Raw genomic sequence first — 144179 nt, 5'->3', positions numbered from 1 at the left:
CACCTGCCCACATCTTACTACCCAATCCTTTTTAATACCCCACCTTCCCAACGCTCCTCGCTTCCATTCCTGCATAAATACAATCAGCCCTGTCAAGAGAGGCACAACCACTCACTCTCTTCCTCCATTGTTTCTGATTGATTATGTAGAGGAACCATTGCTCCATCCTCCCATCCCTCCCCATGTCTTTGAATTACACTGGAGTTGGCTCGATGCCAGGATATCCTCCCCCATCCTTCCTACTCCCACCCTCTGACCTCATAGGATGCCCACCCACCTATACATCAACCTCGTCCACCTCTGGTGGGGCGGCAGTCACCCTCAGCGACTAAAAGAAAATGGGCACAAGGTGGGAAGAAGATAACCTTTTTCACAATTCCATTGAGAAACTCACAAACAACACAGTATCATTCATGCTGTAAATTGCACCATTGCTCAGCCAGCGCCCACACACTGAAAAGACAGAAACACAGCTGGCATAGGTGAAAACTTTAAAGGAAACAAGTTATTTCTCTGCAGAAGAAATTGAGGAAGCAATATTTTTATTTCACCAAGCCCACAAGGGAGCAGCCTATCTGCCACAGAGTAAAAGGATGGCCACATGAGAAACCATCTCCCACTTTATTACTCAGAAAGAGGAAGAGGTGGCTGTTTTCTTTCAGTAGCCTGGCAGTGGTGGGTAGAAATACAACTGCCGTGGTATGCCGAAGCACCTTGAAGGCTGATGGGGAGTCCATATTTCATTGTCAATTGCTTCTGTTATCATGCAATGCACATTCACTAGCGCTCTGCATCGGTGTGAGTCTTAACTGATGTGCCAGTCAGTCAGCCCCATTAAACCCCAAAGCAGTCCCTGGGCAGCCCTTTTGTCTTCACTATTTGTTCCCCTCAACAGCACTAAACAGCAGCTCCCACAACATTCACTCCAGCTAAACAACCTTCGCCTCCCAGGAGAGGTTTGCCTTCTCCTCACCCACCTCCACTGACTGTGACTTTAATGAAATATGCAGCTGTCTTTTAATCAAAACAAGGCCAATTTGCATACGGACAGGAAGGGGCGGTGGACCCTCCTCCTCCTCCCCACACCCTGACCGTGCCAGAGCTGGCTGCAATCCAAGCAGAGGAGCGCCCTGATGTCGGAGCGGCGGGAAGGAGATGGCAAGGGGGCGGAGGAGGAGGAACAGGAGATGCGGGAGGTTTGGATGGGGGCAAGGGGAGGGAATGGTGGAGTAGGAGGGGCGGGAACATGGCTAGAAACAAGCGAAATCCAAATTAAGCAAACGAACAGATGGATGTAGCACATTAGCATACATCAACAACAAACAGGGGCGCCATGCTTCGTGTCCATGAGAGTGAGTTGGCAGGACTCAAGGGTAAATCGGGCACAGGATTAGAGAATATTAGTGGTCTGTGTATGTCTGCGTGTACACATATTTGTATTCGTATAAGTAAGTTGGTGATTTGAAAGCTGCTGATTAGCCCAGAGCGAACAGATGAGACAAAATGCAATTGTCAGCATGCACAGTTATAATAAATGCAAAGCCATTAACGAACGGCGATTAATTACCAACAAATTACCTTGCGTCGATTATTTTGGAGCCACTGTGCAGCGAGGCAGGGGGTGTGTGAGCTGGGCAACGGGTAGCGATCTTTTGTTTTGGATTGTTTTCGCAGCTCAGGACTGAGGAACAGGCAGATATAACAGAGTTCTCTCCTGTTCTGTGTGTGTCTAAGTAGCTCTGAAGGAGACCGAGGCTGACGAAAGATATGTGTGTGTGTGTGTGTGTGTGTGTGTGTGTGTGTGTGTTAGGGAATGAGAAAAGCAAGACAACTAGCCACTGGTGCCACACCAACACAGACAGGCGTTGGCTCGCTTAACGATAGGCTTACCAGGCAGATGGTGAACCGGCTGACTAGAAGTCTCTCTGGTTGGCTTTCTGGCTGTCTGGCTGGCCTGGTGGCTCATTGGTTGTCTGGCTGGAAGAACTCTGCCTGGTAACGACAGAGCCAGTGAAGGAAGAAGGAAAAAGTGTGTTTTTCAACACTGTGGGGTTCTTTTTCTTCTCCGTTTCCTCTTTTAAAATCTCGCTTTGATCTTTCACTTGGCATTTTGGTGTAAATTTACACACAAATGGATAATACTGTGGCATTCATTTTTAGCTGACAAAAAGCCATTAAGGACTAACACACTTACATTACAATGGTGGAAAAGGCAGAGTGATATGCTGGCTTTCTTCTGACATGAATGCAACATGAATCACTGTTTTCCTGCCAGAAGACTGGATTGGTAAGGTGCCACCGTGGAGCAATATGGTGGTGTATAAAGTGCAGTGATATATTAGGTGATATGGTCCAGCTGAGACACATAATGTACCTGCTGTTAGATTTGGCATTCATTTCTATATTTGTAAAGCAGCACTGCGGTGGAGGGAAGAGGAGTGCCACAGCTAAGCCTGGTGCAGCCTGTTGAGCTTTCATTACGTTACTAATGTTACAAAACATTTGTCATTTCACAATTAACACTTTAATACTTTCCTTATTATTCTATCTAAAATTAGAGCAAGCTGTATATTTTGTAAATATTACACACACCTATTTTATTGTCTTCTAACTGCTTGTCATGTGACTGTCTTGGTCCAATCATGATTTGATGAGTGATTAACCCTAACGCCTGTGGTAGAAGATAGGCTAGTTTAAATAGGTCAAGATGGATAATAACCCTAAGATTACAGACCCCCCACTTCCATATGATGAACATCTCGAAAGAACGACTGAAGTCCTTTGCCTGACCAATAGGGAAGTGGGCATGTTTTAATCCAAACCCCAGGCACGTTCACATCTGCAATTTGGGAACACTTTGGTTATCTCCTCCATAAAACAAAACAAACAACAACAAAAAAAAACAGTCCTGAACTGAACCGTGGACTTCATTACACTGTTACTATAGGCTCAGTGAATTATAACAAGCTCCATTGGGAAAAAAACACATTCATACCTTACTAATCTCCAACTGCTCCACCGCTGCTGTCAATCCAGCCGACACATCAACACCGAGCCCAGCCAGCCACCTGCAGACACGCCGCTCACCATCTGAAAGAAAGTGAGGAACACATTTCACAATGCTGTCAAAATTAAAAGCTCATCACATCAACATTGTTTGAGCTGATGTTACTTAAAATTATGCCATGTAGCTAGTGAACAAACAGTAGCTCAGCATGTGCTGCATCTGCTAACTCAAGAGAGTACTCAAAAACATGATTAAAGTATCCCAGGGGAAGTTTCCTCTGTTCTTGTGACTTCTGTCTACACATTTCTTAGAAACAAAGGCTTTGATGAGTGCTTATGATGATGAATAAAAAATGGGTCTAAACTGCTGAACAGGCCAGTTCCAGCTCTCGCATTCAGCCATCCCATTAGCTGGTGGTTGTGCGAATGATTAGAATAGAAATTATTCTAAACAACCATCCAATGCATGCTGTGATAAGTCACAGACCCGCAAAGAGGTGGACTGAATGAATAAATGGCTGAGTGACTGAATGAATGAGCGGTGACAGCAGGTTTCAAGGAGAGTGCACAATCTATTATTAAGACCAGTGTCCTGCAGTTCAACAAACTGTGGTTCTCACTTCACAATACTTGATAATAGTTCTTCCTGAAAATCATGAACATAATAAATTCATTTCACTCACACAGAGGCCATTTTGGACTTTAAATGGGAAATTTGTAGCAGCATGTAGCAGCAAGAAGCAGCGCAGCCCAGCATGCATGTCCTTAGTAAGAGCCTCATTTAGCCAGAAATCAGGTACCCTTTAGTAGCTAGGAGCTAAATAAGGTAGCTACATAACCAAGCTACCCTCGAAGCAGCTAGCTAGTACAGTAGGTAAAATAAGGTGGCCATAACTTCAAACATTTATGAAACTTTGGAGCCAATTAGTATGCATTTTTGTACAGACTACTTCAGATTCTATCACCTTAAATTATTAAAATATCACGGTGTGAAAATATATGAAATATATAATAAACGCAACCACTGATTAAAATTAACTTCACGATATGAGTGCAGTGTATCACGCTAACAAATTTGCTCATGCACTGTAGATAATGAAAGATGGCACAAATACACAAATTAGATGTTTTAAGTTATTTTGCCATTAAGTTTTCAGGGGGAAAGTGTTAATTCAGTTGTCCACTTCTGTGCTCATCAGCCTTTAAATTCAGCATGATAAAGTCTGGCTTGTGTGATGAAAATATTGCAAATTAAAGCTAAAAATAACAAAAACCCAAAGCTCCGACTGTTGCTAATTCACACCCACGTTCATTTCATTAAAGCCTTATGTTCTCCTCTCTCTGAAAAGTTCCACAAAACCGCAATTTGAGTTAATTAGACAATGACTTTTAAAATACTTTTAAAATTAAAGGCCAAGGACTGTAACTTGGTTGAAACGAGTAGAAACTCTGTACTGCTGCAATATTTCACCACCCACATGCTCAATTGAAAAGAAAAGCAAATGTGAAAGAGAGACAATGCTTACTGGAGGAGTCACTTGCTTGAACCCATGTATTTCAGGACAGAGGGAGTTTCATCAGGGTTTCTTTCTTACAGAGCAGGTAAAAGTACGATGGCCTGAGCCTTTCCTAGTCATCCATTAACGACAAGACACATAGGAGGCCGGCCTCTGAAAGAAGCTGCACCGACAGCCCAGAAATTTCAAAATAAAAGTTCTCAGAAGTTTGCTTTTGGAGGAAGGTTAATATCTACTTAGTCTACTTAGTAAAGAGGGATTATTAGAATAGTTTTCGTACGTTCTTAATAATTACTCAGATTTCAAATGCTTTCTGTTTCTGTACTTTGTGTGGGGTTTTTTGGTTGTTTTTGGGGTGGATAGAGTATAGAGGTTGTGCTTTTACCACTTTTACCCCCTTCCTGCAAAGGCAATGAGCTGGGATGTATTTGCTGAATAAAGTGCAGGCTCTTCCAATAAATCAGATAGTGTTGCCAAGTTATCTTTCCCATTTATAAAACAAATGAGAGCAGAGGCAAGGTCATAGTATCTATAGCACCACCAGGAATATTGTTAGTGCCTGTCAAAATGTAGACCACATTTGCAATAAGTCAAACATAATCTCTGCATCTTTGATCAAAGGTTTTCTGTTCATTTTTTATGAGGAGGATACACATGTTGGAAATGTTTTTTTCCCCCCACAGTTATTTCAGATTTTCCACAGTCTGCCATTTCAAGAAGAAAGCTCCGTTTGGCTCAGACAGTCTCTCTTTGTGCCATAAGGTAATCCATCTGGTCTCTGAACAAATCTGTCCTGGTGTCATACGATGTAAAATGCAATGTAGACTTTGGTAGAAGATGGGGAATCCTTGGTTACAATCACAGTAACTACAGCTACTATTAGCCCGCCACCTTTTACTGTCCAATTTATGGCTCTATTACATGAATTTCCATTGACTGAATCATTGAATGAGACAAAAAAAATGCAATATCAGTGAGGAAGAACAGATGTCAGTATGTATGCACCACCAAATTGGTCTAGTACCTGTGCCAGCCAGTGGGCCTGGTGCTGTCATAGCAGTGTCAGAGATGTCATTTTCACTCACCTTCATGCTTCAGGATGGCTGTCTGGGAAACTGTTTAGATAGAGGTGTCAGCGGTAGGGGAGTGTTCAATAGATAGTGATTTTCCTGCAACTTTCATTGTCTCTCACCTTAACATTTCTCGTTTGTCACCATGGCCGTGTCGTCCTCAGCGCAGATGAGTTTCAAACCAATGAATCCAACACAGAGATGGCAGGAAAAGCCACAGCAGGCGCTACAATGTGTGAAAGGGTGACAATGACCTTCGACAAACAACACTGTCAACACATTATGATCAGCAGGGTAGTTGAGAAAGAGTGTGACAGGAGGTGTAAATGAGAAGCCCTATTAAACCAGTGCTGTGTGAGCATGGCGTGATGCTACTGCGAAAGCTGCAAATTCACATCTCCTCTCAGTTGGGTTTGAATTGTGAATGGTGTATTCTGTATGTTTTATTCTATCTGAATGCAAAGTATTATGAACTGAGCTTGTGGATGTGTCTTTTGTACAATAAAACACAGCTGAGCATGTTGCTGACACAGTTGACAAAAGTATCACGACTGACAATAGCCTGAAGGATATACTGTATTGTAATATTTTCATCCACCTACTTGTCAATCTATTAAAAAGTGATTGAATGGTTTCACAACATTTAGTTCTTTATTCAAATGTCGAATGTGAAAACTTGCTTTAAGTTTAATATGATACTAACAGGAAGAAACAGCCTTTATGTCACTTACAGATTGTTTCCCTACTGTTCAACAACTATACATACCTATTATCTTTCACACTATTATGTTGTTGTTAATGTTGTTTTATCTAAGTGAAAAGCACATAATCTAGGTTCTTAATTTTGGAATAGGTAAAAGACTTTGAAGGAGCCAGACCTCTCTGAGATGTTCTAAATTTACCTTGGTAAGTAAAGTGTAAGTGTTTAGTGGTCTATTCCTTAATCAAAGAGATAATACCTCAGTAAACATTCAAAGGATATGACTTTGTTTCAAATGATTAAATGTTGATGAAAAAGATTTGAGACCATCAACCACATATCAGGCAAAGTCTAAAAGATTATGACAGTGATATTTGAAAACATGTTTTTAAGAAAATGTTCTGAACTAATTAAATAATGTTGTCATTTTAACCTTAGTTGCTAACTGGTGAAATATTGAAATGTTTTCATGGATTTAACACAGAGTCCCTTTAATTAGTTTAAACTTGAGAATAAAGTTTTGACAATCAAGACAATCAACTTTAAACAATAAAAATATCAATCTTTATTCTTTGAGATAGCATATCAAAGATAAAACCTTGATCTATAATACCATAACAAATTACACAAGAACTATACAACAGTAAACAAAGTGTAACCCAATAACTTTCTCTGGATAAAAGACAATAGTTATCTCTTCTCATTGCATGTATGGGAAATATTTTTATTGTGACTTAAAGAGACAAAACATACACTGATGACTATGTTTGTTAGGAAATTATGAGAATGTTACAAATTTAGATGTGGCCTCTATAAAACATCCCTTGAGCTCGCATGAATGTACACATTTTTCACAAGTATTAAAAATACTGTGACATATGACATCACTGTGGAATTTCGTGGGTGTTATTCAAGGTTGCTTGGAACAAATTCCTCCTCACGGTGAATAGTAAAATATCCTCCTCTGAAAAAACACTTAAAACTTGCAACGTAAACGTCACCGTTCTTGCAATGATCTGTTGGCAGGATGTAATCAACTGTAATTAGTAATATTGAATGAACAAATACAGACCACTTTACTAGCAGGCTAACTCCTTGGGCACCAGTTAGAGTGGAGCCTAACCAACAGGGCACGACATGCTGTATGAGTGCGGGCAACAGAAAACAAAACACCGTCGAAACCTAAAAGATCATCACTGTTTATGACCTGCAGCAAACCTCTGGAGACCAACAGCTGGAATGAAAGTTGAATTATGCTGATTACACTAAACCTACACATAAATACTTATTCATAAATCAACTCTATATACTGTATGTGCTTCTCTTTAGAACAGAAAAATTGACTTTTATTTGGTTTGCAGTAGAAAAAAAAAAAAAAAAAAATGGACAAAACAGCTGCATGGGATAACAGTTGCACAAATTCCTCCACGACCCCGTCTTATACAATATTAGAAGGACATGAACAACAGCAATAAAAACACAATAGTAAATGAGCAATGTAAAATGCAAGGTATGACTGCATTACACAACATTGGCATTATATAGAAAGAGACAGGCTGGTTTGGCAAAAAAAGGGGTTTTAAAAACATCATAACACAATGGAAAAATGACAAGAGGACTCATTTTTCCACAAGCTGCTCTACACTGCTATTGCTTTCTTTTTTACTTTGCAGTGCAGAGGTGTCAACAATATCTTTACTTCCTCCATAATACTATAAACCTAACCTAAATATCCCTACTTAACCCTAGTATCTATACAAAACTATACACCACAACACAAAGCAGACCAGGCCAGTGGCACTAACAGTTATTTCTAGTTTAGAGCTAATCTAGTATCATCCGATATGCTGGTCTTCTGATGGTCTTCACAGCATGAGTATGGGCATGTTCATGTAAACAGAATACATGTGTGAGTGTATGTTTTGTGCCTGACTGTGTCCTGAAATCATAATTTGGCACCACACAGGACTCTCTCTACATCTCGTGGGACAGGGCTTCATGCTGGGCAGCCACTCCGTTGGCCTGCAGGGCGTTGGGCTGCTCCTCATGCTGACCGTTGGTTTTTGGCTCAGCAGGATGATCAGATGGGTGAGAGATGAAATGGCCATTGGATTCATTCAACCGGCGGACGCGATATGTCTCGTAGTGGATGCTGCCTGTGATGTCCTTGATGTTCTGCATGTGTGTCCTGAAAGAAAGAAAGAAGACAACACCAGTGAGTGCTGTTCCCAAAGTGGGCGCTTTGAGGACAGGCCACACACTCTGCACCAATGGTTCAAATATCTACAAGAACTAAATAAAAAAAAAAAAACAGAAGCAACATGTGTGCATGTATGTTGTCACTAAAAAAACTAACAAAATGTAAGCAATTTTTCATTTTAAACAAAACAAAAGAAATACATTTAACCATTCAGTATACTTATTTTTTTATTCATAGCCATTTTATTTCTGTAATATTGATGTTATCATATATTTTACATCATAGTTATTTGACGTACAACAATATATTCAGACAACCATGGTTATTTTAGCTGAAAGGGGTTGCATGTGTAACAGGTTGTACAAAATCACTATTGAGAAAAAGAAAGTTTGGGAAATGTTGTTATAGCCTCTAGTCAGACACAAACGGAGACTCCTGTACTAATAGGCAACTTAAATGCAAAGATTCATTGGAAAACCTGAGTAGAATTGCCTGTTGTACCACTGTGTAGAGAGGCACTCAATCCATCCAGAAGAATTTAATTTGTATTGATTTCAGTGGGGAAGTGAAGCTTCAAAGAGTCTCAGTGCTGTTTCCAATTCATTTCAACAACTTAACAAGATAAAGAGAGTGATATCTGATCTACTAGGAGGCTCGGTCCTTAACAGGGTTTTTATACAAGTCCCTATATATGGTAAAATCTATAAAATAAGCTCTAGAGAGCGAAAGAAGTTCACCTGATGAGGAGGTCTCGCAGGTAAGCAAACTCACAGTGTGCAATGTTCTCAACTGTAAAGAGAGGAAGAGGAGAGAAAAGAGGAAATATTAGTTGTAATATTAAAATAATCTGAAGTGATAAGATACTAAAACTAAAGTAAATATGATGCCTCAAAAACCCCCTTTCAATCCAGCTCACCTCGCCATTCCCTAACCTACCACAAGATGGCGGTGTTGCTCACAAGTCAAATGAAGGGCATCCTCTAACATGACATCTCCAGCAATTTTGTTAAGCCAAGATAACACACTCCTCCACTTTCGAGTAATTTAATACATCTCGGCTCCCCTCTATATGGCGGGACTTTAACTGAGACGTTTTAACAAACTCCCCGTGACAAGCTGCTGGTGCCTCCAGTAGGGCTAACACATGTTTGAATTATAGATTATGTCAAGAGTGTAAATGAAAAAAAGGAGGGTGCTATTTATGTAAAGCTTTGAAATCCAGGGGCAGGAAATTAAATTCTCTTTGAAAGGAGGAGAGTGGAATAACTGCCGGGTCTGTGAGCGCTGATTAGCGGCGTCGAGGGAGCACGCGACTAACTTGTAACGAGCTGCACTGCTGGTATCTCTCTTTTCTACTCCTGGTGAAGCATGAAGTCCCTATATACAGTGCAATATATACATTTTAATGCAAGCCTACTCCACTCTTTTTCCATCTCAAATTATCCTCTCAACCCGTGAAAATAAACAGTTTCTTCTCCACTTGTGATATCATAGAGCCTTAACTTCTGGCTTCTCCTCTGAGGCCTAATTTATGATGTCGGTGCCGACAAGTCCAGCAGCTCAGCAGTTTCCTCTCTCCTCCTTTTCCTTGTTCCCTCTCTCCTGCTGCTTGGTTTGCTAGAATGGAGCCATTGTTCTTTTAGCTGGACAAGACGGCATTTGTCCCTAAGTCTGTGTACTTCACCTCTCTCACCCTGCAGCTCACTGGAGTTAATTTCATAATGCTTGCTGAGAGAGTAGTAGCTACTTTACTGCCTCAGAAATATTATCTTTTTAGGAAGAAAAACAGCCTTATTTTAATTTGAACTACAAGCATTTCTAATGTTTTTCCACTGGGTTTAAGAAAGGTTTTATAAGCCTGTACAACACGTCAGTTCAAATTAAATAGTGAAAATAACCCAAAAGTGACATAACATCGCTTTAACATATTTACAATTATGATAATTGTATAAATTCTTTTGACATGCTCTTTTGACAGACTGGTGTCCAGTCCATCCAGGATGTCTCTTTAATGATTCATAAGATTCTTAAGAGTTAATCAACCAGCAAGTTACAAACACAACAGACAAGCAGGTGTATTGTCAGAAGTAATATTAAATCTTTTTTGTTTTTTACAATGTATATATAGCACAGCCAATGGACTGCAGTTCAGTTCAGGATGCTGAAGTGCATCCCGGGAAGGATGGCCTCCTTCAGTTATATCCTTGGCCTCCAATCATACTTTCATGCCCCGTCCAGACAGATGTTCTCTTGTTCTCTCACACACACACACACACACACACACACGGGTGAGGTAAGGACACTCATTTGCTGAGTACCTCCTCGCTGGCAGCACAAACATGGCATAAGCCAACAAATGTAAACTATATCAAAAGGCACTGCATGCAAGTGTGTGTGCGTGTGTGTGTGTGTGTGTGTGTGTGTGTATGAACTACGTGTGTATTTTATGTTTCTGCCTGTTATCCCCCTAGACACAGCAAGTCGCTGTAAATCTCTTCCTCCTGTCTTATACATCTCCCTGGTTACAGGCTCAGAGAGACATGTGTAAACAAATGCCTGGAAGTCAAACAACAGACGGTTAAACCAGCTGGCCAGATTTTAAAGCTGCAGTTTGTTACTTTCCACATGTTCAAAATAAACCAAAAATAAGAATCTGTCATCTTCTTTGTCACACTGCTTCACCTCATTGTTACTGGTACGATGCCATCAACTGACCAGGCACCATTATATCATCTATTAGAGTTATAAAGTTGGACGGCCTTTCCACTGTCACTGGAACAGGTGAGACCCAGCCGTGAGGCCATTAAATGAGCCAGTTTTTGGAGTTTGACCAAACTCCACCATACAGATGGACGTGATAATATATTAGGTCAATATGTAATATATGTATATAATAATTAAGAATAAACTTAATGACTTTCAGCTTAAAGTCATAAATGTATATTAGTTAATTAGTTAATAGTTAATTAACCAGCCATTTGTGTGTGTGTGTGTGTGTGTGTGTGTGTGTGCGCGTGTGTGTGCATGTGTGTGTGTACGTACACATGTGTCTTAAAATGTGTATTACCTTCTATGGTGCCCCATTTTGTTTTCCTCCCCAGAATCCTCTTCCCGTTCACCTGGTACTCCTGGTCACTGCCCACCACAGCAAAAGGGATCATCTCCTGTTGAGTGCACATAGTCATTGAAGTGTTACCAGTGATGTGTTTTCAGGTCATGCTTGACTGTTTACCTTTTGCTAGAACAAGATGCTGCGATTGACTTTTTTATGGCAATCATATCTTTAAAGATTTCTCAAAGAAAACAATAAATGGGAAACAAAAAAGAAGAATTAAGATTAAACCTGACAATGGCTTAAATTTGAACATGCAAAATTCACATTTGTGATTGCTTTGTGAAGTGCGGAAGCCACAGAAGGATGCCTTCTACTGTGGCTGTTGTACAATGTCTGAACTGACTGAACCAGATAGTGGGAACTTACCCTGATTTTGTCATTGATCATCCTGTCTTCTGCATCCTCGTCAAACTCTTTCTGAGGGTAAACGTCGATCCCATTGGCTCGCAGCTCTTCTCTAATCTGCAACAAGCCAGACACAGTGACACAGAAACATTAAGTCAAATATAAAACATACAGTATATTATGAAAGCACAAAGTTATCCTATATATAATGTGCTATTTCACTTCTGTAAAGCAGTCTGTAAAATCTTTATAAATCGTCATTACACAGAGACAAAGATTTCCATGAGAGCTGAGGCAGAGACTCAAGACAGACTGACAAATACCATGAGGTCTAAATCATCATCCATCATCTCCCCATCCAAACCTGAGCCTGCAGCCAACACCCAAGTCAATCATTCACCATAACATCCTATTCACATACAGGTATTTAAGTTTGTGCCAGAGAGTTGAATAGAAGCTGCTCTGAACTACCACTAGAGGACTTAGATAAACACTTGGTTATGTTATACTGCCTGCTGTTGACAAAAATTGGTCCCTAATATCCTTGACACGGAGGAGTTAACATGGAGGTTAACCACTCTTAGGAAAAAAAAAAAAAAAAAATCCAAACAGAGGTACGGCTGATAAAACAGCCATCCCAATTCTCTGTATGTCTTTATAATGACTTAAACTCAGGCACAGATGCAGAAAAATAGACAGACAAGCTTCTGGAAGAAATGTCATTTTAATGAATGACTCTTTCACTCCCACAATTACTACTCTGACAATTTCCACTTGGTCCTTCATCAAACATTTCATTGTTTATCCTTGGAAGCTTTCTCAGGGTTACATTATAGGACGTAAACCAAGTAAAATTCTACAAAAAAGCCACATCAACTGTTGGTTAGAGGAATGTGACCAGACACTCACAGCTGGACACACTGAGGCCGAGCATTTAATAATAAAAAAACCCCTCTTATTCTGTTTGCATGTCAAGTTGCTGCAGGGAAATGGGGGGAAAAAAAAACATTTGGCAGAAGAGGCTTTTAGTCAATAATCTTCAGGGTCATATAGAGCATGTGCGGCCAACCAAAACAATTCAGCTACAAGCCCTGCGGCTTCCTTTCACTGCCAGGGCCTGGCCCAATCCCTGCTTTGTTCTTATTGGACGGTGTTACAGGCATCAGGGAGAAAATGGGAGCCAAGACACCCATTGTGCTTCTACCTTTCTAAAATGAGTAAAGCTGTTAGGGAAGCCCGTATTCTTGGAAGTAGGGATGAAGATATAAAGGAAATGATGGAAGAGGGCAGGTGGCCGTCCGCCTCCTGTGGACTGAGAATTATCCAACAGAAACACACAGAGGAGGGGATGCCGCAGAGACAGTTTAAGTCTCCAGCCGGAGGTGGAGCAAGAATCTGTGGTAGCGGGGAAAGCCATGATAACGAGTTGACAGCTGTGAGGGTACAGTGGAGGATTATCAGCCTGAGGAGTCTCAAAGTAGTTTGCCTTGAACTTTGCTACTGTAATAGACCAAGTAAGAGCCAAAGAAAGCACAGTAGTGCTTTGAGCTAAATGCTAGTATCAGCATGCTAATGTACTCACAATGACAAAGTAAAGGAGCGAATACATAGGTAACACATTTGCTAATTCGCACTCATCAAAAACTACAGCTGAGGCTGAAGGAAATGTCATTAGTTTTGCAAGTATTTGGTCATAAACCAAAATATTGGAACAAGTCAAATTTGGACTTGTAGGTGACACCAGAGGGGATCAATAAAGTTATCACAATTCATCCTGGATATCTGTACCAAATGGCAGGACGATCTATCCAATAGTTATTAGGCAGCTCACTAAAAAAACCAAGAATGTCAACCTGATGGTGGCACATCGTCTGGGAGTCATGAATGTCTCAACAAAATTTTGTGCCAATTCATTCAATATTTGTGGAGATATTTCAGTCCAGACTGATGCTTCGCACCAACCGAATGATCGTCAGATTAATATTCACTGTTTACTACAATGCTTTTATAACTCTTTTAAATCTGGTCATGTTTCAGAGAAGTTGTGTTTTTTCAAGTACCCCACAGCCTAGAGCTCTCTGAACTTGGCTGACTTGTACAGTCACCCAGCAATTCACTGGTAATGAAGGGCCTGCCTGCTCGGTTGGCAACTGAGCAGAGGTTCCCCTTCTACTAACGTGCCAGACTTAGGAGTTGTGGAACGCCTCTCGGTAAATAAATGCTTCAAATAAAGAGTTCTTAAATGCTTCCGTCTGGACTGAGCATGACTTTCAAAATGTTACAGTTGTCAGATGATATAGTACTTCCCAGGATGGGTACAGTGTGGGCTTGCCCAGATGGCTTTTGTTTGTGGTGCCTGGCACCTCTCACCGTCTGTTTAAAGTAGTCCCTCTCCTCCAGGGTGAGTGTGTCGGCCTTGGCGATGACGGGGACGATGTTGACCACCTTACTGAGACGCCTCATGAACTCCACATCCAGGGGCCTAAGACTGTAGGAGGAAAGAGACAACTTCAAGTTTTTGTATGAATGTGACCTCGTACCTTCGTGTTACGCTGCAGAAGGAGCCAGCCAGTAACAAAGAGTGGAAAACATTTCAGCTCAACACTGCAGATTCATGGGTTTTATGCTCAAAGAGCTACACAGGTGTAAACTTTTTCCCTTTTCATTACTGAGTTTTTCCTAGATCCAGCCTGGATTAAAAGATGTTTCGTTTATCTCTGGCACCAAAGAAATATTTTCAACTGCAGGACTACGAGACTTTAAAGCATGTGTATGACTAAGATATGAATGTAATGGAACTGAGCAACCACTAGAGGGCAATCATGGTCTACTCCGATACATTCAGTCCTCCCTGGTGTCTGATAGTGACCCTTGACATACTGCTTTAACGTGTGTAGCTGTATTTTTCCTACACTCTCCTAGGTGTGATTTCAGTAAACTGTAGAGGAGCATGCACATTCATTATGAGGGTTGAAGCATAAAACAGTCTGAAGCAGCTTTTTTGTTACTGCCTCACATATGTCCTTTATATTTTGCTTTTGCTTACCTTTTTTGATATATTTTATATTTTTGTTACCACAGTTTTCAAGTAAGGTTTTCACTTTTGCTCCCCCAATGATATGCACTGGCCATGTATAAGCCTACATTGTTGTGTTCCTGTTTACTATTTTTCTCCCTCGCCCTCCAGGTTTTTTTTTGGTTTTTTTTCCTGTTTCAACATGGCCTCTAGTTGCTCCTCTAGACAGACTCCCCTCATGCTGTCTGCTCTGCCCTCCAATTAGCCCCAGCCAAGCCGGGCCAACCTGGTTCAAAGACCCAGGGGCAGCTGGAAGAGAGGCCTGGCTGGCTCTCCTCAGTGACTGACAGGCATGTCACCATGAACACAGGACGAAACACAAGGGAGCATGTGTTGCGTGGAGCGAGAGAGAGGAAAGGCGAAACAGAGATGCACAAAGGTAGAGAGAGATGACACAGTAAGTGATGCATTCAACCAAAAATATAGAGCATTATATTTTATGCATTTTTCATGCTGAGAGGACAACTGGCATGTGTCATATGCATGCAGAGAAGGTGGAGAGCGAGAAATCAAAGAAAAGAAAAGAGCAGAGGTTGACGGTTGATCATCTCACTCTGTGAATGTTCAAATATAAATGATGTAAGCGCATACCTAAACTGTGTATGTGCAGATGCAAGAACGTACAAGGCATGTTGGCATGTGTGCTGTGTCATATGCATGACTGAGCATACATGCCCAATTTAACGCGTACATGTGTGTCCTTGCACACAAACATATGTTGTATGGACAATAAATATGCATGTATACACGCAAGCACAGATGTACATTTACAAGCTTGCATGCATGCAGAAACTGTGCTATTTTTGTGGGTGAAAAAACCACAAGTCAAATTTCTATAACTTGAGAACAATAACCTCTGTGGTCAAATAATAAGTGGAGTAAACAACCTACCACAGTGCAGAAAGTTCTGCCCTCTCTCCGTTTTAGTAATAAATCAGAAACCAGCTCAGAGTTGGTGAGAGTCAAAGTGCAGCCTTCTTTTTCTCAGGAAGACATGTTAAATGAGGTAGCAATAAGACTACCCAGAGGGAAAATAGTGTGGCTGACTCTGCCATTATCGGAAATGGCTGCTGATGCCAAGACTGTGTTCCGCTTCACTGAGCACTGTTCATCTATCTGAAACCACTGTAGCAACTTAAAAGCAAATTGCTGACATGCAAATGACATTAGAGCCTCGATAAGTACAAGCTGCTGTTTGCGATGCTTCAAAAAAAAAAAAAAACAATCAAAGAAAAAAAAAACAAAACAACATATCTCCAATGATAGAGGCCTTTGAGAGCTATCAGGGAAGTTCTGTCAGAATTTTCCTGCCTGTCATTCTTGGACTATGGTCACATGGCAGAGGCATCCTGAGGCTTTTGGCATCATGTCTGTGTAATTGGTAACAGGCCTTAATTTAAAATTTGAACTCTAATTAGTGTGTGAAATGAAAAAGGAAAAATAAGCAAAAAGAGAATAATAGAGTAAGATCTTAGAGTTTTTAGATTTGTTCCAGCATTTTTTTTTTCCTCATGAAACAGTATAAAATCTGTGGTAGGATAACAAAGATTATCCACCACAAGCTGAAGTGTTATTATGTTTTTTTCTTTAAGGCTAAAACTCGTTTGCTGTGCACAAAACATTTGATTGGAAGCATGTACCCGATGTCTGTATGTTGGCCATTGTCTCCCTGTCTAAACATATGCAAACATGCAAATCTGTCTATTTCACTATATTCCTCTCTACGCTTGGTTGAAACGGTAGCCCCAACAGATGTCTCCTTTGTTCTCATGCCTGCAACTCTCTGGTTGGTTGTAAGGAAGACACCACTTCCTGACAGATGTTTGCATCTTTGTTTTCGAACTTAGTCTGGATTTTCGTATATTCATGTTTCACTGGAGTGCGCATATCTGGTGTCTGTGTGTGTGTGGATAGTGATACTTCGGGGACAACGTTTGAGGATATAGCAGCTGAGAGAGGAAAACAGTGCAGATTCACAATGAAAGAAAAGAGGAGAATGGCTTGGGTGTTGTTGAACTGGCTGAACCGTGCAGCTGTAAGCAAGATGATACACAAACGACAAACACACTCAGGGCATCCACATAAGTGTAGTTATACAAGTGTCAGCATGCCCACTGCCCACTGGAGTCCACTACCTGCACTGTTTTACATGACCAGACTCACACACATACACATTCTCTGCAGCAGCAGCTGTGGCGACATGAGCAGATGATGAGGGGGTCTGTCAAACAGCGGGACACACAGTAACACACACATGTCATCCCCCACTCATAGACAGAAGGTTTAAGTGGACAACTGTTGAGTTACCAGTGCAGAGAAATATGAAGCAGAAGTGGATGGAGCCGTCACTGAGATATGCAGTCAGATGGTTAGAGAGTGCGTGTTCACAGTTGGTATTTGCACATGAGTATTTTGTGTGCTTTTATCCACTTGTGTACACTATAAAGACGCCTTGATCAACCACAAATACTTAGAGCTTTGCTGTTTGTCTGCATGTGAGGCAGTATGTCCTCCTTGACCCTCAGTACACATGAGGACACACTACTCATTGGCTTTGGCTTGTGAGGACACTTTGGACATGACGGTCTCCATTTAATTTGATCGGACACGCAAAATGACATCATCATTATGGGTATCATTACACTGACTTTGGTCTGTTAGCATCATTTACACCAGGGACAATCTTTTTGTAGGATCCAAATCTAGTCTTGTGCTGGTAGCAGAGGCTCATTAAAATGTGCTAGTGTCTGACCACCGTCATGATGGATTCTACCAGAAATGGTCCCTCTGTTTCACAATGGTGAATAATAAATAATAAAAAAAGAGGTACTGTTCGCAAGATAAGGCAATAATTAAAAGCAGACCTCTGATGCAGCAGTTTTTCCAAATTCAAATTCAGCAGAAAAATAGTTTTAGGCATAGTAATACAATAAACCAGGGTAAAATGGGACAAGGTATCTTGAGCTCATTTCATGCCATAGATTTTAATGGTGAATACACTGATCAATAAACCTCATCATAATCAACTCTACCACTACCATTTCTCCTATTCAAGATAAGCCACTCTCTACATCCTGATAGTTGTTTCACTCTCTCTACTTTCTCTCAACTGTGAGAACTGCAGAGTCCAATTTCCTTCTGAAATCTGACTCTTCAAGTGATACTTTAGTGTCTCTGAGGAGAGAATGAGTTCCACATGTGGTCACTGGAGAAAGAGATGAAAAAGCTGGAGAAGGACACAGTTAAGGATCTGTGGAAAGACAATAGGTCGGGGGGAAAGAGTCCCAGAAGGCCTGATTCATCTCTGAGGCTGTGGGAGAAACTGGTGGGATGAAGAAACAAAAAGTGGGGCAATGAGTCACAAGAATGTGTGTCTCTGTGATACGTTATCTTACCAGTGGCCCGTGGGAGGTATGAAGTATATGCAGCAGTGCACCCTGGAGTCTGGGATCCTCTTCTTCCTGTCGATATTGATTTCCTCCTGCAGGTAGGCTTCATACTGGTCATTGATGAACTTCATAATGGGCTGCCAGCTGACGAAAGGAAACACAGTTTAGGAATGAGAAGGTAACTTTTTATACACCAACAAATCTATTGCCTACAATTATTCAAACTATGGCAGTAGTAGTAGATATTATATCTTTTTGCCTCTGTATGATATATCATCAGTCATGTACACACAGCTTCCATCTATGTTACATAAAACATATCATTAAACACAAAATGAAATTTGAGACTATTATTTGTTAATTTACTGAATAAATTATTGATATTCATACATTAAATCTTTACATAAATCTTCACTATCATTAAATCAGGTAAAATGGTGCGATACCTAAAAAAAATCTGTAATATGAATTTCAGTGACCAAAAACTTTCAAATTTAAAGGCTGACAGAAAGACACAAAGTCTGTCTGATGACTAAATGAAAATAATAAAATGAAAATAAAACGCAATGTTTTTTTGGTAAGACGCTGAAGTTTGGCTTTGATAACCATATGGACTGAACAGGAACCATACAAAAGCAATGAGGGAAGGGGCTTTGGTAACAGCGATCAAGGCCATGAGATTAAGTAACCTTAGCTCACCAGTTTTCATTGTTGATCTGGTCTCCAAAGCCGGGAGTGTCGATTACTGTCAGCTTCATTCTCACTCCTTTCTCCTCAATATCTGGACAGAGAAAAAGTTATTTTGTTAGTATTTCCTTTGGACACCAAAGTGCAGGAGTATGCCAGAGCAGGAGGAAACACACATGTTGCATGTTAATAATATTGTAGGTATATAGACTGCAGGCTACTGAATGTGACCATTGGCTAACCGTGACTGATGGACTTGATCTCGATGGTCTTGGGGATCCTCTCCTCTGTGTTGGGCTGGACTGATTTACGGCTCACCTTGGATTTGAACAGGGTGTTCATCAAAGTGGACTTCCCCAGGCCGCTTTGTCCTGAAAACAGGAAAACACAGAGCTGAGAGTAAGAGAAACAGGGAACACAGCCACTGGTTGTTTTAACCCTAGACAGTCACAAGGGCAAAGTTGTTAAAGTCAGAAGCCTCATTCAATTCAAACACAAAAGTTTCTTTTAGGGTTTTAATGTGCACATGACATCATTCCTTATGTGTGGGTTGAGTGGTGAGTGTGTGTGTGTGCACATGTGTATGTTAATGATGGACTATGAGCATAACAGGACAGCTGCAGGGTCAGACGAGCAAGCTGTGGAGGTCGAGAGGACAGATGTATTGTATAGACCACACACACACACACACACACACATACACACACACACACACACACGCCACAGTGGACAAATATTCAGAAGCTATTTTTACCAATTTTAAGATACATCACTGCACTCAAACCACCAGGGGAAGAATTCCCTTAAGTCGGACCTACAGTTTACACCAAGTTGAAGCACCTCAGGATGATCCGTTATTTGTACCTGTTGACCTCCTTCTTTCTTTTGTTCCTAACAAAACACACAGTTAAGAAGACCAAATAAACTATTTTTGACTAAAAAGTAGTAAGGGTCACATTCTTTTAATATGATTATGGTTTCATTTTTCCTTACTGAAAATATAACTGTCCACTGTAGTGGACATTATGCATCAAAGTGCATATTATCATAATGGCACTAATGTTTTCATTCAGCCCTACATGTACATTACAATAAAATAATAATGTAATACTCATTTTTAATTTGCATAATTCATAACTGCCATAATTGTGGTTACATTACATTTGGTATTTATTTATATTTATTTGTTAACACAGTCTTACACTGTGCATGTTAGTTATTGTATCTCTGTTACGCATAACCTCTGTACATCAAAGATGACCCATTTTTACCGTGAGTGTGAAATCACCTAAATAGTAAACTTATCATATAAAACACATTTAAACTATTTTCCACTGATCAAGCAAGTAAGAGAACGTCTCCAAGAGCAGAGGAAATTTCAGAAATAAAAAAACTTTGATTTCACAATACAACCTTAAACAGTTGCAGCATTTTTTTGTTTGTTTTGATCTTGGAAAGACATTCAGTGTTTAATTGTACTAAATTCCATTAGAGGGATAGATAGATCCTCAGGGTCCTCTACAGTAGATACATGTGAACATGAGAATGTGGGTTTGCTTTTGTGCTGTTTTAACATATTAACACACTTTTAAGATATTTGTGAATGGATATTTCTCACATAAAAGCAACAGACACATATACAGTTTGTGGCACAGCATATTTCACTTCTCCCCTCCATATTTCTCTCCCGCCCTCCCTTCACAGCCCCTATGGGTATCTACTGTGGCGTGTGGAGCGTTGCCAAGCTGCCAGGCCCTCTGCGACACCCAGGGCGGGTTTCCACCACTGGCTCTCTCTCGGTGTCACACAATCACACACACTCTACATATGCAGTCTTCTCATGCACCCACACTTAAACATTTTTCTCTGTCTCTCTCTCTCTCTCGCTCTCTAAGACACCCTGGCTGTCCTCTCTGCATGGTGTGAATCAAAAGGTCAGCTGGCTGAGGGCAGGGATTAAGCAAATGCATCTCATAGAGGAGGCCACAAGGGACAGGGCCAAGACCACAGCTGCTCTAACCTTTCACGTCCTCACTAGCCATCCAAGTGACAACTCTGTTAGCCAACGGAAACTTTATTAGAATCACAAAAGGTGCCCCATTTTAGAAAAAAAAGTAAGTATCTGACTGTATAGCATTGCCACAAACACCTCGGCAATATTGTGCACACCTGATGCTGAATAAAAAAAAACCTCAAACTTATAATTAGCCAAATAGATTTTTCTCAGGATGTCACGGACCAAGTGCAAAAGGCAGGTCAACATTGGCTTCACAGTCAGAAATATGACTCCAGTGTGGTGTTTGCAAACACATGAGCCAGAACGACTTGAGATGATGCTAAAGTACTGTCTATCAAACTTGCCTGTAGCAAATAAAAATAACTTCATATTGGTTTAAACTCATCATGGCTCTTCTCCATTGTAAACTTGCATTGTATTCTACTCCTGTCTACACAGTGTGAGAGTGTTATTTCACAACACAGTGTTATATATCATCTAATGACACAAGTTTCATTTGTCCTTGAGGTGTCGGAGCTCTACAAGTGGATACATGTCAGCGTTATGCGGGAATGTGCTCTTCGCCTGCAACAGTGATGGAAACTGAGATGCAGACCAAGATTAAAGAGACTGTCGTTTCATTCGGGCGTTTTTATTCTCACGAATAAGTCATGCTGAACTGTCTTCACTTTCTCACTAAATCTGTGGCTTACATTACAGTCCATAAGCACCGAATCAATGTTTATCACGTCAGGGGACGTCTCCGTGGAGATGTGCCAACATGCCATCTCTCTGTGTGCACAAAACTTTACCCTGCAGGGACTGCAATCTACAGTAACTACCAGCAAGCCAATATGAACAAAAACAAAACAAACACCAAGGCTTAAAAAAATATAATTAGTATAATTTTTGCTGAGGACCTAAATCTCAGTGTTTGATGGAAACACATGTTGACATTCCTTTCTCTGAGGATAATATGTACAACGGTTTGTTTCTATTTCACATGTGCTCACCTGCATGCAAGTACAGAGATGCCTTCATGGATATGTGTGTGTGTGTCTGTGTGTACATGTAAGTGCATGACGGTGGCACCTAATTGGCAGTGTGTTTGTGAGTGCTCCCTCAGGAGTGTGTTCTCTGGCTCGTCAAAGTAATCGCCATCATTACGCCACTTTCTCAGCATGACAGCCTCCTTTTATCCATTCAAGTGCGTGTGTTTGTTTGTTACATCATGGACACAAAGAAAAGAGCTTGTTGAGGAACCATGCTGGCTGAGCCTTAATAGAACAGCTGAAGTAAAATCAAACATTTATTTGTCTGCTTTCTCTGGCTGCACAGGAGAAGTGGAGATGCAGTGGCCAAGAAAAGGAAAGAAAAGGTATTTTGCAGTTCAGAGAATCTGCACAGTAAGCATTTTGTGTATGTGTATGACATCCTGACAGTGAGAAGAGATGTTAACTGTGTGTGTGTGTGTGTGTGTGTGTGTGTGTGTGTGTGTGTGTGTGTGTGTGTGTACACATTTAACGCTGACTTCCATACTGTGTTACTTATTCTGGATTGCAGAGCACCTTCAGAATGAATTTAACTTGCTGCTTGCTTTGTTCTACATTTTGTGTTGTTGCAGCTTCAACTGAAAATGTTTCCAATGGTTACCATCTCATTTTTTTTTTTCTGAATTCAATACTGACTCAATAGCTGTTGTAAACATAAGACATTTGGAAGCAATTACAGCTTCAAGTCCTCCTGAATACATCTGCGTCAGTTTAGATTTTAGGATAGAGTTTTATCCAAATCTAACATGAATGTGTAATCAAGCTCAACGTCAAGCTCAAGGTCAGGCAGGATGAGAAGCTAGCAGTTCAAACTAATCTTTACATCATACCACAGATTTTCTATTGCATTCATACAGTAAGGTGACCGACCACCTGTTCTCTGAAGAATGATATGTTTATACATGGTATGACTTTGTATGCCATGTCCTCTGGGCTGGTGTTTTTTTTCCCACAAAATCTTCTCACGGCAATCTTATTACATTGAATGTGTTGATGTGCATGTCACACTCACCTACAACCATGATGTTAAACTCGAAACCCTGCTTCATGGCCTTCCTCCTCATCTGCTCCAGGATGGCATCGATGCCCACGTAGCTGAAGTCGCTGCCATGGGTCTTCTCCCCCTTACCTTGTGGACTGGGGTGGTTGGGCTTGACGGACTCAGACATGTTGCTGTGGCTCAGATTGACCTCTGACCCTGAGGGATACAAAGAAAAGAGACAAGGGGAAGAAATAAAAAGATGTTAATGTAGGTTATACATTTTCTATGTTATGATTTTAGGTTCAATATGCATGCATCAAGAATGATATTTGTTAAGTCAATCAAGTTGGTAATAAAAATGGCAGCAGTAGCTTCAAAAAGCAACTGCATGATTCAGTACACAAATGCAAATGAAATCATATTAACTGCAGAGAACACCATATTCAGTGTGAAGCTTACAGAAGATATCGATCTTAGAAATTCATTTCCTGTGTGAAACAGGATATACCAGACTTAAAACGCACATTTGAGAACGCTTGCCTTTACACAGGATGACACTGAAAGGTGATAATCTGTCATTTAGACTGTCTGCCAAAAACCCAACTTTTGCCAGCAGGGAGACAGATGTGCACACATGTGCATAAAATAACAAAATATACTTTCTCCTAACCGTTCGATAAACAATACTTATTTTCCCAGAAACCCTCACTCCAAAACATACACTCAACTATAAAACTAACCAATAAATCAAATGAGAACAGGCACACATCTGCTTCCTAATGTTGCATAAATTTTAACCAGCAGCCCACAAAAGAAATTTAAACTTTTCAGAAACAAATGATGTGGAAGTTGAAGCCAAGGTGGAAGAGTGCAGCTGTAGACTAGAGATGAATGTCATAATCACAAAAGAATTAGGAAAACAAAAAAAGGACAGACCTTGTTGGGCGAAGGAGCTGCCAACTACAAATCACTTCAACTTAAGGAGGATCAGTTGGTAGAAGACGAAGGCTGTGTGCCAACGCACCGCTGCAACAGGCAAACTAAAAAAAAACAGCTCAACTTTGCCAAATGTGCTAGTGTGTGCTTGCAGCAGCAGCAGACGACTCACACGCTTAATGTAGGAGGAGACAACATTTCCTGTGCTGTGACAGAAACGTGTGGTAGTGTCTGTGTGAAGTTTGCAGTCACAGACACTACAAACCACAGATGCATGCACCTGAAGGTGAATGGACACAGTTATCCTGACTGTATCCTCATCTTTCTCTGGATGAGAAACCTGCACACAGACGGGTACAGAGGCTCTGTTCTGGGTGCATTATTTTTAACAGAAATGTGAGAGTTGAAAACACCAGCATCACCACGAGCTTTTGGTAAAGAACATAGAAGCCTTTGTGCTTTTGATTTGTCTGCCTGGCATGATACAGCAGCGGCCGGTCTGTAACGTGTTTCTGCAACAGTGTGCTTGTTGGTGATATGAGTACAAATGAAACACACATGGCAGTGGAACATTTTCTCACATTAAGTCATCCTGCTCAGAGTTTTGCCTTCCTGGGACCATAGATGAGATGGAAAGTGTGAAATATAGCCAGGTAGAAGAGACAGTGTAAAAGGTTGTAAAACAGATGATCTGGCTACGAGTACCAATTTTCCAGTTTTTATTACAACTATGATGTACAGACTGTTCACAAGGAGAAAAAAAAAAAAACAACCTTCCCCTCTGGGTCTCTGTGACTATCCTGGGAAAAGTGTCACAAGACTCCATTAAGGAGCTGTACACACAGACACACATGCCAAAGAGAAACAGATTGACACACTGGCAGAGGATGAGAGCTGATGGTATAATTCAGAAGAATCAGTGTAACCACCTCTTAATTAAACAACGTAAAGCAATAAGCGTGCATATATTGCACTACATACAAACATCACAATCTCACCCTCTTACACTCTTGCACATCACAAAAAATCCCAAACTCATGGGAGTACTAATGAGTCAGTTTAGACATCTCTGAACTCAATACCGTTTTTCTCTGTTCCACAAAAGACACAAGAGCTACAAATCTGGACCGCATGTATGAGGAAAGGCTGTACCACACCTTTAGCAGTCTTGACAGTATCCGTCAGTCTCTCCCGACCTTCAGTTCCCACACAGTATGATGAACTGTGCTGTGGGAGCACATGTGGCTTGGCTAAAACTCAATAAATACATCGCTAAACTCTTGAGGAAAAAAAAAAAGAGGGAAAAATCCATCCCATCATCAGTCAGTAAATGCTCAGTATAATAGGTTTTGTCTTTGCACGATAATTTCCACATCCAAAAGGAGCAATTTCCCTTTATGCTAAGACATCAATTTTATCAGTATAACAGCAATCCTAACATTCGGGACAGTTCAATCCATGCTGTAATCTGAACCCTCTGTGAAAACCGCGTCACGGTGGGTTAGAGCTGCTTTAGTGCTGCAGCTATGTCCTCAAGAAAGCTGACACAAAAATGCTGCGTCTTATAAGTGAAACAATAATCCTGAGGTATTTGGATCGACTCATCTTTAGCCTGTGGGAATTGTTTGCAGTGTCACAAAGCAGCAGCTTGCTAACTGTGCACTGACTCCTACTGATTGCATCAGTAGTCTCTTGAATAATACAATGTAAATGAGCTCTAATGACCTACTCCAGGTCTGCAGCCAAACTGCCTCCTGGGCACCCTGACCACGCCAGCCACAGGCCATCTGCCGGCTTACAAGGCCCCTCTCTGAGAATAGACCAACAGTCTCACTGTGGCAGGCAAGCACATAACCGTAGTAACAAAAACAAGCAAATGTTAGACACATGCGCACATGCAATGGAAAAGGGAAGAACAAAAAGCAGTGCCAGGAGGGTCAAAATCTTGCCCAACCTGACAACCACCTTGCTGTGTTGATATTCACTTCTCCTTCTCGTGAAATCCATTTTTATCAGCACTACTTCCTTATCATACCCCTTAAAGATAAGCTGGTCACTAGCAAATGTCATTCATGGCGGTTTAAAACATTTTTTATTACACACAATTGTCCCTTATGTACCCGAGTGACAGCTCTACCATTTACATTAGCTACCTCTATAACTAAAGTGTCTCTTCATGACTCAGATCTGCGTTCATTACATTCCACAAAGAAAGGGTTAACAACCTTTACCACTGCAAACAACTACATTTCTGTATGAGTAATCTCATTACAAATGAACAGAGATGCACAGTATGACTCAGATCCCGACTCAGTGGCCTCAGCCGTTAAATCCAAACTGCTCTCAAAGACACAGACGGACCCAGCGGATGCATCAAAATAGAACATTGTATCAGACATGTGAGACTTCACTGGAATAAAATTCCTTCTTACAGCGGTGTTTAATTTAACTGAAGCCAAAAAAAGCCACAGCGAGCCAGTGAGGAGCACGGCTCATTCAAATGAAAAATATGGGAACCTGACCTGTGCACAGCACCAAACAGGTGCATCTGTGAACCTTCCTGACCCTTAAATGAGAAAACACATCAAAATATTTGGCCTGCCTCTTATCTCCCATCATCAATACACACTCTGCAAAAGAAAACAGCTTTATGAAACTGCAAACAGCTGTTATAAGTGAAGATAAATTCCAGTAAATACACCAGGCAGAGGATTTTTTTTTTTTTTTTTTTTTTTTTTTTTTTTTTTTTACCTCGTGACATGCAATAGCGGCACTTCAGGATTAGCTGATTTGAGGGCTTTGTTTAATGAATGGAGATGAGTTCAGGCTTTTTCTTTGCATGATTGGATAGATCCCATCAAAGAGATGACTCCGGTACTTTATCTTCAAATGAGGGCACTTATTGTTGAATGGGGGCTGTTGCAAGTTCTATCACTGGCATTTACATGTGAATCCTTACATTTCTGAAGATGAAATTGCTGCTTGTCCTTGGTCTGCAGGATAATATTCTCTGAAAGACAAGACAGCTGGTGAAAAATGCTGTTACTTCACAATGCTTGTATTTCACTCATGCCATGCTCAAAAATGAGTTTCTGTCGTGTGTTTTGTCAGTGTTATTGTAGGTGTTTGGTTTCCTGTTTGTCACCAAGGGCTTCACTGCAGATAAAAACCACAGCATTTACTTCCACACTAGAAATGCTTGTAGCTTAAAGGGGCACCCCACCAGTTTTACACATGAATGTGAGTTTACTCGTCACAAGGGTTACCACTCAGCTTGTGAAAACAGTTAGAAAAACATCAGAATGTTTTCTGTGGCTCTGAAGGCAGCTTTACTAAGTCTGAGAAAATAACCCTGATGATGTCACAGTGATGTCATCAGGTTATGTCAGCATGAGCTTGAAGTATATATCCTTTCTTTTCTACAAACCTGGAGTGAGGAGTTTGAAAGAATCATGAGAGAATTGTTGTGTTGCATTATGGGAATTGTAGGATCCAGTGTTTTTGGGATATGTCAACCTCTGCTGCTTCAATTTTTACCTTTTTTTTCATCTGTTGCAAATCCCCCAACTTTAAGGATGTGCCAGTGTTGCAGTTGAGTCACTAAACCTTGAGACTGGGTCAAGTCTTAAGTCCCCTTGCTTGTGTCCAAGTCCAAGTCATCAGTACTCAAGTCCGAGTGGAGTCATGAGTCCTGAAAATCAGGTCCCGAGTTGGACTCGAGTCCTGGAGTGCAGTATTAAATGACTGGAGTATACCTTAGATTAGCTATTATTCTTTTGCTTATTTTCCCACAGGCAGGCCATTTTTCATCCTTATGATCATGTATTGTACAGTACTGCTGCACAGTAAGGTCAAATAAGTGAATATGGATTAATACTGTTCATTCATCATTAGGTGTATTGTAAAATGGACAAGCTTCTGAAAAACTGCACAAATCCAGTGATGATAAATCTTTCACTTGAAACCATTACATTATCTTAGGCAGGAAAAAAGTGATTGACTGTACACCCTTTAAGTGAGAGAGTAACTTATCACATTTCTTGGAAATCATTATAGCAGAATACAACAGAATTTATTGTTGCGTAATCCCTGAACGCCAGCAAAGCTCAGTGGAGACCAAAAAATACAACACGGCTTTCAAGCAGCATTCTTGTCTGGCCTCAACCTTCACAAAAAAAAGTAATACATCATATTAATATTTCAAAAAGTATGCAACATGTAAACATTTAGCTGACAGATATCAATAACCATTATCCTAAAGCATCAAGGCCACTCTGTTTCTTCCTAAACTGACCAGTAATCTAACCCCCCTGGAAAACTAACACAAAGCGTCTCTCTTCGATCAGATACAACCTTCAGGGAATCGCCTACCCACTCTAGATTCACACATAACTCAACACCCCCCTCTCAAGGCCTTCATTAAAATCCCATCAGGAACATCACATCCAATCCTACATTTAATATTCACTGAGTGAAACTTGAGCGTGCCAATGCCAGAAACAAAGCCTTCATTGTATTCTTGAGAAACCTCCTAAAAACCAAAGAAAATTCAGTTTCCATCAATCCACACATGCCACATCACCACTTCCCTGTTTTGAATTATGTGAGAAAGTAGGTTTTTGTACGTTATTGTTTGAATCCAGCCCAGGCCCTGACAATATCAGTTTGGTAAATATCCTGCAGAAAGGAGAGAGAAGCGGGGAGTAAAAGAGACAAAGACAGAAAGAAATTGTAAAATGATTGGCATGTACAACGTGTAATTACTCCTGATGAGCCAAACTGTTTAAATGGTGTAGTTGATGACAGATTCTGTGCTGAAGGAACTGGTCTATGTAGGAGGATTTCATAATTGACCATACTGTAATTTGTTTTCAGTTCTGTATTCAAACAGTTCAGTTCACAAATGTTGCCATGTTGTTTTTACAGTGTTTTTGCTCCACCTCCGTGATGACCTGTTTGGAAAACCCTGCTGCTGTCATGCAGGATATAGTTGCATTGAGACCTAAAGGAAAATAAGATATTTTCTCGCAGTCTCTGTGGAAGGCACATAAAATTGAACTTTGTTGCACTAAGACATATCAGCATACCAAAATCGGGAATCAGATAAAGAGACCAAGCCTTGCAAACTTATTAAGCATGGAAGCAGGAATGTCCCAACTTCACAACATGTCCAAGTCTTAATCACAAACTCAGCCTGTACTGAGGATAAGAAATGTCTTTTATCCACCTTTGACTCCCCTGAAATGTGGGTCATGAGTGAGGTTGTTTACTATGAATAAAACCCCTTTAACATCTGGCGAACAATACTACCTTTGATGACAGTTTAACCCAAATTACAGGTAAATCACTGATAAGTTTTTTTTTAATCAAGTTAAGTTTTTAAATAACATGTCCTGGACAAATGGGATTTCTCTTAAATTACGTTTTGTAAGTCAAATAAGGTGCTTGGTATTCTCCCTTCTTACCATCCCTGCTTTCTGTCTGTCGAAGCATATGTTCAGAAGTTATCCAGTCACTCCTTGGGGGGTTGAGATTTGGGGGAAAAAAAAAGGTATCATGTCTGTTCTTCCACTCACTCACTTTAACTCGTACAGTTACTACAGCTCTTAAACACTGTCTGCTATTTGAAACAACATTTTTAATGTGATTCCCATGAGGTGAAACTCCTGAATCTCTGACCTGGTGAGGGTCAGTTGCATTTTTTTCTTGTGCATGTGTGTATTTAAGTGTGCTTCTCTTTTACTGTCCTGTATTTTCATTATCTCTCTCTCTCTCACTCTCTCTCTCTCTCTCTCTCTCTCAACCGGAGATGACATTTCCACTGGCCCTTTGGTGGCTCCTTCTAAAGAGGAAGACATCATAAAGTTTTATGCTGCTGTCTGGCAGAGATGGATGGAGGGACCAGAAAGCAGAAGGCAGCAGTTGACTGACAGTCCTAAGTGTGTCAGATGAAAACAGGATTAACATATGAACAATTTAATATCATATGAAATTTTTATGAGTAGTTTTATGAGTACAGTGAGCTACAATGAGCTTTTTTTGTTTATTCTCAAATGAAAAATACACTGTCTCTCATCTTGGGATACAGGAAAATTACAACATAATGAGTAATGGCACAAATACCTATAGTGGAACACAAAAGAGACGATAGTGGCTTGCCTTCAACTGTGAAAATAAGTTGCACAATCTGTCACACAGAGCATATAGATGGCTGTACTCTACAGTGACAAAACTTCAGTTATGCCCACATCACAGGTGCACTGGCCAGGAAACACAGCAGTCACAAGTTTAAACTGACAAGATAGATATGATAGGCCAAATGGTATAACAGTTAATATTGTGGCAGTAGCTAAAATGTGATTTACTACCAGCTTTAAATTCCTTTCCACGGGGTGTTAACATTATTTTGTCTATATCCTGTAATGGGCTGATAATAGGCTGACTACAATCCCAAAGTGTGCTCTCTCTCTGAAATCTCTATAAAAGCATTTGCCTTTTCTGCCTGGTGCTCAATGTCAAGTGTAAGCATGTTTTTAAAAGATCACAGGCCACTAGCTCAATGCTACACTGCGTTCTGTTAGAGGGAGATAACATAAAGGTGTGTTTACAGTAGCTAGTGACAGAGTGAGGTCGACAGAGGGGAGCTGCGAGGATATAGGAAGTTCTCACTCGGTTGTCATGTACATCCAAGAGGAAATCCCTCTCACTCAATCCCCCCATCCATGCTTTGAAACCAAAGGAACGCATAGATTAAAAATCCTGACGTGTTTCTCCATCATAATAACTCCCTGCCGTGTAAGACGATGAGGTTCGGCGAGGCCGATGACAGCTACAGCGGACACAAACAGACGTCGGCACTTCAGAAAAGGTCTGAAGAATGCTACTGGCCCACTTCATCTTTCATTCTAGTCCCTTGTGTCGACCCACTGAGAATGTGACCCCTGGCCTAACCTGGAGCAAAGCAGATGGTGCTGCTCGGTGTTGAAATACAGCTCTACACATGGAAACTTCTGGTCGTGTAGATAATGACCTGTCCTAAAACACATCGAAAAAGATTGAAAGAGTGTGAAGAGTTAGAGAGAAGGAGCTGTGCGTGGAGGGTCAGTGAGGGCATGACCAGAGACAGATGAGACGTGAGATAAATGCTACAATAACAGCGACAAGCTGAAAAACACAACAAGAGAGAGCAGAGTTTGGTATGATAGCTGTAAGCAGAGACTGAAAAGAAATGAGAAAGTAAAGCCCAACACAGCGGGGAGGTCGCTGTGGTGCTGAGTATCATTGTGAGAGCCCACTGTTCTGGGCTGTTCTCAGTACTGTAGGCTAACTGACCACAGACGTAACTCAAAGCCCAAACATTTCTGAGAAACATGGAAGGGGAACTAGGAGGCTCCAGCCACAAACCCATCCACAGCTGCAGTAAGGGGGGGGGGGCTGGCACAGGGTAGAGAACAAATGGAGCCCATGGTGCTATAAATCACACGACCAGCAAGCATTAACTAGGAGAGGGGCTGGCTGGATTGAGTATTTCAACGATGGATGCTGTGCACCACTTAATGAGAGGACATGAGAGCTGACTTCTGCTCTTGAAGTTGGCTCTTTTTGAGTTGCACCAGTAAGTTGCATATAAATTGCATTGTTAATTAGGTCTCTTTATTAGTTCACCATTGTACTTTTAACACTTTCTGGTGTTTGAGATGCAAGATAGTATTCTGAGAAGGACAAAACAAATGACTCTGTTTAGAGGTCTCAGCAAGAGAGTATAACAGCTTGTAGATGTGTTTATGTAGATGCAATTAAAATACTGCTCATCTGTCTTACGCTCTTCAAATAGTAAGAATAAAATAAGTTTCTTGACTAATTACCAAAATGCTTCCATACTGTTAATTTCAAGTGCAAACACCAGCACAAGAAACTCAAGAGAAACTAGAGTAAGTGATCCAATCCTTTGTATCAAGTTGTCCATATTTCAATACTCCTATGAAGAAAGTTATTATACTATTAAATATATGTGTGACAGTTTGCAGGCTGGGGATCGACTGCAATGCAAACAAACATGAGGTGGTTGTGAAATAGATTCTGTAGTTTCCAATTATCACCCCAAAATCCAAAACAAAGTGACAGATGAGCCATAATGCCTCAAGGCATAACACTGCCACAGCGCTGTAGAAGAGACCGCCACAAACTGGCATATTCCACCCTCTCCTCTCCTCCAACCCCCCCAGCAGTGGCAGGCCCACAACCTATCACCCCTGACAAGACGTGACATGTCTCACTTCCTCCCATCCGTGACATACATGTAGAACAGAAAACATCCTCCCACTGTGGGCATCTAGACTGTTACTCAGTCCAAGACATGGTTACAGGCAGAGGTTTGTTATGTTTGACTTCCTATTGCATTTTACAGAAAGACTAAAACCACAAACAAAAATATAACCACACTATTCACTTGCTGATGGAACATGAAAATAAGACGAGTCCATTATAGATTCTACTGTGAACACATGGATACAATTAGCTAGATATTGTAACATGGGAAAGAATATTTTCAGACAAACAGTCTGCTTGTTTACTGTAAAACAAGTGTATGCCTCTTCTCCTCTCAGCTCTGCTCCCTTCAGGGCAAATTCTTTGGTGAAAAATAGGGGCCAGAAGTACTGAAGAGTCCAACATGATGGGAACAACAAGTTACCTGTATACAAGAGAGGCTTTACCTTTGAAGAATCAGGTTTGAAATCTTTGCGTGCACCTGCAACACAATGTTATATCTCTGACAGGACTAGTTATATAATATCAAACTTTTAATTACAACAAGAAAAAAAAAACCTCTGTGTGAATGTTTTCATGCTGCTGGCCCCAAACAATCCTAATGAAGTGTTTATCTTTGATGACTGAATTACTTATTATCAGCGAGCTAATCTTATTAGCAACATGCAAGCAATGGCTGAGTGGCTTTAACTGGCACCTATTGTGGAGCATATTGTAATAATGCTTTATGTGAATCAGATATGAGGCAGCAATAAGAATTTGAAGATTCAGAAGCATTGTCAGCTAAGCTTCATGACACCGACACAGCGGGCTGAAAACTGTGGGAAAATCAATCCAAATTAATTGCTTGGTTCAAATTACACTCTGTTGTTATTATGACACAGTGACTTGAGGGTGGCACCCAAGTGCGATTTATTCATGCAGTAGCCTCAATGTGCAAGGTCAAATGCAACACTTTCCTTGTCAAGTATAACGCAACTGGTGCAAAGCAAGGATTTATCTAGAACATCTCTGATAATACCTCCATATGACTAGACAGAAAAAGGAGCAGAAAAACATTCATTGCTTCAGTATCTGTTTTCTTGTGTTTCTTTAGTGAGTTCACAGAGTTTTTGGGTGAAGTATCCAACAAAGCAACTATTCAACCAATGTTACTGCAAACTGGGTGAAACTAGACCATGTGACGCACTGAAAACATTGAAGATAACTGATATTGCTGGTTTTGCTGGCCTCTGGGACACAAAATAAAAGCTGAGTGACTAAACCACAACCTAATTTTCCTCCCACCACCAGAGGAGCTAGGAGAAAAGTTCATAATATTCCCCGTGGAAGAGCAAAACTCAAACTGAAAGTATGACCTGTTCATCTCTTCAACTCTTCTTGAACTTGGCAACAAACTCTCTGGAGAGAAGGCACAAGGGATTGTCAAAATTAAATCATGTCCAAACAGCTTGGCTCCATCAGTGCCTGGCTAATCCACTGCACTGGATCAAAGTCAGCCTGGAAACTCTAGCTGATGTGACAGGAGCTGAGGCTAAAGGAGGAAACATGACTAGTGAGAGCCCTGGAGAACCGAGAACTTAAAGAGTAATACGGGTGATCCTGATTGGTTAGCTCTCTGTTCCATTATGGCAGATTGATTATCCATGCATGCTCCAGAGCTGAAGACACAATGGGAGGGAAAGGGAGAAAGAAAAGAGGTGGGGTGTGTGGAGAGAGGAAGGAGGGGGTAGAGTGGTAGAATTGACCCCCCAAACTCTCACTGATGGCTGAACAATGAGAAAGGGAAAGGATAGAGAGGAAAAAAAATAAGAGAAATAAGAAAGCACAAGACCTGCACACTAAATTAAGAGTTCTCTACAGAACTCCTGCCAACAACACACTCACTGTCCACCTCTCAGCCTCAACACTTCATTTTCTAGACAGCACACGAGACACCTGGTAAACTAACTTTGACACCAGCAGCCTCAAAGCACCAATCCATATCTGTTTCTGCCCCCCCACCCACCACCCCCGAAAACACTTATTCTGCCCCTTTCTCTTCCCTCTAAAATCATTCACAGCTCTCACAGCAAGACAGAAAAGCACACGGCGCAATCACAAAAATCGACAACTCACCCAACCCTTTCCTCTCCTTCTCTTCTCCCTCTTCCTCTCCCACTCTCTCTTCCTCTCTCAATCACAGCTCCAGCTGGTGAGGCTGGGCTGCTGCTGCTCCCCTGGCCACGCCCACAGCAAGGTCATGTGACCACCATCCCAAGTGGCTAGGAAGGCATTTGTCAGCCACACCCCTCATTCAGAGAAAGTGAATGGAGAACATTGTGGATATAGAAGGCTATCTCAAACCACGTGCTATTAAGTAAACCCACAAGAGGAAAAGCTGTGTGTGCGTGTGCAGTTTAATCAAAATGAAAGACAGTGGGAGAGTGTGTTTGTGGCAAAATACAGGAACATTTGTTTTTCGTTATTTCCTGTGTGTCTGTGTGTGTGAGAGAGAGAGATAGAGAGAGAGAGAGAGAGCTTTAGTGTTTGCACAAGACAAGAGGCAATATCCTCCTCACTTCCATGTCCTTGTGTGTGTCCATCTGCTCACTCACTCCCACTGCTTTGTTTTACAGAGGAGGGCATTAGATCATGTGTGCATGTACGTGTGTGTAAAACATTTAGTCATCTCTCTCCTTGAATCCACTGGGGCTCACTCTCTCTTTCTCTCTGGCAAACACACACAAGTCTCCATCCCTCAAAACTGTGGTTGACTCGTAACTAAATCCATGACTAACACAGAACATATCTAACATTACAGTTAAAAAAGAAACATGGAATAATTTGACATTTTGGGAAATATGCTCATCCATTTTCTTGCAGAGTTAGATCATAAGATTAAAACCACTTGCTGGACACTAAATAGGAAGCTAGAGCTGGCAGGCTTAGCTTAGCTTAGCTCAGCCTAAAGTCTGTAAGCAGGGGGAAACAGCTAGCCTAGTGTAAGCAAAGTGGGTGCGATGAGAGGGAATAAAACAGTCCAACATGTTCTGGGTTTTCCTCACAGCTGACAACAGAATCACCCAAACACTGCAATCACCAAACATATGCAGTCAAGATGACGGGCAACGTTTGATCCAAACACAGTAAACCCGTGTTTAACTTACGTTAAAAAAAACAATTTCACTCTTATAGCAGCTCTCTTTAAAGTAAAAAAAAAAAAATCTCTAGAGCTCACTAATTAAGACACTACAAACAACTTGTAGTTTTATGGGGGCTGTGTCCTGTGACTATTTGTTGGCTGGGGGCAGCGACTGTCAGGCGACCTCAGGATGCGACTGCTACAGTAAATAGTTTGGTAAAAAAAAATGTCATTTTGATGCTTTTTTTTGTTACTGATTAAACAAACACAATATGACGTGTTAATCAATGAGCTTTACAGGTGCTGGCAGGCAGATTTAGTTAGCTTTACACAGAGCAAGGCTATGTGTTACCCTTTTTCCAGAGGTTGTGCTAAGCTAACCAGCTGCTGGCTGTACAGCCATATATTTACCAGACAAATATGAGAGCCTTCTCATCTAAATCTCACCAAGTAAAGAAAACAAATTTTTACCAAAATTTCAAGCTACTGCTTCCAGAGATCCTCCTTCAGAGAGAAGAGTCCCTGACTAAAACACAAACATAGGCAAATGTCATCAGTGGTTTTTTGTGCTCTGTGCTGCAGTTGCTGTGCTTCCTCTATTTTCATCAGCCTGTTTTGACCCGCCACCACTCTGCTTACAGCAAAATGAAATAGTCATGTAACGACTTGAGTGAATCAAGCTGCACTGAAGTTAGTACTGGCTGCAAAACAGATGATGGTGGTTCCAAAACCCAAATGTTCTCTGGAAATCTGCATCGCTCTGCTGTGCTTCCTGTGTCCCAGTTCACCCACAACAGAGAGATTCACATTTATCACAGCCAGCTAGCTTACTGCAAAATGCTAATGTAGTCGACATGTGAAAAGATGTTTTCTTAGAATAGATTTTAAGATTGGATAAAGATGGTAGTTATAAAATGGATTTGACCTTTACTGACTGGAACAAGGGGGTGATTAATTTGTTCCTCTGTTGATATGGCTCAACTTTTCTTTTTCCATTAGCATACAGCCTGGAAGAGGTTTTCATAACATTCAGCACAAATGTTTCCTTCCTGTCAAAGCTGGAACTGAAACTCATGTTTTGCTGTGATTTTGTTGTGAGAGTGAATGCACAGAGGCATGAATGCATCTATTAGTGCGTATATCAGGTCATCTGTGGTGTACACTGTTGAAACATATTCATTGTGCTTATGACTTTCCATTTAGGAATCTGTCGTGCTATTGAAAAATCATGCAGTAGTATCAGCTATCACTGCTCTCGTTTGTCAATATACAGCTGCTATTGTTATCCATAGAGTCATTGTAGAAATTCAATCAAGTCAAGCAGTGGACCTTGTCTCAAAGGAGATCAATATCTTACATCTGACACAGGTCAATGTCCTGTGTGGAAAAAGGACAGAAAGTTAATGTCTTTACTGTCCTGCAAAATTGATTAACAGCTTTTCTGGGGTTCTTGGCAAAGATACATTTCCTCTGTATATCTCTTTAGATCAAAAGAAACATTTTACATATAGCTGTCACTAAACAAACAACCCTGTCAGTATGAAACCCATGACCCACCAGTGTCAGAAGTTGCCATTTCCTCCTGTGGGAACTAAAGATCAAAGTGGATGTCGTATTAGCATTATTTTATTACTCCTGCAAAGAGCCTAAAAAGCAGCTTTGAGCAAAAAATTTATGGCAAATGAATTCAATTAGAATCCAAGCTTCGCGATTAACTGTGTAAGGCAGGAGGCACGCAATGAGAGTGTGTGTTTGTGTGCATCTCATGGACGATTTTCAGCTACACTCATTTAAAAACAAGCATATACTGGCACATATCAGTTTTACCAGGAGTCTGGTTTTTTAAATTGAAGTCATGTGCTTACTGCTGTTCTGCAAAGCTCAAATTAAGGGATTTTAGTTGTGTTATTTTTTCTTTTGAAACACAGTAGCCATTTTGGTTCAAAACAGATTTCAACATTTAGTTATTTCAAATCATGCGGTCTGAAGAGGTAACTGAAGACTAATACGCAGTGATGACTGGCATGCCGAGTGACCCATTGAGGAAACTCTGTGATTGGCCCAGAGGTCAGGGTTGATTGCTGAAGGCCACCCAATCAGGGTAGAGCACATATGGAGCTTATTAAAAGAGCCACCTCCATGACTCAGCGGACCGAGTGACTCAGTGACACGTCCTCCCTGAGGGAGGCTGGGAGCTGAAAGAAAGGCTGAAAGCGAGGAGAAGGAAGGGAGAGAAGAGGCAAAGGGGGAAAAAAGATAAAGTTTAGGAGGATGAGGAGGAGGCGGGGGGTGGGAATAGGGTTGGGGATGGTTGGAAGAGTAGGGAGCAGGAGGGAGAAGGGGAAAGAGGAAGAACATCTGGCTTGGCCTGTATATCTACAGGGAAGATATCTGGTCTGTTGGAGACTTCCTGTTGTGTTTCTTTTGCTGCGGTTGCTCTGCTCCCCTGTGGTACAAATGGAGACAGCATGTGTGTGATGAGGGGATGAATTATCTCAACACCCTTAAGTGGCCTCCAAGACTCAACCTCCCCTTCTGGTTGAAATCACTGAACATACATTAACAATACAGATGGATTCATCTCCAGGTGCTTCACATGTTGACAGTAAAATACTTCAGTCCTCTTGGTTTATTCCTCAGACTTGCACATTTCTACACAGGGTTACAATAACTCAGGCAAGCGTTTGCTTTTTCATCAACTTTTACTGCACTAGCAGAGTCAAATGTCCTTGCTGTTTATATAATACTGACCGCAAAGAAGATAAACTGGTCAGATTTTGTGGTCTTAGCATTTGTTTATGGGGAAGTGTTTGCCTACGGTGTCTTTTTGTCTATTTTAAGCCACCAAAGCTTTCTCAGCTGGACTGCTTAATGCTGAGAGCTGGCACTAAGGACATAGAAAGAAAGAGCAGGAGTAGCCTTTGCCACTTTCAAGTACCATATGCTCGAACAAAGCCGTGTTTTCTATAAAAGCATTGTCTTCTTTCAAAATAAACCAGGCAAGAAGCTGTTCCTTCAACTCGAGAGAATGAAACAAGCATTTTCGGAGGACGTGCAGAATACCGTCTCCTGCGCAGATGTGTTTCAACTAAACAATGAGGTTTGCAATAAAATAACAATCAAGAAAAATATTCAACCAGCATCTTGGGATGTTTTCAGTGCCTCCATTTCCCACATCCCTATCTGGAGAAGATACACCATGCCTCAACTTGATTGGCCTTAATGGAAACCAGTCGTCCCTCCTGCCTTTGCAGTGTGATAGACTAAAACAATCCAAGCTCTCCCACAGACACAATAGACAGCCAAGCAGATACTCACAAAGATTTTCCATCTCGTGGTTGTTGTATGTCTCACTGCAAGTAGAAGCCATTTCTTCTCTCAGCTTTCCTCTTTCTCTTGTAGAGTTTAAAAAGAAAAAAAAAATCTCTGATGAGGACAGAAAGCGTCTTGTAAAATATTTCCCAGCCTCTAGGTGTTGTCTAAATGGCAGCCGCTGTTCAACTTCAATGTTAAATAAATGTTTGGGTGTGAAGATGAACAAGAGCTAATGTGACTGACTACGCTTCCTGATGCAGACACACCAACATGTACCGTCTATTTCTGCCGTTCTGGAGTCGAAGCCTTCCCTGATGAACAATAAACACAGCGACTCCATGGGATCGGCCTTCTGGGGAATCCCTGGCCCCTCCGTGGATGTGTGGGGGCGAGGGACAAGGATGACTCCACTCCAAAAATGAAGAGACGGCGGAAGGAGCTCTGTGATTAAACCCATTGTGCGGTTGCTGCATGTCTTCCAAAAACATATAACCAAGTTATGGTGCTAATTATCTATAATAGAAACCTTCCATGTGCAGAGACAGGGAAGCAGATAGAGACAGAGAGAGGATTTTCATGCTTGTAACGATCATGAACCATCATCTTTGTGAACTGGTCATGTGGTGTTACATTTAAAATTTGTTTACAAGGCCACAACATTTTGATTTTTTTCTTTTACATTAGGTAACACAGAGTAACTCATCTGTAGCAACTTACCCTTTCTCCTAAATCTTCAGTTGTGTGTGTGTTTCCTCCATCTGATTTTAATGTCTACAGTTCTGCTGTGCATCACAAAGCACTTTGCACCATCGAAGCTGAGGGTGAAAGTTCACCTGAAGCTACTCCAAGCTGCATTGCTACGGTTTTTCAGATGATGGTGTTCCTCGAGGAAGCTACACTCATTGCCTATAAACCCCCAAAGCTGCATTCATGTTCTCTAAATCCCCAAATCATTACTGCAGATCTCAGTTATAGCATAAGATCCAGTCACAGATCGGCACTGTTTTTAAAGTCAGTGCCAATTATTGCAAAGTTAAGACTTAACGATTCAGTAAAGGCTGTGAGTTACCTAAGCAGCACATGTGTACAAAGTTCGCTTGGCAAACATTATTCTGTGGGGAGAGAAAGGTGAGGGTATTTAAGCATAAACGAAATGAAGGAATAACACCAGAAAAGGTATGCATTACTTGCCTGCATTGAACTGTTACTGAATTCTAAGTTGAAAAGTAAAATACCAAGATTTTTTTTTTTTTTTTTTTTTTTTTTTTAAACAAAGAGCTGCTTAAACGCTGCAGTTCTTCACCACTGAAATAGAGATGAGATTTCTTCAGTTGAATTTCACATGTGTAGAGCTGACAGCCTAGAAAGACTGTAAATGGCACTCAAACTACACTGAACTACACAGCTCAGTGGCCCGTTAACTTGGTAACACTATGGTCCTGCTGGAGTGAAATTTTTGTTTTGAATGCACATTGTCTTAAGTTCCATTTGATAAAACAAATCTACTAAACACAGTTAGGCCAGGCTTTTTTGGCTGCTGTAAGAAGTTCTGTTGTGATTAGCTTTTTTTGCTGAAGAATCTGCATAAGCTAGTTAGACTGGCTTTATCCTCATTTGATTAACAACCCTGCAACATATTTCTGATCTGTTCCACAAAGAGGGAAGAGATGGTGAATAAAGTGATAGTCAAGATACTGTGTACTTCAGCTTCAGCCTGATGTCACAGGGCTAAAAGCTACTGTATCATCGTAGAGTAGGACAAACACGCTACTGCAGTTCAGTTGTAGATGGTGTAACATAAGGGACAAGGCTACACCCGCTCATTTTTCATATTCCACACATGCCAACTTCAGACAGACACACACCCTCACACATGAATCCCACTGCCCCCTCATCTACTCTCATCTACTCATTTCAGCAGATGGCAGGATTGTAGCACACATGGCCATCTGTCTGTACACACACAAACAAACACACACACACAGACAGAAAACAATTATTGTTTTTCCAGTATGTCCTGTATCAGCCAACAAGTGGGCCAAACATCATTAGCAGAGAATGTGGAGAACAACTGACCTCACATGAACCATTCTTCTACATTAGAACCGCTCTGGGTGTAAATATAAACCCGTCACTTTGCAGATGGTCAAATAGAGCCGAAGACAGTTTTACCAAGTCATCTAACTCACTCACTCACCAAATTCAAAATTGTGAATATGTCAAAATTCCATGGTCATCAAGGAGAAACAGTTGCCTTGCAAGTCTGTTTGATATGGTAATACATTTACATTAGCCCTATACTATCTAGTTATTTGTCCATGCTAATATACCTCATATGCCAAATATGCACCCGTACTGTCTATATGTAACACAGGTTTTTATTGCACAGATTATCTTCTCATACAGCTAATTTATTTTTTTATCAAAATGTACAGTTATTTGCACAGTAATGTCATTCTCCCATGTCATTCTCATTATCATAAAATTACAGGTTATTGTTTTTGCACTCAGGTTTTTCATGTCATTGTTTTAATGTGTGCAGTTTGTTTTACACTGCTTGTGTTTTTATGCCTTTTTTGTGTGTTTTTTATGTTTACTCAAGCGCCTTTTAAATTGCCCCCTGGAGACAAGTAAAGTTTCTTCAATTGAACTGAATTGAATTGAACTGAATTGAACTGAACTGGCTACTGGCTATGTTTAATTAATGATACAGAAAGAAAAAAAAAAAAATTGCTCACACATGGTGGCATGGTGTTTTTTCCATCTCGTGGCCCAACATGACTGAGGCTTCTTCATCATTCCTCTTTCATTTTCATGGCCAAGATAAGAGACATGATTTTCCCATCAGTGTCTTAGAAAAAGGAGCCGCAGCAGAGTCTCATATCTGGATAAACAAGAGACAGGATTCACCCGGACACGGCCCAGATAAATGAAGATAGTGTCAGCTGAGAGTAAAACGTTATCTCAGTTTACTTCATCAAACTGTGATAGCCCGTATCCTACTATTTGCTATTTATCAAATGGAGATGGAGAAAAGTTCAACGTGTGTGTGTGTGTGTGTGTGTGTGTGTGTGTGTGTGTGTGTGTGTGTGTGTGTGTGTATGTAAAGAGTTAAAGTCCCTCTGGGAGACAAAGTGTTATCATTCTGCCAAAAGTTATGTTCCCAGTCCGAGAGGAAGTGGGGGGCTTGAATGTATGTGCTTTTACGTGTACATAAAGTTAGAATGTGTCAGAATGTGTCAGCATCACAGCATGAAGGAGAAAGTGATAGAAGAGCAGGCGTTTACTGCAGATGTGGGATTTGGCAAGATGACAAAAAAGGACAAAGGTCTTTCTGCAGTGGTGGGAAACTTCTTTAACCCTTGACTTCCCCCAGATGCTCAATGTAAACTCCAACTTCCGAAAGCTTATCTGGGGAGAGGGGAACTCAGTGTGTGTGTAGTATGTGTGTGTGTCTGTGTGTCTATTTATCTGGGGCAGAGGGGCTGCCCCTCCATCCTCCTCCCCTTCCCTTTTATGTCCAGCTTTGTTAGTATTCGCACACACACTTCAAAAGGCTGCATGACATTGTTTCGAATGTGCGCCTATCCTAATGATATATTGGTGTATTAAAACTTTTATCAGATGAACAGGAAAAAGCCTGACATCTGCATGTTGATTCATTTCTGTAGCAATTAAACCACTGTGCTTCACTTCAGGCCCTGGAGTTGTTTGAGGCGGTTTTATTAAGCTCAATCTACAGCATTCATTTTTAGTTGCATTTGTAAATGAATGTGGCCTTGGAAAAGAGGATATACAGGTTTATTTCACCTGCCATCCAGGTTGAGTGTCTTACAAGCTTTAACCTGTCACACACTGCCTCCTAGTGGCTTCTTTAGGGAGCACACCCATGGTGTGTGGTCATAGTCAAGTTAATGAGAAGTGACGCTTGTCACTGTTATCACTGTAGGACATTTTTGAACTGAAAAACAAACAAACAGACGTAGCAGTTTAGAGGCTTGCTGATTTCAAGTGAGCAAAACTGCACATTATATGGCATGTCTTAAGAGAAAGATAAATTAGATTTGAGAAAAAAGCTACATGATTGAATCTTGCATAATTATACTTTGATACTATGATGAACCATGAGTTTATGACAAAGATGCATATCTAGCTGCAAAATATTACAAGGATATCGATGTTGCCCCTTGTCTGCGGAGACTGTCTTCATCAAGCAAGAGCAGACATAAATCAGGTGATGTACAAGGTAATGGGCCTTGATGTAGAAAAGTGGGTGTGACTCTGATTCTGAATCAGTAATACTTGGGCTTTTAGTATTTGAGAGTGATTGCAGTGGAGTCCTTTCCACAGCCAGAATGTCACAAGTTCATTCATTGTACATAACAGTAACAGTGGTTCTGTGAAATGGTCTTTGAGCAAGGTACAGTATGTTCCACATTACTGCATGTGACACAGAACAGGCCCAGGTGTTATGGTGGAAGTAATTATTGCAATATTAATAATGATCCAAAAATCACATAAGATTATCAGACTGAACTTCAAAACAATAAACACTGTTTCACTGTTATGTATCACATGAGTCCAAGCTCTTCATTTGAGTAAAACATAAAACTTCAATATCCAATTTTCTTTTATTTAATTACAGCTTGCTTGGGAACATTAATTTAGACAAGAGAAATGCGTAGCCCAATAGCATGATGAGATTGTGTTATCACAACATGATTGTGCTGAAAGTCAATAAATGATAATATTGAATTATTGCCCAACCATAACAAGAGTGCTCTAAATGTGTCATTCCATAAAACACTGCTGAAATGATCATGTTGTCTGATTAGAGATTAAAGCCCTGGGATTGTTTTGAGTACATTTTAACATGTATGACTACTGCTCAGCCTCATATTGCAGCCACGTATGAAACTTCACAATGATGTTATTCTTAGTCAGCAGACCCCCCCCCCTCCTCCAAAGCATGTCGGCAAAATCTCGCTTTCCTTTTCTTTGCCTCTCTCTTTTTTCCCTGGGTAATTAGCCAGCAGGTCATACTGAGTAATGGTCTGGGATCAGTCCAGAGTAATTACACTGGGAGAGGACTGACCTCGGATATGCCTCTGCCTGAGGGTGCCTGTGTGTGTGTGTGTGTGTGTGTGCGCGCGCTTGTGTAGGTGTGTCGAAGAGACACAACAAAAGCAGGACAAAAATTTGAGATGAAGAAAGTGTGTAGTATGTAGTGTGTATGTGTGTGTGTGTGTGTGTGTGTGTGTGTGTATGTGTATGTGTATGTGCCCCTTTCCGACCTATGGACAGGCAGAGACAAATCACCCGCTGCCCTCAACTGGCCCCTCCCTGCCACTTTCAGAAGGTCAACCCAAATAAGAGACAAATGGCTTCTCTTGCTCCTTCTTCCATAATGACTACACCTCAATTAGGGAAAACAAATGTACTACAAGATAATCTGTTCATTTAGGCAGCATAAGGATAAATTACAGTTGAGCGTATAGCATCTGCTCAGCTGACATGAGGATAATCTCTTTTGTTCTTTACCATCACAACAGGAACACAGGACACAATGGCACCACATGAAGTGACTTCTCAGTAGCACCCTTTAAATACACAAAGCTGAAAGCAGCACCATGTATACCCTTGATTTCCTTTCTTCTTTTTTTTTTAGTGCTGTAACATCCAGCTGAGATGGAAAGACAAACCATTTACTGTTATTTAAACGTCTTTTTTTTTCTCCCTTATCACAATAAAACAATAAGGGAGTTACTCAATGAGGTTACTGCATGTGACCCCGGTGATAACCTACCAGTTGGCATTATCCCAGTGATAACTACACTATTTATGGTCAGCCTCTCTATCTAATGACCCCTCTAGAGTCTAGTTACTGTATAAGTGAGGTCTCTCTTCTGTGTTAAAATGAGAGCAACTCTTTGTTTCCATGCTCCAATATAACAATGTAAAAAAGGACACAAGTCCAGTTATTTTGTCATTTATTTTGCATATTAATCCTTGTCATTCTGCTTCTAGGTAAAGGGGAGGGAAAGGGGCTGGAAATCCATGTGAGACAAAGTTTCTTAAATTTGAAAGCTGGCCTGACAAGTGATAAGAAAATTTGCTATTTCTGACCACAGGTGGTCTTCGCTTTTCTGTCTAGAGATGTTAGATAGAGCTGGTTCTGCAGTGTTTGATGGATTGATGAGCAGCAGGCCTGCCTGTCAAGATAAGGTTCCCCGTCTGGCTGAACACACAGGAGCACAGCAGATAAAAATCAGAGCAAGTCTAGTGTCTACAGCCTGAAGTGAACCTAATGGTCGGGTTTTTCTTTGTCATTTTCCTTGAATATGCTTCAGCAATTTAACATCACTTATCACATCCATTTAAAGTCATAACATATACTGTGGATTCTTGTAGGTCTGCCAGCACTTGAAGCTATGTCACAGTTAAATTGAGCCAAATATTAAAATCTATTTTATGGCTTCACATTATACAAAATGGAAAATTCAGGATGCCTTGTGCATCATTTTATACACATTTCTCTGTAATTCAGCTTGACGTATTCACTATCTTTGGAAACCTTCAGTCTGTGACTAGAACTCAAATGGAATACATTTAGGAAGTGCTCGTAAAATGAGTTTATAAAGATGACTTTCACACAAGATCCAATATATATTCAAAGCGCTGTATATATTGAGGACACTGAGGGCATCTCATGCTGCAGACAATGTAGTTTTGGTACACATAAATGTAATAAATTGGCAACATGTGTTAATCTCATGTCCAAAAGTAAATGTGTCACTCAGTGATCTACCACCAACTGCAGTTCACTTTACATTCTGTGTATGTGTGTCCTGATCTCATTTCACACTGCCCTCCCACATCAACACCCCAGTGTATCTTACTCTCTGTGACGCCTAGATCAAAGTACAGAAGGATATTGGCTAGGAAGCTGACCGGCGCAGATCACATGACCCCAGAGAGAGGAAGTGCACTGCAGTGAGGTCACACAGCAGGGAAAACAATCACGCTGACAGAACACGGAAGGAACACAAGGATGCACAGGATACTCTACGTGTGTGTGTGTGTGTGTGTGTGTGTGTGTGTGTGTGTGTGTGTGTGTGTGTGTGTGTGTGTGTGTGTGTGTGTGTGTGTGTGTAAAAATGATGTGTGATGTCATTTCCTCCTGGAAAAACTGAATGGGCAGGAAGGCAGCTTATCAAATAGACTCGTGACATGTTGACAGCCATATGGAAACATATGAAAGAGCATTAAATAATTGCTGCTTGTAATATTGCCAACATTTTAGATTTTTCATAACTGTATATCACATAATTATATACACCTTTTTCACACATGCCACTAGAACAAAGTGTATTCATGCCTTGGTTATGACTCAATAATATTTCAAACCTGTGGCCATTAAACATGGTCCTCTAAGTAGGTGACCCTTCACTTAGACCCCCATTATGGCCTTTCCCTGTGGACAAATAATTAACTACAACCCCCATAATCTAGAAGAGAGCCATTTAAAACCTTCAGCATAGACACGGATGAGAAATTAGTAGACAAATACAGTAGAAACATGAAGGCAACATGACACACAGTGTTTGAGACGGTGTGTGAATATACTGTGGGAAATTTGCCTATGAAATCGGCCAAATGACAAAGTGCAGTATTTCAGAGACTCGTTGGTATTTGAGCTTAGAGCCAGTATAAAGTACAAACCATGATTATATAACACCCAATGGCCTAAATCATCAGGAAAACAGACCCTTCATTATGTTTCATCAAGAGTTAATTCTAAAAATACTTGGCAATGTGGTTATTAGTGATATGGGGACACTGATTTATGCAATCCAATACAACATAGTTTTCCCTTTTTATGGTCGTTTTGTGATCTAGTTTCATGACTAAAAGGCACACATAAATAAATAGCACACAGAGCAGCAATAGTTAAAGCGGCTATAATTAATATTCTTTTTATAATAACATTTAAGTATAATGTAAGAGTAATGCACATTAGGGGTTGTAGTGAGGAGCTCATCACTGGATACACACTTGAGAGCAGGAGAAAAGTGTCACACACTCTGGCTCCACATGCAGTTTTTCTTGAAGAGGGCTTAAGTGGAAAAACGTCATCTGTCTTTTTAAAAGAAAAATGCATATGGAGCCAGAGTGTGCGACACTTTTTCCTGCTCTCTTATAATAACAATGTGTCCAATGACAATGTCAAAACAATGTGAAAGGGGTCGCTCATGGTGATGAACCTAGAGAGAATTTTAAGTCAGATCTGCAGTGTGTGTGTGTGTGTGTGTGTGTGTTTTTGTGTGTGTGTGTGAGGACAGGTTTGTGTGACATTTAACTACATCACTTCAGTTTACAATGGCAAAACTGAAAATCAACTGAATGCAAACATACTGTATCTATATTATGTTGTTTCGCATCATATCACACAAGCTTCATCATAGAAACTCATGTGACCCTGTGGACTAAAATCTGTCTCTGTCTGTTGCATATACTTTTGCTGCAAATGTAACACTGATCACTATTTAACTGCCATACTACTGTTCTGGTGCTGCCAAGGTCATGCTTTCATCACATAACAAAAACCACCCCGGCTCCAATTCTGCATTAAGAACAGACATGGATTACCACAAGTACAGACAGACAGTCTGCTGTTTCTACTGACAGACAGGCCTCCAAGGACATGGTTACTTGTATTACTGACAGACATCCAGACATCAGATTAATCAAACAAGCCATTCCTGTAACTGGCTTTTTTTTTTCTTAGTGAGAGATCTGATACTTGGGTCAATGTGAGTGGCGAAGGAGCAGGAAGATATGAAGTAAGAGGAAGTTCAAATGAGTCCAAATGAAATGAAATCTGGAAAATGTGACGTTTTTTAACCAGTGGGGGTTGAACGTAAACTAAGTTACAGCCAAGAGTGAAAAGTTGCCCTTTCCTCATCACATAAGACAACGTTTTTGCTTTTATCTGAGCATAATATAACCTATTACACTCACTTTAATCTGTTTTCCAATGATGACACTGCCACATTAAACCGGTAAATCTGTGCTAAAGCAATCCCACAAGCTACTGAGCTAAATCACAGCACCAAAGCACAGCTCTGCTTCATTAGTAATTTACTGTAATTGCTGTAGTTGCTTTTATACATCAAGCCAAAAACTTCATGAGATTCTATATGAGATCCAAAGGAAATGATGTATGAACAGCCAGAAAATGATCAAAGCATTTTAACAAAGTACATCATCTAATCTACTCTCAGTGACGACTTAAAGTACATTTGTACTATCTAGAAAGTTTATTTTGTTCCGCATTTGTTCTTAAAGTGTGTTTTGTTTTCAGTTTTACATTACGAACACAGGTTTGGAGGAATTCTTGGGGCCTTGGGCCTAACTTCTTCTATCTTTAGTGTCAGTCAAGATGGCTATTGTTATGGAGCAGCTTGGAGACAAGCCACGGTGCCTGGCGCTGAATTGGGCACTCGATTGACAGAATCTTCATACACAAACCCATTTTGTTTCATGTACTCATTTGTCATGCCTAATCATGATGTTTTAAATGAGTTTAAAAAATACACATTATTCAACATTTTTACCATGAGATGACAGATTTGTGTTCCAATGATTATACACTAAAAAGTTTCTGTTTTTTTTGTCTTCTCTGTCTTTCCAGCAGCAGTGACAGCAAACTGATGAATAGAAATAATAACTAGGGTGGATATCATAAAGCCACCATGACTGAACAGGAAAAGAGTGATCACAGGGAAGTGAACATATCACCAAATAATATAATATATAGGATAATAATCTTCTCATAAAGATGCAGTGTTTAGTTTAGAAGAGAGTTTAGAAGAGGTGTTTGGCAGGATATAAGGTTAAAGCAGACTTACTGTCATGGTTGGGGGATTTGCGTCCAGCATGGTTAGGAGAGGAGCAGCGGAAGGTGGTCACAATGGTGTTGTGGTGTGGGTTGGGGTGGTGTGGGTGGTGCACCGCTGGGTGGTGGCCGTTGTTCTCCGGGGGAGCTCTGGTGATGCTGATATCAGGTTTACGTACATCCCCGGGACTGGGGGGCTCAAACTTGCGAGCATGATTCTGCTCGGGGATCCGGCTGGTCCCATTGTTGTTATTGTTGCCCTCATTGCGCCGTATCACTGGGGAGTCAGCCGGCGTCTTGGCAAAAGTGACCTCCCTCTTGTGGCTCATCTCAGGGGTCTTAGAATGGCCCAGGACTTCGGGGCGTTTCAGGGCGCTGTTGGTCACAAAGCGTGTGGAGGCGGGGCTGGTGACATTATCCACCTGCTTGTTGGATGAAGACGAGATGTCGATGGAAAGTTCAGAGCGGCGTGACACAGGCTCGGGGGTCTTGGAGCCTCCTCCTCCCATAATGGAGCGAGGTTGGGTGTAGTTGAGGTTGTTGTTGTTGTTGGCGGCAGTTCCCAGGTCACGGTAGTAGATGCTGGTGGGAGACATGGCATTACGGTGGGGGGAGTTGGTTGTCCGGCGGGAGCCGGGGGAAGAGTGAGATGAAGTGTCGACATCTTCCACCTCAAAGGATCTCTTCAGAGCTGCATGTAAGAGACATAAACAACATTAACAGATTAATCAATGTATGGATTAACATAGAATGAATTGGGAACTATACTGGTAATCATTTGAGTTCTGTGTAGGACAGTATTTTCTGATATTCTGTAGTCACACCATTTAACAGCAGATGAATTGATACTTCACTTCATAATGAAAATAATTGTTAATCACTGTGACTAAACATTGTTGTTGTGACTGAACAACAGTTTTCTCTATTTTGGTCAATTTAGTTTGTAATGAGCCTGGTGACCACTGGTTTAATCCATAACAATATCTTTTCTAAACTTATCCATTTATGTGTAAACTAAATGAAGTGAAGTAAAAAAAATTAAATTCCACATTATGGAAAAACACATGTACAAGCACCTTTAAATTATACTTCTGTAAAATGTAAAGCACATTTACTTTCCATCAGAGTATAAAACAGAATATAACACATTGTAAGCCCATTGACTCACTCTTGGCTTACAATTTCTTAACCAAAACAGGCTCATCTTTCCCTTATAAACCATTTATGGCTCAAGATTGCTGTTTATAGGAAGTAGGAACAATATCATAAAATATTCATTAAAAAGGTCATGGCAATTAACTGAGCAGTAAACGAAGTGAATCGTTTTTCTTAAACACTTTATGAACAGTGTCCAAGTAGTAAAGAGCCCGAGGTCCGAGGGTGTGGTAGCTGTAGAAGCAATTTTGGTGGCAACACAGAGGAAGCAGCATGCACCACCAATTAAGCCATACCTATCTAATTGCATTACATTCCCCATCACAAACGCTTTTTCACTACAGTGCATGACATGAAGTTGATTCAAGTGTTGTTTGTCATGACTTGGATGCCACGTGTGTGGCACACTACAATATAAAATTCTAGGGTTTTACACAGAGGCATTTGAAGTGTTTCACGACATGCTATAATGCACGCAAACTGCTGAGCATTTAGGCAAAAAAAAAAAAAAAAGGCCCGGCCTCCCTGTGTATGAGCAACACGAGCACAGAGACAGAGGCACATCCTTCGGTTGTGATGTGATAAAGTGGCTGCAGTGTCCAAGATACGAAGAGTGAAGACACTGAGGGATGGAATCACCCCCTGGGAAGAGTGCACTGACTCAAACTCAATTCGAATTTGACTCCCATCGTGGAGTTGCTGTGCCAAGCCAGTGGCCAGGAGCTGCTATCATAATGACACACTAGTTAGACCAGTCTGCTCACGCACACCCTGAAGAACATCTCCTGTTAACAACAATCCAAAATCACAGTGCTGATTATTTGATCTGTTTTGTGGCTTGTGGTATGTATGCGTGTGCGTGTGTCTTTATGTAACTATACAGTACGTACTTCTGTTCAAAGTGCTTTTAAAAAGGAGCGAGTATGTGTTACGAGAATGTATACGTGTTTATTTTTAAGCGGCTACACCCACAGCGAGAGGACCATGCCCCAACCCCACTGCTCTCTGCGTAAAGCTGAAACTCTGTTGGGGGATGCGGAGCTCAACACAATCACATCAAAGCTGTCTCCCCACACACATCAGCCAGCACCACTAATCTAATTTACTGCTGTAAGCTGCTTCATTCCTACATGCTGGACATTTGATACAATTTCCCCCCTAACAAAAATTCAGGCCACAGCCGACGTCTTGTTCTCTTTTCGTCTTAGTGGGACACACCAAGGACGTTCTCGTTCACCACAGGAATAAACGGATCTGCGCTCACGTCTTGGCGTTTATGGTGATTTGTGTTACAAATCTCCTTAACCCCCCCACCCCTCCCTGTACACCATTTATCTAGACCTTGAAGCACGGTTACCTTTCATCTGTGGCATTCTTAGACTGTAAGAGACTGGTTTTATATGTGTTGCTAAAGCTTTAAGGCTAGCTATAGTCACCCCAGATAGTTTTACAGTACTTACATTATGTGTGACAAGCGTGAAATGTCCCTTAATACGCACACAAAAGGTCTTAGTGTCAAAAACACAGTGAAAAGCGACTCATACCCACTTCAACAGTCATTTTCTCACACTCCCATTGCTTATTTTCTGTGCTGAAATTCTGATGCGATCAGAGTTCATTATCCAATAAGGCGCCATAAACAGCTTTACAATCCATCCTTTGATAGATATACATATGAAAAAACTGTGGCGTCCAAATCCACAATGTCACTGGACTGTGTCCTTCTTACCCCTGCTTTCCTCTGTCTTGTTTTTTTATGGTTGCTGAGAGGGAGTCCAAGGCTGTGGCTACTTTCGACTCTGGCCAGAGAATAAGCTGGTCTGCCAGAATCGGTCTGCAGATTTCATAAGGAGCTGAAAGGATGAGATGCACGCTAGACTGTATTGTGTTGCGATTCATTTTAACCTCCTCTGAGAGTCCCAACACTTTAGGAAACTGCGTAGACTCTAACATCTCGTGACCCTCGCTGTAGACTTTTGTTACATTTTGGAAAAGCTGTAAATGTGAGAACTAAAGCTGAACATGGCGGGATATCAGGACCCATATTCACAAATCTTTTCATAATAAAAGAGCAGTACCAAGACGTTGTTTTGCCAGTGACCTGTTAAGTGATCTTAGATTAGTAGTTGTGCTCCTGGCTGCTTTGTGATTATATGCCCTCGGGCACAGGACTAGAGCAGAGGACTGTTTGTTTGTATTTAGAGACTGTGCATTCAAGTGTACATGATTTGTACAAGAAGAAGTGGATCTAAATCTTTCTGTACTTTGAGGCATTTCTCACTTAGATGATCGCTCAACTTCTATATTTTTGAAGGGTCACGCTTCTTACCACAGACTCTTGGGTTTTTCGTGCGATCAGTGGTAGTTCAGTCTCCCTCTCTTGTTTAGCTAAAGCAAAAGGGGAGAGGAGGGATATTCTTTGCTTGAATATTATAAGTATAGCATCACAGAGCAAAAGGAACAGTATTTGTGCACGAGTGCGGGACTGACAGATGGATGAAGGAGTATTGTTCCCAGTGAAGCAGCATTCCCAGACTATGAGAGCTGGAAACGAGAGGTCCAGTCTACCTCAGCGGAACCTCATTAACAGCAGCCAGGAGTCTCGTCTCCCCGCGTCTCTCCACTACCTATCACCGCCCAGTGTCCAGTATCTCACAGTGTCTCATGTGGGAAGATAATGCAGCGCAGACAATAAAGCTCAGGATTACTGGCGCAACAAAAACAAAAGATGGAGGCAGCTGTATCCTTACTTTGGTTCACGGTCATTTGTTCTAATACAGCCCAGGTGTTAGGCTACGCTGCCTCTCTATCATCAGTGTCATCCTTACTGAAGGACATCCCAACCAGTGAACACAAACATTCAGTATCATCTCAGCCCAGATGCACTTATAACAGATAGTGGGGAGTTAGAGGGAGGAAAGCAAACAGAGGGACAGGAGGGAAGGAAGGAGGAAAAAGAGACTGGAGATAGAGACAGGTTGCAGGGCGAGAAATGGGGAGGTTAATACAGGTCAAGACAAAGTCGACATTTATTGAGATTATTAATTATTCCTGTTAAAAGTTATGTGACACTAACTGATGATCATCTAGAATGACAGCAATGTTAAATCTAAAATACAGGCCAGGAAACAATGTAGACAACATAGCAAATGCTCAAATCTTTGCTGCTCTGAGTTACTATCAGCAGCACTGCGCAAAGGTTTTAGGCCCTAAAAGTGAAATGAGGATACTTTCAAAAATAATACTATGAATGTTTTTTTTTTCATTTATCAATTAACTTCATACAAAGTGCAATAAACAGAAAAAAACCCTAAAGTAAATCAATAGTGTAAGCTCCCATTCCTTTTAAAGCAGCACTAATTCTGTTTAGTACAACACTTTTTCAAGGTAGATATATTGTTTTAAGCATCTTGGAGAAATTGCCACAGTTGACTGAGTGGATCTAGGCTGTTTTATTGTCTCTTCATATAATCGCAGACCGACTCAAGGAGCAATTCATCCATTTTGGTGATTAATATTGAGCTGCTGTTAATGACTCTTAAAACTTCCTACAGATGTATCACAATAAAATCCTTCCAGGAAAGCGAAGGGACCATGCCTCCTCATCTGCCAAACTTGACTTGTGTGAATATGAAACAAATGGGAAAAGTGCTGAGTTTGCATGAACAGCAAACAGCAACAGAAAATGATCAGGTCAAACGAAAGCAGATCAGAAAACAAAGTCTCTGACTAGCACATGATAAAAAAAAGGGGAAGTTAAAAATAAACGCCTGATTCTCTCTTCCATTGGTATTAACAAAGGTTGAGATCATATTTTGTGAATTTCCCCGGCTTCACTTAGCATGTAAACACAAATACCTTCATGATTAGGCAAGCTCCTAAACTCTTACCTGTTTAAAGGAGAACCTTGCACATAAAAATGCAGTCATGCAGTATAGTAATGAGAAAAAATTCACTGCACCAGTATTTTAATTAATGAAGGATGGACTTTACCATACGTAGCCTTGAAATCATAATCAGTCTTGTAATTCTAGCCACAGACAATAAGTCAAGTGTTCGAAACTCTCTGTCAAACACTGGTTATATAAAACCATTTCATGCACAGTGGACTTTATCTGATGTCAGTAGCCACAGAATACAAGTCGATGCGGTCAGACCAGGAAAAACATGACCAAACCTCCCATCTGACAAGGCCAAACAACGGACGATAGAATTTCACACTATGGTATTTTGCTTGGTCAGATGAAACTTTAATGCTACACTGTCGAACACATACTTCCTCTTACTGCCCACTGATGGTGTTGTATTTACTAATGCCGACTGGCAGCAGTACAGATCACTGTGTCAGATTTAATGCATGGTTCCCTACTGGTCTGGCCAACACCCTGTGTCCAGTACAAAGGAATTCTGGGAGTGTTATAGGTGTGTGGAAAAGAGAAAAGATGTGTTAGAAGAAGTTGGTGCAGAGTTTGGGTCAAATTCTTCAATTTCTTGCAGTAATGTTGAAGCACAAGAAGGAATCTGAACCCTAATTAACAAATAGGCAATTTCAAAACTAATTGAAGATTTCAGATTGTGCGCATGCACACACACACACACACACACACACACACACACACACACACACACACACAGAGAGAAAGTTATTCAGGCAGGCTGTTGGTCTGGTGCTTAGCTTCAGGCTCTTTAGGCCTCAACCTTTGACAGGTAGAACCTTGTTTTGTTCCTTTGATCAAGCGTTGGCTAACTATCTCACTCATGAACACATTGATTTACATCAGCGAACAGAGAAGGTATAAAGAGAGTGGCTGCATTCCACTTAACACCTGTTGACACACACTGTTTGGACTTTCAATTAAGAAAGAGAGAGCAGGGGAGAGAGAAGTGGGAGGCAACATGGACTGATACAGAGAAAATTCCACGTAATGACCTCAAAAGCAGAAATCCAAATATTTAGACCAAGCACTTTTTACTTAGAAATCACACACTGACAGAAAAACAACAAAAAAAAAATTCTCAAGAAGGCAGGACATTGCCAGTAAATTATTGGGTAGAGAACATGATGATGCAGAATAAGCAGCTCTATTTAGAGTCTGAGGGAGCTTAGTGTGTATGTTTGTATATCTATGTGAGTGTGTGTGTGTGTGTGTGTGTGTGTGTGTGTGTGTGTGTGTGTGTGTGTGTGTGTGTGTGTGTGTGTGTGGTTCCGAAAATAACACACAGCATTATATAAAAATCAAATTTTTATTTGACTGGACTTACACAGGCATACTTGCAATGTCTTACATGCTATTTTTTTCTGCCACCTGTGGTTTCATATGACTGTCTCAGAACGAACAGGACCACAGAGAACTGTTAAGAGAGTGTTGTATTTACGCACATAATCAACTTAAACCAACCTTAATAACACACTGGCCTCGGAGCCGGGTGTAGAAAATGTACCACACGCATGCAACTCTCTCCATTTCTATGTTAATTTCCTCTCTGTGTCCACATGCCACACTGGAGCAACAACATGGCACCTTTAAACAGCTAATCAGCCCAAATACTTTGGACTGGACACAAAGCTCAGTTTAGGTTGGCAAACGTAGCAGGAGCCCGTGTCCGACTCGACAAAGCCCCTCTGAATATACAAATAAGGGCTCATTCTGGGCTTATTCTCTGGTGACTCATAAGTTTATATTCAACAGAGGCACTTTCCACCTTTTTAGAAAGTCTTATTATTGTTTCACTGTGTAGTTTCTATGGTAGTTTCTATCATCCATTTTCCGTAATAGTCACACACGGGTCCATCCAAAGAGGCATTATTACATCTTTAGTGTGCTCACCAATTAAATTGCCTCACCCTGTCTGTGCCCATTTCCTCTTCAGTGTGCGATACAGCGCAGTGCAATGTACTGGAAAACATAATGATCTGGGATAAAATGGGGATTTACTCAGTCAAGTGTTTGCCATGCACCTCTCTCTACAGTTGTTTATATACTGCATGAAAAGATTAGATTGGTTTGTACTAACCTACTGGTGGCATACATGACATTATGATGGTCACTATAGTATATTTGCTACAGCGAGTGCTTTCTGTGCATCGGTGGTAGGTACACACTGAATCTTCTCAAACAATACGTTATAAGAGTACACGCAGGGGGTGACTTCATTTTGGCCTTCCAATAACTTCATTTAGGAGTTATCTATTTGCATATGGCTTTATTGCCTTTTTATGTCACTCTGAATAAACTAGCTAACATGAGCTTCCTATCCGCCTGTAATATCGCATTTGCACCAAAATGGTCTGTCAGCAAATACATATGAGAATATCTGGACACCACTGACTGAGAACTAGGTTACTTTCAGCCATAAAAGCTGGGGAATATGCGAAACAAACTAGTTTGTGTGACGTCTGACCAAGCATCAACAAGTTTGCTGTGGTTTTTCAATTCACTGTTGTAGTATTTAAAACCCCAGACAGATTTTTTCCAGTTGTTTCAAACTTTGCATGTCAGTAAGACACAGTAACTCAACTGATTTATTAAATAAATGACGTGGTGCAATGTAGTTGAGCGCTCACAAGATTATTTAATAACTACACTTAATAATGTAAACCACGTTATCGGAAAAATCTTAATTGTTCAAAACCTGCATGTACTTCCACTGAGCGAGATATTTGCTAAAGATGTGTACTTTTTTCTGGCTTCTGCTCTCAGCATCAGTCCATGACATCTGACAGTGACTCTCAGGCCAAAGAGCAGCTGAAGGGAGCAGACTGAACAGAGGAGGAACAGGAAAGAAGTGGGAAAGGAAGAAAGACAGAATGGCAGAGGAAAAGGAGGACAAAGAGAATTAATGCCATTTCCACACTGGCTTAGAAAACAAAGGAGAGACACAGTTGTGAATGTTGTATTTGGGGTTAGACAGATGTTAACTCTTAGAGCTGAGGTTTCCACTCTCTACCTCTAACTCTTAGACCTTTCAGCTGAGGGCTTTCCAGTGCTGGAACAGTGCTGGTGTCAGTGCTGTGTTTGTTTCTATTATTGACATAACTTGGGTATAATCAATAACAGATGATAGTCTACATGGACTTGGCTAGAATATGCCCACCACCCTGTTTTTAACAGTAAAAATCAGACACAACCACACACACATGCTGAGAAACACATGATACAAAATACTTTACAGACATGCACACACAGCACATTTGCACACCCAGTGAAAAGATATTGGTTGATATTAAGACTACACGCAAACAGAGTATGTCTGACAGATGCTGTTTCTTCCCGTAAATGGTCAGAATGAACATTTTAAATGACAGAAAAGTAGAAAACAAATAACAAACCTTCAAAGTCAGAAATAATTCCCTCCAAGTGTGGATTGACTCCAGAATCAGACATCTTTTCAGTCATGAAATATCACAGAACTTTCAAGAAGCTCCCTGTTAGTTCTGAACAAATTCCAAAACAGAGTCAATGAGAAACAAGTCCAAGCCCACAGCTCTCTTAAAGGAGCAACTTATTTTCTCTGACTTCCCACCAACTTTTCTATATCACTACATTCAGGCTTCAGAGAGAGAGAAGGCAGGTCCCCTCCCTTCTCCTCCCCTCCCTGTAGCAAGAAACACACTCCCCCTTCTCCCTCGTGTCCTGTGTGAATGTGTGTGTGAATGCGTGTGTGTGTGTGTGTGTGTGTGTGTGTGTTTCCCCTGCCCCCCACACACTCATGCATGCAAGCGCAAGCACTGACAACAGACCCTGTCATACCCTAGGACCCTTTACGACCAAAGTTGCTCTCAGGTCTGATTTCCTCATTCAGCCTCTGAGCAGCTGTGACTGTGAAAGTGGACAAGATGTCACACAGTCACTTTGACCAATTTAACCTGCAATCAGACACGCTCCCCTGATACAACTGTGGCTCCTCAAATGGCCCTCAGAAGGCTGCTTTCAATCAGCTACAGAAGGATCAGAATTGAAGTGAGTCTGAGGCTTCAGTCTTGAGTAAACATCCTCTCAAAAAAACCAGCCTGGTATCACCAAACGCTGTATGAATAACACACCAATTTCATAAGTCATTTAGTTTGTTTGTTATCATATTTTGGCAGTTCTTGTGCCATTTCAAGCCACGTCCTTATTCTACTAACCTCTGACCCAAACCCTAACCCTACCTAAAACAACATGCGAAAAGCTTAATGTGTGTAGACACAACACATGACATTTCCTTATAAGTGGTGTGCTGTTTCTACACGATCCCATGATATCATAAACACTGGCTGACATGTTCATTAAAGTGCAGTCAGTTCTGTAGTAGCTGCTGTCCTGTCACAGAAAAACCTGAGAGACTTCCTGGAGAAAGTTAACATTAGGGATATGCGTTGGCGCCTCTGGGCAATCAGAGGGGTGATTCGTGCACCAACCCGCCCTCTGTGACACCGCTATCAGGGAGACCATGGGAATTTGACCATGGTAGACAGAGTTAATCTAGCACCGAGGACTTCTTTTGTGAGGGACACCGACGACAAGCTGGCTTTTTAATGTAGTGGGTATGGTTACACTACTGGTCCTTGAAGCCGCTGTGGATTATTTGGTGAATGGTCTTTGGAGGGACAGAGAAACACTGTTGAGAAGGCGTTGATAAAATAATCTGAAGTGATGAAGAATCAAAGCTGGCCCTGTGTTTACGTAACCACTTCCATTGTCTCCCTGTGGGATGTGCTCCAGTATTTATTATCCGTGAATCTACCACAGAAACAAAGCAACAGTGATGATATCGCTGCAATTACTGATTGGTCATGAGTGTGTGGCTTTTTGCCGCTTCCTGTTTGGGGCCAGATGAAACTGCACATGAGATTTGTGATAAATTGTCCCTGATGATAGGTCATTTGACCATTTCCACAGTAATGGTTAAAGTCATGTCAGTGAGTGTAGCCCCCGGCCCCCAACCAGTCCTCAAAAGAAACCTAAAACTAAAGCAAAGGCCATGGGAATCTGGTATTTTGTACTTCCAGATATTCAGAGATACTATCAAACATCAGATACCACAAATCACACACAATTTTTCAGCCTTCAGCCTAAGCAAAAAGGCACAAAACACTGCTTGGCACTTTTACAGGCTCTAAATAGTTGGGAAATCCCATTTGAATGAAAAGCTCCATTCAAAGGGGCACTAGTAGGATGCCAAGCCCACCCAGTGGCCCCTAACCCTAACACCTGAGAGGTCGATGGTAAAGCAGAATAACACTGTGCGTTTATGGTGCAGTCTAGTTGTTTTATAAAACTGCTGCAAAGGTGTCTCAGGATAGAGAACAGAGTGTGGTGGGGGTGTGTGTGCACAGTATTTGCATGTATCCATCAGGCAGGAACTTTACTAGGTAGATTACAAGTCCCCCGAGAAGCTTGTTGTCATGTGTTGTGCAATTAAGCTTCAAGCCAATCTTGTAAGACAGCACATAATATGCATCATACATCCTGGCAGCTGTGTAAGGCCATTTATTGTTAATGTGCTGGCTTGTGCTTCCATGCATGTTTATGGATACAGTGCACCATGACATGCACATAAAAACACGTCAGTATGTGCATGTGAATTAGTCTTTCACTACATCTTTCATTACATGTACTTTATACAGTGTAGACACACACACATTATATATATATATAACGTAATGTACTATACATAACAAAGCATTTGGCCCCTCAGTGCCCATGTAGGACCAAGTGCACTGTAAACCATATGCCACAAGTATTCAATTAAACCAGATGACATGGTATGTGAGGTACACACCTCCACCAGCCAGTGTGTATTTATCTAAACATGGATACACACTCTGGGCTGGCTGTGAGGCAAAGCTGAGCAACAGAATGAGGGAAAGCTCCAAAACAACATCTGGAGGAGCATGTGTATGTGTGTATGTGTTTGTACTGAAAGTAACATTATGTGCATATGCGTCTACGCATACACGTGCTCATGTGGTTACTTGACCGTGACTGTGGACACGGGTGTGTTTGTGTGTGTCTGGGTGTCCTGGTGCCTCTGAAATAGCTCTGTAAACACAGAGCTATTTGCACATAGTAGGATAAATCTACTTAACCAAAATCATTCAGCCCCATATCTCTGTGCTGTGAAACACCAGACTTTGAAATTGCACAAACCCAAACTCTCTATTTGAGTGTTGCTTCTATTTGCCCACATGAGCATGTAGCGCTTATCTAAATGACGACTTTTAAAGTAGATCAGTTTGACCTACATGTGCAGGATGTATAACAAAATTACACTTTTGAACGTTAGTGGAGTAAACTCACTTACTGCAGCAGAGACTAAATAACAGCTGTCACTGCAGAAATATTGTGCAATTTAACAGGGTAATGAAAGCGCTGTACAACTCCAGAGAAAGAATAAAGGGAAAATCGAAACGACTGATGATTTCACAACAGAACAGTGAGACTGAGGGTTTTGGAGAAGTAGAAAGAGTTCATTGAGAGTAGGCATCCGTAGCACATAAAGCCTTGTTTTAACCCAGATCACTCTATGATACTACTCAGGCAGTATATGTATGTTTTTATTAATGTGACAGTTCTTTGGAAAAACTATTATCCTTGATTCTTTCATAGTAAGCTTTTAAATTGGCCTAAAAGCTGTGTGGACAATTTATGCTGGCAGCAACAAGACTACAGTGGTTTTAAGACTTGGATATTATACTCACTGCACAGAGAACTGTTCTACTGAGCACAAATGGCATTTAAAACATGGATCTTTGGAGTCTGGGATACCTTGGTGCAAGCAAATAAACCAAGCATTACATTACAGTTCTGCTACTGACAGCTTGCAAACCTCCTGACACTTGTCACTGTGAAGATTAGGGTTTACACATTTGGTTTTGTCTTTTGGAAGGTGAGAGGTGATAAAGGTTTAGATGAAGCTCTTCACACGCCTCTACACTAAACTATAAACTGATTTGATATGCATATAATTGAGGTATTCATAGTTTTGCATGCGGTAATTTGTGTGCAAAACATATTTGTGCCATGAAATCTATCTTTCATGGAGCAAAATGCAAATGAAAACAAAATACAAATATGCTAATTCTTTGTATGAAATGCAGGGTGAAGAGCTGCTCATCATGGCAAAGTGACAAATATTTATTAAGAGTACATGCCTGTTAAAAAGGGTGAGCTTGACAGTTTGCGGATGAAAGCATTTTTGTAAAATTTAGATAATGATTGGCATGAGTATCTCACGATTTAAATGCCTGCTGGTTATCTTTATTGCTATGTCAGAAATGTGGTTCACAACTGCTTTTATCAAAATTTTATAAGTTAATAATACTATGATTTATGATTCACTAACTCCACAATTATTGTGGCCAAAATCATTCGCAATAACGATATTATTGCAATATCTATAGCAAATTTGAAATAATAATAATGATAATACTAATACTTATAATGATGCTATCAGTCAAATTCATGTTTAACTTTGTTTTTGTGTGTTACGTCTCTTTGATTGGCGAATGAATCAGATTCGAATATGAGTAGGGAGGCGGAGAGAAAGCCTGTTACCATAACTGTTTGAAAAGAACAAATAAATTTAATGGACAGTGGAAATGCAACCAGATGCAAAAGATCCACAAGAGCTAACATCTGCCATCATATTATTATCACGTGTATTATTAACACAATATCAATATTTCACATTTTAAATATCAGGGTTATCGTCAATACCGGTATATCGTGATGCCCCAACTATGATTTTTTTGGCATGAAAACAGTATTTTGTGCCTGCATCAAGTTCCCCACACTCAATTTGACTCTTTTAACAAAACCGATTCCCTCTTTTGCCCCTTGCTAATCATAAATTGAGCTGCTTGTAAACAATCACCCTTGGCTTGACCTGTTTCCATCATGTTGAAAAATGTCACCTGTCAGAAATCCTCCCTCAGGATGACTGAAGGTGCGGCTTCCCAGTTCAGTTTCCGCTACTCTCTGTGCTGGCTGTTTTCATGGCTCCGTCACTTTATCATTACTAAATAATAATCTGAGAAACAATATGAGGTGAGATACTGGGAGGGCAGTGGGCGGAGAACTGCGGGGCGTTCACTCATAGAGGATATCCTGTACACTTCTTTTATGGAACATGGCGAGCTGAGTGATTTCCTTGATTTCCTCTAACTCCAGGTTCATGTGTGTTTGTAGGGGTGGGTGGGGTTTTGTGCACGTGTGTTTTAGGGTGAGAGTATTACAGGGCTTTGGGGTGGATACACCAGCACTTCTAAAAGTGTACAGTGTACCGTTAAAGCTCACATAACATTAAAAGTACCCTTTAAATTAAAGACCAATTCAAAAGTCACACTGAACATTATGTGCTGCCCTTTATGAATGCAGCTTGAATGCAAAATGTTTACTGGACAGAAAGAGGAACAAAAATAAGTCAAATGTTGGCCTTTCGTAGAAGAAGTGATGCATAATGAAACACACTATATATATATATATATATATATATATATAACAATAGTTATATTAGAACATCGGTAAAAACTCAGTATGGATCCTGGTCTTGAACCCTTCATGTTAACAAATGCAAGCAGGTTTTAATCCCTGGGTCCTTTCAAAAGCTATCAAAGCGGATTATAACTGTCCTGCTTGTAACCCCCCAACTCAAACTTCTGAATGCTTTTACTGTTGTCAGTTCAATGCTAAGCAGGCCACATAAATACTGCAATTAGTGTTATCTCAACAGACAAGACACCAATTTTCTTCCTGTTTAATTGGCAGAACTTAAAGCAACATGACACAACTATTTCTTTCATTTCCAGACTGAATGCTTTGTTTTTCTTTCCCTTTGTTGTGTTTTAAAGACAGCCCGTCACCAATTAGCAATCACAATAACTCAATGTGGTGACCATACGGGACAGTCGTGGCAGATGACATGTCATATTGAACATATTATTTTTAATCTTGAGCAGGCGAAGAAGAGGAACGCAGGAGGCACTCAGAGTCGGGACAGAGGTGTTGCAGATGGACACACAATCAGGAGGTTGAAAATGCCACCACAGCCCCAGCTCCTATCACTATCAAAACATAGTCTGAAGGGATCAGGGGTGGGTGGGGTAGAGGTGGTCTCTGTAGTCATGACAACAGGTCTAAACAGAGCCACAAAGCACAGGTTGGAAACTAGGAAGTAGCTCAGCCCATGCAGGACTTCCTCAATTGTGAGCAGTGACTGGTTGGGGGTTGGGGGTGATGTCTGTCAGCTGTATTTTCATGGTGGTAAAAAAAACAAAACAACAACGCTCAGCTTCCTTGCCTCTTTACTACACTGTCTTAACCCCCACTGGAGTCAGTCTTTGCTAAATTCCCACTTCCCCCATAAAAAAAAAAAAACTCCATCTGCAAAAATATGAATCATCCACATGGAACATTTCACAGAACTTAAGGAAATGGTGGCTGCACTACAAAGGAAAAAAATGACACTGCAACACTGCCACCAAGTGGTAATAAAAATAGGTGTGCGGTGTGTCTGTATGCATCACACGGCTCACTGAGCTCAAGCACCGTATTAACGCTCAAATTAAAGGCTAATTTGCAGAGTGTCGCACAGCTTGATGTCCAGCGTTAATCACTGTAAGATGCTAGATTAGTCCTTATCCGCTCGGTGCAGACTGAACACATATGGGCCTAAACAGAAGTTCTATTGAGTCTCCATTAACACTAAACAAAGCACTCATTAAAACACAAAAAAGAGTAACTGATTAAAGGAGTAAAGAAGAATTGCTGATGAAAAAATAGCTTCTGAGTGGGACACAGTTACAACGCCACAGATGTAGGATGGTACACAGACTGTGACGCAAGCTAAACATTCCTCAAAAGAGTCTGCTGTCTGTCAAAAAGCAAATCATATTAGCTGACATATGAGCTCAGCTCTCACTCCCCTGTAACTTAAAATAAACCATCTGTGTCAGTCAGAATTAATCTGACAACTAGACTCCTCAGCTTAAAGTCCAATCATGTGATGGTGGCATGAAGATTTAACTCTGTCCATCTCCTGATGGATCGTAGCTGTGTACAGTAAGTGGGTCAGCTGTAAGTCAGTATCCCACCCAAGGCTGCCAATTACAGTACAGCAGCTGCTTTGCACTGGAAGATGATGCATTCTCATTCTTGGAAGTCATCTTTGACAGCCCATCACATGAGGTTTACTCACTGTTGCTGTGCATATGGTAGCTATTCAGAGATAGTGTGTGCACTTCACAGTGAGCTTAGCTGTGGCTGTTCATTCAATCACAATGAGAGGAGAAAAGTCTGCCAGTGTGTAGCCCAGACAACTTCTATGAGAAGTAAATCAGAGGTAAAGCTGACATGCGGGCATACATACAGACAGAGGTCTCTAAAACAGCTGCTCTCGCAACTGACCAAGCAAAGCAAACACAACCAGGGTGGCTTCGAGCCGACTGCTGCCACTGCAGCTAAGAAGCCGCTTCCTCTCAAGTCTAACAAAGAAAAGAAAAAAGAAACTCCCTCCCGGGGATGAAATTTCTAACTGTTGAAATATCAAATATGTTGGAAAAAGCCACAACTTACCGGCTATTCTGTCTCGCTCCATAACTCAACAGCTACCTCAAATAACCACATGTAACCTCTCCTTTTTCTCTCCTCTCCTCTCCTTCCTTCCCTCCCTTTTTTCTTCATGGAGACTTCCCCTTTCTCCTGACTTAGTCACCCTGTCCCCCTCTTTCAACCCTCCCTCTCTCCTCCCTCCTTTTCCTCCCTGTCTCCCTTGCTCTTACTTCCTCCAAGTTTTAATGTCTTCAGTCTGTCAGGATAACAAGTGAACGGAGCAGACGTCTGCAGCCATGTGCTAGTCATATGGAGTCCCTCTCTCTTGCTTTCTTTGCTCTCTCCCACATACATGTGATGCAAGCTTTTATCCCAGAGACATACAAACTGACAAATTTTCATTTCCCTCTTCTCTCTTTTCCCTTTCTCCAGTATTTTCTATTATTCTCTTGATACTGATACTTGATGCTTTTGATCAAAAGGTCAAATGATAGAATAAATTCAGCCCACTTATTACAAAAGTAAATCTCCACCAGGACATCATGCACCAAACCAACAACACACACGCCTACCATGTCATCACAGACACATTACTTGCACTTTCAGGATGTAGAAACCCACATAAAGCTGTGATCCAAACAAATGATGACTGGCTCTAAGTGGACTAAAAGAGTGTCCTTAACAATCATCGTCTAAAGAAACTTGAGTCCAGGGTCCTCATGCATGAAGTGCTTCTCAACAAGGCTTGTTTACAGCAACTAATAATCTTTTTTACAGGATCTCAGCCAACATGCTTGTTGACCTCCTGCACATCAGGTGAGTGTCTCTCAGCTCAGCTCTATGAGAAATTAACTGATATTTCTCAGGGTCTGAAAGCATTGTTATTTTGAGACACAAAACCAGATTTAAAAGCAAGAATCAGAAAATCAGAGTGACACAGCACACACACACGCAGACACACGCAGACACACGCAGATACACGCAGACACACGCATACACAAGCAGACACACATGCAGACACACACACACGCCGACACACACACACGCCATGCTTAGACTCTGGCCTTTGACCCTCAACTTGCAGCTCAACAAGGTCAAGGGCCACTTAGTGAGCTGTCATCTCAGTGAGAAAATACAAAGACATTACAACACACGCACACACATTTTTGGTTTTGTGTCAGGGAGAGAAGAAAAAGGCACATCTCAACAGCTCACTTCCACTTCCTCTTTCTTACAGGGAACATACCTCCTCAACCCATGTCTTCCAGATTTACACATAGCAACAACACTTACTTTATCAAAAAGCATAAATAAGGCCCAAAACAAACTGTTATACACCCACATGAATGTACTTCTTCTACCCACTCAATCATGTATGCTTTACACAGAGGACAGAAACACACACAGGAGTCAACAGGAACATCTTTCATGGGTGAGGCTGTGCTTGGATAAAGCAGTGATATGACCTGCTGTTTCTCCAAACATGCAGTGATGACAAATGCCTCTCTCTATCAGACCTGCCCTGATACAGGGGAACATCTGAGCAGCCAAGTTTTTTTCTGATTCTGTGTGTGTGTGTGTGTGTGTGTGTGTGTGTGTGTGTGTGTGTGTGTGTGTGTGTGTGTGTGTGTGTGTTTAAGAATTCAGAAATTGTAACAGGAAGAATATTCACATTATTCCACAACATACCTATAATATGAACACAAATGGTTGTTGGGGCATAGGGTTAGTAACTCACACACACACACACACACACACACACACCCCTGCAGTCCCGGCGCCTTTTCTGACATCTGCAATAAAGAAGTGAGGAGAAGCAGAGCAGAGGAAGCAGATTAGGGATTTTCAAGTGTAACTACTGTGAGAATAATTTGAGTAGATTTAGCCCCATAAGGCACTCTGACTATGATCAGTGTAAAAAATGTGAGTAACATCAGCCTATTCAATGTGATTTATCTATTACTTTCATTTTTTAGCTGGAGCCTTTGGCCAGAATTGTTTTTTTAATGTGCAAGTCAAGATGTAACTGTATTGATATTGTGCCATATAAATGTGGAACGGTGCTAAGTTAAATTAAATGCCATGTGGGTGGCTGCTTATATTTGTATACAGTGTATTCATATACATTTATAAACTCACAGGTTTGAGTACTTGAGAACTTCAGACTAGTTATAATTTGTTAGTAAGGGCTAAGACAAATGAGATAGTGTTGTATATACACTGTTTCTGAAACTTTATATTTGAGCGATAACACAGCTGAAGTGCAGACGTATACAGACAGTGACCCACATCAAAATTCCGCTCAAGGTAACAAACTAAACTACACATCAGGATAAAAGCAGAGAAATCGTGAAGGAGCTTTTTGGCGTTTAATCCATATGGAAAGCTGTGCTGTGACAAAAGTGTGGTTTTAAAAATAGAGACATGTCTCTTTTGGCCGCTGGCTCTTTCTGTCTCGTGATCATTTTCCAGACTTGAAAAGCTACAGTTAATCACAGGGTCAGGGTAAAAAAAAAACAAAAAAAAAAACAAAAACACATGAAACACACAACTTATGCATTTGTTGACTCACTCTCACATGGATAACACACAAACACATGTTGCGAGATATACATATGCATACATGAGGACGTGCCAACATGTTTGTGCGCATGTGGAGCACTGATGCATAATTTATTTATGCATAATACACACACACACGCACACACACACACAACATATGCATACTTGTATCTGTCCACAGAGTCATCCCAGATTTGTACACATACACAATAAATTTGGATGGTGTTGATGACTCGGATGGAATAAATTGCTCCAGTAAATTACTCAATGAACAACAAAATGAATATAACAAGCAAGAGGATTATTTTTACCTGCAATATGAAAATGAAAGCAGGGCATCATTAACTTTGAAGAATGAATGTGTTTCTGACATTTTATTATTTCATTCATTTAATTATTATTCATTTTCCTAATAATCTCACATAACCTTTGAGGAGGTAAAAATCCTCCATGTGCCCCTGGTATATTATTTGCTCCGGTGCTTCGGAGCGTTATCTAAAGTGCCCTGACCTCAATACAACTCATACAGGTATGTTTATTTTGGGAACTATTTTGGTTTTACACAACATATAGTATTAATCCAATGAGTAAACCTCACACCACTTAGGAATGCGAACAATTTAGCTTCAGAGCTGCTGCACATCCTCTTTTTTTTTTTAAATTTAAATAAGGCAATTGCCAACAATTTCTAAGGCCTGTTGTTTTCATTTTTTAAATATTTTAATAATATATACTAATATAAATATACAATTCAAATGTTGTTCAAATTTGCACATGGGTTGAAACTGCTTTTCACAAAGTTTATATTTTATGTGTCCAAAATTTCTAGTGTTTCCTGCTGCAAGAAGACACTTCACAGCACTTTACAGTAAATTAGGCTGTTTGAGCTTGTAAAGGACATAATACAGACGACCTGATGCAGAGAGAACAGACTGAGAGGGCCTCACTCACTCATACCTTTCACCACCTCCCCTCTCCATCATCCAAACCTGCTGGCGAGATATAGCCAGACCCTCCCACCACACATACACACACACGCTCAAACTCTACAAATGAATAGGAACACTCAAACGTCCTCTTTAAACCAGAGACACACATATGCACACAAACTCAATGGGTTATCTGGGCAGATTCCTCTTGCATGACTGTACACCGTGTAAACGTATAAAACACACACACACTCAGCTTTTCTCTTTCTTTGACTTACATACATAGAACTAACATGTAGCCTGTATTTGCACTTGGCGAGGCAGATGGTCATGAGCCGGAGACGGACACGTGCGCTTGTTCACTCATGCAAGACAAACTCAAACACGCACGCGTGCATGCACACACAAACACACACAAACACACACACACACACACACACACACACACACACACACACACACACACACACACACACACACACACACACACAAAACAGTGTATCACACGTTGACTAAGAGTGGATGGTGAGCCTTGGGGTGCACATTGATGTAAGCCGTCACTTTCAGAGCATGACCTATGGCCTAACGCGTGACTCAAACATGCTAAATTTAGTTACAAAACTCACCAGCATGCCAGCCAACACTAAAGGGATGCCTGCAGGGTAGCGATGCACAGTGAAGGAGAAAGAACAGTGGGAAGAAGATAAAAGATAAAAGGAGAAGAGGAGGAGCGAGCAGAGGAAGTAGTGAAAGAGGTAAATGGAGGGGAAGAAGAGAGGGGGTAAGGTGCTTGTGTCTTCAGGGTTGAAAAACACATGGGAGACAGATCTAACCCCACATACATATATATACACACACACACACACACACACACACAGAAGATGGAATTATACATGTGTGCCACGGTGTGCAGCAATAATGCCATAATTGCCTTGAGCGTACTGATTTATAGTTCCGTGTCAAATTTCACCTGTTGATACCACCACAGTAAAACTAGACAAATGTGTTGTAGATTGTCAAGTAGGGCTAAATGATATGCAAAAAAAAAAAAAAAAAAAAAAAAAATCATATTGTGATTATTTTGGCAGATATTGTGATTGTGATATGAGTAACGATGTCAGTTGGAGTTGCATTTCATTTCCACTGAAAAAATTATAAAAACAATGATGAGAATGTGATTTTTTCGGGGTGGGGTTTATACCAAATATGCATGTTTCCTCACGTCTGGAGAATATGGTTTGTAGGCTGGGGCATCTCTGTAAGAACACAATGCTTCATTTGTGGTATGTTATGACACATTTTGCCTTTATCAATAAAAACTGGATATTGCCGCTATGGTTTTCCCCATCTTTCTATTTAACAGGAGGAACGTGCTGTGTGATCATTAGCAAGCAGAATAGTTGAGTTTCAATTCTTTAACTCACTGTGACAGAGTGTGACAGTGGCAGCTATGTTTGTGTTACTGAAAAAGAGAATATAACTGAGTATTTCTCCAGCTTGCTTGATGTTTCCTTCCCTTTTAACAATCTCCATGGGCACTGGAAAACTTGAACATGAAAACAAAAGCAGCCCAAGCTGACCAGTCACAGTTCTAGTTGTCTTCACGTGTTGCTGCCGTAAGCACAAGTCTAGTTACATTTTTGCAGAGTTGCACATTAGCTACTGTGTAGTCTAGTGTATAGCTGTGAAGTCAAGACACAAAAACTCTGTTGCTATGCTATAACTCTTTCACACACAAATATGAAGGTGGCTTCAAGTCTACAGACACGCAGCTACCAAAACACAGATGGACACAACATTGTAATTCACACTACGGCTACCGCAACATCACTTCACACTATAACAAATATCCATATGTAAACACACACAAGCATGCTTAACTCCAAGTACAACAGCAGAGGTTCAGGAATCCCATCTGCACATACGAGATGGTGGAGAGTGAAAAATAGACAACAGTGTGATATGGTGCTGCTGGCCACAGTCTGATGACCTCACCAGAGCGCTACGCAGCACTCATCTTCCCCCTGCCTCGTCTCCATCATATCCACACATGTGTGTGAGAGAGAAGAGAGAGAGAGAGAGAGAGAGAGAGACCCTGTCCTCCTCATCTGTGTCCCCTGCTGCTGCTGCAGTCTACACATCCAACCTGGGGCAAGTACAGGGACGACACAACTCTTCACATCAGTCATCTACACAATCCAAATTTAGAACAGGATCCCATACTCAGATGCAAACCATGAGGAAATCCACTTTCGTAAACACAGAGCTCACATTGCTTCATCCAGAGAGATTTCACTTCTTCTAAGTGCTACTCTACTGAATTAGGGAAATACCACAATGTGGGCAACCCATGCTCTAAATCACTGTGGTCCTTACAACCGACCACTCATATGATGATTCTCCAATAACAGCTGTGAGGTTAAACTTTTTATCTGGAATTCATTTCTGACAAGTCATCATCTTAAACATGATGTACCATCCAGAATAAGCCCAGGAGTTATTCAGACACTGTTAGACAGTAAGTATGCATCATTACAGCAATCTGGGAATAAGAAGGTCTGATTGTATCTCAATTTTCCAATCAGACTTCCCAGCCTGGCTTGATGGCAGCCACATGGCCTCACAAATGATCCTCACTGAATCTGGCTGAGTATAGGGGAGAGAAATGGACGAGAGAGCTAATATAAACTCATGATGTGTTTTTCCTTTTATGCTGCATCAGATCCTTCTAAACAATGCACTTTGGGTATAAATGCAAGTTGTATCACTCGGTCTGCATCCCATTCACTGGTGTGGTATTTCCGTGCTGGGGTGCAGATTCATAGCTGCTGACCTGCTGGGTTAAGTGAGCAAAGTGAGCCTGCACTCAATAAAATGTATGAGTGATTGTCTGAGAATTGTAAACATATCATTTATATGCAATTTCTAAATCTTTGTCAGGAAAACCCCTTTGAGATTCCCATGTACTAATTTGACCTTTATGAGTTTCCATATGTAATGGAAAGTTTTACAAAATGTTGGCAACATTATGAAAAGTAACTCGACAACTCAGAAAGCTACAGCCATTTTAAATCATATTTATGTTGACATTTATTGTTAGGATCCCCCGTTAAAATCAGCAAGTAAACTTCAGACATGTTATGGATAAATGAGCAGTATAAGAAAGACAAAAGGAATGGGAAAAAAGACAAAACACCATGTTTACACAGAAGGCGTAGCATGAGTTACACATAAGCAGAGCAGCAGCAGCATCTGTGGCTAACCAGGATGCGTTCAGGCACAATAGTGAACTGTAGTTCTCCCACATTTTAGAAGTGCTCATAGCCAAATACACTGAAGTACAAAAACACGCTTTAGGTAACCTTTTTTGGGTTGGGGTTAGTGGGAATAAAACTTGAGCCATTCTCAAGACCTGTGTAAACAGCCGGATTGCTAAAATAAGGACCTATCTGTATTGTTAGATATGCGTGAGACAGACAACTGAAACACTTTCTGTGTAGACTCCACCACAATGCTATCGTCTCTGTTAGACAGTGCTTTGAGTTAAATGCTATAACCAGCGTTGCAGTGTACTCACAATGACAATGCTAACATGCTGATGTTCAGCAGGTAAAATGTTTACTATGTTCTTTATCTTTGTTTAAACACAAGGTAAATATAGTATTATATAGTTTCTGCAAGTATTATAAACTTGCAATATTGACAAATCAAAAAATTTGACCTGCTTGTGGCGCTAGAGAAAGTCAGGGGATCACTAGAGTCAGTTCATCCTCTGAGGGCCATGCATGACTGTGCAAAATTACATGGCAATCCATTCAGTAGTTGTTGAGATATTTCCGTCTGGAAGAAAGTGGTGGACTGGACAGACCAACATTACCATCCCTAGAGCCATGCTGTTGGCGTGGCTCAAAATACAACTAAATCTGAAATGAGGCAGAACCCAAATGGCCTCCAGTGTTTTAAATAATCTGCTGAAAAATAAAAAAATCCGCACAAAACACTGACCTCAACAATTACATCGACCATACAACAAAAGTATGGTCGATCACAAATTCTCAACCACTGAAGATGTTTCACAGCTCATAAAAAGTGGTAGTCAAAACAAAGCTAGACAAAACTCATCGCCAAAGTCATTACTGATGTTGAGTCAGCAACTGGCACAAGTTTTAGTCAGCGCTGAGATGCACTCAACCAATCATCTGCGGGAACCAAAGAAAATGATGATGATAACCAATACATGACCCTGTTACTCATGACACACACACACAGTACACATACGCACAGAGGCGCACTCACACACTTTGTCCAGTCAAATCCAGTTCACAGAAAACCCCATCCCTTTAAGCTATAACTCACATAGGCTCCTCTCTTCCAGCTCTCTGACAATTTAAATCCCACTTTCAGGTCATCTGGACTGTCGGAGGCTGTAAAAGTGCTAGTAGTGCAGTCTGTGTGTCTGTCTGTCCTAGCATGGCTGTGGTAAAACTGCTGGCTATTTCCTCCTCACCATAAGGTAATCATTAGATGTGAGAGGGAGCTGGCAGCAGACTACATTAAATAGGATATCCTCAAAGTTCCAGATCCCTTGCAGGAAAGAAGGGGGTCTGTTGTAGCAATTGATAAATATGTGGACACTGTGTGGATATTGCAGATAAAGTACAAGCCTACTGTAGAAGTCCTGGCATCTTTCATCCATCCTGCAGGATTTTTGTAAGAAGTCATTTTGGGGTTTTGAGTGGCACTGAAGCAAGAATAAAAACAGCCTGAAATGTTGGCTGCACAAATCCATATGAAATTTTTTAAGCTGGAACAAAAACAGTCTGTCAGCAGTGCTTAGTATCTGCTACAGTGTGTAATATACCTCATTTTGCTTTGAACTGTTATAATCCTCACTGTTTAACTGTGCATTAGCTAATTGAGTAAAGTTAAGCTTAGACAGGCTATGGATGAGAGGAGCAAAGCTATGTGATTTGGATGATTATCATAAGGCCCAGAACGCAGGCACATCAGCCTCGGCCTGCTGCTTTCACCTCCATCCCTGCAAATTAGCCCGGACTGATGGAGGGAAGCTACTGGAAAGAGAAAGAGGGGAGAGAGAGGGGGGGAGGGAGAGAGAGAGAGAGAGAGAGAGAGAGAGAGAGAGAGAGAGAGAGAGAGTTCCTGTGGTTCCCTGTGGCTTCAGAACTCTGTAATCAGCATGCCAAGCTCCTGATGTCTAAATCCACAACTCGGACCCAGACAGTCTACATTTACTCTACACACAAGCGCATACATGTACAGAGGCATGTGCACGCAGACACACACACACACACACACACACACACACACACACACACGAGTTCCTGACACACGAGCTCCACAGTGATCTCTGTTCATGTGGAGTTTGGTGAAGGAGCAAGTCTTAAATAAATGCAAAACGACTGAGTGTGAAATTCAGTGTATCTAGTGTCTAGTATCTATGCAGTGTTCCACTGAGCCATTATGCAATAGACATGTATAATTAATTAGGATCTGAGTTTTCTGATTTCCCAATTTGATTACTGGGATTAAAAAAAGCATTCCTGGTGGAGCCCGGCTGATACTGGGCTTTTGAGGGCAATACCAGTATCATTAATCCGAAGTTTTAAAATCAATTTTTTGATAAGGATCCCTACAGGCACACAGCTGGCCACCAATGTCATTAGACATTGATATTTGGTTGAATGGTCGAGTGACCAAAATTCAATTTCAGGACAACGTCTAAAAGCCTCTGTCATTTTGACATAAAATACCTACATTGTAGTCGTGAGTAAAACGTATCACTTGGGCTTTGATGCCAACCCAATTTTGATTTCAAACCAAAACTTCTCTACATCAGAGTCATTAATGTCCAACGTCTTTCTGACTATACATTGATGTCCGGTGCTTGCTGAGATGACTCAAATGTGGTCATTAAAAGACTGTGACCCAGATATGAGCAGGCCATTTTACATCTGAAAAATAAATGAAATGGTGCTTGATGAAATGGGGATACTGTTTCCAAACATGTTTTTGACATTAATGTACTGTAATTTCTTGTTAATTATCACCTAACATATACTCCAATACAAATATATCTGTGATCTGTTAATATCAGCGGCTAACTTAGACGATTTATTTACTGGTGGGCACCTGTGTTTGGTTATTATTGCTGTTCTGCAGCTCAGCGAGTGAATGGCACTTTGACAGTTAAATCTCTGTAAAGTGGTTTCAATGTTATGTTTGGAACAGAAAAGGTGCCAACATTTTGCTAGTCATCAGCGTTTCTTAAATAACATAAGGAAAAGGTTACCTACATTTGTTTTTTTCAAAACCCTTTTAATTTTTATACACACATATGCAAGTCGGCAAACCTGTCTCACACAAGAAAACATAAAACATAATCAGCACTATAAAATGCAACATGACATGATGCCCTCATTATGATCAGCCCACGTTTTACTGAAGGCATCTGCTTGTAACATCAGGTGTTTCTTTAATGAGCGTGCGGGAAAATTATTCACGACTGGCTGGCTGCTCATCATGATAAGCAGCAGTGACATGGCCCGTTTTCATCCTTATGTTATTCACAGGGGGACTTTGTTAAGCTGTAACGTCATCATCGACCATCTCTATTTATAGGCAAACTCTGACACAGTGGCAAATGATGTCATACTTGCATTTGTGTGTGCAAGTGCACACAAATGCGAGGGCACATGACGCTATTCACCAGGGAGAGAGGTCTCCTTAATGTATGCATGTATTGTTGAAGCATGGGTCACCATTTCAAAGCCCAAAGCCAAGTTTAATCGGATAGGAATTACAGATATGGAGAGAGATAAACTGAGAGATAAAACCATGTGAGACACAGCAAAAACCATGTGTCACTTCCTGAGGTGGGAGTGAAAGGATTAGGCTAATAGCTGAGGGAAAGTTTATCTAAGGGGAAAAAAGTTCAGACCTCTCAATGAGAGAAACTTTTGTTGAATAACCAATATCTAAGGCAGCCCTTGGGGACTAAGACAGTGAGCTTTTGTACTTGGCACTTACGACAGAAGACTGATAAAGGTAGTCTAATACAGGATAGTCAAGCAGAGGTTTTATAGGGATAAGGATTATATAAAGAGCAGAGCTTGGCAATTTGACTCTTACGTAGTGAATTAAATCGACACTCACCAATGAATAGCAAACTCTCCAAAGACAGCTTTATTATCACAGGGACTAGTAGTGAATGCGGTGGCAGTCCAGGCCAATATATGACTCAGACTGAAGGGAATCCAGCTCAGCTGTCACTGAAGAGCCATTGTTGAAGTGAAATAAAGAGCTGTATTGACTCCACTCATCTGCTGGTTCTCTATGGGACCTACTGCTGTGGTTTAGTGGGAGGATGGATGACTGCAGTTTAAAGTGTGATGATATTCATAAGAAACCAGTTAGACCCAACGGTACTGTAGCCAGTACCCCAGAGTCATAGCGCATCAGGGGACCAAATGACCATGCTGATCTGCGACCAGTTTGACCTCAGTTTTAGAGTGATGGGAGTTCAGCAGTGGCCATAGATTACTATCTCTACTCTTATGACCTGTATGAGTTACATGCTGATGTAATTAATCCTTTACACAATCAGCAAATTGATAGAAATCAATTGACAACAATCTTAATGATAAATGAATCATTTACCATTTGCTGGTCACAGCTTTTCTAATGTGGGTATTTGCTGCCTTTCTCTGTTTTATTTCAATATAAATCTCGTAACATGTAGTGGATATTTTTCACTATTTTCTTTAGATTATACTATTAAACAAATACATTTAAAAAAAAATAATGAATACATACATTGCTATTGAGAATAACCATCACAGCCTTGCATGAGTTAGTTCAACATTCACTCTCTTTTAGCTCTGTTTGTGGGCTCTACCACCTCCTGAGAGATGCTCCATTAGCTAGTCAAAAACTGTGTCTGTTGTTTGGTGCTGAGCGGCCACTTTACAGTGAGCTTTTAGCTTTTTGGCTGAAAACAGCTGGTTGCTGTGGTGGAAAACATCTCAGACCAGTGACAGTGAACCAAAACAGTAAAGATACAAGACAGACAGCTAAACAATGAGCTGAATCTCACTATAGAGATCTGTAACAACAAGGGGAGCTGAAGATTCAGGTGATAATGTTTTGTAGGCTCAAGACACATTTCACAATGTCACATTGCTTTCACATTGTCACTTCATACATTGTTAATTATACTGATCATAGCATCTCTAAGTTTTAATTACAAATTTGCATAGAATCCTTAATTTGGATAACAATTTTGTAGAATGAAGCCATGATATAATCATATCATCATGATACAATTTCAGTGGAATTCAATTAATGATAATACTGAAGCATCTCTCTAAGTCCTATTAGAACTGTTGAAATGTGTGTTTGTATGCAGATAGAACCTGCATTATTAAAGTGGTCTATACTCATTAAAAGTACATTACCAGTTTAATGCGCTAAGTCAGTGTTGTAGTGCGTGGGCCAAAGTCTTTACATGCTACCCACTATATCTAATCCAGTTTACTAAATCCTGTCCATAAGGCCCTCTAGGCTGCTTAAGAGTTTTGAGATGTTCAGTCATTGTAATAATTAGCCATTTCTTTGTAAGACTGGCAGATATGACAATATCTCCCTAAGATATCCAGCATCATGTTGGTCAGAGCATGTTCTACGGAGTCTACAGTTCTAACATGACAACCTAAAAATACTTGAGTGAAGAAGTTTGTTGATGAAAAAAAAAAAAAATTATCGTCATAGGAAAATATGTCTAGAGCCAAAGTCATCTTCACTGGCACCACATCAGTCAGTGTCCTGTGTTCCACCCACAAGTCAACGTCAAGAATGCCTCCCTGAGTTTCTATCAAATCTTCCACCAAAGATGAAAGGTCCAACAAATGCACATAACCAGCCCCCAGCAAACGTTCACCACAAAGGAGTCTATTCAAGCTGAGGACGAGCCTGTTTTCAAAAATGACCCAACCAAAGAGAATATATAGCACAGCTGACTGGGATCTCTCATGCGTAGGACGATAGAAAGAAAAAAGGGGGGAGGAAAAAAAAACAGTGCATTTACTCCGCTGGGTCTCCCTGTTCAGTCAGGGACAACTTACTACAGAACAACATGGGCACATCCAGTTCATTAAGCTCAACCAGCTTCGAGTCTCACTAGACTTTCCTAAGAAGGAGCCAACATATTTTTGTTGGTGATCTAAGAAGGGACAACACAATGTTCCCACTTGGAGAGTGAAATTAAGTACGAGTGACTTGAGAAAGCACTGATCTAATGTACTCTTCCCAAAGAGGATTCAAAAAAATTGAGGGCTATTTCCAACAAAGAGCTTTGCAGTTGGCTTTGCAGGTAGATTTTGGCCATTTTTTATTGAGGTATTGTACGGCTTTTATGGTATTGAAGAAAAGTAGAAGCTACAGTAGGACATGAAACTTGACAACAACATAAAATGAGAGGGATTTGATATGAAAGGGATTTTCACACCAAGGCTCCTTCATCTTGGTCTGTGCTGCTTTCAATCCACATCTGCACAACTTCAAACATCTGCACACCCTGAGACAGCCCACACAAACTGGAACTTTTGAAAATGTAGAAGAAGAGTGACAGAACAAGGATTTCCATTAGGAAAAAAAACTTTTGTTACTGCTTATTGGGTTCTCTCTCAGTTCAGCCATGAAATGCTCTAGCCTGATGGATAATTTGACACCTTAAGGTCAAGATGCTGAATTAAAAAAAAAAAAAAAAAAAAAAAAAAAAACTGCTGGTGCGTCTGTGAGCTTTGAAATAGCGAGGATGGAGTGTGGCTGAGTAGAGAGAGATCTGACTACCAGAGAGTCTAATGATCAAAGTGCCTAAAGACCTTAGAGTTAAAATACTAAGCATTATTCAGTCAACAGTGGGAGACAATTTGGTCCTTCGAGCTTCTTGGACAATGTGCTATAATCTGGACTTTGTTTTCTCCGTAGAGAAAATAAACAATGAAACAGCACCTGAAAACAGTTATTATCATACAACTGAAGTGACGGACCCTCCACTAGCCTCCACAGCAGTCTGACCACCAACTGAGATAGAAATTCACCCGTGGCTGAAGACAACACTGACTGTTTGAGGGTGTTTGTATGGCAGTGAAGTGTGAGTAAAGGTGCAGCAGTGAGAATCTCCAGAGATAGTAACTGACAGTGATAAGACTACTTGAACAGGCCAGTGCCTCACCTCTTAGTGTGGCCTTTCCCACATTTCTATTCCATAAAAGGTCAAGCATTGATTCCTTAAGGCTCAAGAAGACAGCTGCTGTTTGTGATGGTTACTATGCACATGATTAATAATTTGATAATCTGGGTTTTTCTGTTTATATCCAGGAAGATCACATAAAATCAATTATGGACCATGTGTAATGTAGCAGCACAAACAGACCAATGATTCAAAACAGAGAACTGAGTCAGACTCAAGTCACATAAATGATGGCAGCAGTGAAACTTGATTTACATATGCCTGGAAAGCAAGGGGGTAGGCCACGCATTGCCAAAAATCTGCAATGTAAAAAACATTATATTAACGTAGCTTTAAAAAGAAAATGTTCAAATCTCATGCCATTTTATTTGTCACCATTCAAAGATCCTGAAAACATGCAACTTACATGCTATTTGCTTTTGGAGATTTGCCTTGGGTTTGTCCCAAATGACTTTAAAACAGATGTGGATATTAGCTGTGTCTTTAATGGCATGAATGAACATGACAACTGTTTCCCTGTTTTCAATGAAAGCCTCAGCGGCATCAACTTGTGCCACATTTCTGTGTCTGTTTTGTCTAGAGCGCTTCATTTTTCTCCCCAGAGCCCCTCCTGTATTCCTGAATGTTGAGAGAGGGAGAACACACAGATGGGGCCTGAGCAGAGCCAAAGATGTGTTGTATAACAAGCACAAGCACGCACTATGTGTCATGCACCTACATATCATTGTATCATCATCACTGATATCATGAGCAAGTAAACATCTAAAATGTTTGTTAAAGCCAAACACACATACACATGCAGTACTATGAGAACACAGCCTCAAGGGGCCAGTGCATCCACACAGAAGGTCACGCTGAGAAGGACATGATGATGCACATCAGACTTTAATAGCCAGGGGACCCCAAGGTGCTCCCTTGGGTGCTGTACACTCAGCCACAAAACAAACTGGCTGAAAACAGCAGAGGGGGCAAAGACTAATTGAAAGAGTTTGACAAGTTGAAAACTCCAGATAAACAGAAAATAAAGTTGAAAGAGAAAATTCAGCAGTGCTGTTCTTTCCACAGAAAGTTTTCCGTCTTCTAGCAGCAAAACTTGATATACAGAAATTCATCTATATTACATAGTGATTTCATAAATAATATATATTCATATACACCCTGTATTACTTTGGGCAAGCAAACAGAGTATTTCAAAGATCATACTTAAGCCTGAGCCAAAAGTAGGTCACATTTTACATGCATAATTAATATTTATAAATATTTTTCTGCAGATCATGTGATATCTAAGATAAAAGGATGCAGTATGTTATCACCACACGCACCACAAGTGCACTCTAGCATCATTTTTTCCACAAACATCTGTACCTGAATTTGGAGTTTTCTTCATGCTCTGGGTTTGGTGCTGGTCCTCCTCACTCAGTCGTCGGTAAGGGCAGCGCTTGGCTCCTCAGATCAAGCCTGGGACTGTCCGGCTGATGCGGTCCCGTCGTCCAAGAACTGGAGTCGACTTTGTGCCTCTCAGTTTTCCTGCACTTGCTCTCGCGTAGCTCGCTCTAGGTGCGTGATGGCACACTGTGACTGCAGGCAGCGCAGATATGACGTGTGATCCGCTTAGCTCGACGATGTGCACTTTAGTGGGATGCTGAGAGTCTCGAGACCGCACGACCATGATAAAAGAAGTGTGAGCGCACGAGGGGGGGGGGCCTCTGACGCGCCTTTACGCACGGATCCGAACTGGAGACTATCTATCTATCCAGGGTTAGGCTGCTTAGTCGTAGTAAAATCATTATCACCCATTCACAGCAGTGAAACAAGTATGCAACTTACTTTGCTTTGACTGACATACTGATTAATCGACTGATGGCGGGGAGGGCATTTAGCATCGAGGAATGATGGAAACCAAGTCATGCTGAAATACCTGACACAGCTAAACAGACCTGCATCTGCCAGGCCTATATCCTGATGCTATGGTAACTTTAGCATCACTTTTCACATCACTTCCTTGAGCAGACTCGTACTCTGCTCAGATTCACATACACACGGATATATGGACACACTCCTCTGTGGGTTGGCAGATGTAGCTTACTCCCTGAGCAATTTAAACACGCTGCTATTTAACAACAAAGTTAACCTTTACTTTGGTTCTCGTTATAAATGTGCTCACCTGTGACCCAACGCAGTGACTCATATAATTGAAGCTTGTCATGTCCAGATTTTTTTCTCTAGTGAGAAACGGCAGCATATTTTACTGAAACCGCCTCTCTTGGCATAGTACACGACTGCTCTGACAAATTACCCGCTTTCTTTTCATACATATCTGAACTTATTTCTGAACTGGCTGAAACAACACTGTGCAGACGTTACACCCGTTTTCATTCTGAAAGCTTTCTCCTGTAAATTGTCCATGACATCACGACTACAAACTGAGCACACAGTACAGTATGTTGTAGTATAATAACAGTCCAATGCTGCTCTCTTCCGATTAAACGTGAGATTACAATTACATGAATGGCTTTCACGACAAATGATCAGGTTGGAGGTTGTACTACAGCAATATTACTTGGCAATCTAGATTAGACGATTTCACGTGCCAGAGCAGGAAAAGCAGAGGAACAAATAACAATGATAGGGGTACTGTTACATTTAAATATCTCGGTTAGTCTTGGCAGGGAGCCAGCGTATTAACAGGGAGGAACATCATAACATCTCTACCTCACGTTCGCAGTAAGTTGTTGCACACAGCGGTCACGAATCACACACACGAGCCAACAAAAACAACAACCTAGCAGCAAACAGTAGCATTAGCATTGCCTTCATATACTCCACGCAATACTGACGGTAAGCCAGCTAGCAATAGCGACAGTTGCTGAACAAATTCTTAGTTAACAGCAAGTTAGCTAAGGTTACCATGCCTACAGTAGCCGCCACTAATGAAGACAGACACGTAACATTATGTAGCCACAAAGTTACTTTCACATTAAGAATAAGAAACGCCAGCTCCGGGTCAAGCTGCAGCCCTTTAGCAGGTAGGGTTCTCTATTAAAGCCAGATAAACCAGTGTGGCTCCACTGATGCAGACACTAATGGATTTTTTTTTTTTTTTAAACCTTATGCACTTTTAATGCCAGCCCACCGGGGTTTGAGCTGGTATTTTCCATGGCCAGTCCCCCTGTGCCCTGCTCTTATGCATGTTAGTGCACACGTGCATGCGCTGCCAAACCAATTGCAACACTTAAAGAGGGGGTGTGACTTCTTTCTCTGCTCAGGGCGCCATCACGTTTTCTGCTATTGATTAAAATTTCGTTCACAAAGCCTTTGACAAAACCTCTGCTATGTAAAGAAGAATAGGTTTAACTGAATGAGATACCTCATTTTGCTCATAGGGACAACAGGGCTATTGATATGTTGAGTCACAGTGACATACACCAATCAGTTTGTGTGCAGGTGTTCTGCTGGGACTGATAGGGTTAATGAAGTGTCAAAATGTAATAACCTACCTTTTGCAGGTGTAATGACTCAAAAGTAGACTCTGGGAGGATGAGCTGGGTCAACAAATCACAAATGATATTTGGGGCAGAAGCTTACACTACAGTATATTCACACTTAGCCTACGGTTCAAAGTGCTGCACAGGTTATACTATTCAAAATCGTAACCCAATAAAATGTTCTCCAATGCCTCCCCTCTCTGCTAACAATTCCAAGAACCCACTTTAACCCACAGTTTAGTACTTTGCCACAAAATTGAATGTCTTTGGACTGAAATATGCAGCATCTTCTCCAGTATATTGAAAATCCCACTGGGGAAAATCGGAGGCTATCACTAAATTGATTGTTTCTCAACAACACTTTGTCCCTTGTGGGCCCATAGCAACTAAAGAACTTGTACTTAAATTCTGGAAAAAAAAGTTCCTTCAGTGAAACTGTGTACCACTGAAATAACAGATACATTAGGTTTATCTTGAAGGATAAACTGAGGCAATTTTGGATCACCATTTATTTCTCTTTGCAAACAGCACACAAACTGAACATAAACTCAAGAATTACAAGTGGGTGGGTGAGTGAATGGATAATCAAATATACCCCACTTTTCCCTTTTTGTTCTTCCTTTCATATTTTCCTTTCTATTCATGTTTGTGGATTAGTGAGAAAATTGGAGCAGTCCTAATCTGTACAAATGTCCAAATCTTTGCACAAATGTTTCCAATAAAAATATATGAAACAAAAGCAGACTGAGTAAATGATACAAATGAGGTTAAAACAATCTTTACTTGGTCAAATAATAGGCTCAGTGAGCAATCACATCAAGCGTACAACATCAATTTACTGTGTAAATGGTTACCAAAAGTTTTTTGTTGGATAAACTAAAGACTGACATTCTACAGTGCTGTAGGTATGGTATGTTTTATATAGTTCAACTCTGCATTTACCTGACACCATCAGACAGAAACCAGCTTTTCTCAGTAATTTGTAACCTTACATTCAGCCTTGGTACATCTGTGTATTTGTCTGGTGTTGTGTTGATTTCTGTGTGTTGACCACAGGAGAAACAGGTCATAAGGGAACGTCTGCGTGTGTGTGTTTTCATCCTTAGTGAGCTCCTTGGTAGCTACTGCAGGGCAATTAAAGTATACTTCCAATTATCATATAAAATCAATTAACCAAGACTATAAGGTGGGGTGGCAGTGGTCAAAAAACAGACAAAAGCAGGCAAAACAAGCACAAGGCTGAAACGTTAAGGAAACTGGTACCATAGACACTCTTTAATGAAATTAGTCTTAAATGTCTGTATCTACACTGTGGCCCCAGTGAAACTGGCTTCTGTATGTACTGGTAGAATACTAAAACAGGCGGGTGTGTGGAGGTGTGCGGTTTGCATGCTTTTGTGTTAACAGACACATGCGTCAGTGTGAGGAACTCTTTAGTTGATGGTATAAATACCACAGAAGAAACCAAAAAGGTTATGAGAACTGCATTATACTCAGACCATGTGCTCTTAAGTATCAACAGTTTATTCTATCAAATTATTCAAGTATAAATATGCTGCAATTTGGGGCGTTGTGTGGCGTAGTGGTCTAAGCAGGCGCCCCATGTGTAGAGGCTACAGTCCTCGCTGCAGTTGGCCCCGGTTTGAGTCCCGCATCGGACAGCCTTTGCTGCATGTCATTCCCCCTCTCTCTGCCTCCCCATTTCCTGTCTCTCTACTGTACTATCAAATAAAGGCATAAAAAAAAAAAAGCCCAAAAAATATACTTAAAAAAAAAAAAATGCAATGCAACTTGTTGAATTGCAAACGCTGCAATTCAACAAATTGCATTGCTGCAATTCAACAAACTTTTAAACGACTGAATATCATAAAGTGTATAATAAAAAAACAGTGTGTGATGCTTTTCTTGTAAGTCCTGTGGTTTATTTCAGTCCCCACTTCCTGCCCATAACTGACAAACAAGCTTTTTACAAGCAGTGATATTTAACAGAAATACAGTTCTGGTTTTGATATAAGGTTTAAGTGAAATTATATTTTGATCAGTTTTTCGTTTTTATTGATTATTCTGCATTAGCTTGTAGACCCTCATCCATGCTCAAAACTCTCTTTGCTGTTATAGCAGAACTTCTTACATATCTTACAATCTGCTTTATGAAAAGAAATATGACATCAGTAGCCATAAAAATAATAATAAGAAATATAAGCCAAAAAAAGCTATCACAAACAAGCATAATCACAATAAACAAACACATATTACTAATGATTGATGATGATGAATTACCATTTTTCATATTTGTGCCTAATTAACTCAATTATGAATGTATGAATTTGTATCAGTCCGTTATGTGAGCACTCTGCACTCTGCACTACACCCACTTGCCCCTATTGCACTTGATAAGTGCATAGTTTGTGACCACAAGTACTTACATATATTAAATTTACATTTTGTCTCATGTAAGTTGATTGAAATCATTTGAAAATTTGAATCCAGAGAAAATATGAAGAAGATGGTCATCAAAACATTAGTAAGTGATCTTTGTTTTCTAATCATAATCATTCAGGCTTGGCGACAACTGCTCTGGAGCTGCCACAGGGCGGAGGCCATTCTTGGTCATAACTTCATACACGTAATCACTGGAGCCCTGTGGGTCATTTCTTGCTTTTCTTCTGCTGCTCCATTGTTTCACCTGTTGACAGTGAAATATCATTGTAGAGTGTCTGTATAGCCTGAGGGTGTGTACAGATGTCAGAAAATTACATTCTGTATAAAATGTTTTAAGACACTGACTTTTTGGACAAATGTTGACAGAAGAAGAAATTCTAAGATTTTTTGAATGAGGCATCTCACATACTACTACAAACACTATAATCATTCATTATAATCAGTCATTTTGAGACTTACATGTACGGACAAAGAGAAATTGTATTTATCTTGAGACAACACTGGGACAAAATGTGAACAGATGTGTACGTTTGAAGACATTTCATCCTCATCAGCACTTCAGACGCAGTAAAGGCATTCAGTGGTTTTAGATGTAATCAGCAGTGAGGTGAAGATCTGAAGCAGCTATATCTTGCGTATACAGCAGTTATGTGGTTTTGCAGGGACACAATGTCCTTCAGTAAATCAAATCTGCAAACGCTAGATCAAACTACTGCTGTATAATGTACATGTTGATTGTTTTAGTTGAGACACAAAGCCTCAACTAAAATAATCAAGCTCAATCACACACAGAGTGTGTATAGATGTCTGAACTCACCCTTGGGATGATCAGCAGGATGAAAATCATGGTTGCTATTATGGTGATGGAACAGATGGCGAAGATGACTAACACCAGACCCAGATTGTTCTCTCTTTCTGGACTTTCTTCATGCAAAAGATCTAGTGAAGGAGGAGAGGTCAACAACAACTGAAAAGAAGGTAGATATTCTCTATATACGTATGTGGAATATAGACAAGCACATAGCAAATGGCCTATTTTAAGTACCAGTCATGGTCCACCAGTGATTCAGTATGCACTATTCAGATCCTTTACTTAATGAAACTTCCCTGGAGTCTAACCAACCCCACACATTAGTAATGTCACCATATTACATTACATTCTCTGTCATTTATGTGTATTTGGTCATCTGCATCAAATGTGCAAGCTGAGCTTGTTGCAGTGGGAAGTGGTTACACAATTGTTTTGTATAAGCTCAGAAGAATGAGCTACTACCACTACTCATCATGAGTGATACGATACATATATATATAGTATCACTAATGTTGAGAAGATGAGTGATATACTATATATATATATATATATATATCATCAAATATAAAGTAGAAGAAAGGGAAGGTAAAGGAAAAACGCACCTGATACAACAAGTATGTAGACACTGCATGTAACTTCATCATAGACACATGTGTAGACACCAGAGTCATCCACGGTCAGATTGCGGATGGTGACAGTGTTGTTCTCCAGAAATCCTTTCTTCTCAACCCTCCCTGAGTATCCCTTGCGTGGGATGATTTCCTCAGATTCATGGTAATAGTAAAGCACCTCTTTCTTCTCCACTAAATTATGATACAGATACATCCCTGTGATCTTGTTATTGCTTCTGTGACATTTTGTGAAGGAACACTCCAAGATCATGTTCTCGCCAGACTTTTGCCACACTGCAGTGATCCCTGTCATAAAAGAGGAAAACTGTGACTCAGCTGGTTCAGCTTCTTTTTTATTAATGAAAATATACAGTTTTGTTTCCAACATGTCTTATCTTATTTATTATTGTTGCTTTTATTGTTAATATTCCTTTTATCTGATGCTATTGTTGGGTACTTGGCTTCTTTATTCCATTTTTACTTGTGTAATATTTCTAATTGAAGGATTTTTATCTGCCTCACTGCAGTCATGAAGTGTTTTAATCCTGGTTCAACTATGTAAATCACTTTGTAAGTTTGTTTTGAAAAGTGCTGTACAAAGAAACTTCATTATTGTTATTGTTGCAGTGAATATTGTTGACTTCAACTGCAACAAAAGCTTCTTAAAATGTAAAAGGAAAAGTAAATGAACATACCTTCACTGGCAGATAGACAGAGTGACAGGAGAGACCAACAGAGTAGCATCATCTTGCAGCACTAAACAAACAGGAAGTGTCTTTGTCTCTCGCATACACATATACATACTGTATATACAGAGTAAAACAGTGCTGTTTGATGTGGTGAGATGATGTGAAACCTGTGAGACAAATATGATTTGATTTAAGTCATTTTCTCATAGTTCTTAGACATTGATATGATCTTTAACGTGTCAGGCTGACTGGAATATTATGATGTTGAAAACCAGATGATGGAAATGTGTAGATGGAGGAAAAGGTTGAAGCTAAAGAAAGTTTAAAATATGTGTCTATCTTTCATAGGTTTAAAATGATAGAAATCACCTCACCATAAATAATGACACATAAAACAGGTTATAACTATGAATTTAGATAAATGTGTTCTCTATATCTGATACATTAGTACTTTATATATAGAACTATGAGGTGAGAACAAGCCCTAGTGGAAGTTGGTGGAAGATTGGAAATTAAATACAATAAACACTTAATGTAATTGAGGCTTCAATAGCAAAATTTGTTTCATCAGTGCTTTTTCTGCTTGGACAAATCAAAATATCTGCTTTGAAAAACCTCAAAGTACTGTATATGTACATGGCCAAAAACCTTTAGTAATTTAATTATGTGGTGAGATCACCCTCTAGTGGACGTTATTAAAACCACAACAATAAAACAATACTCTGCCTATTGCATGCAACATTACTGTAATCAATTAAAACAATATAGGAGCATATATATGTGAATGTAACATGTAAAAATCCTTGTATGTGACGTGTAAACTTACTTTTACATGTACAAAATTTCATAGTGTGGTTTTTAGACAGATCTGAACTATATTTAAAGTATTAACAATAACAAATACATTGAGTGTTGCTCCATACATTTTAGTATTTTTTTTAAATCTATCTATATATATATATAGATAGATAAAAAAAATGTCTCAGTTTATGTAGCCTACATGCACAAGAGACATTTTAAAATAATAACTACCCTCCTTCAAATTAGTTTTCATGCCGTTTACCTTTGCTGTTATGGCCTAACAACATGCTGTAATGCTAATTGTCCAGTAGATGGCATGATTGAGAGTTATTTAAGACCTGAATTCTGCGATATTCCTTTTAAATCTGGATCAAAATGATGTGATGTCATAATGTTATATCTTTTATTTACTGATAAAAAAAATCAATATGATACTGAATAGTAGAAACTATTGTTCACTAATCACTTAATCATTTGCACAGTATCTGTTATCAAAATGTGATAACGTGTCTTTACCTCTTAAACACTACGCACCTTTCTTTAGAAGAATTTTGAAACTTTTGTGGTTTTATGCACAAATGAGACAATTTCCAAAAAACAGGAACAGGAACAAGGATGACTCTGATCATTTCACCAGCAGAGTGAAGAACAAAGACTGCTGTTATCAAATGAGCTCATCAGGAAGAACTGAAATCGGAAACCAGGAAGTGTCTCATCTTAAAAACAGCCACCAACTGAGAGAGGAGCAGTGAGCATTAACAGTCAGTTCTCATGTGTAAGTCCAGCAGACGATGACACGAGTGTAGATCCCTGTTAGTAAAACATCGAGTAAAAATATCACTCGCACACGTATTTTAATCACAAGAAACACATGTCACACTTCAGTGTCTGCTAATCATTAAAACACAACAAATACACAGTAATCAAAATATGAAGACTTGATGATTCAGTAAATTATTCTGACATGATGTATAAAGTGGATGAACAACATAAACATAAACACACACACAAAATTTAAGATTTCACAGATTTACAAAATAGTATATACAAAAAAGTATTCCCTGGGTCACCTTCTGGTTTTTAAATTGTGACAAACAAAAATAAAAATGAAAAACATTTAAACGTTTCTATTGGTGTTGTTTTTCTCAACTTAGTCAATGATTAACTCCAATGAAGGAAAGAATCAATATCATATTGATATCATGTACTTCGGAAGATGCTGATAAGGTGTTTTATTGTACCCAATGTCTTTTTAGCACACACCTGGAATACAAAACATTTTGTTGTGACCTGCTCCATTACTAAGCACCAGAAATCCTGAGAGCCTTAAAATATGGATGTCCACTTCTCTGAAGGGCTGTTATCGGATGAAGAGAAGAATGAAACAAAAAATATAGAAGACAGAAGTGCTGCTTTGGCAATAAAACTGTACATTGTAGCCAAATGTTACATAAGCACACACCATAGCTGTGCCAGTCAGTGACAAGTGGAGATCATGGGACACATGGAAGTACAACCAGTATCAAGCTGGTGAACTTTCTCAGTGGTTAGAAAAAGGATATGAAATCTGTGGGGGGTTGAATGTTCTCAGGGAGTGAGAGGTAACACAAGACTGGAAGTCAGACTTACCAAAGAGCTAAAAAAAAACAACAAACGTCTGCTCAAGAACCCACACCAGCACAAAACTTGGACAAATTATTGAGTTGTGTGGATTATAAAAAACAAAAATGAAAGTCTGCTCAATCTGAGCATCAAGCTACACACACATACATAACTTCCTAAAATATGAATTCATGTATTCCTTATCATGCTTACATAATAAAAGGATGTGAGAAAAAAGGTTACTGCTGCCAAGCTGCAAAATGCTCCATTCACTATGTAGGCTGAATATAGACACACTCTATAACGTTTTTCCTCCAATAAACCTACACAAACTTAGACATTCAGTGCCAGCCTAAAAAAAATACCACTATCGTGTTGGTTTCTGATGATGCTACATTCTGCTCCTGATGTTGCTGAACACGACTCCCTGGCTTCAAGTTGTCTGATACTGAATCAAAATCAGACTCTCAGATTTTCTCTTCTTTTTCTAGGTTCAGACTTGACATAAAAGTGTTTACTTAGGAAGCTTACAATATGTAAGGGGAGATGTTACATTTCCTCTGATGAATCACAGTAATACAAGTAATCCCTGTTTATATTGTTTGCAATAGGAGAAGTACAATGACAATTTGACATATTAGGAAGTGTTGATTTCAGGTTGCCAGTGAGTTTGCATATTTATATGACAGGCAATATCTCCTGTAGAGAGAGAGAAAGAGACAGAGAGACAGAGAGAAAGTGAGAGAGAGAGAGAGAGAGAGAGAGAGAAAGAGGAGAAGGGAGAGGGGGGAAGAGAGTTTTTAGACATTTGATATTGTCTATTTTACTGCCAGTACACACATAACAACATAGAGGTGACACTAACTATCGTTCAGCTGTTTGCTTGGAACACTATACTTACTTCAGACCTGGAGGTTTTGGCACCTGTCATCCATCCTCTGTGGATGATCTGCAAATAGATTTCATATCAAAGCCTCAATTAAATCTTATAGAGTGCATGTCAAAACAGTAATAAAACAGTTTTATCGGTTAGACACAGTGAGTCGGAATACTGTATTTTAGACATACCTTCATCTCCTTCTAATTCACATCTGCAAACCTCTTGATGGCCACCTAGAACAAATTAAATATTTTATTGCAGTTTACAATCATTGGCTGTGAAACCATCACCATATTGAGTGAGTTCATCACATGCAAGCGTAGATAACATGAGTCAGGATGTTGTATGATTCAAATAATGATGATAGATCACGGAAAAATACAAAATCTAGTTCCCAGTGTAGTACATATCACTGTAATTTCCAGGACATTTCTGAGTCAGTGACAGACATGTTCAAACAAGGTTCAGAACATGGCAGGAGTATAAGTTTGAAAAAGTGTGGATATAGATCGAAAACTTCTTCTGTGGTGAGTGAGTTTGGTTTAATGGGTTCTCATATGTTCAACTACATTGCTCAATAAAAATTCCAGTGATAGACTTAGAAGACCTTTTCTCTGAATTAGTTTCAACCAGCTGAATTCAGATGAATCATCAAACATCAGGTCCGTAGCAGATAATAAGTTTCAGGCAGCATCAAATAGATGATAAACTGAAAAAATATTATAGAGGACAGTATAGAGAGCCTTTATTTATTTGTAAACACAACGAAAGTAAGCCCTTTGTGCAGGTGTTAGTAAAGAGCAAAAACAGCTGCAATATTATGTCCAAAGATGGACGTACCCATAAGAGGTGCTGTAGAGTGCCTCCGGGCCTCTGTGAATAAAATGATAGATCATGACAGTGGGTGCACACTCACTGCAAATATCTACTTGTGCTTAACTTCACCAATCTTTGACATTTTGGAGAACACTGTCTAATAATGGAAAGTGTTTGCAGTAGCTAGACTGGTTAATCCAATTTAACAATAAAAAAAAAGAGCATGCTTTACAACCCTGAATAACATGGCCGCTTACCATTGCTTGCCAGGTTTTTCCAGTTATTACTATTATTGTTTCACCCTTCACCCATTGTCTGCCTACTTCCTTTTAGATCTTTATTGTTTACAGAAAACCAGTCATGAAATCCCATGAAACATTTGTGAACATTAGCATTCAAACATCACATCAAAAACAGAAATTCATGTTCAAACATAATAGTAATAGTGGTCCAGTATTGCTATACTTGTATACTCAAGTATACTTTTTTTTTTTTTTTCTACCAGGCTCAACAATGTTGTCGCTTTTGTTCAAGCAATGGAACAAGGGTTCTTTGCTGCGGTTCAAGTGCTCCTTAATTTTATTTGTCTTTCTTTCTTTCGTAGGAAATGAAATGTTGGTACATCAGTGCTTGCATCATCTAGGATAGTGTGGTATTTTAAGCTTGCTGCTGTGTGGTCTTGCTCTTTTTTTCTTTCTTAGAATAAGTAGGAACACCTACATTAAACCAGCAATAACTATAAATTTTAATTGTACTTTTTCATCCGTGTTATGTCATTACTCAAAAAGATACTAGATGGTTTCACTTTGAAAGAAAGCCAAATGAGGTCCTGTGCAGGTACTCACGTTGAGATCGCTTTCTATAAATCAGCAGCACCAACAGCAGTCCTGCAATCAGCGATCCGATGACCACCACAGGAGCGACTATTTTGGAGGCTGAATCCATCCCAGTCCCTCCTCCAATCCCTGAATAAATGACATTGAATAATAAAGATTGAATGCTCTAATACTTAATACTTAATACTAATACTAATACTAATACTAATACTTAATACGCAAAGTCAAAACCAAAGAGATCAATGATGCAAGTGCTTGCAAAACTGAGATATGCAGAAATGAATGCATGAGTGGGACATTCCCAGTGTAACACTTACATAATCGACATTCACTTTCTCTTTTACCCTAGATGGGTTTACAAAGTTTGGCCATTAGTTTGGACTTTGAGTTAACATCTTTGTAGACAAAACAAAAAGTGTAGCATTTGGCACTTGAATTACACTGGAATAAAAACAGTGTGATAAGTAACTGAAAGAGGAGAACTTATCAACTGATGATACTTAACCCTTTTCCTGTGGCGGCTGCAAAATCTTAGATAACACTGCCAATTTGGTGACTGAGTGAACCTGTTGATGGGTTTTTCCATCAGTGGGACTGAACAGTGGATCAAACGGCAATATCCAGTCTTATCAGACATGGACATTCAAACATAGCGTTCTGTTTTTTTTGTGAGGAGCAGTGTTTTGAATTTTTCAAGAAAGATATTGGGTCAGATTGAGAGACATGTTGTAACCTGGTGAAGATTGTATCAAAACTACTACAGCTATGTGGAGGAAGAAAATGGTTCCCAGCCCACAACAACCCAGTCTTTTCTGGAATGTATTTATGTGGCTATTTTGTGGTTCAACATGATCAAAGTCTGTGTAATTTGCAAACTTGTTTCTTTTCTTTATCTATCTCTTAGTTTCTCTTATTTGAGCAACCCTAAGCAGAAGTGTGTTTATGTAACAGTGGCTGAAATTACTGAACAACATTTTATTGTGTGCTGCAGGATTAAGCCAAAAGGCCTTAGAGGTGTCAAGTGTGGTGCTCAACAACATATACCTGACGATTCTGGTCCTACTTCAAATGTATGCTCAGCTTCTTTGCCTCCACTGGCATTGAACACTACGCAGGTATATGTGGAGAAAATGGATCCTTGAAGCAAAGTCAGCTCGCTGGAGAGGTGAAACAGACCACTTTGTGTTTGTTGCGCCTCCATTTTAGAACTCTTCGTCCATTCCCAGTCACCATCAACAAACCAGCGAATATGACCTTTTGGGTAGCCACCATCAGTGTCACAGATCAGGGTTCCATCTGCAGTTCGAGTGATTTTCTTAGGGATGGAATGTATAACTGGCTCACTGTATTTGGCTGCAAAGACAAAATGGAAAGCATTCGTGATCATTGAGCTGAACAGTGAAGTAGTGAAATACATTAAGTATGACAAATAGATAACAAACTGGCTACAACAGGAGATATCTTCTGGATTCTTCTGTGATTATTTGTCACATTGAAAGTGAAAGTAGGTATACACAGGGGAGTGAACTGACATTGGTTGAGGGAAATACCAATCTGCCTGGCCAGGAAAGTCCCTTAACATCTAAACTATCTTCATTCAACCAAGGGCACAATCATGTCTTTCAGGATAGCTATTTTCTGTTTGCAATTAGAAATGCATAAATGATCACAGAAACAGAGATAACTTTACTCAAGGTTAAGCTTTGAATTGAGTTTGCAGGGATTAGTTTTGAAAATGTCTTCTTGTCTGAAAGGGATCGTCTCTCCATGGCTGGAGCCTCTCACCTACGACTTTAAGGTTGACCATGCTGCTGCCTTCACCGCTGTCTGTTATCACCATGCACGTATAATCTCCAGAGTTTGCCACTTCTGTGTTGGTGATGAGCAGGGACACGTTCATGTTCTTGTTGTTCCAGGACGGATCAGCAAACTTGAAGTCTGGCTCCTGTATGGTTTCCATTTCGTGAAAAACCAGTAAGGCTCTCTTAACTCCCTCTTTCCTCCAAGTGACCACTCGGATTGTTGTGTCCTTGTCTATGGGTTCGACCACACACTGCAGGAGTGACTGCTGGCCATACTGTCCCACGATTTCAGATTTGCATTGCACTGTTAAAAAAACTGTACAAGCCAATATATTTTTTAAAAAAAAGAGAGAATACAGGATATATCAGTAGCAAGCAGCATTTTACACTTGAAATTCTCAAATTATAGCAGAACTTACCAGCATTTGCATTGAGAGAGATGACAGCAAAAATAACGAAGCGGGTACCAATGGAGTTCATGTTCATCTACCTGAAATGACAGTTAAAATAAACAATTTTTTGGTGAATATCAGTTAAAATATAACAAACACATACATTGTTTTAACTCACAGATATCTGTTTTTGAGAATCAAGGCAAGTTCACAGTGCCAGTATGTATTAGAGGCCAGTGTGTTAGCTGCTGGTGAAATTAATGACCAATCACATTCACTCTTTTCATCCTCAAAGACAGCACCCAATGCCACATGACTGAGTAGGGGTTTCCTACTGGCTGTTGCTCTTTCAAAATGAATTGACGCAAACTGTTTCTATTAGTAGGGGCATTTAAAGCCATTCCACACAATGATGTCAAGAATTGTTTACAGTTCCACAATAGTTTTCAACTACGTCGTCAATTTCGCACATTGGCCATACAGTCTTGTTTAATTTCATTTGGTCTCACATTAATCCAGTAACTCCTTATGCGCACTCCACATGAGGAGTTCATCATCAGTCTGTAGGAGAGGCTTTCAGCTGGTGTTTAAGACAGATGTAAGTAAGAATTACAGAATAGTCTATTTTTTGCCATGTTAACCTAATACAATCAAGATTTTTTTCTATGCAATAACAAATGTTTACTTTTTGATAAAATTATGATAAAAGTAAAAAGAAAAATATGGATAAAACAGGTTTGTTTGGCTTTGGGGAGTGTTTTTTTTTGCCTTGAGCAATCAAAGTGATGAAAATATAAATGAAAAGACAAAAGAAAACCGAATGCTGTGAAGCTGCATGCAACATCCTATCTATTTCTGGATTATTTACTAATTCAGTCTTGTTTTGCTTTCAAATTTGAATAGATGTTGAGAAAACCTTTGTCCTGGTGGCCACTCCAGTGTTTATATTGGCATAAATTCAGCAAACTCATTTGTATTATTATTATCTGTATCTGTATGGTTTTTGGTCTGTTTTTACAACCACACCATTCACAGAGCAGGAAATTAAATTAGGTTTTACCAAAGAGCTGACAGAACTCAGAACTGCTCACTTTAGAAAAGAAGTCCATTTTTGACATATGACTTTTAGTAAATGACTTCAAGATTATGAAAGACATCTTTCTCTGGGGACCACAACTATGCAAAAAGTCAAATGGAAGTAGGGTATACATGGTTCTGTTTGTGTGTGTTCATTTTATTTATTTTTATGAGTACATTCATGTGAGAACCGGATATTCACTGATAAACCAGTCTCAAATACCATAGTGTTTTATATCTTAAATTATAGTACATATTATAGTATATAAAGTATATATATATATAATTATATATATATATAACTTCAGCATCTTGTCTAAAATGATTATGCCCTGGTTATACATTATGTCAAGAAGGTTGGTCATTGTAGGTGCTGCTTTACACTGTTATGGTACACAATCATTTCAATGCAAATAAAAGGCATGCATCCCTGGCAACACGATTTTATCTGTGCACCAACTATATTACTGATGGTACTTGTTGTCTCATTCCATTACCTTTTTGTAAAGAGCTTGCTTACTTTAGTCCACTTTATTTTGACCCCACTCAGATGTGTGATTGCCATCCTTTTGCCTGACCTTTCAGTCAGTTCAGCATAAATGGTAGTCACAACATCATAACAGCCTGTTATGTCCTTAAGTGATATCATTTAGGGGACTCACATGATCAAAACAGAAAACCAACTTTCAATTGCCCGCTGAAATGGTCACTGATATGTTAACACTATGGGGCAGGAAGAGTCTGCCCTTCCCTAAGCAACTTGTGTTTGTGGGTGAGTTTGGAAACTCTGGACTAACTGGATGAATTTGACGGTCATGCAAGCTTTTCTCAATAGGTTTATCAAGCCAGTGCAGCTGTGTGGTGGCGGAGGCATGTCTGAACGAGACATCTACCCTCCCTGTATACGCTACATCATTTCAGGATCCATGATCCATGAATTTCTTCTTCTTCTTCGTGAACTGCCTGGCTTGTCTGTACACTTCAAGTTTGGAAATGACCAGGGTGTCAATGTCCTGATGGTCCCCCTTCCACTGCAGCTTTGGAGGCTTAACATCTGCAAGATCAAGGAGCTGTGCTACAGTGAGAATTTGAGAATCAGTTGAGAATTAAAATAACCCCAAAATTTTTGACTTGGAGTCAGACAATTGTTGCGCCCCCACAATTCACACAGAAAAGACACACAGGCAGGCAAGCAGGCAGACACACGCGCGCGCGCGCGCACACACACACACACACACACACACACACACACACACACACACTGTTAAAGCAGCCAACATATTATTTGGCCTGGGGGACTGAGCTTACTACACTATCAATTCAAAGTAGTAGGGATGAAAGTAGGTTGCATCCTTTCTGTGACTTTTATTCCCTGTCTGAAGTATACCAACACCAGAATGTCTATGATCAACACCAACAGTGTCTGATGTCATTTTGTTGCACCATAGTGTCTGCAAACTTGCTTCACTGCTTACTAAAAACTAACTTAAAGCTACAGATTTATGCTGCACAAAATCATTTGCAATCACCTTCGATCTAGTTAAGATTTCAGAACATGTTTCCTTCAGCACAACCTGCCACATGTTGTCTTTTGAATTTATTTGCATGGCCTGTTGAATTTGAATGTGATCCAACACTCTGCGGAAATCATGATACAATATTTAATGTAGCCTAATATTTTCAACTCTTAAAGTAAGGAAAGTCAGACATATTACACCGCAGACATATTACACCATACCTTATTACCGGGTTATACGCTGTATCTCTATCAGCACATAGATCAACCTTCGAGCGAGTCGAGACATGTCTGACTGAATAAAACAGTTCAAGGATGACCACAGCCTGTTCCCGCGGTCACTTCACGTCTCATAAACTACAACATAAGAAATACAGTATTTACATCGAAAATGAAATTCAATGAGTTATCAACATGTTAGCCGTGAGCTACCCCGCCGCTTTACTGGTGTACTCAACGTGCGTCGCAAAACGTATCCTACCTATCTGGATAAGAGACACTGTAAATATGCCACACTGTCTTTATCAATAATATAACGTGAAACTCACTTGAAAGGTTGGTGCCCCTTGGTGAGAGAAATCAGACTGACCCGACAATTGTCCGTCGATCACAACTGCGTCTGACTTTCACTTTCATTATGAGTAAGCAGCAGAGGAGGCGAGGCGAGGCGTTCTACCGGGGCGTTCAACCGCGAAAAGTAGACAGAGTTTTTGCCTGCTGTAATCATTCCTCCAAATTATACTGGCCATTATAAGGTTATTTCCTTATGTGCTCCCAGAACTGATATGGGGAAAGACCAAGAGTCATTGTTCTGTGAAAGACACTAAAGCAAGAGCAATAACATGAAGAGAGTGAAAGAACAAATATAAGACAGCTCCGCATGAAATTCATTGCCAAGCCAAACATGAACACAATCCTGATCTTTGGACTTTACCAAAATACCTTACTACAATACTTTCAGTATGTCTGCAGTGGAACAATTCCTTACTGCTAAGTATAATCAGAGCTGCAACTAAGGATTACTTTCATTATCCAATAATAAAATTTAAAATGTTTAAATGATAGAAAAAACATACTTGCTTAAATTTCCCAGAATCCAAGGTGACATCCTAAAATGTACAACTAACAGATCAAGGCCCAAAAATATCATATCATGCCATACAGGACAATAAAGTGTCCCATATGACAAAGAATGGATTAAACCCTTACATTTGACAAGTTGGAACTGTTTAAAAAAAAGAAAAGAAAAAAAAGACTAAAATTATTAATCTTAACTAAAACAGCTACTAAGTTAGATAAGTTCTCTGCTGATTGACTAATTAATTCATTAACTAATCATTGCAGCTCTAAGACTGATCATTCAAAAAGTCAGATAATACACAACAAATACAGCACATGGTCAAGATTGATTTTTAATGTTCACTTCCACTTGTGCCATTTCTCGAATTCAAATTTCTGCAGTGACTTACATCAAGCAACAGGAATTGGTATAGGATGCAGACAGACATGTCTTGCATCATAACACACATTAAAAATAGACACCACAGGAAAGACATTTCATGAACCTGAAATACAGGTTATTTCTTGCACGACAGCTGGTTGACCCAGCAGTCATACATGTGACTCAAAAAGACAGAAGCAGGAGGGAGTTTGAATTTTGGTTTGAATAATGTGACGTGAAATCTACAAAAAGACTGTTGTATATTTCCAGTGAGCAGGGTCATTAACAAATGTATAAGGGGATAAAACAGGAGAAAAAAAGGCTGAGCTGTCATAAGGTCACTTGTCAAATCTAGGATGGGTTTACCAGAAACACTGAAGTGTCAGGACCAACAACATTCCATTAAGTTGCAATGGAAAAAAAACTAGACCTTGGTGATACTGGTAGGATGCAGTAACTAGAAACCCAACCTTGTTTGATGTTGTAGCCTAACACACAAACAGGCACACTTTATTTTAGAGTAAATTTTACCTATAAAAACATGGGGCACTCAAAACCGGCACTGGGATTACAATACTCTAAGGTTAGTGACTACAATATAAAAAAAGGCTTATTCCAATTCTGTTACCTGACATGGGGCCTACAGTACTTATCCAAAGACAAATGTTTGCATCCTTCAGATCACAATTACAGTAATTTATGTGGCTCCTATTTGGCTCCTATGTGGATAATAATGCTATAATCAGTAGAAAGATTCCAACTTCATGCAACAACAATACAACAATTATTCCACAAAAAAAACAAATAACAAACAGGTTGAATTATTTAAAAAAAAAAAAAAAATCTTCACAGTTATGTTTCTTTTCACATTCATACATTACAGACCAGATGTGCATGCACGATGGGTCAAAACTGAACACAGTGCAAAAGTGACAGCTTTTTTCTTTGCTTGTGTTCTACAAACTGCTTGTATAATCACCTACAGCTCGTGCTGTTGTAATAAAGTTACAGGGGTTTTCCATTGGTAGATATGAGAAATGTGATCCTTGTACCCTTTTCTGACAGGTCTAATGCATTACAGGGACAAAGGCTGACTTTGAACCACATACATAGAAATACATAAAGTGCTTCTGTCAAAATAAACAAACAATAAAAACAGTACAAAACGGTTTCCAAAAAAGAGGTATCAAAACAATGCACTTGGGGATGTGGAGGAGACTGGTGCCTGTTGGACATCAGGATTCCTGTGGTACAGACAAATGGACTGGGGATCCTTATTTGGGGGAAAAAAAAAAGATGAGTTCAGAGACGAGTGGAGGTAAAGAGGGGCAGTTGTCTGGGATTCAACCCAGGATGAGGCTGGACTTTCCCCCGGGGGGATTCCTGCGGCCAGATGGTGCTCCTGCAGCAGGCTCCTCAGCTGGGGGGGCCTCTTCCTGCTGCTCTGGAACAGCTTCAGGCTCAGCCACACAGTTTTCTGAACAGAATCAGAAAGACAAGTGAATAAGATTTACAATAAACAACATTTATGTTCATATCCGCACACACTGCCCTGAGGGAAATCTTGAGCACTAAATAACAGAGTTTCGACAGTTTCACAGCTTTCAGCAACCTCAGCCATATCATCTACTACTGACAAAAATGTTTCTTTTTTTCTTACTTAGGTCCTAATAAATAGTCACACAGATTGACATGCATCTGTCTTTCCACATTCTTTTGGTGTCAATGGTATCAGCTGATACTGAGTAAACCATCAACACAGATAGCACATTTGCCAAACACAATGATAGGTTTCTATCCTAAAAGCCTTTTCTCTTGTAATGTGAAAAGTGAACCATTTGTGAACTATTTTAAATGCGAATAAATACATGAGCTAAGCAGTCAATAACGGTTATGAATGAAACGACAAACAGAACTTTTGTACTGACTTACATGTGTGTAGTACTATGACTAAGCTCTCCATTGCAATACAAGAACAATGCTGTTTATTTCCATGAGACCAAAGTGGTCTCAGACTGTTGGACCCCACTACATGCATTCATGCATGTATTGGCATGTGTATATATGGGTTCATACACTGCATGTGCACATGTACAGTTGTACAGTATATGTATGATGTGTGTTACATAGTGATCTTATGACACACCATTAATCCATTTTAAATTTTGGACCCCTGGTTCAGGGTCCATTGGGGAAGAGGAATCTCCCTTTCTAACACACTTGTCTTCTCTAATAAGTGCAGATGTTGTACACATTATGTTACAAACTGCTGTACTGTACATAAGTCTAGAGGGAGATACAATAGGCTATCCAAATACTGTAAAAGTGAGATGAAACAGGTGCTTACCATGATCGCGTACAAGATTTTCCCCTTCCTAAAAAAAAAAAAAAAAAAGCAGAAAAGGATCAGTCTTTCAACAGCATTGACAGGAAAAGGGAACGTTTTTTGCTGTCAGTGTTGATAACAGTACAGATTTTGTTCTGTAGAAAAAACACATGTACTGGATGATGAAAGTAGTTATGACTTAAATGTTATTTTGTAAAGTCTTGTGTCTTTGTTACTGACGCACGAGCTACCTTTTTGACACATTAAGGGAAGATGAATAGAAAAAACAAGACAAGGTCAAAACCCAGTCCACTGCTGGACTGTGAATGGTTAATGTGCCTAATTGTGGACATAAGTTGAAAATTGTTGTGCAACCCCTATAACATCATTGCATCCTATTTGCATTCTGCCTAGTGTCAGCTGATTTCAGCCATTTATCCGTTTGCTTCTCTCCTACTCTCTGTGCTCATATGTACAGTATTCTAATACAGCTGTGATTTGATTATATGTCCTTGTAAAATGATTGCTCAGAGAGAAAGTTAGAAGTGACAGAATATCTTTCTTATTTTGTCTCTCTCACAGCGCACAGTCTTTGTCTAGGTAAGAAACTGCTGCTTCATCTCTCTGCCACTCACCTAACAGGTTAGATGCGAGAGAGGGCATTACTGGTGACTCTCTTCTAAGTAGCCAAGGTTTGTCCAAAAAGTCCCTATACTTTTAGCTAAGTGCTTTTTTGAAGAATAGTTCCTAAATGTGCTTATTTGGCAATACTGCAGGATGTAAACGCCCCCATAAAAGAAACTGACCTGGCCCTGACATTGCGGTCCAGCCAATAAATACATCAAATCCTTAGGACTTTGGTTCGTTTCCTATTTGTCTGACCTCAGGTTTCACTTCATTTCTTTCCACAACTCGTGCTCTGAAGCATGATCTTACTGTAGCGGGGGCATCTGCTGAGTGATTGGTGGTGTGGTTCCCTCCTCGTCTCAGGGGGGCTGACGGCTCTCCACACAGGACACCTGTGGGCTTCCCACCTGGAATAACAAGGAGACGTAATAGCTCAGATAGATAAAGCTTCACATGGGAGGTGCAATAAATGTTCCTGATTTTTACATAGACAAAGGTCATGGTGACATGTAGTATGTCAGATCATAACGTACATCATCACAACAAATCCAATGAGGCTTGGAATAAGTTGTCATTTGATCAGACGGTATTGTAAACAAGCAGTTTAGTCAGAACATAAGTGAGTGCACTTCAAATGTTGGTAATAATCCCCCATTGCACAGGAAAACTACTGTAAATTACTGTGGACCAGGAGGTCATTGTGTCAACTGAAGGATGCTTACAATATTAAATAATTTTACTGCACAGCTCATGTTTAATAAGTTTGCCTAACCTGGAAATCTGCTAAGAATTTTATCAACAGGGTTAGTTCATTTGGGTTGGTTAATAGGGTAGGTTGCCATAGAGACTGATATAAAGTAAGAGGTCATCAAAGAGGATAGAGGATGTCTCTGTCACAAAGTAGAGCACCATCAAACTTATTATTTAATTTCACAGATTCAGTTTATTATCGAAAGGTGCTATCAGACAGCAGGCAGTTACCACTGTGCCATCCCCTGGGCATAACTGAGGAAGCTCCCGAGTCAGGATTATTATTGATGTCTTTTCTTCATTACACTTTTTTACAAATAGGCGCCCCAACACCATACTACTAAACATGATGTTTTTCCTAAAAACTCACATTTTAAATCGATCTGGTTCATCTTCTCGGATGTGAAAACATGAGATACAGAAAGTAAAAATTGGCATCAAGGCCATATTTCAGTTATGAAATCGTACCACATCGCAAAGTGTCTCTCTTGGCGAGCTGCTGACAGCACCGTGAGCCAGACACAGGAGCTAAGAGTATCAGAATGGCCAATAGAAATGAGTCACGTTGCCCTGGCCTGTGCTGTCCAGCATCACATTGCCCTCTGAATCCATCACTCGTCTCTCTCATCACTTCCATCACAATTTTCGGATTTGGCCGTTTTCATATAAGACTCTAAGTTACAGCCTGCCACACTGTTGCTCCTGCATTGCTCTGTGCACTGTGAGGCAGTGAATATTTACCACGTTTACCATCTTAGCTTAGACTAAATGTCAAGTTTGTCATTAGTTTGGAAGTATTTAGTCACAAACTTAAGTATTACACAGAATAAACCTTTGACGAGATGACGACACTAGATGAAAAGTCAGGGGGATGACTGTAGTCACTAAAATTAATCCTAACAGGTATATGTATATAGTTGTCAAGACAATTCACTCAAGACCACAAATGTGAACCTCATGGTGGTGCTAGATGAAAGGTCAGGGGATCACCAAAGCCACTAGAATGCATTCTCTGAGCACTGTGGGTATCTTCACCAAATTCCACGGAAATCCATCCAATAGGTGTTAAGCCATTCCAGTCTGAACCAATGTGGTGGAACAACTAACAATAGAGATTGTTGGAAAGCCCCATTATTGGCAGAAGAAATGGCATCTCAAAAATATGTCACTGAACAACAATATCTGAGGATTACAGACTGAAACCTGCTCTGAGGGAAAGGGACCTTTGGGAAAACTGTGCCAATGCAGAAATATCCCATTGTCAAAGAGGCTGAAAACCCTGTCTTAACCATCCTGCTACATAGATCTTCCATGCTTCTTTCTTCAGATATCAAAAACTGTGAAACAGTATACAAATAACATTGGACCTCATTTAATGGCACCTGTGATGTCTGCTATATTTTCTTAATGCTCAACATTCAATTATACCTAAATTAGAGCCTATACACCTATAAGAAGGTACAGTGGGGTCCAAAAGTCTGACACCACTTTCCCACTTTAGATTAGTACAGGCACACTGTGCACTGTAAAGCTGTGAAAACAGGGCTGTAAATTAATCATAATAATAATAATAGTAATAATAATAATAAGTCGCGCAAATATAAAACAAAAAAAAATTCTTTCAAGCACCTACAGTTGCTTGAAAAACATTCACTCCCCTTAACCTTTTAAGGACAGTGTGTAGATTTATCTTCACTCTGTAACCTATAATGACAAATGAAAACATGTTTTAAGAACATTTTTACTAAAGTATTCAGAACTTTTGCTGTAGTCTCCTTCTTCCTCAGCAGCAAGGACAAAGACACGTTTCAGAACTTAGAGAGGGATGAATGCAGCCAAAAAGATACAGAGAGGTCATTCAAGAAAAACTTGCTTCAGAGTGCAGTCCTGAGACTGGCAATGGCCTGAAGCACACAGCCAAGACAACATTGAGGTGGCTTCGGGACAAGTCTCTGACTGACTTTGAGCTGCCCAGCCAAAGCCCAGATCTTAACCCTGGAGAGGGACCTGAACAAGGTAGTTCACAGACACTTCTCATCTAATCTGATGGAGCTCGAGAGAATCTGCCAGGAAGAATAGGAAAAACTGCCCAAATCTGTGTGTGCAAAGCTTGTAGAGACTTACCCAACTAGATGAGAAGCTGTACTTGCTGACAAAAGGGCTTCTCCAAAATACTAAATTAAGGATCTGAATATTTTGTAATGAGAGATTTCAGATTTTGGCCAAGAAAAAATATCAATGAGTGAAGAGGTTTGAATATACAATATTTTCATTTTTAACTTCACCTCCATCAACATGGTGATGTTTTTGGTTATAAAATGATAAAAAGGAAATACTGTTGTCATTGGCTCTAATCTTTTCACACAAAGTAAAGGAACACTCCTATTTCCTACAATTAGATGCAAGGGCATCATGTCAGAGTGTACACTGTGTGTGTGTGTGTGTGTGTGTGTGTGTGTGTGTGTGTGAAATAGCTGACATTGTTTTATTACGTAGCAATTAAAAGGCAACAAGGGGAAATTGAGACAGAACAGAAAGAACCAACCAAGACAAATGCAGTCTTCTGACATGGTGTGACCTTACGACACATATTTTGCTGGATTTGTCTTTGTGAGCAAGTTCCTTCCACACATTTCCGAGAAGTTTCCAATTGTGCTCAGGGGAACTTTTTGAAGTTTCACTTTCATAACAATTGTCTTTCAAACAATAAAAACCAAATACTGATACCAACTGAAAAGTATGCACTCCTGAATTCCTAGTATATCCTGCTGTGTTTCCCCCTAATGAACACATGCTGTTCTTGTTATCACTACATTAGTGTGTGAGCAGGACAAAATAATTCTAGGACACTCAAAAAAGAAGTTTTATGGAATTTTACACTGTATAAATCTTACCTGGCGAAGATCCTACACATTTGGTCAATAAGACTCTCTGGTGTGCAGGAACTTTGTCATAGTTGTCAAAAGTGCAGTGAATGGAAGAGAAGCATAGAGGTAGAAAGTAAATAAATACTCAGGCACTGTTATACTGTGTTACTGTAAGTTATTTTCTGAATATAAGTACTGTTTTATAATAGTATTTCCATTTTGAATTTTTTTTTTTTTTTTTTTTTTTTAAATTATACTCAACTACATTTTACTTCCAGTTGTAGACGGTATAGTTTGAAGAAAAGCTGCAAGGTTTGTTGCGAACAAACTTCATGATGCTTTACAGAAAGGGCAGGCATTATTGACTTTTGTCATATGTAGAACATTCAAACGTTGGCCATTGAAAAGATGATTTTTTGTGACTGAGAGATGAAAAAGTGTAGTGTTCAGACCAACAAGTCAACACTTCAATTTGGCTGGTTTATTCATGCACGAAGGACAGATCTGATGTATTATACACCAAGTCTCTCACTGAATGACAGAACTTGAGCTGCTTATATCGTAAGTTGTTCTGGGTGTTGAAACTAACATCTGTTAGCATACTAGCCAACTCTGCTCCGGTCCCCAGCCTCACGGCTCTCTCCTCTATTTCCCCCGCTTCTTTAATGTAGCTTGAGACCTTTACCTCTGTGTTTCACTTTTATTGCTTACCTCTTCCTAAAAGGGAATGCATCACTAAATCTCTGCAAGATATAGATAAACTCAAACAATATAACCATGAAATCCAGATATGTAATGGATCCCTTGACATCCTGCTCCCCCGAAGGTCAGCAGCTTACCTAAGGTTCACATTCTTAACATCCTTAAACCAAAGTTACCAACATGCAAAACAAATACAACCTTACAGCCATGGAACAGATAGCCTGTAAAATATAAAATACTGAGATAAATGAACCCATAACTATGCCTTCATTTTAAAGATGAACCAACCCTCTCCGCAACTGCCATGACAGTATAATTGTCCATGTATGACATAGCACAACAGGGCCAATCACTGTGTCTCTCTGTGACAGCTGAGCTGTGTACTTCAGGTCAAAACAGTGAGGAAAACACTCAGTGACTACTCTTTGAAAAATAGAAAAAGTTGATCATTTTCAAAGACAAGAGACATTCTGACTCCATTTAATCAAAGATCAAAACACTGTAAGGGCTACAGTCTCATTTCTCTCAACCTATGGGAGAAGTAAAAGCAGGAATTGGGAAATGATACTCGACTACATACTCAAGGTACAAAATAATGGCTTACACTGAATGTAGGAAGTAAAAGGAGGAAGAAGGAAATGTCAGACGAAAAGGGTGCGAAAGCTTCGACATGCATTCAGCCTGTGAGTACTTAGAATTTCTTTAAATATGCTTTGTAGTTTGTGTCTGATAAGACCAAAATAGGATTAGAGAAAAACTTGCTTTTTGTTTTAGCCTTTTTTTTTCTTTTTTTAAAAAAAACAAAAAAAAAAAACATACATTTTGAGTGTAAAGCTACTCTAAAAATGCTGATTATTGTCAAGTAGTTGCCCTGCCTTCATAAACACGTTACAGGTAAAATGATGAAAACTGGCAACTATCCGAGTTGGGTGGCAACTCCAGACTACTTGGTATAGATTGTCTGGTTGATAAACCACTGCTTTGGTGATACAGAATCTATGCTAAGACTGTCATAATGCAGTGGAGTGCAGTGGCTTTCACAGAGCCCCGCCCTCCCAATTCAGTTTACAATTCAGCCACACCAACATCAAAAATATGGACCAGACTGAAACATACCTTTTCATGACAGTAGCAGCTGCAAATCTCTCTTAAATTCAGGGCCTGTCCTGTCTCATGATTTTGTGCTGCCTGTCTTTCCTGTGCTGAAAGTCTCTCTCCTGCATCTTGCTGCTCTCTGTCTGGACATCTTCACCTTTCACCTTCCTGGCTGAAGAAGTATTAGGATTATTCTTCTGAATTGAGAGTAAACATATCAAATGTTCAGTATGTAGGAAAAATATCAAAAACGACTCCTATCAAAGTGTGTTTGGAAGCACAGCGGGGACACGGGAACTTCAGTCTTGAGGAGCTGTAGTTGTAATTGTAGCACAAACAGCATTAATTGAACATACGGTACATCGCACTGCACGTTCACAGCTATACTGCTAACTGCTAACATACTAGCCAACTCTGCTCCGGTCCCCAGCCTCACAGCTCTCTCCTCTATTTCCCCCGCTTCTTTAATGTAGCGGGAGAGTCTGGTTTTAAAACCCATACTAAACAGCAGCATTTGTTTTATCCTCAACGGCCCGCCATTACACTATAATGTACTGTGGTCTGTACAATCAGAGAACAGCTCATTTTCCCCAACAACTGGATAACTATTAAAAGAAGCATTTCAGCATTGCACTGTCGTGATTTCAGTGGTGTGGTGATGTTAATAGTGGCTTTAGCTGATTTTAGCTTGTTCTACTAGTTCTCAAAATAATCAGACATTAGAAAGTGTTCACTACAGTCCCTGAGCCCAGGAGGTTCATAGTAGCAAGTCAGTGTTTGAGAGCTGTGAGCTCCTTTTGTGGCAAATGATTCGTTTGTAAAGTTTACTCAGTCATAAAAGTTGTTAAATTAATTTTATAGCCTGAAGAACTTCCAAGGCCATCACTGAAGGTAACACTGTTAAAGTTACAGCTGGCCTGTCTCATATTGTGACACACGCAATGTCAAATGAAGGCCGCACTCTACTAGCCCCCCCCAAAATATACAATATTAACAATATCACATTCTTCCACATTTAACAAGAGGTATTTCACCATTTACAAGATGGGGTGGAGGACTGTCATGTCAAGATTGCTGTGAAAATTGTTGATTTTCTGTTGTTAATATTAAAGCAAGTAGCTTTTCCATTGTATGTAAAAGCTACTTGGATCATGACTTTTCAGCACCTGCCCTATATGCCAAACTGTCTCATCTGCAGGAAAAAGCTATTTGATGCAGCACTGGCTCTGAGTAAGTTGAAGAGACAGCACTTATAATAGATGTTTTCAGCTTAAAGGGTGTTTGTTTGTCTTTGTGTGAGCGGAACTGGGAAAAATGGTTATAGAAAACTAGGAACCCCCACACTAAATCAAAAATGCAGATCTAGCATCACTTTTCCTCTTATGCTTCCATTTCCTCTTTTAATAACATTTTTTAATGTACTATTCCACATTTAGAGAGTATCTACATTTCTGATTCAAGTGTTTTAGACAAACACAATATGCTTCCAAGTATATACTTTTTCAATTCTATAATTAACTCTGATCTAAAAAGGACTTGAGGCAGCTCAATTCTACACAAAGGTTTCAGATCTCCACAGGCCTGAGAATAATCCTGATTAGAAAAGAAACACCAATGATTGAATATCTAATGACAGTAAGGCTGCCACTAACAACTCTTTTTCTAATCTCTCTAATCTATCAACTATTTTATCGAATAGTCGATTAATCTAAACGATTAATTTTCCTCCAGAAGATCTAAATGACACTCTGGCATGATCAATAAGCCCATATTCTGACCTAAACAACACTTCTTCAGTGTAATTTCTAAGGCAGCAGCAGACGAACTGTGGATTTATGAGAGTATTTATCAGCTACAAGGACAAAAGATATCAAAAAGCTCCGTCTGCTAATGAACAGACAATATTTATAAATGAAGTAATCCCTCACGTTTGTGACTGATCTCACTGTGCGCGATAAAAAATAAGTCACAAAATTACACTGGTTAAACAAGACTTAGTGAAGGGATTTGAACCGAGATGTGCTCAACCTCCCAAAGTCAGCCACTAACCAGCTGTAGGGATGGGTATCGTTAGGACTTATCTTTACCATATCCATACACTTATTGATCCAGCTCAGACTATTACTGGTTCTTTTTTAAAAAAAAGAATAAATTCAGAACAGGATTAGAATTGACTGGGCTAGTTTGTCACAGCCAGTTGCTCAGTTTACAACAATCTGCCACACTTTAAGATCTGTGGCGAACCAAGATAATCAGTTAGACTTACATACAGACGGCTTTTGTTTCAGCGTTTCCTAACAGTCCACTACTAGCATAACCACCGTGATGTTGTTGCGTAAAAACACCAAGAGTTAGAGGACAAAACAGATGATAAATTTTCATAGTCGACGTAGCCGATTATGGCAACTAATTGCGGTAGCCCTAACGACAGGCTGAAAAAGAGAAATCAATTCATTTGGGCACCTAAAGCCATTCTGTCAGTAGAACCTCTGGAAACAGCAAATGTTTTTCTTATATATTCAGCTGTCTGAAGTTTTGAGTAGCCAGGGGAGGCAGAAGAGCATTCAGGTCCAGCTGCAAGACAAAAGCCTGCAAAGAAACACTTTTATCTTCAAAACATGAGAAAAAAAAATATTCTCCAACCTGTTCCTTGTTATCACTAATTTTGTCTTCTGGTTTTGTTTTTAAGTTACACCATCCGTAGATACTGTGGTAAACTGTCAAAATAAGAGGGGTATGAGAAACTCAGGCCCTGTTTAGACCTAGAATTAACATATGACTTCAGTGATCCGATCACAAGTGGTCAGCTTTAAGTATGTCAGTTCACACCTGGATTACAGTGAAATAACTTTTTATCCATTTGAAATAGTAAAATATTTTCAGTTCATTATGAAACTGTGTTGGGACTAATTAGACTGTGGCAGAGGATGTCGGTGGAGTAGGCGGCCGTTCAATGTGGACAGGGCACATTTGCGTTCACACTGCTAAAAGAACGTGGCCACGTGGCCCAGACCACTTCCAAATATGGTTTCAGTGATCGGATCTCAAATGCATCCTCAATGCCTCTTGGGTGCGTTCACACCTGAACTTAGAACTGTCCACTTTCGATCGGATCACCTGAGATGGATGTTAATACCTAGTCTAAACAGGGCCCGAGTTATAAGATTTCCCACTAAAGCAATACATTATGAGAGGTGAGACTGATTGTACCTGGTGGGTTGTTCCTTCGATTAGCATAGGGGTCCTCTGGCTCAGCGAAAACACTGGAGGCCATCTTGTTTTTCCGGACAGGAGGTTTCTCCTCATCTGCACCAAGTGAAATGTTGGAGCCACCACCAGGAGGGCGCAAAACCCTAGAAAGAGATGGTCAAAACTGTTAGTGAAAAATAGATTGCACTGGCCGATTTCCTGGAGCTTCTTTTCTCCATTCTAAAATTATTCATTAAAACAAAAATACAACCTGCCGTAATGCTGTGGTTCAGACAAGGAATGTACAGAATTCATCAATGAGAAATGATTCTTCATTCACACTTGTATCAATCAAGAATCAATTTTATTTTGGGTCATTTAACAATATGCTACCATGTGCTATTTCCAGATTCAAGTCAAGTGACGGGGTCCTAATCAAGGTACTTTTTCCTTCTTTTTTTTTTTTTTTTTTTTTTTTTTAATTTTTTTACTAACAAATTACATGAGCTTTCCTTGCGATGTGCCTGTGTGAACTTAATATGTTGGCTACTGTTGTTCCAACTGCACTGCATGCTGAGGAGTTCCAGCTGAAGTTATATTTGGTATTACCTTAACAATGCTTATGAATGATTATTCCGGGTGTTCCTAATGTTTTGTCTAACCCATTCTTTTCAACAATGGTAGACTAAATATTAAAAACACTTCTCAGAATAATGCAATACAGGTCAACAGCCCTATTTACTAAAGCCTCCACAATGACCTTCATGAGGGAAGGATTTATTGCAGGGCTGATGTATGTGACTTCACTTTTAAGGCGGTGTGTCTAATAAACTGGCAACCAAGTCTATATCCATATTCATTATATACTTTTCTCAAAAATGGAAAGCTACCACTACATAATGCTTTCATACTGCGGTCAATATTGGTCTAATGTATTTCTGCCTTTTGCAGTACTCGCATTGTTATTGTCGCGCTATGATGGAATTTACCGTAAAACTTATTTAGTACTCACTCGTCCGTTTTAACATTGTGAATTTTTTATATGCATTATTCAACTTTTAATATAACTGGAAAAGCAATGGATTGCTTTCACAGCATCTCTACGATGAAAAATATAGATGTAGCTCGGGTTAATGTCAGGTGTGGCCAGCTGGAACAGGCCCTTGCCTCATTGAGGCAGGGCAGACTAGAGGATGTCTTATTGTACCTCACTGATCATCTTGAAAACTGATCTGAAATCCACAGATCTGACATGTCTTTTCATTTTCGGACAATAAACACGAAAAACTAATGAGGAAATACAGTACATGCGTACGCCATTGTGAGAGGCCTACATAGTTAACGCTGGGTACCGAGACGCCTAGTGTGTATTTGCTAGCTAAGCAGCATCTGTACAAAAGGGAGGGTACATGTGTGCTATCTTGCTAGCTAATGTTAAAAACGGCAATGGTCCATTCTGACCGCAAAAACGGGAAGGTGTGGTACGAGCTTTATCCCGGCACCGTCGTCCCATGGTTGGTTTCAAATCATTTCAAAGCAGGCAAGCTACAATTATGGGCAGGGGTCCGAACAAATATGTCCCCCATTTTACGTTAACCTATGTAACGTTGAGGTTAACGTCCGAGAACGCTGGACTTGTTGGCTTCATTGTGGCTAACGGGTAGCGGAACGGTCTGAACGACGCCTTTTACCTGGAACTGCTTTTAGCACCGGGCTCCATCCCTTGAAATGTCGTGGTCGTCGTCATTGTTGCACAAGAAGTCGTGAAATATTAATTAGTCTAACAAGATACACGCAAATTACTCTTTCATTAGCAGTTCTTCACCGCCTCATCATTGTCTGTCCTAGCCGGTGGTTCCCAGTAATCAACCTGCCACTGCCTCCAGTCTGACTGGACCAGTGTCAAATTGGCCAGGAGATATTTGACTTCCGGTGAAGTTTTCAAAATAACATACTAACCTAACAAATAAAGGTTGCGGTGTTATATAGTTTCATAGTTAATGTCGAACTTATATCGAATCCTATTTAAATTTTTTGTTCAAGGAGCAAATTATTTATGGCTGAGGGTTTGTTCTCTATGGTCCCTTACTTCAACTAAAGTACAGATTTGCAATGTAATTTGAAGTCAAAAACGACGTATTTCCGGTTTTTTTCTTTGTTCATTTCTGAGGCGTAACACCCACAGCGGTGCAGATGCAACAGAAACCACTGTAGAAAGGGCGTTTTACACTCCTCAAGCACCTCCCACACGTAAACAGCTCCTTCTATGATTGGATCCTGACACATCAATCAAGCCTGTGGTCGGATTAAGTATTTGATTGACATGCTACTGCTGTAATGTGATGTTGACCCAGAAGTCCACCACCAGTTTTAATCAGGTGTTTTAAAATAAGCTATTATTTATATAAGCTTATTAAAACATTATCTAAAACTGATGCTACTGTGGAGTGGAAAAAGAAGCAGTCTGAATTAAAAATTCATCTTGTGCTTGCTGATATCGGAGGGCCAAACTGTGCTTTAACTGAAATCCACTACAACAGCCATTTTCATCTTAAGTGAGGCCAGATGTAGCAACACCTGCATCGAAGATACAAAGAAAACTACCCAATAGCCTACTCCAAGCAGTGAAAGTAAAATCAAGATTGAAAAACCCATCTTACAGAAGAGTAGAACAAAACAAGTCGTTTACAGACTAAACAGTTATGTTAGAGATTATTGTAACAGCACTTTAAACTTCCAGACGTAAGGGTGGATTTTCCTGTTCTAGGGATGATGACTTGCAATCTGTGGAGATAGGTCAGACTAATCACACATTGCTTACAGATAACTATCATAGTGCAACATCTTTTCTGCAGGCATGACTACTCCCATCAGGGTTTAAAAATTATTCCTGCTCAAATATAGTTTTTTTCTGTTAATCAAGTGCAAATTCATAGTAAAGCAAAATCATCTTGGAAAATTGATTATCATTTCTTTTATAGATCTTTGGTGAAGCAGTTTACTGTAGCAGGCTATTAAACTAAATGCACCATTTTAATTGGCTTGGAATACTTAAGTATCCATAAAAGAAAACGACAAGAACATATGTTTAAAAAAAAAACAAAAGAAAAAAAAAACTCAATTTATTCCAATACTACATTTTCATAACAACAGATGTCAGTGGATTTAAAATGCAGGCGTACTTGACAACAATAACAAAATTCCATCTGAATCAAAACGTCAATGACATAAGTATAAAAACAAAAACAAGGACCAATGATTTTTTTCCCCCAAAACTTCCTAAAAGAAAGAAAGAAAAACAAAAAAAATCATGACAAGCTTTTAATTTCTTCGGCACATTAGACTCACTGCAGCTTACAAGTTGTCTACAATGCGCAGTTCAGAAATGTTAACACATGAATGACAGTGTGATAAAATCTATCTACACCAACTGTGCTGCTGTCTTCCAGCATTTTGAAAAAGTATTCCACTGGATGGTATCAACACTGGTCATGAACATTTGAAGACTGGGCATAACAAACATGTTCTGGGATGAAGAGGGGAGGTAGGGATGTTCGTAGGAAACAGTCTTTAAAGAGAAGAGCCTCCGGTTTGCTGTTGGAACACATCAATCGTGTCTTCATCCTCCATTTCTAGCTGTAAGGAAAAATTCAAATGTCAGTTGTGAATGTGCTCATTAGTAAAGTAGTTGTGTGAAAGACAAAAAGACATGAGCACTATTCCAATGCTTTTATTGAACTCATTTGTGGGGGAGGAACTTTGTGCCTGACTTTTTACCACAATTGGAGACCCCTGCAAATAAAAATGTCTTATTCACTCAATAGAATTACTTCTGGCGTGAACATGCCCTCGTCAGAAAACTGTTTTCCATTCTGCATAGTTTTTCCTCCCCCATTTGTTACTATTAAGCATTGGTTAGCCTTCACTGTGAAGCCATTTAGGGAGTGTTGACATTGACAGTGAGGTCAGCTAATGTAACCAAAATTTTGTTCAACAGTTTTGGATTTAAGCACTTTCACTTTAAGTTTTGTAAGGTAATTAGTTAGAAAGATAGGCAGGGGAAACATTTATTTTAATTACACCCCTGACAGAGCACAATTAAGGAGATTAGGACAGAAAACAGAGAATGACCTAATGTTTGTGTGTTGTAAGCAAAAAGAGGGAAAAGAGCTCATAAAGTGGTTAGAAGAGGTGCAGAAGCTTAGAATAGTCTACTTTGAGACTCCCAAAATGAAAGAAAACCAAAACTTTTCTTTATATACCTGTTCTATGGACTTAAAAGGCAACACAGCTGTATCACTGACTGATGCTGACAGCTGCTCAGTGCTGTTTGTAAAGTGCTTTATTTGTATACAATATCTACATTGTAACAGTGCAAGTACTGGACAAAGCTGATGTGAGAGCGAGTCAACAATCATTTCAGTCTTCACGTATAAAGTGAAAGAGAACTTCCACAGCACGTGTTTAGACTTGCTGTACTCGTGCAGCAACTCAACTCAAGCTTGTTTCCGTGTTGTCTAATGGTACAGACTTTTAACTGTGATGATGTACACATAAATTCAGACCATCATGTATCAATCAAGTCATGTTAACATATATTCCATGGTGAATTCAAGGTAAGTACAGTGTTTGTCATGAATTTTAAATGAGAGTCAATTAACCTTAAGCAGCATCCACCAGCTGATACTTCAGTAGCATTTCTGTAAAGTTATTTTTAACATTTACAATTACACACAAAGTAGCAATACACTGAGATTAGTATTCATTCTCTCATTCAAGAGTAGTTAATGATCATGAAATTTTATTCTACACGTGATCATATGTAACATGAGCAAAAGGGTGTAGCCTTACCTGCGAGGGTGTGTCTGTTTCATTGATGGGCTGACCATCAAATCGAAACCGTATTTGCCTCATTGACAGCCCCTGAGGGGACAGGCAGAGAAATATTATGTTTAAAACATTGTAAACCAATATAATGGGATGCTCTGGTGACCAAGGGGCTAACCATTTTCATTCTTGTAACCATCAACAACTTCGTGTGGCAACCAGTGAGAGATAATCAGTGTTGCAAAGTTCTTCCTGAACCAATGACATCTTTTGAGCAACATTACAACAGTGTAGTAGTCTCACCTGTCGTTCACAATACGCTTTCATCAGTTTGCTGAGAGGAGTGTGCCTTTTGATCTTGAACTGCACCACTGAGCCATCCTGCCCTGCCACCTTTAGGTTGATGTGCTCATTGTTCTCCGTCTTCACTCCCTCCTAAAGGAAAGAAAAACATAGTGTGCAGAGTCAGGTAACTATCAAGATGTTATGTAAGGATAAACAAGTATCTTATTAAAATGTGACCTCCAGCAAGTGTAATGCATAAGCCCCCAACCACAAAACCCTATCAGTCAGGGTCAGATACAATTTAAGATTCATGTACCTCAATCACTTCTGACAAAAGTATCAATGAACTCGAACGTTAATCACAGGTCAAACTCATGGAAATGTATGTGAACTGATTTTATTTCAGTTACATCTGCCTGACTGCACCTGGTATGCACAGACCTGAGAGTCGGTGTGGTTACTGAGCGCAGAAAATGAAGCAACATTACAACTTCAACGTTAGCATCTAGCATTAGCATTAAGCAAATCAATTGACAATGGCCTACAACTTCGGATAATGTCCAACGGCCTAACCAGGGTGGACACCGTATCTTGCACTTATCAACAATCCCTCTTATTCTGACACACTTGGGGGTGAGCCGGTGGTGAGCACAATTCAACTATTTCATATTGGTTAACGGTTTTTGTTCAAACAATCCATTTTGTCCCGTGGATGTTGTTCGCTACGGTCTCTTAAATGTTACTCACCTTTCTTCTGTTCTTGTTAACGTTAACTGGACATGCAACAGCTATTTCGCTTCGTGGTACATGTGCATCACTACTACCGACATCAGCATTGAAGGGGTCTGAATTAATCGTATTCAAAAAGACGAGAAATTAGTATTTATTTCATTCCGCCCGGGTCTCTGGTACATTAGCCACGTTAGCTTATTATGCTAACTTCACCCGCTAGCTTGCTAGCGCGGTAGCTCTGGTTTGTGCGGTTAGCATTCTCTATAATTATGATCGTTGGCGAAATGGCCGCACGAGTGGCTTTTCATAGTGTCATATCAACAATTATCGCACATGAATTGGATAAACACTGTAAATAACCCCCGGTACAAAATCCGTTCCTTACCTTAGGTTTTTCGTCTGCCATGGCTGCTGCTGTGTCTGTCTGCGCCTGTTCTGCTGCGGCTGCGCTGTCTGGCGCGCCACTTGGCGTCGGCTGCAGTGCACACAGCTGCGCCAGATCAACTGGGCGCTCTTGAAATGTAGTGTGCCAAAGCCATGCTCGTTCAACTACATGCGTACTTCCAGAGTCTCAATTTAAATGTCAGTTTGCATATTGAACATTTTAATGACGTGTACCATGTGACACCATAAACACTTGACAGTGAAGGTGCTTAAGAAATGGAAAGTAACTAAGTACATTTCCTCAGGAACTGCACTAATGTACAATTCTTAGGTGCTTGTACGTCACTATTTCCATTTCATGCTACTTTTTACTTAACAAACCACTACATTTCAGGGGGAAATATTGTTTTCTATTCCACTACATGTATTTTACAGCTTCAGTTGGTTACTTTTAAGATGACGATTTAACACAATGGATAATATATCAAACCTTTAAAATACAACACATTTTTAAGGATTAAACCAGTCGTTTCCAACATTTTTGGCTTGTAATGTCTTAAAAAATGTCTGATTTCAGTCTGAGTTCATCAATCAATCAACTTCATCAATTAGTGATTTTTTTTTTTTTTTACCGTTTAAAGTTCTGAGAGTTTCATTTCAATAAATATTCAAATGATCCAATGTGACAAAAATGTCAAATATTAGAGAAAAAGTTAAAAAAAACAGATGCGTATCAGAACGTTTTTCCCTCTTTCCAATCACATTAATCGTTTTATAACCTCTCAGATTTATCTGGTGTCTCTATAAATCTGTATGTAAAACTGTTGTTCAAACTAGCTCAACAACATACTGCTGACACATAGATGCGTCAGTATTAATAATCTAATGATATCATATATAATAAATTATCTGTCAGAGGGACCAAACCAGTACTTTTCTTAAATACATAACTACATTTTGCTGCTATACTCACACTTTTACTTCCATGCAGCACTTGTAATGAAGTATTTTTACATTTCAGAAATGGTATTTTTACTTAGGTAAAGGATCTGAATACTTCTTCCACCACTGAGATACTTAGAGGTATTTTGAAATATTTGTACTTTTATATTAGTATTTCCATTTTATACTACTTTACTCCACAACATTTAAAAGGGAAGTTTGTACTTTTCACTGAAATGCATTTACGTCACAGCTAGTCACTACTTACTCTGCAGATTCCGATTTTACACACAATGATGAGCATTTAGTCTACTGACCCAGTAGTATATGAATTAAAATTAGCTCCAACTTGACCAGGTACAACATTAATACACTGCTCACGTTATTGCATCAGCAATAGCAATCCAGTATTATAATATATGATAACAGGGATCATTCTACTGCATGAGTACTTTTCCTTGTTAAATGTTTAGACTTTTACATCGAATAGTTTTATACTGTGGCACTATGACTTTGGCTGAAGCAAAGAAGCCGATTCTGATTCTGATTGACAGCTGCATTAGAATACACCTCAAGAATGCTGTTAATTTGCTAGTGCATTAACACTGGTCTTTAGAAACTGAAAAATGAAGCAAAAATGTGAAAATTGTAATATAAATAGACCCACCTCATTCTTTATTTTTCCATGCACAGAAATTGCTTTTCAAAAAATATGTAATGACAAGTTCCTTTAACAATCTATGACAAATAAATAATTTTATAAGAAATAAGTAGAGAATCTCCTCTATAGCACTAATAGCCCCAGAGAGAAAAAAAATAAAGACACAGTTTTAGATGAACACATGGTTAACCTAATTCTTTCAATTAACCACCACCAAGTTTTTATTATCAATATATTTTCTCAAGGCTTACTTTCCTAGTTTGATATAGGAAACTCCCACATAAGCTTAACATTTACAATTGACCCTGGAAAAATAACCCACCCCTTTAGCTCTATTTCCACAACATGGACTAACAGCAGGAGCAAGGGCAGAGCTATACATGGCATTTAATTAACTGGACACCTTTCTGTGTCCAGGGCTTAATTATCAGCTGGCCTGCACTTCCTTCAGCACATCCACTTAATGTATAAAGTTCATCCTTGCCCTAACTAGCTCATGCTGTACCTGCCAAGAAAAAGGGGCTAATGTCTGGCACAAGGCCGCTGTTTCATCTAGCAGGTATTACATTTTTATATTAAAATATTATCCAGAGTTCACCCCACTGTTACATAATGTAACATTTTATAAAATATCTGTGTGAATATTTTGAAACATTACCACTAAGGATTTGTGCCTTTCTTACTGAAATACTGAAAGTCTCCATCATAAGAAGAGTATGCAGAAGGAATACAGTTGTCAGTTGCAATATCAAGTTAAAAGATCTGATACCTCCCTCCCCTAACCAAAAATAAATAATACATTTGAAACAATAAATAGTGAAAGACTAAAAACCATAATATGAGTCTGAACTCAGGAGACAAGTCAAAGTAATCAGTAGTAACTGTGGGCCATATTGGAAGCAGTGAATGTGACACTGATGTCACAATCTCATTCAACATGTATTTTTACTTCATATTAAGACTGTCTGGTATCCCAAAGTGCAAGTATCCTGTAATCAGTTCTGATATGACTGTGGGACAGGAGTAAACATCAACTTTAAAATGAGACCAACAGGTTATAATAACAGTAAGAACTTAATAATAACTTAGCAATACTTTCCCACATAGTCATCATCCACGTTCAGCCAGTTCACACCATTTGTTATTGCACCACACTGACTACCTCTGGCATTATAGTAAAGTTTAAGTTGGGTGTACGCTACAAGACTTTGGCTACTTCAGTGGGAAAATCTTGAGCAGAAAAACTCTAACTTCAAGCTCCATTAAAGTTTATTTTATATTCTTCAAATATTCCCCAAAAACCTTCTAATACTGCCCTTTCCTTTCACTTCTGAGCTGCACTGACAAACTAAATTATTAAGGAAGTCTTGTAGTGTCTGGCCATCCTAAATGGGTCGGCAGGGCTATAGAGCACCCCATCTGTCAGCAGGCGGGAACTCATTCACCTCCCCCACCTCTATGAGTGGCTGCTCTCCCAATGTGAATGTCAGTTTGTATCTCATCCGAACCTTCTCCTGCAAAACACACACATGCACACACTCAGTCTGACAGCTGAAAGGAATACACAACATACACACACAACATCTTGAGTATTGACAAGGTCATTGGTCAATATATCCTCAAAGCATACTGGTTAGAATAACTAAGAAGTGGTATCACTGTGCTGTACTGTATGATCTCAAACATAGGTAAAAACACTGCTGAGGCATGCAAGTGTTCCTTCAATGAATACATTACTTAATGCATTAATAAATATATGAACATCAAAAAAGCTCCAGGCTGAGCTCTACCTTAAGAGGATTGGCAAGCAACATGACCTGAGTGATGGCAGCAGGGGGAAGGATTGGATTAAAAGGAGCCAGCTCTGTCCCCGAGGGTGGCTGCAGTCTTACTTTCATCGTCTGGAAAATCAGAAGAACAGACATCCGTGTATATCAAATAGAGGCAGCTATCGACTTAAATTTAATTTTCAGGCAAAGATTTCATGAGTTGAACATCAGTCTAAAGGAATAGTTTTAAATACAGTATAAATGCATACCATGTAGCTTCCTGTGCAGTAGTAGTGATATCACATGCACATCAGGTTTTACCTTGGGTACGGCTGCCTGCAGAACAATGCTCCTGACAGGTTGTGGGGCTGTGTTTAGCATGGACGCCACTATCACCAGTACATCAGGCCGGCCTGCAGGACACTCCGTGGCAAAATGCAGCAGAACACGGACACCATTTTTATCATATGCTGTAACAGGACACACTTTACCTAAAACACAGGACACAAAGAGGAAAAGAAAAGGAAAATGACCACAGAGATTGATGGGGCATGAAGAATACTCATATGAGTCAGCTAATGTTCTTTTTACAAGTGCAGAGTCTTTTCACAAATGTAGAATTGCATAATGCTCACAATGAAATCTGTACTGAAGGCATGTTTTGATGCAAGTTCTTCCTTTTGTACATGCTGTGATAATTACTTTCAGATCACGTTGATTGGCATAATTGGGAAAAAAAAATCCTTTTTCATTAAGTTTGCCACTGTTGCCTACCACCAAGTGGCAGTAATTTTTAAAGTTCAGTTTTCCAACCACCAATCAGTCTCAGTTGAGGAGGATTCTGACTAGACTGTCATTTGTCCCTAACTGTCTCTGTAGTTTTAATCTCTTTGATAATTATCCTCTCTACAAGTTCATCACGGTTTGGAGATCAGTAAAAATTTACCCTCCAGACTGAAGCCAGTTCCTAGAATTCATCCGTTAATTCATTTACTATGCCCAACTATTGAAGATAATAAGCCTATTTGTCATGTAAAATTGCACTGAACTTCTGGGCAATCCACCTGTTACACACACTATGAAATCTGTGCACAAAGTGACCTGTTATAGAGCTGCAACAATTGCTTGATTAATCTATCAACAGAAAATTAGTTTGCAGCTACTTTGATAATCAAATAATTTTTTTGAGTCATCTTTTTGAGCAAAAAATGACAAATATTTGCTGGTTCCAGCTTCTCAAATGTGAAGACTTGATGCATTTTTGTACATGACACTAAACTGAATATCTTTGCATTTTGGCCTGTTGGTCAGACAAAAAGAGACATTTGAAGACATCACCATAGCATTGTATAGACTTCACAATTAATCAATTAATGGAGAAAATAATCAGCAGATTAATTGATAATATACAATAATCATTATCGGCAGCCCTTATCTGTTATATCAGATTATTGGCAAATAATATTAAATGTCCAGTACATTATGTCTTCCCTGCTTCAGTGCTAACTGCAAAGACAGAGCTCAAGACCATTTTTGCAATGCATTACAAAGCCTTTAAATTTGTTTGTCCTATTTTACAAAAAATATAATTTTGAACCTAAAATGATATTTTAGGTTCAAAATTAAAGTCATGTATATACATGGAGCTGTGGCTTGATGTGATGTCCCTCTTTGTATTTGTTTCTCTGTCCAATTTTTCCCTATACACCAAAAGCATTCAAACATTTGAAATTCTAAAAACATACACACAAACAATAAGGCCTATTTCCTGGAACTCACTTGGCTTGATGACATCCAATGGGACAAAGACATTGGTCAGGGACACTTCCTGCCCCATGCCTGCACTGGCCTGGCTCAGAGGGAGGATGGGGGACAGGGAGCGTAACAGAGGGCTGTCATCTGCCTGCCTCTTGGCTGGTGAGGGAGTGGAACTTCCTTGCATCCCTCCGACAAGCATTGATGTGGATGTGGTGGAGGAGAAACCAAGATTGGAAGACAGGGTAGCAGGAGCGCACAAATCCTCATTCTTTACCAGCAAGCTGCCAAAGTCCATCACAGCGGGTGTTCTGTGTGAATAAAACAATTTTTTTTAGACATTATATACTATAGATTCCACTATTTTTAACTTTAGATAACAGAGGGAGGCAGAAAATGAGATGCAACTTCAAGTTCCAAAACAGATTTTGTGCAGTCAGGTTTACAAAATATAAGTGGAATGCAATGGCACTTGACTTCACACTAATACAAAACAAAACCTCAGCCACATGATATTTCAAAAAGTGGCAGCAAGACTCTTAGCATGACCACTTTAAAATGATAAGTCACAGTCTTGGTTATTGAAAGGTTAATGGAGTCCTGCGGATCAGTCTGCCATTCGCAAGCTAGCGGTTGGGATGCACTTGGAACTTCAAATGGCAGAAGAGAGAAAGAGGTGCCTTTAAACTTAAGCTTTTATAGACACCCACTTAGGTGAATCAGTGCAAATTTATTTTAAAACAATGGATAGAAGATGTACATCATTTACCAAGAATTTAAAAAAATATGATTCGGCATCCAAGATATTATGTGTGACTGATGGACAGACAGGTGCTTCTCTGTATTCTTTCTGCAGTTGTACCTGATGGCAGAAGTACCACTCACCTTTTAGGACTCCCAAGATCCAGCAAGGCAAGGTCTTGCAGATTGTCATTAAGAGGAGCTGAGTGGGAAGCTTCAGGTGAAGTGGAGACTTGTTGTGGAGTGACATGGGTAGCTGACGGAGCAGACAAGGCCATGCTGAATGACTGAGGAAGAGCAGTCGGGGCCACAGTTGTTAATACTGAACTGAGGGGCTGTGAGAATGTGACTGAGGTCGTTGAGATAGATTGTGTAAAAACGGGAGGTGTGAACAAGACAGGGCCAGGGAAACCCAAGGCAGAGGCAGTTGTAGAAGACTTGGTAGTGCTAACTGGGGCTATTGTTGTAGACAGGGCATCTGGAAAAAGTGAAGGCGTAGAAAATAAAGGACCCGAAGGCGAATTAGTGTCGAAAAGATGCAAACGCTGACTGGAATCCTGGAAAACACGGTAATGAAAAGAAAATGTCAGAAAATACTTGACATTAGTATAAATGATTGGAATCAATTTCAAAATCTGTAAAGATGACAAATGATTGCTCTAGTTTATATGTGTTGATGCAGCTGATTTACTTACAACAGGAACAGGTTCATTGAGGCCTGCAAATTAAAACAAATATATGTCAACAGATACTGTATATAGATGTAAACAGCATATTCACTAACAACAGTTAATAGTTTCATGAAAAAAGTGTGATTTCTTTTGCTACAATACTATATTGCTATGTTACCTAAGGATAGTAGCTCTTCATCCAGCAGAGAGAGAGCTGCAGAGGGTGCACTGAGGCTCGGGGGTTGTGGGTCAACGGTAGTAGACCCACACAGAAGGTCATCAGGAAAACACAGAGAAGATGCAGGGGGTTGTTGCTCTGGTGGAGAGGGGGTCTGGACATCCAGACCCACCAGGTCAATCAGAATCTCTGACTGATTTGTGCGGCTCATACCTGACAGATGGAGAAAATCATAAGCAAAAGGTAAACAAAGATGCATTCCTTTTCAAATGGATAATAATGTCTATGTCCATCCATCTGTCAAGTGAAGTTGAAATGGTCAGTTCACCCAAACATGCCCAAATACTAATCCAAATGCTATCTGCCCATGTAGATAGTTGATAGGCTTTGAGATCTCTGTTACTGAGCCCTCTGCCACCACGTGAATAAAGTGGAGGAGATAAACACCTTCTTTGTTGATCTCATATACAAAGAAAAATGACGCCTGAATAGCACGACAGAAATATTTGTTTTCAGAAGTGATGTCCCAGTTGCTCAGCACAAACACAGACTGAGCTGTCATTGAGAACTATGGCAGTTGCACCTTTGCACAGTTTCTTGCAAGAAACTTTCCTGTCGAAACTAATCAGAAAATGGTTAGTGGAATTTTCTATTGTCTTTTAACAAATCTAACTCGATATAAAATGAATTTGTAAACATACATGTAACAGAGTTGAAATAAAACTGTTGATGATCACACAATTTAAAAAGATCAGGGAACAAAGTTATTTTGTTCTTTGTTTAGTTTTTTCACATAAGATGTCCTTTTTTGGTGCAATATCTCAGAGCAACAGAAGCAAAGGCTTGTTTCAACTTGTGATTTCTTATTGTGGTCCTTATGTATGATGCCCATAAATATTCCTGTGTATAACATCCATAGACATTCGAAAATAAATATTATTTTATTAGTTACTTTTGTACGTTGAGGCACAGCAACAATCCTGACCCCTTTCTGCACATAAACTGTACTTTGAAGACATTCTGGTTCGACACACCAGTACATTAGGTATACAGTATATATATACCTAATATACCTAAAAAAGGACATACTCCTCAGAAATCAGACTAAACTGGATGTTTGTTTTTAACATTAGGGTGATATGTTCTTTGCACATTGCTATCTATTTCATGGTCTATGTCAGGTTTCCCTGTCTATGAACTTTTATTATCGTGCCCATTGTATATTCCGTAGCTTATATAAACCATGACTTTTAGGGGAATTGAAAGTATGTCAGAATCTGAAATGCCAAAACCCTAACCCAACCCAACAATTCTCTGCTTTAACTGTACGGTCCTACCACTTAAAATTTACCTTGTTTGACTGATGTTTGTGTTTGTGCTTCTTCAGTCTCTCCATTAATGGTCTGTCCTTCCACAATCTTCTTATAGGAATTAATAACTTGGGAAAGGTCATCACTGGCCTGCAGGATGTCTCCTGATAAATGCATTTTAAAAGGTTAAATCAAGATGAGGTTCATAAAATTCTGAAACACCAACAATAAACATGTTTGCTAAATTTAGGAACTCTGAGAGCAGAAGGTTTTTCAAGTCAAGAGGACATTCTGGTCTGATACGTACGTCAACACAAGGTCTCTGTGAATCATGACTTAACCAATTTATATTTAGGTTAAGAAGAGCGTGTCTTCAGAATCAATAGGGTCAAATTACAGGATTCCTCACCCAAGTTGCTGTCATTGTCCTCAGTCTCAGTAGCGAGCTGAAACACTGTTTGCCTAAGCTTGTCACAATCACCATACAACTCCTGGGGAAAAAAAAGTTTAAAAATCACTTAATATCCCCATCTTGAACGTCATTCAGAAATTGGATATAAAAAGCAAAGTGTATCTCATACTTAAAGTGGCCATAGACAAGTTCTTTGCTTTAACTTATCATTATGAAGTAAATATTGATTGCACAATGTAATGACAATAGAATAATGACACCATCTGCATTTAAATTAGTTCCCTATGAACCACTATGCAACTTTATCTGCTACTGAACACGAAATTTTGCAGAAATATGAAGGCTTGATTTATAACATAAAACAGAAAGAGGATAGTGCTTTTGTTTTCCCCGGTAGCTATCAGTAGCTTTCGCTAGGTGGCAGAAATGGTGGATAGTGGAACAACCACAGTAACTATGGAAACTCTACCCAGCAAAAGAAAAAGAACCCCGTTGTCAGAGAGGGCAAAGAGGGCAAAGAAGGCAAGAGGGAGAGTGACAGAAACCGGTATAAAACAAGAGTGAACCTCAGACGAGCATTCACTCGATGGTGAAAGCCGTGGTCAGAGTGGGAGAGAAATTGTGCCCTGGACTCATGCTCTGGGACTAGAGAGACGGCCAGCAAGTAGACTGACGGGGCTGGTAAAAACTTGAACATGAATGGTCGACCAGCCAATCAGGCTTTGTCCCGGTATCCCTTTGGTCCGTCCAACCGCAGAAAGAGATCCCTAACCAGCATTCAGTAGGCCATCTTTCTACTAAATCAGTACGTAACAAAAGTTGCCTCCTCACTGATACAACCAGGTGTTTTGCTCTTCCTTTATCAGTAGCCAGGCTGAGAGTGGATGCTGTTTCAAAGGGTGATTTGAGCTTTATCTTATGGAGAACGAACCCTAATGAGCTCCTTGTCTCCGTCCGTGGAGTCTTCTGAGGTGAAGTGAGCAAGCATCTCGTTAAGGAGTTTGACACTGTTTTTTACTGCCTCCAGTGTGTTTTTTTGCTTTGTCACTTTCTGTGTTCTCACTTCATCCTGAGACCAGAAAAAAAAAAGAAAAAAAAGTTGAGTTGAGTTGCATTCATTGATAGAACTAATTAAACTTCACTGTGAGTACAAGCACAGGGGGGCTTTAAGATATGTGTGTTGTAATTAGGTTTCAATTTCTAAACAGGAAAGCCACAAGAGTTTGGGCATAATTACAACACAAACAAAACAATCACAACATTTCATTTTGATACCAACACACCTCTTTCACCATGTTCTTGATGAGACGATTGGCCTCTTGCAGATCTTCGGGCTTTTTGCTCTTGAGCAGCTCTGATAATTTCTGCAGGAATTAGAGAACCATGAGCATGTAAACAATCAAGCCCAGTTCCCACAGATCACCCAGACACAGGCAGCAAAGCCATGCCAGCTCCCAGACTCTGAAAAAACAAACTCCAGCCATAGTTCAACTGCAGTCAACACAAAGTAAACATGCAGTCATGACCTGTCTTGGTATGCTGTAGCCAGTGAGGTAATGGAGTGAAAAAAGAAACAAGAGCAGTTTCAGTGTTGAAAATGCACATTAAATGACCTTTTTTTCTGCGGGATGACATCAAACAAAGCCTTTGGACAGTGATGCAAGAGCGATAGAGGGGAGAAAGAGAAAGAAAGAGATCAGCTCCCTCTTTCAATCGTTTAAAATCTCTCTATCAAAATTCCCATTAAATAATCAAAAAACGTGAAAGTATATCACTATGAAAGACTAGGTTTTCTGTTTAATCATGTTGTTTCTTTGAAAGATTTAATAAAAATTGCTGCATCCACATAGAAAAAGTCAAGGAATAATTAAATATTTTGGGCCATATGCTTATTTGCCTTCTTGCAGAGTTAGAAAGGAAGTTAAGCTTCGTTTAGCAATTAAACTGGACACAGGATGAAGCAGTTAGCCTGGCTCTGTCCAAAGTTCTATTATCAACACATTATAACACATTTGTTTAATCCAAACAAAAACTGAAGCATAGAAATGAGTTGGGGCCTTAAGGGGTGTCATGCACTGTAATATTTCTTGGCAGGGTGCAGTGACTTCCTGGAGCTAAGCAAAAAATCTCGCACCTGTAGCTTCATATTTAATGGACATACATGAGAGTAGTATCAATATTCTCATCTAACTCTCTAACTATTTCCAAAAATGTCAAACTATTACTTTGATACTTATCGACAGTGGATGGTCTGAATATGTTGGCTAAATACGCTGGCACTCAGATACTTTCACTACAGTGAATGCAATTACATACTTCTGCACTGAACACACATATACAATACAATCTAGGGTAGGGTGTAAAAGAGATATATTATCTTAAATGTTGATCATAATCTATGCTGCGCCAATAAAACAAATAATTGCAAATATGTATCTGCAAAAGATATAAAACAAGAGAAGGGGAGAGTTGTGTGCAGTGAGTAAGTTGCAGTGTTTGCATAGTCAGAGCCTAAAATAATTTTTCTTACCTTACTCTTCTTCTCATCATCAAACACAGGATTCTTGGGTCTCGGAGAAGGTGAAGGTAATAATGTTGCATCGAGGGGGATTTCTGGGTCAACTAAAACAATACCTAAAATAAAAATAACAACAAGCAGCTGTTGTACTCTGGAAATCGCAGTTTTAGGACTTCAAGGTGACAAAATTATCTTAAAAGAGTTTGTGGCACAACAAAGTCATACCTGACTGTTTAATATATTATTTTTGGATGTCACTGTTATGCATTTATATGGTATTATATTTTATCAGCATATATTAACAGCTGTTTTAAGTGACTGGTGTCTCACCCTGAGACTTCAACATCTGATATGCTTCACAGATCTTTGCTTCATCTGGTAGAGACACAGTCCAACTGTACAGCATCTCGATCACTTTCGACTTCACTTTTTCTGATACTTTGTCTCCTAGGTACTGAAAAATAACAGATGCACCACTCAGAGTGACACTAAACATGAATTCAAGTTAACACATTTCCATTAGAAGGGGTTTGAACATTTACTTACTTTGGGTGATACTACCTTAATTAATTCATTTAAAAACCTAAATTTCCCAACTTCATTGTGAAACCTTCGCCCACAGTTCTTCATACAAGCCTCAAGAACCTAAAAAAAGGAAAACAAGCTTAACTAAATATTTTTTAATTGTGCAAAGACATTACAATGAAAAACACAGTTAAATGATTATACTACATACCGTTAATGCTTGTATTGCCTCCCATTCCTGAGGAGACTGAATCTTGTGAGCCAACAGTCTAACGGATATTTGAGGGCTGAAAAATAGAGAGAGAGAATAGAGAGAAATAATCCAAAACTAACTCAATAACAACAGTAATGCAGACTCTGGGTTATAATGGGCTTTATAATAAGCTGCATGCGTTTACCACAGTGAGGACATAGACAAGCAACATTGGATGAGTGTGATTCAACGTTGTGAGAGAGATTGGGTTTATTGAATTATTGTGACCATACCCTTCTAGCTCCTTATTGATTTGGTCACAGAATCCCATTATATATTCCCAGTCCTCCTGTCTGTTGGAAGGGTTAGTGGCTTTGTCTGAAAAGAAAAGGGTACAGATTCTGATGAACATGCAGCCCTGATGACACTTTTCAAATCTTGCTAAAAGATACATGTATATATATAGTGTCCACGGAAAGGTAATGAAGGCTGGAGCTTTGTGATACATGAACTTGGCCAAGATTTAAGTCAACCCTCGAGTGTCAAGTTCTGACGCTTCCCGAGACCAGCTAGCAACAACCCAAACCCATAGGTCGTATCCATCGTTTTCAATGTATCTTACTATGAATTCTCTCTCTACTAGCCCCCAGGCACTTCACTGATCCAGTTTCTTGTTGCTATTTCACGTCCTGTTTGAAATTGGTTAAGTTAACGCCTCCGGGTGTTTAGGCATGTCCAGGGAGCAAATGCTAAAGCGTTCTGTGGGTCACCACAAGAATAGAGTAACTACATTTTTGCTAACATTTAAACATACCCTTTATGAGTCCAAGCCACAAGTAAACCAAATGTCAAAGTTGATTTTGGCTAGCGATATCCATCAGTTGCCAGCAGCTGTCTGTTAGCTGCTTTCTGACAACACAGACGAATTAGCACGATGTTTTTCATTTACAGCAATGTCAAGGGAGCCCAACTGGTGTTTTGGACACCTACGGTTACGCAGCACATAACTGCAAACCTCAGATATGAATAAACGACGTCAAAAGGGAGTTTCAATGCGTACTTACTAAGCCACGACTCCAGCGACTCTCCATCATCCGCCATATTTGCAGTGCACTCTGAGGCAAACAACGCGTGACTCCACTCCTGCTGCCTTCATGTGCTGTCGGACATATGGGAGTTGTTGTTGTTGAAGTTGTTGCACTTCCTCTTCTGTAAGGCGTTGAACATTTACATGTATTACCGCCACCCACTTGGCTGGAGTATGGATTAAGACTCTAAAATGCAAAAACGCTCCAAGGGATGGGCAGTTTCGATCCCACAAAAGGTCTAACTATATGCACTTTATAATGTATATGCTAATTTAAAAATACACACAGATCTATATTACCATCTTTAAATTCTTTCTTTTAATCTAAAAAAAACCTCAGGATAGCTGCCCTACTTTCTTTTGCATCTCCATGTAACATTTTTTTCCACACTCCTGTTTCTACATTTTTGCTTAAGATTTTCTCTTGCCCTCTGATATTTTCACATCAATTGTCCATACCACATTAAAATCAAAGTACAAGAGAACAAAGTTGGTAAGTGTATTGACTTGCCATGAAATGTCCAAAAGTTAATAGCTCATGCCATCCTTCTGATGTCCAAAGGTTAGCAGCTAATGCTACCCTTGAAATCTCCAAGAGTAGCTAATTAATGCTGGCCTTATATTGTGCAAACTTTAAAATAGCAGCTAATGCTAGCCTTATGATGTCCAATTGATGTTAGTGGTACTATATTACTTAGCTTTATAATAGCCTTAATTCCTTACAAGCAGTTGGCAGCTAATGTTAGTGGCAGTGTATAATGTAGCTTTATGCTGGCCTTATAATGTACAAAAGTTTTAGCTAAAGCTAAACTTGTAATATTCAGTACTTAGGAGTTGCTAAAGCTATCTTTGTCATTAATGTCCAAGGATTAACTAATGCTACACTTGAAATTTCCAAAAGTCACAGCTAATGCTAGCCTTATAATGTCCAAAGTTTGGAAGTTAAGTAGCTACTACTAGCCTTATAATGACCGAATTTAATATAAGCAGCTCACCCTTTGCCTTTGTTTGGGTCCCACTTGAAAGACTCTGATTCATGCAGGATGGGGATGTCACGGTTAGGAGAAAGACACTGTCCGTTATTCTGATGGATCCACAGTACACATCATGATTTCCAACACCGATGCAGCTGTTATTTGACAAGCTCCAGCAACTCCTGTGGCACAGCGGTGCAGTCTCACACCTCTTGATTCAGCATTTTTCTGGTGATAGGTCACCACAGGCAGGCTTGGTCCTTGAAAAGAAATGTTGGGAGGTAGTTCAGAATTTCAGTGCTTCATCTACTACAATCTCGTTTGTGATTAAAAGGTTGGCTTTTCAGTGCTGGTGTGTGAAGAAGACACAGATCCCACATATTAACATTTATTTCACATACACAGTGGATTTCTGTAGGAGTCAAGAGATAGCAGGCATTGGTGTATCTAAGATCAGTCCACTTTCAGATGTAGCCATGTGGAACAGCTATAAACACATTTGCATTTAGACAATGTAGGACAACACTTTGTAACTTTGCTACAAAATACCTAGGCTTTTCTCCCTTCCAGACCAGCAGATAATGGCCTTAGGAGTTTTTGATGTCACTGTGTCGAATGGAGCTTGGGGCTCTGAAGTGTGGCTCAAAGCTGAATCAGAACAGCAGTCACTGGCCTGACTGACTGAGACAAAGCCCTGATGAAATTCCATGTGCTACTGTGAAAAAACAAAGTCATGATGCTGATGGATGCATACTGACAGAAATACAATTACATTGTACTCCTCTTCAAAAAGGTGGAAGCTTTGTCAGAGGCTTGTGTTATCCCTTTAGTAACAATTTACACTACAAATTTAGTAAGAGAAACAGAACTCTTCCAACCTAGAGGCTTATAGTGACACAACACTCGAGGATGGGGTGGAAGGTGAAGGTGTCAACAGACACAGGTCATTAAAAACAGGGCTGATCTTTTCTACCAGTGCTGGTTTCTGTGGGCGAGCAGTGAGATTTGAGGGCAGGATTTCCCACGTCTTGTGGGCAGCCCACATAAACTGCTTTGATGTTTCTTGTCCTCCTCTTCTTTCGGCTGCTTTCTGAAAAGTCTGCTCCTCCGAGATCCTTGGATCTTAATGAAAATGATTAATGTTGAGCTCATTTCAAATCTGTATCTCACAGCTCATTTTACTGTGTGGCCAGGTGGTGGTGCTAACAACTCAGAAAGGATGTAAAGTATGGATTTATTATGTGCTGTCACTTTTAGCAGTGAAATAAAGCAGCATTTTTTTTTTATGTTTGTGTGTCTGTGTGTGTTCACAACATTTTGCAGTGGTCCTCAACATTCGTATCTTTTGAACAGTATAGTTTGTGTGGCGAGGAGTGACACATTAATAGAGTTTATTCAGTTTCAATCTATTTACCGAGACAGGCAAATGAGAGGGGTAATCACGCAACTTTCTCCTTATTTTCTCAGCTTGGTATCCAGCTGGGCAAATAAAGATTCACACTGTGCAAGTAATTGCTGGTGCACTAATTTTCTGTTTCAAATAGAGAAATTAAAAGTGAGGAATAATGCAAGCTGGTAGAGTCAAGCAAGTTCAGATTGGAAACAAGTTAATGAATCTTCAATGTTATTTAATTACAGGTAGAAATTGGGAAATGCAGACCAATTGAACATGAATTTAAACAAGATTTACACCATAAATTTCCTTCCACTATTAAATCTGGGAATCCCTGATTGTGATTCTTCTTATTTTTCTTATGTTTTTCACATGGAATTCAGTTTCAAGCTGTATGTTAGTAAAATAGCTCGCAAGAAAAGGCCTTTTTGCTTTTACACAGGTCCCTTTGTCCCCCACATCTCATGCAGTATGTGAAGGCAAGACACCACTATGCAATTACATATAATGTTATGCTCCGTTTTGAAATAATAACCAATATTTGTGCAGAAGACTGACAGGAGATAATATGAATCTCTCCCCTGTGTGAGAATGACTCTAACTGGAAAATATTTTTTCATCTCAGGATTTTCTTTGAAGAATTCTCAGAGAACGTCATCTCTGACTGCAGCTAGACATTAGCACCTTGTCGCATGTTGAATTTAAATTTGGTTACGCAATTGAACAGGGTTGAGATCACTACTAATTGATGCAACACTGTGCCTGAGGAGAATGTGAAAAATGTGTGTTACTAGACATAAAGAGGCCCTTCTGATCACACTCCACAATGCAGACAACAAAACTTGAAATTAATATTTTCATTTGTAAAGTATTTATCTGGAGCAATAACCTCTACATTGCACATACATTCTTGCAAGATACTACTTACTGCATACAAGATGCAATAAAAAGTGTCACCTTATCCACCACTATCAAGATTGTCAAAATTGGTAAAGAAATGTTGGTTTAAGTTTAGTTTTTAATTCATTAAATCCAGTCCAATTCTCCCTGAAGGTTGTTTTTAAGGTGTTAAAACAAAAAATAATAGTGCATCAGTAAAATAAATGATTGTTAGCACCACCAAATTCATTTAGCAGTATGATAAATGGACAAAATAGAACCTAAGCTAACCCTCTTTACTTCATATTCTATCTGTGAAGATTTGAGGAATAACGGCATGCCTGCTCAGCTCAGCAAAGTGTGCGATAGTGCAGCACTGCTGTGTCGAAAAAACATTTTTCTTTTTCCTTTTTTATTTCTTCAGGAAGGGTTACATTTGACCGTTGTCACATAACTGTGGGGGGACATGCCTGTCTGCCTCTTGCACATTCCTTTCCACCCAATGGCATCAGAGTTATCCAAGACCTGAATGATCTCTCCGCGCTTGAAGCCAATATAACTGTCCTCCTGGGCCTCAAAATCAAGCAGCTCCTCCAAATGCGTACTCTATGTAAGAAAAAAGATACAAGAAAAACAAGAGTTACAGTAGGTTTTTTTTTTGTTGTTGCTTTGTTTTAGTAAAGTATTCAGACCCCCTAACTTTTTCACATTTTGTTATGTTGTAGCCTTGTGTTAAAATCTTTTAGATTAATTTTTTCCCTCATCAATCTATACTCAATATCCCATAATGACAAAGTAAAAACTGAATTTTTGAAACTTTTGCAAATTTAATAAAAAGGAAAAACGGAATTATCACATTTACATAAGTATTCAGACCCTTTGACAACCTATGACAATTGAAATCTAACTCAGGTGTCTGCTGCATTGAAGGTTCCCAAGAGCACAGTGGCCTTCATAATTCTTAAATGGAAGAAGTTCAAAACAACCAGGACTCTTTCCAGCCGGATGAAAAGAATAAAATGAAAATTTGAATATCGAAATTTCCATGACAACTGTACAAATCTGCTGAGGAAGATTGTGTGACCTGATCTTAAGTTCCAGAGAAGCTATAAATGGATCTGGTGGTAAATCTTTGACAGCTAGTAATGTAATGTATGTTTTACTGTGAGCCTTTCCATGCATGCCTCTATCCTCTTGGTCTGTGCAAGATTGTTTAGCTTCTGGACAGTAAGGAGGTGTAGTGATAGTCCACCAGCTGGTTAAAAGGTCCCATATTTCATACGTTTGCTGTGTTTTATTTGAAGTTTTGATATTCCTAAGAAGATATATTTGTGGTTTTAAGAACCGAAAACCATCTCAGTGTAGTTTTACATCTCCTCTCTCAGGCTTCTCTCTGGAGCTCTGGTAACAACAGATCAACAGGTCGTCTGAGTGATCAGATAAAAATATAGCAGATAAGGTTCAGGTTCAGGAAAACACTCAGAGAAACCAAAACAAATGGACCAGGTGATTAAAACAGGTAAAAACACTGAATAAAGCAGAATCACATTAAACAGAAATGAAAACGGACAATTACCTTGATAAAAATGACAGCTTTCTCTAGGTTTGGAAATTGCTGGAAACATTTGGGATAATGTAATACACAACTCAACAAAGACATTCAGACATTTTCATAAGACTATAAGACATTGGGGTTGATAGAGTCATAATTCATAATGTGTATAGTATGTCATATTACTGTTTTTAACATCATGCAAAAAATTCAGATAGACATTAAGATCTATGTCTGTCTCAATTTTCAAGTCCACACATCTCACATGGTGGGACGGTTTTTACATCTTTGGTCTGTTAATTATAGCGCCACCATCAGGCAGATTGGGCTCATGTTTCTTGTGAAATAATAAAACAACACAAACTCAATAAGGTTCTAACCCTTCTGTGTTAGAGCCCTAATAAAATACTATAAAGCAAGTGGACATAATAAAAAACAAAAATTGTAGAATATAATAGAATAAATACATCACTCAGTTTATTAATTACCATTAAAATGCATCAGGCAAATTTCAAACTCTGACTGTACTACAAGAGAGATGGTGAAAATGAAGCCTTGGCAGGTGCGTACATGTGTGTCATCAAGTTGCATCATAAGTGACAGTGAGACCCAGTTAGGTCAGAGCTCAAGTGAAATGCCATTTTCATATTCTGTCATGCACACCCACGGGAGAAAGTGGCAGCTTGCTTTGACATAATATTAAAAGATCAGTGTTGAAACTGTCGGATTCAGTCAAGTTAGATAAGGCGGGTGAGTCAGAGAAAACAACAGTGTTCTACTTCAGACTCCGACCTGAGCGGGGGGTATAGAGATGTAGCAAGAAGGCAAACCTACCCCCATTAAATTCATTGTCATTACCTGTATCTAGTTCTCAGTGTATTATCAGTGCAATATTATCATTCATTTGGATTCTTGGTGAATTTTCCTGTTGAAGTCCAATATTCACTCACAATCACAAACACAGTCTCCCCTTCCTGAGTTACAGCATTGAATAATGGCCAGAGGTGTTTTTGCAGAAAATTATGATGTCACTGGAAAGTTGACCTTTGACCGTTTGCATATGAAAATTGTGTCATAATTAGGGTATGATTTCTTTAGTTATGGTCAACTTGTTTTGTGAGGTGACAGTGACCTTGACCTTTGACCCACCAAATTCTAATCAGTTCATCTTTGAGTCCAAGTGGATGTTGATGCCAAATGTCATGAAATATATATATATATATATATATATATATATATATTGCATTTACAAGAACATGAGGTCACTGTGACCTTGAACTTTGACCACTAAATTCTAATCAATATAACCTTGAGTCCAAGTGAACATTTGTAGCCTTACTGAGATTTCACATTCACGAGTATATGACAGAAGGACAACCCAAAATGGCTGTTGTCGCCGCAGAGACATAAAAAGTTTTTTTAAATGGCTACTTTCGAGGTAGCAGCTGTGACGCTGAATCTCTCTCAGCTCACAATCACACAACAACAGATTTTGGAGATACTCTTGTAAACTCTGACTATACCTTTTAACATTTTAGAAGTGTTGGCAGATACTCTACAGTAACTTTTCCATTTGGATTCAGCTACACCAAGCCATGTGAAATATATGATTGTTAGTTTGTAAAGTATATGATGCTGTTGGCCCTCATGAAAACCGTTAGTACACGTGAGAGCTGTTGATTCAAATCGGCATAAGTGGCATGTGTCATTGTGTGTGCCACACTGCGGGAGTAAAAACGTCTGTTTATTAAGGTACTCAACATGTCATTTCCAGCATCCATCCAACTACAACCTGATTAGAGGTCTAATCAGCAACACCTGTGAGTTTGAAGACTGTTGCTTCTCCCATGACAGAGCAGCAGGCTGTAAGATTCAAAATCTGGTATTTGTCCCAAATGATCTTGAAGAGAACAAGATGAAATGTGAGGGATGCTGTTACTGGCATCAAGGGACGGCCCGGCTGAACCTGTCACTGTACTAATGATAGTCAGAATTTTGTCTTGATATTGTTGAACTGTGTTTTCTTATGTTTTGTTTAATCCTCCACTTGTCATGGAGTGATATGTTTGATGTTTTGTTAATGTTGAGATGCTAAACAATCCGTGTTTCTATGTGAATGTATGTCGTAAGAGTTTCCAGATGTTACCGCCACGTACAGAATGATCATGTGAACTAAGACTTCGTAGCAAAGGTATAAAAGCTGTGGTTGCTTTGTTCTTTTTCAATCTCCAGGATCCACATGTTTGTGAAGTTCTTGACCCTGGTATTAAAGTGCCTCAAATGAGAGCTGTTGTCTCCTGTGTCTGATTGACTGATTCATTTGAGAGAATTCATCTTCCTCAATTCCTTCAAGATTTCTGCCTTACAACTAATGAGACACTCTAAAACGCAGGTGTGTTTTCAACTTAATTTATCAAGACAGCCCCATTAACTTGATCTGGTTTCCAACAATTAGGAGTGAGCAAAGAACGAGGGCTCCTGGTTTGGGCTATACCCCCACATATACTTGTATATGAATTAATGCCCTCCACTTCAGACAGAATTTGTGACCAAACAGCAGTAGGGTCATGAGACAACCTAATTATAGCGGGGCAGTCTTAGATTTGTGTGCATTTATGTCCTCACAGGGATACTTATTTTCCTCACAGTTGAAATTATTTATATATATATATATATATATATATATATATGTTGATCTTAGAAAGAGATGGCTGTAAAATGTGTCCTAGTGGTTGTATCAAGGCTGCAGGACCCAGACAAATTCAATGTAATGTCTCTCTTTCTTTTTGTCTCTATTTGTTTGTCTGTCACTTTGGTATTAAGAGGGAAATAGCTGCAGCCTCTAATAGCTCAAAACAAGTGACAGAAAAGATGAAAAAGACGAGTGTGTGTTCTACAGCCCACAGAAAATGCACTTCAGGGTGGAACAAATTGAAATGAACGCTGACTTCACAGAGAGGATGAAATCCTCTTCAGTGCTCAGACTTGCTTGTATATGGACGGCTCTGAATAGTCTCTGTCTTTTCAGTAATTCATCAGCTTCGATTTTACAAATGTTCCTAAGAAACCAACCGTTTTTTTTGGGGGGGGGGCTTTTTGTGCCTTTATTGATAGTGCAGTAGAGAGAGACAGGAAATGGGGAGGCAGAGAGAGGGGGAATGACATGCAGGTAAGGGCTTGTCTGATGCGGGACTCGAACCGGGGCCATCTGCAGCGGGACTGTAGCCTCTACACATGGGGCGGATGCTCATCCAACTGAGGTACTCGACGCCCCAGAAACCAACTGTTTAAGTCAGCAGCAGAAAAACAAACACAAAAACCCAGTAAACATAAACTTAAACCTTTAGAGGGATCCGCTTTGGCAGAATCACAACACAACACAAAGTTCAGACAGAATCTCTCACAAGGAGGGGGCGCCATGTAATTTCTTTGGACTGTGCCAATGACATCCTGACATGTGTGATAAAAAAAAACTTCCATGAACGTTCACAGTATGAGTGGTGATTATCCACTTCAACACATGAAACATGAACAAACAGAGTTGTACTTGTACTGGTCTCTATTATTTGCACTAGGCGTGTGGTTTTGTCTGGTGAGATCACGACAGTACAGTCACATTTCTGACAGTATAATGTAGTCTAGGTTGCCAACCTAAAAATACATATATATGTAACCTCACTGATGTGCAGACATTGTGTCGACTGAACTTGGTTATGAAGACTTGAATTTTAAGGAGTTCGGGTGAGACAGCCTCCTCAACCTTTACGTAGCCTTGAAATGTAGACTTTGCAGTGTGCAGCCTCTGATCTGAGCTGCAGCATTGTATGTGCGTAATTCCCGTGACACACTGCCAAACTCTTTGAAAATCTGACAGAGAGGGAGAGGGACAGTATATAGTATCTTCTTTTATGTCGAATAAAGTACATACAGTAAAAGTAGATGGAAGATATCTTAAGGATTAATCCCTTGTCTGCTTCATATATCTATAGTTCTGAGCTAGTACAGTAAAAGCACACCAGTTTACTGTGGACTGATCTCATAAGTTGCATTAGATGTTGTCCTTCCCAAGTTCTTACAAGCTAGTGTCAAACCAGTAAATTCAACGTGTTGCACTGTTATACCTGAGCTAGTAAAAACTTTATATTTTAATGGATTGCAAGAAAACATTTGTAAACATGAAGTCACTGTAGAATCACAGTTGTAGTGGGGCAAATGATGTATTAAACTAAAGTGCCAATCCCTTCCTTGTAAATGTAGGTATCAATTTCTTTTATTTATGCATACATAAAGAAATATGTGTTTTGCAGTTAGTAGTTTTCATGCAGTTTATAACGAGAGGGACAAATCAAATCATGCAACCTATGTCGAAGCTACGATTATGATTTGTAATGTACACTGTGTTAATTTGTGAACTGTGAATTAAAATCTTCCTATAGTTTGAGCCATTATTAAACAGAATTTTAATCACGTGTCATGTCAGATATGTTAAACATTTTTTTCAATTACTTATTTTACTCTTCAGTCTAAAAAAGTCATACTAGCAAGCTAACAGCTTTGTCAGATGGTTCACTTCACTATTACACCTGGCAGTTACTGGATGTAAATCTTTACGACAATTAATCTCCATGTAAGACGAGTTTTAGTGAAGTATAAATCTCCACTTAGTAAACACTACATTAACTAGGTTATGTTTGAATTTACCAAGAGCTGCTGCAGCTTATGAAGCTTATGTACAGGGAGCACCTCTTAAAATGAAAAAATCTAAATACCACAAAGTACATTATTTCACCATTTGTAACATACGTCACAGCTCGCATGTTTATGGTTAAAACTGACACAATCAATTAGTCAAAATATTTTGATAAGTCATTTATCACCCAAAATACCAAAGTTTTGTTGGTTCCAGCTTCTCAAATGTGAGGATTTTCTCATTTTTAGTGTTTTATATCAGTGTAAATATATGTTTGGGTTTTTGACTGTTGATTGGACACAGCGGGCAATCTGAAGATGTTACCTCAGGCTCTGAGAAACTATTTTCTATGAATAAAACCATCTCTCCCATTCTGCTCTGCTTTGTACCAGTTGTTGTCATTGTTTTCATAAGTAAAATCTGCAGAAACAACAGAGAAAAGAAGATAAATACACTGAAATTAAGAGAGAATGGAAAAGAACTGACATGATCACAGCAGCAATAGATGGTTAATTTTTATCCAAATAAGAAGTCCTGTGATGTTATCAAAAACTGACTGAACTGGAAAATTGGAGGAGCACTGATAAACATTGACAGCATCTGCAAAAGGAAATTCTGTTTTGAAGAACCACAGACAGCAATTCCACTCCAGATCTCCTGCTGGACTTTGAATCGTTGCTGAGATTCGAGGGTTTGTTCTGGTTTGTGTCTTCAAATCAAAAAGGCAAAGTGAGGCGAAGAGTCTGGGCTCCATCTAAGAGTCAGACAACCTGAATGGCTTCAAAGCCTATAGATAAGACTGTTTGTCTGACTGTCTGCAACTATCATCACATGACGCTAAAGGTTTTCTTTGGAGGTATGAAATAAAAGACGGTTTTCACATTTGACATGAATACAGAAATGATGGCAGAGCTGTAAAGCGTTAGGTAGTCTGAGACTTAGTGCATAAAGAGATTTTTTTTTTTTTTTGGATTGCTAATAGGAATACTAGTAGTAGTACATTAATAGTACATTACTGTACACTTAATACAATATAATCAGACAGAAATGACAGAATTTATTCTTGAAAAACTAAGAGAAGCTTTATTTGTATAAATTCAATTTAGTAATGCCAAGTCAATTTTATTTATATAGTCATAACAGAGGTTATCTCAGGGCACTTTTAATATAAGAGCAGGTCCAGACCATGATATAATCTTTACAATATTATTTGCAAAGACCCAACATTCCTCCATGAGCAAGCACTTGGCAACAGTGGCAAGGCAAAACTCCTTTTAACAGGAAGAAACCTTGAGCCGAGCTGGGCTCTGGGTGGGTGGCCGTCTGCCTCGACCAGCTGGGTTGAGAGAGAGAGAGGGCAAGAGAGGCAGGAAAGGAGCAAGAGGGAGAGGGAGAGGGGGGAGAGAGAGATAAAACTCCACATAGAGATGTATAATAATAATAAAATTCAAATGGAGAGCAAAGTATGCTTAGAGCAGTAATTAGTTTTATGCTGTGTGTCAAAACCTGACATTAGTTTTCTGTCAGATGTGCTAATTAACTATCCATGATGATCCAGATTAGTGCCTTCACACTTGGCAGGGAATATCATGCACAGGGTAAGTGATCTGCCACTGGTCGTGTTGCAATTCAAAGTCACTAATTTGGTGCATCAGTTTGGACAGGTTACACTGTTCACGGAATTCCCGAGGCAGTAATGTGTTACATTATGGATAATTTAGATTGGCAATTATTTGCAGAATCTACTTCTTGACTCTTAGTGGAAACATACAAACTCACACAGTGTAAAAAAGCAGTGTCAACACCCTCCTGCAGGATTATTGCCCCATATCCCTTTAGCACACATCCAAACCACAGTAATCTGTGTCTCAGTGCTCACTGATGTGGCTTCAGGGGTTCAATCGTTCAGGCTAACGGAGAAACAAGAAATGTAATCTGTGGTGGCCACTGGAACCACAGGAGAATATAGCGTGCTGCTTGTAGATTGTATCTGGTTCAGTAAACAAACATTTGTCCTACAGTTGAAGTGGCCAGGCCACAAAAAAACCTGACTGTGAACATTCAGGCGAGGTAGATTATACACATCATTAAAGAGGTATGAGTACTTCTACTTTAGGTGAGAGTTAATATGGATTATCTCTGCATTTGTAACAAGCATGTCCCCCATTTGTTTTTCTAATCCCATGTTAATTTGTGCAATTACTTGTTCAAAAAAACAGAAAAGCCTAAGGCTTGTAAATAAGATTATGTTCTCCCTTCCCATGAAAAAAACATCCACCACAATTTCTGGTTTCTTGCAACAACCTCCCAGTGTGTGTTTTCTTTGTGTGCCTTGTTTTAATCCTGCTATGTGAAGTGCTTTTGGCTACATCTTTGTATGAAAGGCGATATTTAAATAAAGTTGAATTTGAGTGGAAAAGACAGACATTTTTGAAAAGATTCACCAGCATGGAAGAATCTTCTGAATTATGTTGATATATGTGTAGGAAGAGTGAAATTGTTTATCATAAACTAAAAGTGAGTTTATCTAGAAAATGTTATTGTTATTTTTTTTTTCAACCCTTGCTGCTTAAATGTAGTAATTACAGTTTATAGCATTTAGAGTTTATAGCCTACCTACGTGTGTCACTGAGTAAGAGGTGTGTCTTTGTAGCCAGAAAATATTAAAGCCTGGCCCCTTCTAAAACTTGAATGACCATGACAACCCCTCATCCAAACCCAACTACTCACACACAGACAAGTAATATTTATGACACATAATATGACTGCAATGATGAGTGTCCTTGGTTCCAAAGAAATGATTAATAAAAGTCATAAAATGAGTCATATCCATTTAGTTTTTGTAATCACACAAACTATCGTTTGTGTGTGTGTGTGTGTGTCTCCAGCTACCTGTCAGGGATTGTGTGATTAAGCAGAGCAACAACAACTTGAATATACTAAAATTACCTCCCCAATGAACTGGTCTTTAATCTGAAATTTGGCCCCAAAAGAAGCCTATGACAGAGACACACATGGATGGACCTCTAGCAATGGTGACTCACCCAGTCAGTTTCTCGTGTGGGAGCTCTAACAAGGTCTTTGAAGAGACACCCCACATCAAAAACACCAGGGGCTTAAAGAGGTTATCAAACAGGAAGGTCCTTTGTCTGAGCCTGACACACACATCTGAGTCACAGCATCAGAGCTGGATATAACTTTATGCTGCAGGGCTTTGGGTCACGATTGTTCAGAGATTGCCATGAATTAATCTGTGCTTATATATATATATGTGTGTGTGTGTGTGTGTGTGTGTGTGTGTGTGTGTGTGTGTGTGGTTTATTGACATGTTAGTTGTACAGAGGAAATGAGAGAAGATAACGTCTGAGGTCAGTATCAAACTTCTGAAAGTGATCTAAGAAGAGGCATTCTGACAACAGTGAGACACAGGTGGGGAGACGCTCGGTATTGAGAACACGTACAGAGTTGGATTACAGGACACAACAAAGAAATTTTTTAAATGGCGTTACGTTTTGAGGAGAGACCACCGCCATCTACAATACTGCCTCCGCTTATGCCTCTCTCTCAAGAAATATATTATCAAGACTTCCTCAACCTTGGCCACGTTTGTTGTTGTCAGAAACATAGTGACACAAATGAATTAAAGAATTGGCCACCTATCATATTTTGTAGCACATGTTTTATGTGGAAAAGGCCATAGAGTTACATTTGTTCCACCAGCAATAATAAAACTCAGGGTGGGGATTTTAGTATTTTCACATATAATTTGTGCAGCTTTTGAGCCAAATTTAAGATTTCTGGACAGTTTTTTTTTTTTATTTGTGGGAATGACAATTTTATTCTGAACAGTTCAGGCAGAACATAACCAAACATTTTCTTGAAATAATGCACAAACTTTGGCTAGGGATAGAGAATGAGAATATAAGTTTTATCCTCCCAGGGTTCTGTATAAAAACACTTTGATGTTGAAGATGAATCTTACATTTCTCACACCTCCATTGGCAAATGTCAACACGATGACTGATATGAAACTTACAATTCAACCAGATCAATTTTCATCAATGGCATTAAATTTTAAGTCACTTTATATCAATTTGACAGTATAAGCAGTGGAACAAGTCCACCTAGAGAATATCCCTGGAGTTCTCAAACCTACATAACTTCACATAGCACAAAATCAATCACAGTAGACACATGGGCAATTCAACATCATAATATATAATATGAAGCTATCTTTCATTACTGCGATAATAGGAAAATAGCCACAAGACTTACATGAGTTCTCAGGCAAGCTTATATCTGATGACAAGTTATTTTTGTTGAATGAAAATGAAATGTGAAGAAAAAGTCAATTGAAATAATACATCATTGTTTACTGATAAAACCCCAGCATCCAAGTCTTACTTTTAGTTTTTTACTTTTACTCAAAAAAATATGTATGTACATTTCAGAAAAATATATTGTACCTTTAACTCCACTGCGCACTCCAAATGACAGGTACACAGAGAAAGCCAGTAAAGGGACAGACGGGGGTCTCTTGGCGTTCCCAATGGCTAGTACGACTATGACGGACAAGTCCACTGTCAATGTGTTTGTGAGTGAGAAAGCGAGACTGGGGCATGGAAGAGCTGAGTAAGCTGACCATGCAACTCTGTAAGAGTTTACCAATTTGAAATAGTAAACAAAAAAGGGAAATTCAATATGTGGGCTGCCACAACTAAATCAATTCATGGGACACACTGTAGGTAGTCAGAGTGTTTTGTAACTCACTGTGTGCACTCACTGTGTTAACTGAATATTATAACAAGCCCACAGAAAATTGTTTCTGGGTGTTTGGCAACAGTTCATTTTCACTGTCAGGTCAGGGCTCTATTTGGAATCAGCCAGTGTTCATTAAAAAATGTTTCAGTTCAAGGTTGTTAAATTCACAATTTAGAAAGAGCAATTTTAAAACAGGTGAGGCAAATAATAAATTTAATGAATACAAATAAATGTAAAAAATATCAAATCCAACTTAGAAAAAAAAAAGACATGGAGATATAATTTGGAGGATTTGTTGAGTAAAAAAGCTTTTACAGGCTCTGTAATGCTGCAAGAAGCCCTGAGATAATTTTTCAGAATGGGAAGTAATTATTACTATCAGCAGCTGATTCTGATCACATTAAATTGGTCATTGGTATCAAACAGTTTGGATCCTCCCTAATTTGGACATCTAAAATAAAATTCAGGCCATCAGTTTAATCATTTTTGTAAATGAAGGTTGATATACGTGATTTCGTAGTAACCATAGCAACTGTTGAGAATCCGGAAACAGATAACAAAACTGACCCTGTCACCTAGCTGACAGATAATTTTGGGTTCTGGGGCAGTACACCATGGTTCCTATTTTGTGGCAACTGTTTTAATCAAGTCTGTTCAAGTATTACTGTGAGAAATACCCGTCACACGAGTCAACAATTCTGCAAACATAACTTTTGTTGTGTTCATGGTGCCTGATTAGTCAACATGCTGTAAGTGCGTATGATCATTTTTTTCCCCCTTTGAACATCCTGTTGGAAAACTAAACCAATGCATATCAAGCAGTGCATCTCCCCTGTGATGGTATTTCTGTGATTCAGTCTAGCCAGAAGGATAAACAATCAATTTTCTCTTCCTGTGTTACAACAATGTCCCTCTGTGTATCCAAAACTTTTCAATCCTATACAGAAGGAAATGTAATAAGTTTTACAAATATGAGACCAGTTTTCTCACAAAAAGCCAATTACCTATCCAGATCCCTGAAGACAGCAATGTTATGAGTGAGAAAAATAGCTATAAATTAATCTCTGATAGTAGAGCACTCCGGTAAAAGGTTAGTCTCTGAACGTCACCGAACGCACCCACCCAAAGAAGCTGTTGATGCCAGCGATGCTAGTTCCCAGGAGGATGAGTTACTACATGTGTGGGGGGAAAATAGAACTTGTGCATATACACAGAAAATTTGTGATCTGCTGAACGATACAAATTTAGTGTTTGAGGCAAGACGGATCCACATGAGAGAAATTGACAAAATGAGTAAATGATCTTTGTTCTTTTATAATTTGAAACATAAAAATTACACAGTATAAGACACTGATGGGAGGATGAGGGTAGGGGGGCGGGGTGGGAGATCATACTTTAAACATGGAAAACCGAACAAGATGATGACATTTGTGATAAATGAGGCAACAGTATATAGAGAGGATTGCGGCACTGAGGCTTTGGGCATGGTGGGTTGCCATGGTCAAAGTGAATGAATGTAGGGCTGTGTGATACGACCAAAATCTCATATCCTGATATAGGTCATTTCATTTCCAGAAATAAAAATCACTTTCTCATATTTGATTATTTTTTTTACTTTTACTTAGAACCTTTATGCATATTTTCAATTAAGCCTGTAACAAAATATAAAATGTTAACATATGAAGCAGAAAAAGTTAAGTAGAAAACACATTTCCACTATAGTTGCAAACAACAACTGGTCAACAACAAATATAGGTCCAAAATGTGAATATGGTCGAAAAATATAAAAAACTAAAGATATAATAGTCTTCGATTGTAGAACTAGCATCTCTTTTAGGTACAGGCTACTTGTTCTGTCTTAGCTGGTTGGAGTTCTTCTTGATTGGAATAACCAGCTCTGTGTCATATTCACTCTCCTCCATGTCAGTGTTGCCTTCATCTAAACTTACTCCCTGCATCTGCGCCCTGTAGGTGTCATCCAAATGATGAAAAATATTGCCGTAAAGAGTGTGATTTGCCACACAATGAAATTAACAGTAAGTCACACAGCCCTAAAT

At 39.7% G+C, this 144179-nt stretch overlaps 6 protein-coding genes across 13 annotated transcripts; all 6 read right to left on the bottom strand.

Annotated features, from left to right (window-relative positions):
* Nucleotides 1–6831: 6831 nt before the first annotated feature.
* Nucleotides 6832–64463, bottom strand: LOC111236310 (septin-9-like). Of its 4 annotated transcripts, none has more exons than XM_022764995.1 (11): nucleotides 64390–64463; nucleotides 48690–49367; nucleotides 23166–23351; nucleotides 19348–19476; nucleotides 19118–19199; nucleotides 18425–18562; nucleotides 14324–14441; nucleotides 11975–12070; nucleotides 11561–11657; nucleotides 9231–9282; nucleotides 6832–8481 (listed from the first exon to the last, which is right to left on the bottom strand). In XM_022764995.1, the coding sequence occupies exons 1-11, from the start codon at nucleotides 64409–64411 to the stop codon at nucleotides 8268–8270; spliced, it is 1812 nt and encodes a 603-aa protein (XP_022620716.1). In that variant the 5' UTR covers nucleotides 64412–64463; the 3' UTR covers nucleotides 6832–8267. The 4 variants fall into 4 exon arrangements, with proteins under 4 accessions (XP_022620716.1, XP_022620715.1, XP_022620718.1 ...); XM_022764994.1 differs by lacking the exon at nucleotides 64390–64463 and adding an exon at nucleotides 57162–57296; XM_022764997.1 differs by lacking the exons at nucleotides 48690–49367; nucleotides 64390–64463 and adding an exon at nucleotides 34458–34492.
* An 18910-nt stretch (nucleotides 64464–83373) lies between these two features.
* LOC111236306 lies at nucleotides 83374–86257 on the bottom strand. Its single transcript, XM_022764991.1, has 4 exons — nucleotides 86171–86257; nucleotides 85467–85781; nucleotides 84871–84992; nucleotides 83374–84297 (listed from the first exon to the last, which is right to left on the bottom strand). The coding sequence occupies exons 1-4, from the start codon at nucleotides 86220–86222 to the stop codon at nucleotides 84154–84156; spliced, it is 633 nt and encodes a 210-aa protein (XP_022620712.1). The 5' UTR covers nucleotides 86223–86257; the 3' UTR covers nucleotides 83374–84153.
* Nucleotides 86258–87800: 1543 nt separating this feature from the next.
* LOC111236305 (CD276 antigen homolog) lies at nucleotides 87801–96564 on the bottom strand. 3 transcript variants are annotated; one of them, XM_022764987.1, is made up of 9 exons: nucleotides 96435–96564; nucleotides 93321–93391; nucleotides 92885–93217; nucleotides 92144–92452; nucleotides 91109–91228; nucleotides 90288–90320; nucleotides 89636–89680; nucleotides 89469–89516; nucleotides 87801–89266 (listed from the first exon to the last, which is right to left on the bottom strand). In XM_022764987.1, the coding sequence occupies exons 2-8, from the start codon at nucleotides 93385–93387 to the stop codon at nucleotides 89470–89472; spliced, it is 954 nt and encodes a 317-aa protein (XP_022620708.1). In that variant the 5' UTR covers nucleotides 93388–93391; nucleotides 96435–96564; the 3' UTR covers nucleotides 87801–89266; nucleotide 89469. The 3 variants fall into 3 exon arrangements, with proteins under 3 accessions (XP_022620708.1, XP_022620710.1, XP_022620711.1); XM_022764989.1 differs by lacking the exon at nucleotides 96435–96564 and adding an exon at nucleotides 96109–96204; XM_022764990.1 differs by lacking the exon at nucleotides 90288–90320 and having other exon boundaries at nucleotides 96435–96561.
* Nucleotides 96565–97280: 716 nt separating this feature from the next.
* LOC111236356 (jupiter microtubule associated homolog 1-like) lies at nucleotides 97281–110802 on the bottom strand. The gene is made up of 5 exons (XM_022765061.1): nucleotides 110575–110802; nucleotides 108905–109047; nucleotides 100590–100687; nucleotides 99675–99702; nucleotides 97281–98804 (listed from the first exon to the last, which is right to left on the bottom strand). Exons 1-5 carry the CDS (start codon nucleotides 110628–110630, stop codon nucleotides 98671–98673), a joined length of 459 nt encoding a protein of 152 aa, XP_022620782.1. The 5' UTR covers nucleotides 110631–110802; the 3' UTR covers nucleotides 97281–98670.
* A 1188-nt stretch (nucleotides 110803–111990) lies between these two features.
* Nucleotides 111991–115197, bottom strand: LOC111236357 (small ubiquitin-related modifier 2). The gene is made up of 4 exons (XM_022765062.1): nucleotides 115113–115197; nucleotides 114014–114145; nucleotides 113735–113806; nucleotides 111991–112519 (listed from the first exon to the last, which is right to left on the bottom strand). Exons 1-4 carry the CDS (start codon nucleotides 115131–115133, stop codon nucleotides 112454–112456), a joined length of 291 nt encoding a protein of 96 aa, XP_022620783.1. The 5' UTR covers nucleotides 115134–115197; the 3' UTR covers nucleotides 111991–112453.
* A 1524-nt stretch (nucleotides 115198–116721) lies between these two features.
* On the bottom strand, nucleotides 116722–127950 carry LOC111236355 (ADP-ribosylation factor-binding protein GGA3-like). Of its 3 annotated transcripts, none has more exons than XM_022765058.1 (17): nucleotides 127851–127950; nucleotides 127080–127164; nucleotides 126805–126880; nucleotides 126615–126713; nucleotides 126399–126522; nucleotides 126081–126184; nucleotides 124834–124914; nucleotides 124482–124619; nucleotides 123548–123629; nucleotides 123180–123302; nucleotides 121829–122041; nucleotides 121675–121697; nucleotides 121124–121536; nucleotides 120263–120549; nucleotides 118805–118974; nucleotides 118505–118615; nucleotides 116722–118228 (listed from the first exon to the last, which is right to left on the bottom strand). In XM_022765058.1, the coding sequence occupies exons 1-17, from the start codon at nucleotides 127885–127887 to the stop codon at nucleotides 118118–118120; spliced, it is 2277 nt and encodes a 758-aa protein (XP_022620779.1). In that variant the 5' UTR covers nucleotides 127888–127950; the 3' UTR covers nucleotides 116722–118117. The 3 variants fall into 3 exon arrangements, with proteins under 3 accessions (XP_022620779.1, XP_022620780.1, XP_022620781.1); XM_022765059.1 differs by lacking the exon at nucleotides 127851–127950 and adding an exon at nucleotides 127601–127617; XM_022765060.1 differs by lacking the exons at nucleotides 124482–124619; nucleotides 124834–124914.
* Nucleotides 127951–144179: the final 16229 nt, after the last annotated feature.

This window comes from Seriola dumerili, unplaced genomic scaffold, assembly GCF_002260705.1.
Source record: "Seriola dumerili isolate Sdu_G_001 unplaced genomic scaffold, Sdu_1.0 BDQW01000621.1, whole genome shotgun sequence".
Taxonomy (NCBI): domain Eukaryota; kingdom Metazoa; phylum Chordata; class Actinopteri; order Carangiformes; family Carangidae; genus Seriola; species Seriola dumerili.
This window is presented reverse-complemented; position numbering and strand designations above follow the sequence as displayed.

Bases quoted from the DNA above. Each gene is read 5' to 3' on its own strand.
- LOC111236306 (XM_022764991.1), bottom strand. From the start codon at position 86,222: ATGATGCTACTCTGTTGGTCTCTCCTGTCACTCTGTCTATCTGCCAGT. The intron at 85,782-86,170 runs GTATGTTCATTT...CTTTTATGACAG, and splicing joins CTGTCTATCTGCCAGTGAAG to GGATCACTGCAGTGTGGCAA. The intron at 84,993-85,466 runs GTGCGTTTTTCC...CTCCTTCACTAG, and splicing joins CTACATACTTGTTGTATCAG to ATCTTTTGCATGAAGAAAGT.
- LOC111236356 (XM_022765061.1), bottom strand. From the start codon at position 110,630: ATGACGACGACCACGACATTTCAAGGGATGGAGCCCGGTGCTAAAAGC. The intron at 100,688-108,904 runs GTACAATCAGTC...TTGTTATTCCAG, and splicing joins TCGAAGGAACAACCCACCAG to GTGGGAAGCCCACAGGTGTC. The intron at 98,805-99,674 runs GTAAGCACCTGT...GATTCTGTTCAG, and splicing joins AAATCTTGTACGCGATCATG to AAAACTGTGTGGCTGAGCCT.
- LOC111236357 (XM_022765062.1), bottom strand. From the start codon at position 115,133: ATGGCAGACGAAAAACCTAAG. The intron at 114,146-115,112 runs GTAAGGAACGGA...TCTTTCCTTTAG, and splicing joins TGGCAGACGAAAAACCTAAG to GAGGGAGTGAAGACGGAGAA. The intron at 112,520-113,734 runs GTAAGGCTACAC...TTTTCCTTACAG, and splicing joins AAACAGACACACCCTCGCAG to CTAGAAATGGAGGATGAAGA.
- LOC111236355 (XM_022765058.1), bottom strand. From the start codon at position 127,887: ATGGCGGATGATGGAGAGTCGCTGGAGTCGTGGCTTA. The intron at 124,620-124,833 runs GTGTGTTGGTAT...TTCTGGTCTCAG, and splicing joins TCAAGAACATGGTGAAAGAG to GATGAAGTGAGAACACAGAA. The intron at 121,698-121,828 runs GTAACATAGCAA...TTTAATTTGCAG, and splicing joins TGAAGAGCTACTATCCTTAG to GCCTCAATGAACCTGTTCCT.
- LOC111236305 (XM_022764987.1), bottom strand. From the start codon at position 93,387: ATGAACATGAACTCCATTGGTACCCGCTTCGTTATTTTTGCTGTCATC. The intron at 92,453-92,884 runs GTGAGAGGCTCC...TTGTCTTTGCAG, and splicing joins GGTCAACCTTAAAGTCGTAG to CCAAATACAGTGAGCCAGTT. The intron at 90,321-91,108 runs GTGAGTACCTGC...TTTTATTCACAG, and splicing joins TTATAGAAAGCGATCTCAAC to AGGCCCGGAGGCACTCTACA.
- LOC111236310 (XM_022764994.1), bottom strand. From the start codon at position 57,228: ATGACTGAAAAGATGTCTGATTCTGGAGTCAATCCACACTTGGAGGGA. The intron at 23,352-48,689 runs GTAAGTCTGCTT...TGTATCCCTCAG, and splicing joins CAAATCCCCCAACCATGACA to GGTCAGAGGTCAATCTGAGC. The intron at 14,442-18,424 runs GTAAGATAACGT...TTCCTCCTACAG, and splicing joins ATACCTCCCACGGGCCACTG to TCTTAGGCCCCTGGATGTGG.